This window comes from Henckelia pumila, chromosome 1 (genome assembly GCF_033568475.1).
Source record: "Henckelia pumila isolate YLH828 chromosome 1, ASM3356847v2, whole genome shotgun sequence".
NCBI lineage: Eukaryota > Viridiplantae > Streptophyta > Magnoliopsida > Lamiales > Gesneriaceae > Henckelia > Henckelia pumila.
In genome coordinates this window covers 91,667,996-91,805,883 of record NC_133120.1, presented here as the reverse complement: position 1 = coordinate 91,805,883, position 137,888 = coordinate 91,667,996, and the positions used below count along the sequence as shown (strand labels likewise).

The window sequence follows — 137,888 nt, the reverse complement described above, 5'->3', positions numbered from 1 at the left end:
TTGATTAAATTTAAGCTTCTTATATAAAACGTGTTGATTTGATATTGTTACATCAGATTAAATTCACTTTGGTAATTTTACTATATCTTGAATGAATATCTAAAACGCTTTACTTTTAAAATAAAATATAAATGTGTTGTAAAGAATATGCCCCTTTCGCTGGTCATAATTAAGAACGTGGTTATGAAAAAAAATATTCATGACTGAACCCATTTGTTGTAAAGAATTCCGGATACGTGATTAACAATAGTCCTGTTGTTCCGTCAAAAAAAAAAAAAAAAAAAAAAAGTCCTGTTGCGCTTGAATGCATTATTTGTTGATTAAAATCATTACGTAAATTGAGATTTTATAGTTTTTCTTGACTGATTATTATAATATTATTATAAAATACGTAATAATTACTTCAAGCGTCTTATCATATATATATATATATATATATTGAGTCGGGTGAGATCTGAAAAGCTTCTTATAATTGAATATCAAATCTAAAACCTCATACTTACTTATATGATTTTGGGTCATGTTGTAATAAAAATTTCAACAAAAATGTTATTTTTTCAGTAAAAGGACGAAGATTGTTATAATTGGTTTCGAACCGATATTTTGTCCCAAATTTTGAATATTGGTATCAGATTAATTACACATCACAACGAAATGTTATCAACATAATATTTTCTGAACAATCAAATATTTTGGTCTGAATGTTTCAAAATAACATTTTTTTTAATAAAAAGAACACTATACTGGGCGATTTAACATTCCAGTTATAACCACCCCCGAATAAATCTTATTTGTTTTGTAGGCTTTGACTTGCAATGATATTTAATAATTAATATAATATAACTATATAAGTGTAAATTAACGCTTTCATTCAGTTACTAATTGGAAATAATAGTTATTTTTTTGCGATATTTAGTTGGTGGACGCGTATCGTATCCCTATAATTATATTTAATTTCATAATTCACGCACGCAAGAATAATTAGTGTTATATTTAAAAATAAATTAAAATTTTTTATATTTTAAATTGAAAAAATAAAATTAAAAGATGATAGTTATAAGTGCTAAATAATAAATTTATTGAAAAATATAAAAAGAGTAGCTTTCTTGTCTATCCATGGTTATTTTAAGAGAATTATGTATTATCATATATAGTATAGAAATATAGATAGGATCAAAAAGTATATTACGTTGAGTTATTAAAAAATATATTTGAAACGATCATTTCATATTCTTGTAATTAATTGTCACACAAAAACTCCTATGAGACGAATTTTTTATTTAAGTCATTTATAAAATATATTATTTTTATTATAAATATGAGCAGAGTTGATCCGTCTCACCGATAAAAATCCGCGAGATTGTCTCACAAAAGACCAATTATTGTTGTTTTTAAATATTTTTAAAAAGGTATTCTTCAATTACTTTTTAGCAGTGTTCTAAAAAGCTCGTTTAAGTGAGCTTAATCTCGCTTAAGTGAGCTTAATCTCTCTTAAACTTTATTACGCTTAAGCTCGATTAAGCGACCGCTTTTTAGAACGAAAAATTTCATTTATTTTTTAAAATAAAAACATTTTTATAAATATGTATATTTATAGTTTAGAATTTGAATTATCTATTAAATCTTATATTTATGGTTAATTTTATTTAATATTTGTCTTAAAATAATTAAAGTTATAGTAAAAATTGAAAACGTTTTTTTCCGCTTAAGCTTATTTCAAGCTCGCTTAAGCTTGACCTCTACGCTTCACGCCTTTTAGAACCTTGCTTTTTTGGAAAATAGTTGAGATACATTTTTTTTAGTGTTTTAATTAATTATTGAAAAAAATGATATAGAATAAACATTTTGTCCAAACATAAAGTAAAATTTATGTGTCTACATTTTTTCCTTAATTTTATTCAAGTGTAATTTACAAACAATATATGTTTTTATTAGGAAAACACTTTCAGAGTGTACATATATCTATACTATTATATAAAAGTTGAGCATATTATAGTAACTAACTTTGAAAACATCAAAATTTTTTATTTTATAATTAACCCTTCTTATCCACTATCTCAATAAACCTCCCTCTCAATCTATTTTTTGGTTTTAAAAAAAAATTACATAAAAAATCATTTATTTTACGCATGCAAAGCATGTCCATTTTGCACTAGTATACACAGATCTTGCAAATATTTTATGAAAAAACCTCAATATTAACTGATTTGGTCCATAAATGTGACAACAACATCACATTATATATATATAGCCTATAACAATACTCATGATTTATTTCTATTGTTGAATTAAATTAAATTAAATAAAAAGTAAACATGTCGAAATCAAAATTATATCACATGCACTATATGATAGAATTTATTATTAATTATGTGAGTTATCTCCAGTTTAAAATTATATTAAACGCTTATCAACTTCTTTTCGTTTTACATATTTATTTATTTGTGCCTAATTTTTTTTATTTAAGAAACTTTTATTTATAATGTTACACTTACACATGTATCATATTTGTCGCGAGTCGCGACGGCTGAATATATATTATAATAATATACATAATACGAAAAATATCTTTTTGATATATAATATAAAAATCTACCTAAATACATGCGTACGTAAAATAACAAATATAACCTAAGAGGTGTAAAATGGTGAGTACCAACGTAACAGGTGGCGGGATTTATGCTTCGTAAACTCTCCCTCCCATTTTCACCGGCGATGCTATTGATCTCTCCTTCTCTCTCTGTAGATACGTATATATCTTTATATCCACGACCTTGGACTCCCTCGATCCCAGGTTTCTTCTACTCTTTGTTTTCAAGTTTTCTTTTTTATTTATTGAGTCATCATTCCCCGTGATTCTTTTCCTGCATTTATTAATGTACTATTGCCTGTTGGCATCACATGCAAAGGATGAAGAGTAAAAAAATCTCGAATAAAGTTTGAGTTTTTACGTTATTCTGTTCTGGGTTTTTGGAATCGGTTTCATTTGTAGATGAATTTCGGATTCTTGGATGATTCTGCATTTATTCACACTCTTGGTTGATATCGCATGCAACAGATGAAAAGGAGCAAAATCACGAAGAAAGATTGAATTCAACATGTCTACGCATGCTTGTTTTTGGGGTTTTTCGATTTGGGTTTTTTTGTTGTTGAAGTTTCGAATGTACGATGGTTCTGGGTTTATTCATCCACGCAACTGACGATCGATGAGGAAATTCTCTAAGAAAGCTTGAATTCCTACGTGTCTGTTAGTGTGGGTCTAAAATCAGGTTTATTTCTCGATGAATTTGGGATTCTAGGACGACCCGCTAGGCATAATTATGCATATATGGAGCTTCGAGGTTGTGCTTTGGGGTTGGTTTGTATTTACGTGAGTGTTTTGATTGTAGATTGAGGTTTGAGTTCAATGGAGAAGGAGAAGAAGAAATATCCAGTTGGAGCAGATCATTATACTCTGTTTGAGGAGATTGGGAATGGTGTCAGTGCCTCGGTTCATAGGGCTCTGTGCATTCCACTAAATGAGATAGTTGCCATCAAAATTCTGGACTTTGAACGGGCTAATTGCGATCTGGTAATTCATCTCTTTGCCAAATTACGATTACTATCTATTATTCCTATGGATGAAGACTCGTGAATTTGAATTGTTTGTGATACCAGTTTAAGGTGTTTGCCTTGTGATTTTAAAGAATGTTTTGTTAAAAAATGGAAGTTCTATTTTTATTTATGCTATAGTGCTTTCACCAAGAGCTAATCTTATCAACTTTATCAGTTCTATTAGAAGCAATTTCACTTTGTTACATATAAGACATCACTGAATATGTTCTTATCTGCTTAAACTTATCATTCTAAATGAATGATGATTGTGATCCTTTATACTGAAACTTTAGCAAAATGAATTTTCTTATTCAGTTCTGGCATTTACATCCAGAATAATGTTTCACGGGAAGCACAGACAATGGTCCTAGTTGATCACCCCAATGTTCTTAAATCACACTGCTCTTTTGTAATTGATCACACCCTGTGGGTTGTTATGCCTTACATGGCTGGAGGTTCTTGCCTTCACATATTGAAGGCTGCACATCCAAATGGTTTTGAGGAGGCAGTTATTGCTACAATTTTACGTGAGGTGTTGAAGGGCTTGGAATATCTTCATCAACATGGCCACATTCACCGTGATGTCAAGGTGAGTAGATGTTTTGTTTAATCGTGTCAAACACAATCTACTTTAATTGTCCATTTGTGCAGTTGGAAAGAAGAACTTCAAATGTCTAATCTCTCAAATAGCTTAAACTTTTAACTGTCATTCAATATGAGATCCTTGCCATTTATTTACGATTTTTTTTCTTCAAAAAAGCTTTAATAAAAAGGATACTTCCAGCGCATTATAAGATATCTCAGAGACAGTGGATCATGTCTTGTATCTCTAGGGACTGGACTAACATAGTGCTCAGTGGCTTCCATGTTTGGATAGGTGGTTGTTGCATAGGTTCTAGTGAAATGAGAAAGTGAGCCATTATTTTTCTGTTTCACCAAGGGCAAGGATATGAAAATATTGAGGACTAGCCGACTAGCCATTTTTTAGTCTTATTTTTTCCTTCCAAGTCAAGTTATTTCTTTTTGTTAATGATAATAATACTATCGTATGAGTGCAACATTTAAAGGTTTTTAGGAAAAAACTTGTGTTCTTAATTCAGTCTGTTCCTTAAGTTTTAAAATTTATTGTCTCGGTTTTCTGTCAAGAACGAGTTTCTCCACAAAAAATGTCAAGGCATGTCCCAGCTGGTTTTCAACCCTATGGATCCCATCATTGTCCAAACCAGGTTCCTTTCAAGTTATTCTGAGGATATACAGAGGAAGGATTTTTTTCTTTAATAAGGTGTCACGAAAAACTCCCGATGTGTGTAATAAGAAGTAGCATTTTCTAGTTCAAAATTTCAAAAAGTTAATATAACATGCGAATAAGAGTTCTTTCGAGCTGAGAGCCTTTGTTATCATGAGCATCCATGATAGATACCATCACAATAAATTAGCACCAAGCTATGGATATGGTCGTTAGGAAAGCTCACAATATTCTACATCTATTTATCATGTGAATATTATGCATTACTTTATTTGATTCCATTCTCTCAGGCTGGTAATATTCTGATTGATGTGCGTGGTGGTATCAAACTTGGGGATTTTGGTGTTTCTGCCTGCTTGTTTGATTCTGGTGATAGGCAACGTATGAGAAATACATTTGTGGGCACTCCTTGCTGGTATGAGTAAAATGATTTGGCGTTCTTTACATTTTCCTGTTACTAGGACTCTTGGTAATGTATTTTTAATTTTGGCCTGGCATCTGAATGTCATTTGCATCAGATAAGATTGGCAACACATAAATTGATAGGATAATATTTGACAGTATGCACGTATGGGGAAAACAAAACTTACTCAATTCTAACATTTGACACCATTCCACTATACTCGTGCAATTGTCGGTGGGAATGTCACTGTATTGTCTGCTGCCTGGCCAAACTGATGGATAATCTTGAGTTGATGAAATTTACATTGTTTGAATGCTGTTGCTCATCATAGAGTTCAGTTTGAGCTTGAACTTTCACCATTTGTCATTTGTCATTTTTGTGTCTGTACTCTGTATTATGAAAGTGAATTTTGTACTTGTGTAGGATGGCTCCAGAAGTCATGGAGCAGTTGCATGGTTATGACTTCAAGTCAGTGGATAAGTTTTGCGTGCTTCTACAGTTTCTATAATAACCTAAGATATGGAAATTTTTCTTAAAGGGTAAATTTTTTACAGAGCTGATATTTGGTCTTTTGGCATAACCGCTTTGGAGCTTGCCCATGGTCATGCCCCTTTCTCAAAATACCCTCCAATGAAGGTCTTTATTGATTTAAGAAGGGTTTTCTTACATGGGGATCTCTCTAGTAACCAGGTTATCTTCTGATTCAAGAATGTTCACATATGGTTTGTTTTTATAGGTATTGCTCATGACCTTGCAAAATGCACCCCCAGGTCTTGATTATGAGAGCGACAAAAAATTCTCAAAGGTATATTAGTGAAAACCATGTCTGATTATTTACCAATGAAACATATTTTACATCTTCTATGCGTCTATATTTGCATTTCCAGTCCTTTAAGCAGATGATTGCAAGTTGTTTGGTAAAAGATCCTTCAAAAAGGCCTTCTGCAAAAAAGTTGATGAGGCATTCTTTTTTCAAGCAAGCAAGATCTAATGACTATATTTCTAGAACTCTTATAGAAGGGTTGCCAACTCTTGGTGATCGTCTTCAGGCATTAAAGGTCTGTTATTTTACAACGTCATACCAAAATAATACTTCTTAGTTGTTATCATCATTACATTTTTCAATGTGATCATATTCTAAATGGAAAAAAAAGTGTGATATGTTTAGAGAAAGGAGGAAGACATGCTTGCACAAAAGAAAATTCCAGATGGGCAGAAAGAAGAAATATCACAGGTTTGATTCCACGTCTTCGCCCCTCAGTAACAATGGCATTTTGACGAACCCAGTGTCAACTGATTATAAATTTATATTTATTGCAGCTCATGTACATGTATATAACTGAACTTAACTTCATACTTTGAAGCAACAAGACTCCATACAAATATATACTTAGCTTATAATATTTCCTTCTAGCAATCAGCTTTTTTGAAATGATGTTTACTTTTGCGCCTCAACTATTTCTCCTCTGTCTTTTTGCAAACAACACACATTGCTTTCCAATCAAATAGGTTACAATCAATACCTTACTCCTGATATAAGATTTTTTATAACTTTGATGCGCGAGGTTGATTTTAAATTTCCCCATAGTTTTATTAAATGGATGTAATTCCTTGACAAGTGTATGCAAGGGTTTTCATTTGAAGAAAATCCGGCCCTTGACTTGTTAAAAGTTATATTGTGGGAATTTAACTTTTTTGTACTTGGTGTTTGTTGCAAGTTTTTCTTTAATTTGTTCACAAACATCTGCAGAATGAATATAAACGTGGGATTAGTGGTTGGAACTTCAACCTTGAAGATATGAAGGCACAAGCCTCATTGGTATTCATTATTTTCAAATTTTTTTACTAGTATGATTAAATCGATATAATTAGTTTCCGGATGAATACATATACAATATAATATATCCTGCTTTCAGATTCAGGAGGATGATGTTGTTGCAGACAAAGATGAAGATATGCAAAGCAAACAACTTCAGCATCAGATGTCTCTGCCTAAGCAAGCTTCACAACTTCAACATCAGTCGTCTTTGTCTAAACAAGTTTCACAACTTCAACACCAGTCATCCTTTTCAAGTGGATATTCTGATGCTGCAGATTCAGTATGTTTATGCCATAACGTGGTTTTGAAAAAAGTTGCTCCTGGATATCTTTTTGGCATCAAGGTTCTAAGTTCATAGCTTTTTGCAGGACGATAATGTTCATGCTTCTCTTTCAATAGTTGACTCCACATCTGACGGGTATGTCTTCATTATCATGATATGATAACCCTTTTCCTTTATATCATGTTTATACAGTATAGCATAGCAGCATGAATTATTTTCGTACGGCTTATTTGCCTTATCATTTTCTAATATTCAACTAATTTTTTTGGCTTTGTAATATTCAAATATTGGATAGTGCGTATCTTTCATGTTGTATTGTGCCAAGAATATACATAGTCCTGCATACAATGTCTCTCCCATCCCATTGCATAAAGCTCACAATATTGCAACTGCATCAATTTGTCGATTTACGCTCTTATCTAGCGTTTATCTGTTATTGGGTAATTCTTTGTTGTTCTAGCAATTCTTGTCTTGAAAATGAATATGGTTGCATGTGCTTATGAAAATCATTTTTTCCCCTCAGAGTCAAATGTGAAAAGGCTGATGACGATCTGAACATCCCAAGTTCAATGACCCAGCAGTTAAAATCAAGTGCATCTCATGAAAATGAAAAGCTGTCAGAAAAACTTTTGTCCAATATAAATAGGCCTTTATCAGATGCAGCTCCTACAAGTTCTCATATAGGGTACGTTTTTGTTTGTGATTCACTCATCCTGAACCACCAATACTGTCCTATATACATCATATCATTCTTTTGTTCTCTCTATATGCTTCAAGGATTCAGTGCTTTACTTTTGAAGTAGACAGTTTTTTTTTAAAAGTTAAAATACGACTAGAGGAATTTTTAATTTCCTTGAATGTAAATTCCTACCATCTGGTTCAAAAAGTTACAGTTGTTCCCATTCGATGACCTAATCACACAAATAGTCTCTTATTGCCTGTTTTCAATGTTTCCCTCATAACCTTGACATTTTTGTATAACTATTCTTCTTAGAGATAAAGCCCAAAACCAATCACAAGTTTCATCAACTGGTGGAGCTTCCAGTCAGCAAACAATGGATAATGGGCATTCGGAAATTATATCCAAAGGCTTAAAAACATCAAGTAAGAGGTGCCCTAGTTCAGAGCTTCTCATTATGACAGAAATGAGCTTTGCATGTATTTAAAACTATACGTATTCTTGCTTGACTGAGGATTTTGATTGCAGCTAGTGTTGATGACCTTGACGAGAAGGCGAAATGTGCAGTTGTTCAGCAGAAAGGACGATTTAAGGTCACATCAGAAAATGTTGATATGGAAAAGGTTGTTATTCTGGTCCTGTTGTAATTTGTATATGGAAAATTTGCTTTAGATTAATCAACTTGTTCCATAGGTGGTTCCATCTCCAACACTACAGAAAAGCTACAGTATGCAGGTTGGTTACAAAAAAAATTGTCTTTCAAGCTATTTACTTGATATTTCTTTAGATCTTTTTACAAAGTGTCAAAGCAACTTTTTTGACACTTCAAATTAAATATGCCAATATTACTTATTTGATGTTGAATAAATTCTCTAATCAAGCAGAAATAACTTCTATCTCTGTTAAACCTAACCTAAAACATTGAATGGATTAAAAAATGCTAATGTTTAGATGGATTAGGATCATGTGTTTGCCGTTTCATCAAACGCTATAACTGGTGGTAAACAACAGACAAACGGCACGTTAAAATCGCTATCTTTATTGCACCTCAACAGTCACATCCTAATAATTATGTTCCTTGAAATATGTTGGAATAAAAATGTGATATTGACTCTGATACCAATTGCAGGATCAAATGTTTACCGTTTTACCAAAAATTATAATTGTTGGTGACACTGTAATTCAAATCTTTTAAACCGTATTGTAGCCAAATGATAAGTTTCGATCGCTTTCTTAGTGTGGACAATTATTGCACCTCGGCATATTAAAGTTGAAAAATTTCTGCAGGTGTTAAAATAACATATTGAGTTCTTTGCTTGAAAACCTGATGTGTGTAACTAGAGTTCCACGTGATAATATTTTCTTCTCTAATAGCAAAGATGGCAATTCTTCCTTGCTGCGTGTTGGCCTGCAAGTCTCGGCTGGATATTACTTCAGGTTTAGATTTGTTTGTCAACATTTGTGATGGTGTTGTCTACTCAATGGGTTTAAAAACTAAATCTAGAATCCTCAACTTGAAGTTACTAACTTTTCTTCTGTCGTGTATTTACACGAGAGTTGTCTGTTATTTTCTTTATCTAGTAAGTACAGAATGATTTCTAGTTGTGATGTCGTGTAGTATAACTCACATTTCTACTTGTGTCGATTTTTAGGTGATCACTCAACATCCTCCTGGTCCTTTACTATTTCCTTCCGACGCTACACTGTCAAATCCTCTTGGTCATGCCATTTTTCCGATGTTGCAGTCTGTTCTACAGTCGAATATTTCTCAAAGGGTAATATGCTTCTGAAAAAGAACTATATTGGGGTGTTCTTCTAAAAAATTTTATTCAAGTATTTTTGTGTTTTTCCTTGATAGGATTGCATTCTTAATCTTATGAAGCAAGTAGCTGTTGCTGATTCTACGGGTAATCAGATTCATGAATCTTGAAATAACATATTCTATGTATCTCTATTCTAAGTACATCATTTGACTTGCCTCTGTAGATGCAGGCAGCATGCCAACGAATACAACTGTGACAGATAAATCTTTGCCGGTATGCATAAGTACAGAGTTTATATGAATTCACTATATCCTCTTAAACTTTAAACATGTCTTTTCCTTTGGGGGTGACAAAAAACTTGAGTGTGAAGATAGTTCTATTCGTCTCAAGTAGCTACTTATGCCCAGATGCCATTAATGGGATTCTGTTTTTGCAGTCAGAGGCAGCTCATGACAGGGAAAAAGAATTACTCCGCGAGATATCTGATTTGCAATTGAGGTATTTTTAACCACAGAAAATCTCATGTTTTATGATCCGTGCTTCCTTACAAGTCCATTGAATACAGATATTTGACAAGTTTAAAAGATCATATATGAAATTCTTACAAGAACACGATTCGCTCGTCTGGATATAAATAAAGCAACCAAAAAAGGGGAATGTATGAAACAGAACCTAAAAATTGATTCTTGACTTCACATACTAAGAACTTATTGCTTAACCAACTTGCAATAAAGAAACTCGTTTTCTTTTTGTGTAGGCTCATTTGTGCCCAAGAAGAGCTCCAAAAATACAAAACTGAAAATGCACAGGTCAACTTCATGAGTTAAATTTGTCGATGCATACAATTCCTTTCGTTTTTGATATCAGTACAGCTCCAAAATACAGATAGTTGCTACTTGGCAACCATGTTTAACATATATGCTATCCAGTTATTGAGCACTAATACAACCTTGCTACGAACATGAATTCGAAAACGGGTATTTCTGGGCAGTTTGGTATGCATTATGCACATCTACTGAAAACAAGTATATTTTGATACGGTGCATCTGTTTTGCACGAAATTTGTTTGAACTGTTCACTTCAAGTGTTAATTGTATAACCCAACTTATACAATTGTTAATTTATTGCTTTCATTATTTTTCTTCCCCAATTGGAATTAGTATGTTTTTGTTACGTTGAGGTTATTTATTCAAATATATTTATGTAAAGGTAATCATTCACATTAACTATTCTTGATTTCGATACCAAATACTTGGGAAACATCTATAAAATTGTTTGAAGTATTGGTACGAATTCAAGAAGTACCATCTAATTTATCGTAAATTAAATTCTCTTTTGTATTTTGTTAGGGTAATTTATTGTATATTGTGATCAGTGTTTTAAAAACCGAACCGGACCGGCCGGTTCGACCGGTTCGACCGGGAACCGGTCGCTGGTCCGGTCCGAAATACCCCTAAAAATCGTTTTTACGGTTCAACCGCTCAGAACCGGTCAAAACCGGTCGAACCGGCCAAGAACCGGCTAAGAACCGGTCCCAAGAACCGGCCAAAAAACCGGTTGAATCGGTTTTCGAATTTTTTTTAATTCTTTTTAAAAATTGTTTTTTTTAATTTTAAAATCTTAATTTAATATTTTATTATATATATATACACATGATTATTTGAAATTTGTACTTCGTTAAAAATATTATTTTTCTATTATTATATTTTTTTAATTAATTAATTTATTTATAAAAATATAGTATATATAACTATAATTAATATTTTGAATATATTTATATAGTTATTTATTTTTTAAACTATGATAAATATATTTTTGTTTATTTATATACATCTTTTAGATTTATAAAATTTAAAAGATATTATTAATTATATTATATTATATAATATAAACGGTTTTCCGGTCCGACCGTCCGGTTAAAACGGTTGAACCAGTTGGACCGTTTTTTTAAGGTAGATCGGTTCAATTACCGGTCCGGTTATGAAAACATTGATTGTGATACAGCTTGTGGCACGATCTCCTTCAAGTGCCTCTCACACTATTTTTATTTTAGGCAAAAAAAATCTTTATTGTAATATATTTTTATGTTAAAGTATATACATTCGAAAATAATAATCATCGACATACGTGCAATAATATATTAACAATGGTAGACTCTTGACATCAATGATTTTAAATAGTTAATTCCTCGCAAACTATTTTCTATTTTCTGGAAAATGTTTGGATAGCGAACTTGTTATAACTTATAAGTAGTAAAACTTTAATTTAAATTTCAGTTGACAAATATTAAATTGTTGATTATTTCCGACATCCCAAATATAGTCTAATATCTATTTTAATATTATTTTTCATATTTTGTTATCAATCTATCTCTATTCATTAAATACATTATTCCAACAAGTTCTTATATCATAAAACAATAATTAAACAGGAATAAAATTATGATTTGGTTCTTTTTTTTTTTTTTTTTTTTTTTTTTAATTTGTGTGAAAAACACATAAAAATAAACATACTAAATACATGGGATGGAAAGCACTTGTGATATAAATTATAATCAATTTTAGTTGATACAAATTTCTTTTTCGTATTTATTGATGCATTATAATAGTTACATTTCCAACATACAACTCTTATATGTTAAATTAACTAATTAATCAATTAATTAATATGCCTTACTAATCTTATAGTTATATATGAATTTAAGATCGGGTGACGCGTTGTAATCAACAAAAACTGATCATATATATTCGAAATTTAATTAATTAAGTTATAATTGAGCAGAAACCGTCCACATTTTTTGTTGAAAATTTTGGTGTCTAACTGAAAATAGAGTCCTTGTAATGGGAAAGGTCGTTCAAGTTTCAACCAATTATTATAATTTAAAACCCAAAAAATGTGGAATTTTTTCCCACCTTTTACGTGTTAAGTTTTAACATAATTTGTCGATGAAACAAAGAATTGTAGCTCATTTAACATCAAATTCTTAAATTTGAATCAACTAGCTTATAATAATCCATCCAGCTAAAAAAAACATAATTTAAGTTTCATTTTTTTGAATTATATATATGCATACTATTTAGCATAAGGCCACTAGTTTTTTTTTATTTAAAAAAAAACAGGAAAACTTTTTTTTTTTTCCAATAAGACAAAACAAAAACAAAATTAATTTCATTAAAACTCAAAAACAATTCAATGAAGTTCAATTTTTTTTTTCAAAAAAAAAAAAAAACCACAATTGAAAATAAATAGTAGTTGTTTTATATAAATAAATATCATGAGATCATTCTTCTGAAACCTATATCGTCTCCGTAAATAGAGGAGGGGTACAAAAAGCGTGTCAAAACTTAAATATCTTTTTTTCTTTCCGTGATGTGAGAATCCGTAATCGCTATTTTTTGGTGCGCAATGGGTAAACCCTTGAACTAACGCAATAACTTGCAACGGGCAAACCCTGTGCGACAGACTAGTCCAAAAAAGTGTTGACAGGGGAAATCGAACTTCTGACCTCTGGTCAGGAGTTTACCTACTCCACCAACTTGGACATCCCCTTGTGGGCAACTTAAATATCTGTTAACACTTTAACACACCACATTCTATAAATGTGTTTATTTCAACCTACCTTTACAAGTACTATCCGCATGATAGATCTAAGGGTCCTCGTTTATCAATACTCACAGCCGACTCATAAATTTTTCACCACACAAAATCAATGAAATCTTTTGTAAACAACAAATATATTACCCATATGCATGTCAAATTAATTTCTTATTGACAGAAACAGAATGCCCTATACTTTGACAAAATCAAAGAAAACTTCAGTTACCTTAAATGTTTGGCTTAAAATTAAAATAATATTTTTTCACGAGTCCGGTTGAACAAGAGATTATTTTACAAATTAACCCGTGAGACCATTTTACCAGAATTTTGTGAATAATATTTCATGTTTCTTAAAGTATTATGAAAATACCCTTGCGTGGAAAACATGATATGTAGTGACCCTTACTCGGATCACCTACTAAACAAAACTTAGGCATGCAATTAACTTAATCAAAATAGTAATCAGAATTAAGCTGCGGAAACCATAGACATTATACAATCCCAAGTAAAGGAATCTGTAAATACCCAAATATAATACAACCAAATCGAATAGTTGTATAAATCCAATAACAACAGAATAAAACCTAGGCGAATCTCCAGCTGACCAACCACTGCCTAGCCCCTCTTGGATCCACCCGCCTCGTCCAATCGCAAACCTGTCCCATGAAAATAGGGTGTCCAGAAACACAAAGTACGAGACGTGAGCATAAAACGCTCAGTACGAGAGTATGAGTATACATGCATGCAAAGTGAACTCCCTATAACTCGAGGTCAAGGATCAGATACAAAGACAGACCGGGCCCTGGTATGTAGCACGCTGTGCCGTCGCTTCAGGAGGTGGCTCCCATACCATAATACCAATGGATTTACCGGACCCAAAGCCATGGAAGTCCATCCACTAACAGGATAGGGTACAACCCTACTAATAGACATTTCGATGGAGATAGCTCAGTATGCAAATGAATGCAGCATAAATCAATGACATATAAACCATGCAGTCACATAATACATGCATACTCAGTCAGGATATCTCGAACAGTACTTTCGTACCTCAAATCAGTGCAAGCTCTACCAATTCTAGATCCACGCCTATAGTCTGCTCTACACTGCCAAATGATACTACTATCATTAAAGTGCTCTAAAAGCCTTAACTAAGCTATTGCATACTCCTAAATATTTTTAGGAAGCAAAAGCTATACCTTCGTCTATCGTTAGCCCTTTGATGTCGATGCCTCCAAAACTTGGGCACAACTCCGCTGCGACTACCGAACGCCTTGCCGGCCCCCGGATCAAGCCTAAAAATACTAGAACTAAGCAAATAAGACTAGAATGGAGAGGGAAATCTCTGAATTGGCAAATCAGAATGAAGCCTCGGCCTTTTATTTATAGACCATGATCGGAACCTCCGATCCTCGATCGGAACGTCCGATCCTGCCATCGGAGCTTCCGAACATCGTTATCTACCACATGTCAAAATATCACTGGTTGACTTCGGATAGGGTGATCGGAGCTTCCGATCCTGCCATACGTCATGCCTGACGTAATTCGATCGGAGCTTCCGATCGCTCATCGGAGCTTCCGATATGTTCGATACCCAATTTGTTTAATTAGCGTTGATTAATTCCTTAATCACTGATTTCGGGTACGGGCTACTACATTCTCCCCCACTTAAGATGTTTCGTCCTCGAAACAGATCTTAAGTACTGAATGTAACACAAGGTACATAAACATTCTTTATTCAAATCAAACGTTTACAGAGTTTGCAACTGAATACAACTTAAGAATGAAATCAAAACAACTCAGGATGGTCTTCACGTATCCTGTTCTCAAGCTCCCAAGTAGCTTTTTAAGTGCCTCGGCGCTGCCACTGAACTAAAACCAAATGAATGACTTTGTTTCGCAAGACCTTATCCTTATGATCCAGGATACGAATAGGTTTCTCAACATAGGTCAAATCCTTATCTACTTTAACTTTGGATGGCTGCAGAATATGGGACTCATCCGCCACATACCATCGCAACAGAGATACGTGGAACACGTCGTGAATACTGGACAGATACGGTGGTAAAGCCAGACGATAAGACAAATCGCCAATGCTTTACAAGATCTCAAACGGACCGATAAATCTGAGAGACAACTTGCCCTTAAGGCCAAATCTGAGAATCCTGCAGAAAGGTAACACTCTCAAAAACACCCTCTCCCCGACATCGAATTGCAAAGGCCTACGCTTAGTGTTAGCATAGCTGGCCTGACGATCTTGTGCAATTTTAATCCGTTTCTTGATCTGATCAACAATGTCTGTAGCTTGCTGGATTAACTCTGGCCCCTCAGCCTGTCTCTCCCCCACTTCTTCCCAGAAAAGTGGAGTACGATAACATCGTCCGTACAACGCCTCAAAAGGTGCCATCCCAATGCTAGTATGATAGCTGTTGTTGTACGCGAACTCGATCAATGACAAATGATCCTGCCAGGCTGAGTCAAAATCCATGACGCACGCTCTAAGAATATCCTCCAAAGTACGGATAGTGCGCTCTGACTGACCATCAGTCTCCGGATGATAGGCAGTACTCAAACTGAGAGTAGTACCCATCGCACGCTGAACATTCCCCCAGAATCTAGAAGTAAACCTGGGGTCCCGATCGCTGACAATGCTCACAGGCACTCCATGAAGTCGAACGATCTCCTGAATGTACAACCGAGCCATACGATCCACATTGTACTCCCGGCTATAGGAAATGAAATGCGCTGACTTGGTGAGTCGGTCCACCACAACCCAGATAGCATCACAGTTCCTCGGGGATACCGGCAAATGGGTCACAAAGTCTATTGTGATAAACTCCCATTTCCATTCAGGAATAGGCAGACTGTGAAGTAATCCTCCAGGTCGTCGGTGCTCTGCCTTGACCTGTTGACACACCAAACATCTCAAAACAAACTGATAAACACTGCGTTTCATTCCCTTCCACCAGAAACGAGTACGTAGATCATTGTACATCTTGTTGCTCCCAGGATGAATACTCAACTTAGTGCGATGCACCTGAGACAAAATCTCCTCTCGCAACTCTACATCCTGCGGAATCACAAGCCTACCAGACAAACACAGAAAACCATCTGACTGATAATGAAATCCAGACGAGCTACCCTCGTTAGCTAGACGAGCTAAATGCTGGTTTTTCGAATCAGACATCTGAGCATCTCGAATCCGTGAATACAAAGCTGGCTCAGATAATATCGCAAACATCTGGATACTCTGCATACCTTTCTTATGCTTGAAAGTATATCCTGAAGTACAACAGTCACTGATCGCACTAGACATCGAACAAGACTGAAGTGCGGATAGTCGCACCTTGCGACTCAATGCATCATCGGTGAGATTAGCAGCTCCCGGATGGTACTTAATCTCGCAATCATAGTCCTTAAGCAAGTCCATCCAACGTCTCTGCCTCATGTTCAGCTCTGCCTGAGTGAACAAATAATTGAGACTCTTATGGTCGGTGAAGATCTCAAATTTCTCGCCATACAGATAATGAGGCCAGAACTTCAAAGCGAACACAATGGCTGCCAATTCCAAATCATGGACTGGGTAGTTGTCCTCGTGAAGCTTCAGCTGTCTAGAAGCGTATGCAATCACATGCCCATTCTGAGTCAGGACACAACCTAACCCCTGAAGAGAAGCATCAGTGTACACCACATACCCTCCAGATCCTGACGGTAATGCCAACACCGGCGCATAAGTCAACCGTCGTCGAAGCTCACAGAAGTTCTCCTCACATTCGGAGGACCACTCGAAATCCACACCCTTGCGGGTAAGCTGCGTCAAAGGTCGAGCTAGCTGAGAGAAATTCAAAATGAAGCGACGATAATATCCTGCTAGACCCAGAAAGCTACGGATCTCAGCAACCGTCGTCGGTCGCGACCAATTAAGCACCGCCTCAATCTTGCTTGGATCAACAGAAATCCCCTTCCTGGATATGATATGGCCAAGAAAGACCACTCGATCCATTTAAAACTCACACTTTCTAAGCTTGGCGTACAACTGCTCATCCCGAAAAGTCTGCAGTACCAACCGCAAGTGAGAAACATGCTCTTCCGTATTACGCGAATACACCAAGATGTCGTCAATGAAGACCACGACAAACTTGTCCAAATACTCCCTGAAGACATGGTTCATCAGGTCCATGAATATAGCCGGCGCATTAGTCAAACCAAATGGCATCACTAGAAACTCGTAATGCCCATAGCGAGTACGGAATGCAGTCTGGGCTACGTCTTGATCTCAGACTCTCAACTGATGATACCCAGATCTCAAGTCAATCTTGGAGTAAACTGAAGTTCCCTGCAGCTGATCAAACAAGTCATCAATACGAGGCAAAGGATACTTGTTCTTCACAGTAACTCGGTTCAACTGACGATAGTCAATGCATAGCCGCATAGACCCATCCTTCTTCTTTATAAAAAGAACAGGAGCTCCCCAAGGAGATACACTAGGATGAATGTACCCCTTGTCCAAAAGATCCTGTAGCTGATTTTTCAACTCACGCATCTCTGACGGAGCCAGACGATACGGTGCTCGAGAAATAGGCAAAGTACCCGGCATCAACTCTATGCCAAACTCGACTTCCCTAACAGGAGGAAAACCCGGAATCTCATCAGGAAATTTATCCACGACCGGAATGCTCTCTATCCCAACGCTCTCAGCGGACAAATCAACTGCATAGATAAGGTAACCTTCCCCGCCAGACTCTAGAGCTCGATAGACTCTTAAAGCAGATACCAGTGGCATCGGGGGTCGCTCTCCCTTACCATAGAAAAACCAGCTCTCACTCCCTTCCGGATGAAAGCGTACTAATCTCTGATAGCAGTCCACTGAAGCTCGATAGGTAGTCAGCATGTCTATCCCCAGAATACAATCGAAGTCATCCATCGCAAGAACCATGAGATTCGCTAACAGAGTGTTTCCCTTGAACTCTAAAGGGCAACCCATAACTAGACGCTTAGCCAAAGCAGATTGGCCCGTCGGAGTAAAAACAGTCATCACTACGTCTAGTGCAATGCATGGTAACTTATGCCTCTTAACAAAACGTGCAGAAATGAAGGAATGAGATGCACCAGTGTCAATAAGTACAAGATCAGGTATACCATAAAGCAGAAATGTACCTGCGATGACTTTCTCATTCTCCTCCACTGCCTGATCATGTCTCAGGGCAAACACCTAGCCAGAAGCTTGTGGCCTCAAATGAGAACTCCCAGCAGGCTGTCCCTGCGACCTCTGCTGAACGGTGGCCTGAGAACCAGATCCTGAACCAGAACCAGAAGCGCCTCCCCCAGATAGTGGACAATCCCTTCGGATATGACCCATCTCACCGTAACAAAAACAAGCTCCAGAAGCTTTACGGCACTTGTCGGATGGATGGTTCTTCCCACAGTGATCACACTTGTCCTTCTTTCCAAAACGGACAACACCAGCAGAGCCAGAGGAAGAAGAAGTAGATCCAGACTTCTTGAAAGATTGGGCACGGGAACCCAAAGAACTAGCAGGTCTCGACTGAGAGAAAGACCTGTTCAGTCGAATGCTGTCCTCCGCCTGGTGACAACGGCTCACCAAACCCTTGTAGGACATGTCGTCACCAACCGCCACATGGTCATGGATCTCAGGGTTAAGGCCCTGAAGGAACATATTATACTTCATCTCGGAGCTGTCGGCAATCTCCGGGCAATAGGCTAACAGATCAAAGAACTTCTGCTGGTACTCATCAATAGACAAAGCTCCCTGCCGCAAGCTCAGAAGCTCACCTGCCTTCGTCTGTCGGAGTGCAGGAGGAAAATATAGCTTGTGGAAAGCTGTACGGAATTCGGCCCAGTGGCCACTCCTCTCGCCGCAACAAAAGGTGCAGAAGTAAACCTCCACCACCTACGCGCACGTCCATCCAGAAGATAACCCAGTGTCTCCATCTTCTGGTCCTCGGTGCAGTGAAACGTTCGAAAAGTCGTCTCCATGCGGTCTAACCAGTTCTCCGCCTCTTCCGAAGACTCGCCTCCGCCCAAGGGCTTAGGCCCCATCTGCAAGAATCGACGTACACTGAAACGGTCCTCATCTCGATGACGATGGCGGCGTTCCCGACGAGGCTCCCGGTCGGCATCACCCCAACGCCCACCAATACTGCCATGAGAACTCTGGTCATCACGATCTGCCATCTACAAAATTAACCTAACGGTTATCTTATGGAGAATCTAAATCCCAAGAATACTTTGCATGCTCTGATACCATAAATGTAGTGACCCTTACTCGGATCACCTACTAAACAGAACTTAGGCATGCAATTAACTTAATCAAAACAATAATCAGAATTAAGCTGCGGAAACCATAGACATTATACAATCCCAAGTAAAGGAATCTGTAAATACCCAAATATAATACAACCAAATCGAATAGTTGTATCAATCCAATAACAACAGAATAAAACCTAGGCGAAGCTCCAGCTGACCAACCACTGTGAAACGCCCCTAACTCTCTAATACAAATAAATATGCGGAAATTTTTTTTTTATATACCTACTAAGTAAAAATATGTACATACATGCCCATACATATATGCACAGAATAAATAGACTTAAAAATAATAAACTAAATAAAAATGTAACCTTTAATAAATTGAATATCTGAGTCAATCATTTAATAAAATATTGACATAAGCAAAAACAAATAAAAATTGCATGCACTGAAAATATTTAAGTAAAATATCCCATACTGTCAACCACTGAATATAAATAAATAAATGTATAACATGCTAAAATATTCAACACATGCATAAAGACTCAGACGACTATCACGGTCACGGGGTCACTGCATGTCCGCTCATATGTCCTCGCCGCCGGTGGGTACCACATCCTCCTCTACGTACTCACCTGCACCATACCAGTGTAGTGAGCCTAGAGGCCCAACATGCTAACATAACAAGGATTTAAAATAATTTAAATCACTTTAATACTAATACATTCATATACATGAATGAGCATGCTTAAAAATATCATGACATAACATAACTTAAATTAACTTAAATATCATAATCATACATAATACATAAACATTGTTGAGCAAATTATTTTCTAACATCGCATGGTTGTATCCATAGTGTAACCTTAAATCATACATTAAATACTGATCAGCATGGAAACCAACGTACGTGGCGGTGACGAATCACCTCTTAAATTGGCAGTAAACTGTCCTTCAATAGTTCACATATGGGGACGAATCCCCCTCAAATTGTCACACTACTTCAACTTCCAACATAAAAATTATTTTTCTTTTGCTCAACTTTAAACATTAAATCATGCATAAAAATTATTTCATGAATGCATGTACTTAAATAAAATGTGTGTCCTTCATATATATTTAATTTAATTTTTATACTAACATATAAATACTAAAATAACATTCATGCATAAAATAATTAAATATATATTTAGGACACATGCAATTTCTCATGGTTTGTACTGAACTGCTGGTCCTAACACTCAGGCCCATTTTCTTAAATTCTGGCCCACTATCACTGAGACTGGCCCATTAACATACTTAAGCCCAATAATTAATTATTCCAAGCCCACTTAATTAATTAAAGCCCATTAACAAACTTAAATGTAGCCCATTAATTTAATTAATCTAATTAGCCCAATAAAATACTTAAATTTAATAATTAACTTAAAATTAAAAATACCCGAGCCCAATTAACTTAACCCGGACCCGGACCCAACTAACTTAACCCGTGACCCACGGACTTGACCCGGACCACTAACCCGACCCGGAACCCACCTGAAACCCTAGGACCCGTCGCCCTATTCCCGTCTCGGCTGTGGCCGTGAGCAGCAACCACTCCTTGGCTGCTGCCGGCCTGCTCCGGCCGCCCTGGCTAGAGCGCCGCAGCCCAGACGTAGCCCACGTCTGGGCGGACCTAACCTGTACCAGCCCCCAGCCCCATGCAGCCTGGACCCCCATCACCGAACCTCCTTCTCCAAAACCCTAAACCTGCGCACTCCTGGAACCCGATCGACCTAGCTTGCTTCCTGGGCTCTTTTGGCTCGAACCACTCGAGCCACTCGAGTTCCGACCACCCTCACACCACCTAGGAATCCTTGGCCAGCAGTTAGACGCACCCATGGCTTAAAATCGTGAGCATGATTCCACAAAACATGAATAAAGCGCATACATCAAACCAATTTCGATTATTTTCTGAAAGTCCTTAAATAAACTGATGTATACACACACACACACACACACACACACATGAACCCTGATATAGTACAATAAAACAAAAGGAAACATGCCTTGCACCGATAAAAGAAGAGGTAGGAGCGTGTAGAACGAATCCGGGACGACGGGACGACGAGCAACCTTGAAACTTCGAAGAAAAATCGGCTATGGAGCCTTGGAGATTTATGATCGATGAAGAATATGAAGGAGAGGGGGAGATGTCGGCTGAGGGCTTGGAGGCGTGAGGGTTGGGTAGGTTTAGGGTAAGGTTTTAAATTTTAAAAATAGGTTTTTAGGATAATAAAATATTAATAGGGATTTTTAAATATAAAATATATAACTTAAAAACTCTAAATAAGAAGTAAAATCTGATAACTAAAATTAAAATCCCGAAATATTAATTAAGAGAATTTTAAAAATACTAAAAAGTCATTATTTTGGCTTATTTTGAATAAAAACAGAATCCTAAAATTATATAAAATTAAATACTAAAAATATTGAGGAAATAAAACTCAAAATAATATTTTTGGGCTCTAAAAAGACTCATAAAATAATTTGGATAGAAAGTTGTCATCTCGTCCGTCCACGGTCCCGTCTACGCGATCAAAAACAATTAATTTCCATAAATCGTGAAAATCACTAATTATGGGTTAAATGCTTAAAAATAACTTAGAACATGCACAAAAAATTTCACATAATTATTTAACCCATAAATCTAAAATTTTAAATAAATAAATTTCCTAATTATGCATGCGAATTTACGTATTTAAAAATACCGGGTGTTACAATTCTCCCCCCCTTAAATTGGATTTCGTCCTCGAAATTAAAGTACTTACCCGAACAACTCCGGGTAGCGAGTTCTCATATCTGCTTCGGTCTCCCAAGTAGCTTCCTCCTCCGAGTGATTCAGCCACTGGACTCTGACCATCGGTATAACCCGTGTCCTCAATCTGCGCTCCTCCCTAGCCAAGATCCGTATAGGCCTCTCCTCAAATGCTAACTCCGGTGTCAACTGAAGAGGCTCAAAATCCAACACATGTGACGGGTTCGAGATGTATCTCCGAAGCATGGATACATGGAATACATTGTGCACTGCCGCTAGCCCTGGTTGTAGAGCTAAATGGTAGGCCAACGTGCCAACTCTCTCCAAGATCTCGAATGACCCTATATATCTCGGATTAAGCTTGCCTCTCCGACCAAATCGTACTACTCCCTTCATAGGTGACACCTTCAGGAATACGTGATCACCTACAGCGAACTCCAAATCTCGTCGTCAAGTATCTGCATAACTCTTCTGACGACTCTGAGCAGTCCTCATGCTATCCCGAATCTGTGTCACAATATCAGCTGTCTGCTGCACAATCTCAGGTCCAAGTAAAATCCTCTCACCGACCTCATCCCAATGCACAGGAGATCTGCACCTCATCCCGTACAATGCTGCATAATGAGCCATACCTATAGACGACTGAAAACTGTTGTTATAGGTAAACTCCACTAATGTCAGTCTAGTCTCCCACGAGCCCTGAAAGTCGATGACACAAGCTCTCAGTAGATCCTCGAGAACCTGAATCACTCTCTCAGACTGACCATCTGTCTGGGGATGGAACGCTGTACTGAACAAAAGTCTAGTCCCCAATGCAGTGTGCAAACTCCTCCAAAATGCAGACGTAAATCTCGGATCTCTGTCTGATACTATCGACACTGGTATGCCATGCAGTCTAATAATCTCCTTGATGTAAAGCTCTGCATACTGTGTCAAGGAGTAAGTAGTCCTCACCGGTAAGAAATGAGCTGACTTGGTGAGTCTATCCACGATCACCCAAATAGCTGTGCAACCTCTGGCACTCCTCAGTAAGCCAACTACAAAGTCCATCATAATATTCTCCCATTTCCATTCCGGAATAGGAAGAGGTCTAAGAAGTCCTGCTGGACGCTGATGCTCTGCCTTGACCTGCTGACAAGTCAAGCACTCTGACACAACTCTCCCGATGTCTCCCTTCATCCCGGGCCACCAATACAATAACTGCAAATCTCGATACATCTTCGTACTTCCGGGGTGAATGGAGTACGGAGATGTGTGAGCCTCTGCTAAGATCTCAGCTCTCAACTGATCGACGTTCGGTACCCACATCCTACCACGGTACTGAACAATGCCATCCATAACTGTATACAGAAGATTACCCTTGGCCTCATCTCTCTGTCTCCATCGCTGCAACTCCTCATCAGTAGACTGTCCATCCCTGATCCGATCTCGCAGAACTGGCTGCACCGTCAACACTGACAAGCTCGGTGCATGACCACTCGAGTAAAACTCCAAATCAAACCTCTGAATCTCACTCTGCAGTGGTAGCTGCACTGACAAACACGATACCACTGACGACTTCTGACTCAAAGCATCGGCCACTACATTAGCTTTACCCGGATGGTAGCTAATGTCACAGTCGTAATCCTTCACCAACTCCAACCATCTCCGTTGCCTCATGTTCAACTCCTTCTGAGTGAAGAAGTACTTGAGGCTCTTATGATCAGTGAAAATCTTGCACTTCTCGCCATACAGATAGTGCCTCCAGATTTTCAAAGCAAAAACCACTGCCGCTAACTCCAAGTTATGCGTCGGGTAGTTCTGCTCATGAATCTTCAACTGCCTCGACGCATAAGCAATAACCTTACCACACTGCATAAGTACTGCGCCTAAACCTAGCTTAGACGCGTCGGTGTACACCACTAACTCTTCGTGTGGTACTGTCATCGCTAAAACAGGTGCAGTAGTGAGTGCTTTCTTCAGCTGATCGAAGCTCCTCTGACAGTCTGAACTCCAAATAAACTTCGCGTTCTTCTTGGTTAAGAAAGTCAAGGGTACTGCAATAGAGGAAAAACCCTTGATGAACTTCCTATAGTATCCTGCCAAACCCAAGAAACTGCGAATCTCTGAAGCATTCTTCGGAATACCCCATTTCTGCACTGCCTCAACCTTCGACTGATCCACTGCAATCCCATCTCTCGAAATAATGTGGCCAAGAAATGCCACCTGCTCGAGCCAAAACTCACACTTGCTGAACTTGGCATACAAACGATGCTCCCTCAAAGTCTGCAAGGCTGTCTGTAGATGCTGCCTATGCTTCTCAATGCTCCTAGAGTAGATCAAGATATCATCAATGAAGACTATGATGAACTGATCAAGATACGGCTGAAATACCCGGTTCATGAGATCCATGAAAACCGCTGGAGCATTGGTCATCCCAAATGGCATCACTAAGAACTCGTAATGCCCATAACATGTCCGAAAAGCAGTCTTGGACACATCTGCCTCTCTAACTCGCAGCTGATGGTAACCAGATCGCAGGTCGATCTTGGAGAACACCGAAGCTCCCTGCAACTGATCAAATAAGTCCTCTATCCTCGGCAGTGGGTACTTATTCTTCACTGTGACCCTATTGAGCTCTCGATAATCGATGCACAGTCTCATACTGCCATCCTTCTTCTTCACAAATAACACTGGAGCTCCCCATAGAGAAAAGCTAGGACGAACAAAGCCTTTCTCTAATAATTCCTGTATCTTCTCCTTCAACTCTTTCATCTCGATAGGAGCAAGTCTGTATGGTGCCTTAGAGATAGGCACGGTGTCTGGCACTAAGTCGATGCTGAACTCCATATCTCTCACTGATGGAATTCCTGCAACATCCTCCGGGAAGACGTCCGAAAAGTCACGAACCACCTCTATCTCTGATAATGATCTGCTAGGTGATTCTGTGGCCGTGACAATACTTGCTAAAAAACCTTGGCAACCCCGTTTCAACAACTTCCTCGCCTGAATAAGAGATATCACCTGAGGAATATCACTGCTCTGAGATACATGAAAAGTAAACGGGTCGCCTCCCGACGGTTTCACTGACACTGTCCTCCGACGAAAATCAATCGAAGCTCCATTGACTGTCAACCAGTCCATACCCAATATCAAATCAAATCCACTCAATGGCAAAACCACCACATCTGCGCGAATGGAGTGCCCCTGAAGCTCCAACTCCAGTTCTCGAATGACACTAGAGGTAGAAATAATCTGTCCTGACGGCATAGTGACATCATAACCACTGTCAACAATCTCGGGTGTGATGCCTATCCATCTGATAAACTCCAGGGAGATAAACGAATGCGTAGCCCCTGAATCTAGCAACGCAAACGTGGAGTTGCCTCCAACTAGAATTCTCCCTGCACGCAGAAGAATCCCAACAATTTCATACCACTACTAAACTTTCCCCAAAGAGTCGCTAAAACCCTTAATTCTAATCACAAGTAAAACATTCTTCTTATTCTAACATGAAAATAGATAATCCAAATAACAACAATTCCACAGAAAACGAAATTTTTAACCAAAGGAAGAAATTATAAAATACTAGAGGTAAGATATACCAGTGATCAAGGAGGTGTCTGGATCTGCCTCCTCTGCCTGCATGACGAACACTCTACCAGCGGTGTTCTTCTTCCTCGGTCAGTTAGCTATCTGATGCCCTGGCTCCCTACAGTGGAAACAAACTCCTGCTCCCAACAGACAAGGTCCCGAATGCATCTTCTGACACTTCGGACAAGTAGGAAAACCTATAGCATTAGGGGCCCCGCCCCTCAACTGCTGTGGCCTCTGCTGCGGATTCGGGCCCTTAGATGGCCCAGTAAACTGCTTCTTTGCAGGAGGCTGCGAAGATGGTCGCTGATACCCCGACTGAATCTGTCTCTTCCCCTGCTGCTCTCGCTGTATCTCTCTCCTACCCTCCTCTGACCTCAGTGCTCTACTAACTGCCGCCTCGTATGTAGAGACGTCCATCATACGTACGTCGTGCTTGATATCCGCTCTCAGTCCCTCCACAAACTGCCTCATCTTCTCCGGTGGACTGTCTGAAATCAGAGGCACAAAATGACAGCCTCTCTCGAACTGGCTCACATACTCAACCACTGACCTGTCCCCCTGCCGGAGACTCATAAACTCCCGGATCATGCGACTCCTCACATCCTCCATGAAATACTTGGCGTAGAAGATACGCCCAAACTCTGCCCAAGACAGTGTAGGAAGGTGTACTCCCCTGGCAGCACCCTCCCACCAAAGAGCTGCGTCTCCCCTCAACATATACGTCGCACAGTTCACCCTGTCCGCATCTGTGATCCCCATATATGCAAAGATGGACTCCAAAGAACGAATCCACCCCTCAGCCAACAAAGGATCGATGGTCCAATGAACTCCTTCGGCCCCTTCTTATGGAACCGCTCAGCTACGTCCTCCTCATGGGACATTCTAGGACGTGAAGCCTGCTGCTCTAACAGAGCAGTAACCCCTGCCATCAAAGTAGCATTGGCCTGCTCCAATGCTGCAAGTGGGTTCTGCGGAGGTGGAGGTGGAGGTGGAGGTGTAGGTGTAGATTCCCCACGTCTGTTCATCGGTCTGGGAGGCATTGTGCACCACCACATATTTCTTTACGTAAATCGCCATGCATAACTAAGTGTTTTAACATTAATGCTAACTTAATTTTTTAAAAGTAAATCATGCTATAAACACTTAAAACTTACAGACCGGTAGCGTGGATTTCTGAGCTCGCATAGCAGTAATGACCTCTCCAAGAACCGTGCTCTGATACCAACTGAAACGCCCCTAACTCTCTAATATAAATAAATATGCGGAAATTTTTTTTTTTTATATACCTACTAAGTAAAAATATGTACATACATGACCATACATATATGCACAGAATAAATAGACTTAAAAATAATAAACTAAATAAAAATGCAACCTTTAATAAATTGAATATCTGAGTCAATCATTTAATAAAATATTGACATAAGCAAAAACAAATAAAAATTGCATGCACTGAAAATATTTAAGTAAAATATCCCATACTGTCAACCACTGAATATAAATAAATAAATGTATAACATGCTAAAATATTCAACACATGCATAAAGACTCAGACGACTATCACGGTCACGGGGTCACTGCATGTCCGCTCATATGTCCTCGCCACCGGTGGGTACCACATCCTCCTCTACGTACGCACCTGCACCATACCAGTGTAGTTAGCCTAGAGGCCCAACATGCTAACATAACAAGGGTTTAAAATAATTTAAATCACTTTAATACTAATACATTCATATACATGAATGAGCATACTTAAAAATATCATGACATAACATAACTTTAATTAACTTAAATATCATAATCATACATAATACATAAACATTGTTGAGCAAATTATTTTCTAACATCGCATGGTTGTATCCATAGTGTAACCTTAAATCATACATTAAAAATACTGATCAGCGTGGAAACCAACGTACGTGGCGGTGACGAATCACCTCTTAAATTGGCAGTAAACTGCCCTTCAATAGTTCACATATGGGGACGAATCCCCCTCAAATTGTCACACTACTTCAACTTCCAACATAAAAATTATTTTTCTTTTGCTCAACTTTAAACATTAAATCATGCATAAAAATTATTTCATGAATGCATGTACTTAAATAAAATGTGTGTCCTTCATATATATTTAATTTAATTTTTATACTAACATATAAATACTAAAATAACATTCATGCATAAAATAATTAAATATATATTTAGGACACATGCAATTTCTCATGGTTTGTACTGAACTGCTGGCCCTAACACTCAGGCCCATTTTCTTAAATTCTGGCCCACTATCACTGAGACTGGCCCATTAACATACTTAAGCCCAATAATTAATTATTCCAAGACCACTTAATTAATTAAAGCCCATTAACAAACTTAAATGTAGCCCATTAATTTAATTAATCTAATTAGCCCAATAAAACACTTAAATTTAATAATTAACTTAAAATTAAAAATACCCGAGCCCAATTAACTTAACCCGGACCCGGACCCAACTAACTTAACCCGTGACCCACGGACTTGACCCGGACCACTAACCCGACCCGGAACCCACCTGAAACCCTAGGACCCGTCGCCCTATTCCCGTCTCGGCTGTGGCCGTGAGCAGCAGCCACTCCTTGGCTGCTGCCGGCCTGCTCCGGCCGCCCTGGCCGGAGCGCCGCCGCCCAGACGTAGCCCACGTCTGGGCGGACCTAACCTGCACCAGCCCCCAGCCCCATGCAGCCTGGACCCCCATCACCGAACCTCCTTCTCCAAAACCCTAAACCTGCGCACTCCTGGAACCCGATCGACCTAGCTTGCTTCCTGGGCTCTTTTGGCTCGAACCACTCGAGCCACTCGAGTCCCGACCACCCTCACACCACCTAGGAATCCTTGGCCAGCAGTTAGACGCACCCATGGCTTAAAATCGTGAGCATGATTCCACAAAACATGAATAAAGCGCATACATCAAACCAATTTCGATTATTTTCTGAAAGTCCTTAAATAAACTGATGTATACACACACACACACACACACATGAACCTTGATATAGTACAATAAAACGAAAGGAAACATGCCTTGCACCGATAAAAGAAGAGGTAGGAGCGTGTAGAACGAATCCGGGACGACGGGACGACGAGCAACCTTGAAACTTCGAAGAAAAATCGGCTATGGAGCCTTGGAGATTTATGATCGATGAAGAATATGAAGGAGAGGGGGAGATGTCGGCTGAGGGCTTGGAGGCATGAGGGTTGGGTAGGTTTAGGGTAAGGTTTTAAATTTTAAAAATAGGTTTTTAGGATAATAAAATATTAATAGGGATTTTTAAATATAAAATATATAACTTAAAAACTCTAAATAAGAAGTAAAATCTGATAACTAAAATTAAAATCCCGAAATATTAATTAAGGGAATTTTAAAAATACTAAAAAGTCATTATTTTGGCTTATTTTGAATAAAAACAGACTCCTAAAATTATATAAAATTAAATACTAAAAATATTGAGGAAATAAAACTCAAAATAATATTTTTGGGCTCTAAAAAGACTCATAAAATAATTTGGATAGAAAGTTGTCATCTCGTCCGTCCACGGTCCCGTCTACGCTATCAAAAACAATTAATTTCCATAAATCGTGAAAATCACTAATTATGGGTTAAATGCTTAAAAATAACTTAGAACATGCACAAAAAATTTCACATAATTATTTAACCCATAAATCTAAAATTTTAAATAAATAAATTTCCTAATTATGCATGCGAATTTACGTATTTAAAAATACCGGGTGTTACACACTGCCTAGCCCTTCTTGGATCCACCCGCCTCGTCCAATCGCAAACCTGGCCCATGGAAATAGGGTGTCCAAAAACACAAAGTACGAGACGTGAGCATAAAACGCTCAGTACGAGAGTATGAGTATACATGTATGCAAAGTGAACTCCCTATAACTCGAGGTCAAGGATCAGATACAAAGACAGATCGGGCCCTAGTATGTAGCACGCTGTGCCGTCGCTTCAGGAGGTGGCTCCCATACCATAATACCAGTGGATTTACCGGACCCAAAGTCATGAAAGTCCATCCACTAATAGGATATGGTACAATCCTACTAATAGACATCTCGAAGGAGATAGCTCAGTATGCAAATGAATGCAGCATAAATCAATGACATATAAACCATGCAGTCACATAATACATGCATACTTAGTCAGGATATCTCGAACAGTACTTTCGTAACTCAAATCAGTGCAAGCTCTACCAATTCTAGGTCCACGCCTATAGTCTGCTCTACACTGTCAAATGATACTTCCATCATTAAAGTGCTCTAAAAGCCTTAACTAAGCTATTGCATACTCCTAAATATTTTTAGGAAGCAAAAGCTATACATTCGTCCGTCGTTAGCCCTTTGATGTCGATGCCTCCAGAACTTAGGCACAACTCCGCTGCGACTACCGAACGTGAAACATCTAGGACTCTTTAAACTTAAATGCGGAATTTTTTTTTAAAAATAATAACAATACATATACGCCCATACATATAAGTAATTCAAACTAACATATAAATAATATCAGCATGAAATAAAAATAAGTTTTGCATGCTCCAAAAACACCAAGTGCGGAAATATTAAAGTAAAAGTATAATTTGCTTAAAAATCAATAACATAATAAAAATGTATATGAAATAATCCTAAATCATTCAACGGTCACGGGGCCATTGTTCCGTGAGCTCATACGTCCTCACCACCGGTAGGATCTACAAAAAAGTCATCTGTCTCACTTGCACCATATAAGCGTAGTGAGTCTAGAGGCTCAACATGTCTAAACTTGGATAACAAGGTTTAAAATAATGCATCACATAATCATACTAATACATATACATGATACATGAGCATTCATGGAAATATTTTTCATAACATAAATACTGAAACATAAATCTTAATCATAAACATCATCTTTCTTCATCATACATAACATAATTGAGCATGGTATTTTTGAAACAGTCTATGGTCATATCAGTAAGTGTGACGCTTATCTGTGCCGACTGATCAGTCTCATAAACCAACGTATGTGGCGGTGATAAATCACCTCCTATGGTAGTAAACTACCGCATAAATCATATATCATATGGTGGATAACCACCCTTATGTCACACTACTTCAAATTCCATCAAGAAAATATTTTTGCTCAACTCATACATAATTATAATCATAACATATAAAATTTCATGAATGCATGCACTGAAAATTTGTCCGTAATATATATTTAATTAATTTTTCATAATAAATATACTTATACTTAAAATATAAACTTCATGCATAAAATAATTAAATATATATTTCGGACTTAATTATTTTTCATGGTTTGGTTCAGACTGCTGGTCTCTCTACTAAGCCCCTTAACTGACTTAAAGCCTATTAAATAACTTAAAGCCCATAACTAAATAACTAATTTTAAAAATTATAATTTTTACTAAAATAAAATACTTAATTATTATTGGGCTTAAATAAAAATATTTAGGCACATTAACTAATTAATTCCTAAAAATTCATTGGGCTGACCCATAAAATCACTGACTGGCCCAAAAATTCCTCTGGGCCCACGAGCCCATAAATATCATTGGGATAACTTAAAAATAATTTTGAAAGCCCAAATAAAATTATTTGGAAGCCCAAATAATTTTATTTCTAATTAATTGGCCCAAAAACCAATTAAAACATAATATATTTAAAAATTAAAATACTCGAGCTCGGCCAACCTAACCCAGACCCGTACCGACCTGACCCGACCCACTACACCCCAGACCCAAACCGGACCACCCAGACCCGACCCAGCCCCAACCCCCAGCCCAAACCTGATCCCCCCTCCACCTTGTCCTCAGCTGCGCAAGCAGCAGCCCTTCCAAGGCTGCTGTCGCCTTGCTCCAGCCATGGCCGGCCGAAGCACCGTTGGCAGGACCTTCCTAGGGTCCTACCACTTCGAACCTATCCTTGGCTCGGATGGGTCATGGCCTAGCATGACCAGCCGAGCCACTCTTCCAACAAACCCTAAACTGTCACCTACATCCCCTTCCATCAAGTTTCTGATCGGCCAGCCCCCTTACCAGCCTATAACCTGGCCATGGTTCGATCCTTAGGACCCTAACTCACCTCTGACCCAAGCCCCAAGCCCCTGGACCGAGCCATGCTGAAGAAAACGTGAGCCATGACAAGTACACACTCAACATGCATCAAACATCAATAAGATTGCAATATTTCGAAATATTCATATGAAATCTGGAAAAAAAAACATCATGCATGATTAATAGCTTATATGGTGGCCAAATAAAAGTTTTAGACATGCCTTTAATTTTTTTGTTTGAGGATTGATGTGTGTACGTGGCTCTGGGACGATGAACGGACAAAAATCTTCAAAGACCAAGCTTGGTCGGCTACGATGATTGTGAAATCTGATGAATGGCGTGTAGGAGGGTTGAAGAAAAGTTGATGGAGGCGGCTGATGGCTTTAGTCGTAGGGTAAGGAGAGATTTGGTGTATTTTTGGGTAGATTAGGATAATAACAAATATAATTTATTTAAAAAGATAATATACCATAAAACTAATATTTAAAAACTCTTAATAATAATAATACTAATCTGATGAGAAGTCCTAAATCCCGAAATATTAAAATAGGTAATTTTTAAAATTTACTCAAAGTCAATAAAGGGGCTAATTTTGGCTAAAAATCAACCCTTAAATAAATATATAATTAAATAATAAAATTTTCTTGACAAAATACCTTAAAATATTATTTTAAGGCTCGTAAAACTCATAAAATATTTTTGGCTAAGAATTTTGGTATCTCGTCCGTCCACGGTCCCGTATACGCGATCAAATCAATAAAATTCTCAAAAATCTAAAAATCCTAATATTGCGGGTTAAATGCTACAATAAATTAAATCATGCATATAAATCACATAATAACACATAAATACATTTAACCCTTATTTTAAAATTAATTTCTCCTAATTATGCATGCGGATTTACGTTTTAAAATTTTCGGGTGTTACAATTCTTCCCCCCTTAAATTGAATTTTGTCCTCGAAATTAAAGTACTTACCCGAATAGCTCTGGATAGCGAGTCCTCATGTCTGCCTCGGTCTCCCAAGTGGCTTCCTCCTCGGAATGATTTTGCCACTGGACTTTGACCATCGGTATGACCCGCGTCTTCAATCTTCGCTCCTCCCTAGCCAAGATCTGAACTGGCCTCTCCTCAAATTCTAACTTCGGTGTCAACTGTAGAGGCTCGTAATCCAACACATGCGACAGGTTCGAGATGTATCTCCGAAGCATGGATACATGGAAGACGTTGTGCACTGCCGCAAGCCGTGATGGCAAACTGCTGTAACTACTCATCCACAAGCTGTCCCTCTCTGATACGATCTCGAAGATTCGGCTGTACTACTAACACTGCCAAACTCGGTGCGTGACCGCCCGAATAGTACTCCAAACCAAATCTCTGAATCTCCTCCTGAAGTGGCAACTGTACTGTCAAACAGGATACCACTGAAGTCTTTCGACTCAACGCGTCGGCTACTACATTAGCCTTACCCGGGTGGTAGCTAATGTCACAGTCGTAGTCCTTCACTAATTCCAACCATCGGCGCTGTCTCATGTTCAACTCCTTCTGAGTGAAGAAGTACTTGAGACTCTTGTGGTCTGTGAAAATCTTACACTTCTCACCGTATAGATAGTGCCTCCAGATCGTGCGTCGGATAGTTCTGCTCATGAATCTTCAACTGTCTCGACGCATAAGCAATGACTCTGTCCCTCTGCATAAGCACGGCGCCTAAAACCAGTTTAGATGCATCCGTGAACACCACTAACTCCTCATGGGGCACTGGCATCGCCAACACTAGCGCAGAAGTGAGTGCTTCTTTCAGCCAATCGAAACTCCTCTGGCAGTCTGCACTCCATATAAACTTCGCATTTTTCTTGGTCAAGGAAGTCAAGGGTACTGCAATAGAAGAAAAACACTTGATGAACTTCCGGTAGTAGCCTGCTAAACCCAAGAAACTGCGAATCTCTGAAGCATTCTTCGGAATTCCCCAATCCTGCACTGCCTGCACTATCGTCTGATCCACTGCTATCCCATCTCTCTAAACCACGTGGCCTAGAAATGCCACCTGCTCAAGCCAAAACTCGCACTTACTGAACTTCGCATACAATCGATGCTCCCTCAAATTCTGCAACGCTGTCTGCAAGTGCTGTCTATGCTCCTCAGTGCTCCTTGAGTAGATCAAGATATCATCAATGAAGACTATGATAAACTGATCTAAGTACGGCTGAAAAACGCGGTTCATGAGATCCATGAAGATCGCTGGAGCGTTGGTCAAACCAAACGGCATTACCAAGAACTCGTAATGCCCATAGCGTGTCCAGAAAGCAGTCTTGGACACATCTGCATCTCTGATCCTCAACTGATGATAGCCAGATTGCAGATCGATCTTAGAGAAAACCGAAGCTCCCTGCAACTGATCAAACAAATCCTCAATCCTCGGCAGTGGATACTTGTTCTTCACTGTGACTATATTGAGCTCTCGGTAATCGATACAAAGCCTCATGCTACCATCCTTCTTTTTCACAAACAACACTGGAGCTCCCCAAGGCGAAAAGCTAGGGCGAATAAAGCCCTTCTCCAACAGTTCCTGAATCTGCTCCTTTACTCTTTCATCTCTGTAGGAGCGAGTCGATACGGTGCCTTAGAAATAGGCACAGTGTCCGGCATCAACTCAATGTTGAACTCCACTTCCCTCGCTGGTGGAATTCCTGCAACGTCATCGAAAAAAAAATCTGGAAAGTCACGTACCACCTATATCTCTGCTAGGGAACTGGTAGGTAGCACTGCTGATGTGACTACACTGGCAAGAAACCCCTGGCAACCACGTCTCAATAACTTCCTCGCACGTGTATAAGAAATCACCGGCGAGATCTCATTGCTCGGAGATGCATAAAAAACAAACTGGTCGCCCTCCTCTGGTTTCACTGCCACTGTTCTCTGCCGAAAATCAATCACTGCCCCGTTGACTGACAACCAGTCCATACCCAAAATCAGATCGAATCCAGTCAACGGTAGGACCACTAAATCTGCCCTGATAGTGCGCCCCTGTAAATCCATCTCCAAGACTCTGCAGATACTAGTGGTAGAAAGGACCTGTCCAGACGACATGGTTACATCGTATCCCGTTTCAGTAACCTCAGGCTTAATGCATATCCGTCTGATAAACTCCAGGGAGATAAACGAATGCGTAGCCCCTGAATCTAGCAACGCATACGTGGAGTTTCCTCCTACTAGAATTCTCCCTGCATGCAGAAAATCCCAACAATCGCATTCTAAACTTACTCTCTCCCAATAAAAGTTATAAATATTTCTCTTAATTAAACACAAGTAAAAATACATCTTACACTAATCATGCAAACAGATAACCCATGCAAATTAAAATCATGAAGTAAATTCCCAAAAATTTCTTAAAATCATAAGTTAGGATATACCGGTGATTAAGGAGGTATCTGGGTCTGCCTCCTCAGCCTGCATGACAAACACCCTCCCAGTGGTGTTCTTCCTCTTCGGGCAGTTGTAAGACACATGACCTGGCTTCTTACAAAGATAGCATACATTGGACCCCACTAAACACTTCCCGGTGTGCGGCTTCTGACACTGCGGGCAAATCGGAACTCCTCCAGTCTTAGGGGCCCCGCCCCTCTGCTGCTGCTGACCCTGCGGCCTCTGCTGATTTGGGCCCTTAGATGGCCCTACGTACTGCTTCTTCGCAGGAGGCTGCGAAGTCGCCCTCTGATATCCTGGTTGAAATTGCCTCTTACCCTGCTGCTCTCTCTGAATCTCCTTTCTGCCCTCCTCAGAACGCAAAGCTCTGCTAACTGCAGCCTCATATGTGGTGACGTCCATCATCCGAACGTCATGCTTAACTTCAGCCTGCAATCCCTCAACGAACTGCCTCAGCTTCTCTGGTGCATTGTCTGCAATCAAGGGCACAAAATGACAGCCCCTCTCAAACTGACTCACGTACTCCACCACTGACTTGTCCCCCTGACGGAGACTCATAAACTCTTGGACCATGCGACTGCGCACATCCTCCGTAAAGTACTTGGCGTAGAAGATACGCCTGAACTCTGCCCAAGTCAAGGTAGGAAGGTGTACTCCCCTGACAGCGCCCTCCCACCATAAAGCTGCATCTCCCTTCATCATATAGGTTGCACACTTGACCAGGTCAGCATCAGTAATCCCCATGTAATCGAAGATGGTCTCCAGGGATCGAATCCATCCCTCAGCAACTAGCGGATCGGTAGTGCCCGAAAACTCCTTCGGTCCCTTCTTCTGGAACCGCTCAGCCACGTCCTTCTCATGTGACTGCCTCGGGCGCGCCGCCTGCTGCTCCAACAGAGCAGTAATCCCAGCCATCATGTTTGCATTGGCCTGCTCCAATACTAAAATAGGGTTCTGTGGAGGTGGAGGTGGAGGTCCTCCGCGTCTATTCATCTGTCTGGGAGGCATTCTGCACCACCACGTTTTTCTTTACGTAAATCGCAATGCATAACTTAAGGGTTCTAAAACTTTACTAACATGAAAATCTTAAATCATTACATATGCTCCTTATAATTCATAAGAAAACAATTAAAACTTACAGACCGATAGTGAGATTTATGAGCTTCACGTGGCAGATGGACACCCTCCAAGGACCGTGCTTTGATACCAATTGAAACATCTAGGACTCTTTAAACTTAAATGCGGAATTTTTTTTAAAAAATAATAGCAATACATATACGCCCATACATATATGTAATTCAAACTAACATATAAATAATATCAGCATGAAATAAAAATAAGTTTTGCATGCTCCAAAAACACCAAGTGCGAAAATACTAAAGTAAAAGTATAATTTGCTTAAAAATCAATAACATAATAAAAATGTATATGAAATAATCCTAAATCATCCAACGGTCACGGGGCCACTGTTCCGTGAGCTCATACGTCCTCACCACCGGTAGGAGCTACAAAAAAGTCATCTGTCTCACCTGCACCATATAAGCGTAGTGAGCCTAGGGACTCAACATGTCTAAACTTGAATAACAAGGTTTAAAATAATGCATCACATAATCATACTAATACATATACATGATACATGAGCATGCATGGAAATATTTTTCACAACATAAATACTGAAACATAAATCTTAATCATAAACATCATCTTTCTTCATCATACATAACATAATTGAGCATGGTATTTTTGAAACAGTCTATGGTCATATCCGTAAGTGTGATGCTTATCTGTGCCGACTGATCAGTCTCATAAACCAACGTACGTGGCGGTGATAAATCACCTCCTATGGTAGTAAACTATCGCATAAATCATATATCATATGGTGGATAACCACCCTTATGTCACACTACTTCAAATTCCATCAAGAAAATATTTTTGCTCAACTCATACATAATCATAATCATAACATATAAAATTTCATGAATGCATGCACTGAAAATTTGTCCGTAATATATATTTAATTGATTTTTCATAATAAATATACTTATACTTAAAATATAAACTTCATGCATAAAATAATTAAATATATATTTCGGACTTAATTATTTTTCATGATTTGGTCCAGACTGCTGGTCTCTCTACTAAGCCCCTTAACTGACTTAAAACCCATTAAATAACTTAAAGCCCATAACTAAATAATTAATTTTAAAAATTATAATTTTTACTAAAATAAAATACTTAATTATTATTGGGCTTAAATAAAAATATTTAGGCCCATTAACTAATTAATTCCTAAAAATTCATTGGGCTGACCCATAAAATCACTGACTGGACCAAAAATTCCTCTGGGCCCACGAGCCCATAAAAATCATTGGGCTAACTTAAAAATAATTTTGAAAGCCCAAATAAAATTATTTGGAAGCCCAAATAATTTTATTTCTAATTAATTGGCCCAAAAACCAATTAAAACATAATATATTTAAAAATTAAAATACTCGAGCCCGACCCACCTAACCCGAACCCGGACCAACCCGACCCGACCCGACCCGACCTTATACAACAAGTTTGTTGAGATCATTAGCTTTATGTACTGATACACACCATATGGGTAAATCGAAAACCTCAATATGTAATATATCTATACTTCTATACTATATATATATATATATATACATATATATATATATTATATTTAATTTGAGGGGTTGTTAGGTTGGTATGACCAACTCCTTTTATTTGTTTGTCTTTTAGTATATATTTAATTACCAAAATGTCATTTTATTTTGTCCATTGATAACTAATTATTTACAAAAATGTAACTTTCACTATATTTTTTTTTTTTGTCTTTCTATGGATATTTATTTACAATAATTTTATTATTTTATTTTATTTTATTTTATTTTATTTTATTGTTTATTGTTTATTATTTTTATTTTTATTTTCAGTTAAAAAAAATGAACAACACGCATTCCATTTTATTGACTAATTTTTGTATAGTGTTAAAGATTCCATTTTATTGACTAATTTTTGTATAGTGTTAAAGATTTTTTATAATTCCTGAAACATCGTTCATCTAATCATCCAACTATATATATCATTATTTAGTTTTTTTATGGAACACACACTATGCGTTTGCCACTATCCATAAGTATTTATATATATACATAACCTCCCTTCACGCCGGGGTTTGGGGCGGCTCTGTGTGGGGCTCTTGGGGGTGGGGCTCATCCTTTTTTTTTTTTATATATATATATACATAGAATTGATCTTGGGGTATCTTAAACATGTAAAGACCAATTGTTCTAAAAGTAGAGGAGGGGACAGTACTATTAATTAATTCAACGAGAAGCTCTATGGAATCAATGGATAGCTAGCTACGTACCCCTCCATAATTAGCGGGCCTTGCTGTCTAAATTGAGACTAAGTATTTAGGGAAGCTAGGGATTATTGAGTTTATATTGTCAACATCTCAACCGTAACCTACAATCTGCAATCAACCACCAAAATACCATAAACAACTATATCGTTGTCCAAGCATCCATCCATCTTTGTCATGAATTCACGTACATTCTGCCCATATTCATTTCCTTCCTTTATTGTGTGATGTAACACGCACGGGACGATTTATTCAAGTCAGAAACGGAGCAAATTAAGGAGAGATCATTTCAACTTATTTTTATAGTTACAACCTTATAATAGATTTAAGGGTGATTATTTATCAATACATAAGCAAGGTCCACTAAAAAATAATGAATCCCAAATTTATTGATAAATGTCAAAAGTTAGATGTATGTCAAGAAATTACCTGTATACGTAGGATCTAACTTACCACAAAGGAAATCGATGGGTGCAACCGTCCCTTCAACTCCTCCCTACTGCTGTTCCTTACTTAACGTACATATTTATTTTTAAAATAATTTTAGCACTATCTCCTTTAATTTAGTCAAAACACGTCGCAGTTATACTAATTCTTAAATAAGTGATTCTTTAATTTAATAATTTTTTTTTTAAAATAATTGTTAAATAAAAATTATTTTACTATTAATATTTATTTTAGCAATATTTTGAAACATAACAATGTCTCCGATCAAAAAAATAAATCCGAATATTCGACGCCGTGTCCAGTCGATCAATCTTCGTGCTTGATGTTCTTCACGTTGCCCAGATTTTTCTCTTCCAATTCTCACGTTCAAGCTCTCCAGAATTATTTGATGTGTTTTGTTGCACCGCTTGTGTCTGGCTTCTGTGCCGCTTCTTCCTTAATCCGTTCTTCTCAATCTCCTTTTTATATGTTGCTTGAAAAGCCCAAGTTCAAGCCCAAGGATTGAGTGTTTTCAGATTTCCAAACTCCGACTTTTTTCCTAATTTATGCGGTAGCGCAGATTCTTGATAAATTGCGCAGAAGCGCCTTTGTTCATGTTTCTCATATTGCGTAGATGAGTCAAAATTAGGTGCAGAAGCGCTTTTTTTCATTCTCAAATCTCTGTCTTTTTGCGCAGATGCACACATTTTGATGCAAAAGCGCCTTCTTCTTTGTAATGTTTCTGAATTTTGCCGCATATGCACTTATTTTAACCTTAAGCTCTTATAATCTTCTCATTCACGCCCAGAACCAGTGCAGATGCGCTTGTTTTCCCGCAGCTGCGCCTCTTCTCATCCAATAATGCACTTGTTTCACGCGTATGTGTATTTCTGCAGCGCGCGACAAGTTTAAAAAATTCATATCTCACAATTGAACCGTTGGATTGAGCTGAAACTTTGACAGCAACTTTAAAACATCCTAAATTTCATTATGAACGGTAAAAATTGGATTTGGATGTCTCAAACAGCCCCAGTAATTTTCTGAAGTTGCTGCTCATAATTCGTCCTTCCGCTTCTTGTTGTTACTTTTTCTCAAATCCTTGCAATTCACAAAAACAACAACAAATACACATAATATCCACTCGATACATCACAAAAGTCAAGCCAAATCATATATAAGTTAAGTGCATAAATTGCACTTATCAAATTTCCCCAAACTTAAATTTTTGCTAGTCTCGAGCAAAATAATAATGAACAATATAGTCGACATCCAAATTTATACATTCCAAGATTCAATACACACGTCGGCTAATTTTATCAAGAGTTCTCGTGTGTGTGATTTGCCAATATCATCTACCCACCTAACTTTCGGTAAAATCATGCAATCTGTAAGCTTCATAAAATCATTAACTCCGCCCTCAAGTTTCAAAATACTCTCAACCAAGTTCAACTTTTACTCACACAGATCAACAAAACTTTTTCGGTTAACATTAGTCTCAAATATAATCGGTAGAAGATAAGCATTCATATGTATATCAATGTAAACAAGGACTCAGAATTCAAAGTAAAGAGAATTGAATATTTTCAATTTGTGCAGGATTATGAGTAGCTAAAATTTTTTATTTGCATTGCCAGACATTAGTCTGGGCTTTCTTCTACTCCATACATCTCCATCTTTATGCCTTGTATTTGGACTAGAATTTCAATCCATTTTTTTTCTTTTCAAGGCCTCCCCTCACGTTACTTTCTCCGCCATTACTTTTCTTTGAACTTTTTAGCTACTCAATTTGTTTTGGATTTTTCATGATTTATATGACTAACAAATGAATAATGGCTAAAAAGGCTCAACGAATTCAAAAATGCCTAAATCACTTCCGTGCTCTTAAAAATCTACCTCAGTTTCAAGTAAAAATCACAAGAGTTAAGAATCAAATCCTCTAATCCACATCACAAATCCACATAATTTTTTTCTAATTGCTAGGAGTATCGAAAATCATGGCATTCGTGCATAAATGTGAGAACTCAAGATTAAATATAGCTAACATGAACTTTTTCAGCGAAAAAAAATTATTTTTATCATAGGTTAACACAATTACAACATCATGCCTTCAACTCCAACTAAATCATAAAAAATTTCAGATTTTCACAATTTTTAAACATCCCCCCAAACTTAAATTGTGCATTGTCCTCAATGTACATTATTCATTAAAAACAAGGGACACATACCTTAGGCACCAAGCGTCAGTACTCGGCACCATCTTAATCACTCAAAACTCTTCATCAGGGGTGACTCCTAAACTCTTTCAGCTTCATACTTTTTCACCTACACAACTCAAAATCATTATTGATGTCTAGTTTCCTCATTATAAAAAAATAAAAACAGAAACAACTAAAAGAAAATAAAAAACGCATAAAAACTAGCTTGGGTTGCCTCCCAAGAAGCGCTTAGTTTATAGTCCATAGCCCGAGTGTATTCCAATTCTAGCCCGGTTCCACTTTGTTGGAGGATTTTCTCTTTTCTTTTACCCTCCAAACATACTCAACAATCTTTTTAAACTTTTCTTTCTTCTTCGTTTTCTTCTTCTTCTTTGGCACCTTCGGATCATTCTTCTTTGAATCTACCTCATGAAGAAGTTTGGGATGACCAGCCAGCTTCACAACTCGCTCAATCATGCATGATTCCTCTATGGGTGAATTACTTGATTTCTTGAATATGTTAAAAATAACTCTTTCGCCGTCCACACCCATCGAAAACTCACCATTCTTCACCTCAATCTTGGCATCAGCAGTGGCCAAGAAAGGTCTCCCCAATATCAGTGGCATATTTGCATCCTCCTCCATATCTAGCACAACAAAATCCGCCGGAAAAATAAATTTATCTATTTTTACCAAAACATCTTCAATGATTCCAAGCGGATATGTGATAGATCTATCAGCTAGCTGCAATGCGATCATTGTGGGCTTCACCTCGCCAAGTCATAAGCTCCTGAAAACAGACAAAGACGTCAGATTAATGCTAGCTCCTAGATCGCAAAGTGCATTATTAAAATAAGAAGAACCAATAGTGCAAGGAATAATAAAACTCTCTGGATTCTTCAGCTTTTGTGGCATCTTCTTTTGGAGCATAGCACTACATTCTTCAGTTAAGCTCACCACCTCATTCTCTTGCAGCCTCCTTTTCTTGGACATCACCTTTTTAATAAACTTCGCATAATTCGGCATTTGTGCCAAAGCATCAGCAAAAAGGATGTTGATATGTATCTTCTTGAAAATCTCCAAGAATTTTGAGAACTGCTCGTCCACTGCCTTTTTCTTGAACCTATGGGGGTATGGAAGAGGAGGTTTGTACATCGGTTTCTGCTCAGGTTCAGACTCTTTCTCCTTGACCTTCTTCTCTTCAACTGCAACTTTTTCAGACGTCTTGCTCTCAGATTTGCCCTCTTCATTATCCACCTGCTTCCCACTCCTCAACGTGATAGCATTACACTGCTCCTTGGGATTCACCTCAGTATTACTTGGGAATTGGCCTATGTTATTATATTTCAGTGTGTTCGCCAACTACCCAATGCTAGTCTCCATGGATTGTAATACAACACCCATGTTGGCCACATGCGTCCCTAAGATGTCAAGGTGAGTCTCAGTCCTCGCCATCCTGTTGCTCGATTCCTGCACAAAAGCATTAACAACATCCTCCAAAAGAGGCTTACCCTCACCCTTATTTGTATTGTATCCCGGAGGCGGATTCAACACATTATTATTGTTAGCATAAGAAAAATTTTCATGATTACGCAGACTAGGGTGATAAGTATTGGGAACAGGATTACCTCTGTAGCCCCAATAACCTCTCTGATTTATGTACTGCACTTGTTCAGGATAGTGAGATTCTTCCATAGCACCCGTAACACCTGCTGGTTCTGAAAAACTCAATTTATTCAATGTAGCTACCTGTGTAGTCAGTGCAGATAATTGGGCAGTGATAGATGTGAGACGATCCACTGCATACACTCCAACTAGCTTCTTGACTCTCATACGCTCAGATGGTCATTGAAAACTATTGATCGTCATCTGCTCCAACATATCATAGGCCTGTACAGGGTCCTTAGCAAAAATTGTGCCTCCAGCAGCAGAGTCCACCGACAATCGAGTAGGCGCATTCAGCCCATTATAGAACAGCTCAATTTGCTCCCAATCTGCAAATTTTTGGTTAGGAAAACGTCTTAATAACTATTTATACCTCTCCCATGCCTCGTAAAGCTGTTAAGAGTCCATATGCCTGAATGTGCTGATTTCAATCTTCAGTTGGGTGGATTTGGCAGGTGAAAAATATTTTGCAAGAAATTTTTCTGTCATCTCCTCCCATGTAGTGATACTCCTCAACGGCAGTGATTGTAGCCAACCTCTGGCTTGGTCCCTGAGAGAAAAAGGAAATAACCGTAAGCGTATAATATCCTCAGACACACCATTAATTTTTACCGTATCAGATATTTCCAAGAAAGTGTGCAGGTGTAGATGAGGATCGGCAGTGGAACTCCCATTAAATTGGTTCTGCTGAACCATGTTGATCAATTCAGGATTTAGCTCAAAATTGTTAGCATTGATAGTTCCACGAGCTATTCCAGAAGAGTGAGCCTGGATTAGTGGCTTGAAGAGCTCTCTAATTGGCACCAAGGGAGCTTGATTCTGTCAATTTCTTCTCTTCTAGCTCTTCTCAAAGCACGTGCAGTTCTCTCGATCTCCGAATCAAAAAGAAGAGAATTTGCACTTTGAGATCTTCGCATGAACTGCAATTTAAAAATAAGAAGAAATCAATTAGTACCTTAAAATAAAATAAAAAACTATAAATTAAAACATAGACTAATTGGTAACAAGACTAAACAAAAATCAAAATTTACTCCCCGGCAACGGCGCCAAAAACTTGTTGTGAAAAATGCTCGCAAGCGTACGAGAATCAAGTTTTAATATAGTGATAAATCAAGTATCGTTCCCACAGAGAGTAAAATAAAAATATTCAGTACTTGTAATTAAAATAGTCTTAATTTTATTTAGAAAGTTAATGATCATGAGGTTTGCAAAAAAAAAAAAATAAACAATGGATTTTTATAGCACACACACAATTTTCAGAGAAATATCAATAAGAGAAAAAATGGTCTAGAGGTATAGATTTCACCTGGTTTCAACAACAATCATTCCTAAATAATTTATTTTTATGAATTCCTTTCAATTAAAACTTGACACTCGTACGCTTGCGAGCATTTTTCACAACATTGAGTTTCCCTTCCTTGGACAGTCTTCCAATTTGGAACCCCAGGGGTGCACTGTGTTGCCTGATTCTCCACATAGGAATATCGTAACCATTGTTTTATTGAATGCACAGATTATTTCACTCTCCCGTTTTATTTCAACGCTACCATTGGCTGAATCATAGCTCTAAAGTTACTCATCCTTTCATAGGTATTAAGTAACACCAGCATTCTTCACTAATACTATGTGGCATTATTGTGTTACTTCGTAACTTTACATTTGACACAAAAGAAAAATGTAGAAAATTCCGATGATTTCATATGTATTTCGTTCATGGTGGCGCAGCCGGGCATACAACATTCTTGGAGCAGCTGTTACTATGTATAGTTGTAGGGATTCCGACTTTGGGAACTGCCTTTCTTGGTTATGCGTCGATAACTATGATGTACGGCTATCTTTTGCTGTTCGATTTTCTTCGGTGTTTGGGACATTGCAATGTTGAAATATTTCCTCATCGCCTTTTTGAGACCATCTCTGTTCTAAAGTACCTGATCTACACACCAACGTACATTTTTATCTCCGTTTTGATCGAGAAATAAATTGTCTCCCTATAAAATCAAATATCGATTTTATGGGCTTACAAGTATCTAACATGTGTGTGTATTCTTGAACATGAGAAAATTATTCTCACACAGTTTTTAATTGGCATTGGTTAAACTATTATGTTCATGTGCGTGAATGATTGTTTTTCATGAGTTAGTCTGATAGTTTTTGCTAATTTATGCCTCTGTTTGGTTTGTTTAATAAAGTATCAGCTCATTGACTCTGCAGATACCACATCCTTCATCACAAGGAGATGAGGTCTAACTTTTGCCTCTTTATGCCTCTTTATGATAAGCTATGAAATACGATAGATGCAAAATATTGGGATGCTCATCAGGAGATCTGTTCCAGGACCAGTGAGTTTTTTTCTAAAATCATAGAGTTTACATTACAAATTTTTATAAATTTCTTTTGAATATTGTTAGTTGTTATAAGGTTAACAACTTTTGCATACATTAATGGACGCTGAGGTTTTTAACCGTCGTTTATACTTGTGACGCCATGACGCGGGTAGCAGGGTACCATATTTTGTGTTCCTAGAACACGTCGTAGACGTGATGTCAGCAATGCACGCACCCTTTCTTTTCCGATCATTTAGCTCGATACCTTTTGGTAACAAGCTCTTCTTGTTTCCAGTGTGGCCATATTCATTTTTGGTGATGCTTATCATGTGGGCCAAGTCAAAAATTTTCTTGTTTAACTTTTACAATCTTAGAGGGAAAATGCACCAAACTTGGGCAGTGCCAAGATTCGGTTTTCAGGTATCTTTTTTTGTGGATCAAATATTCTTTGGTACTATATATTTCACTATATCTAGTCCAGTAGTCTGTACATTGGATAATACAGATCAAATGATATAATGCAATATGTAGCCCGAGATAGGAACTGAACCTTGTATTCGGTGTTGAATTTTGCAGTATTTCCTTCCTTTTGCTGCAAATGGCATCAATAACCAGATCGAAGACGCCATCCTCACAACAGTTAAGCTTGGAGTTAAAGTCATCAGCCTTGCTGCATTAAACAAGGTAAGTGACCGCTAAAATCGATGTGATAAAAATCAATTGGCAAGCGTACTAGATCAAGTAATAGTAAAGTGGAAAGAAAGTCCAAGTATCGAACCTACATGGACTGTATAAATATGACTACCAAAATATAATTATTTCTACTTAATCTAGACTAATCAAAAAGAGTGAATTCAGATTTTAAACTAATAATAAAAATTGCAAATAAAATAAATTCACTAAAACACAGCAAAGATTAAAGGTTGAATTCAATTTGGGAAAAACTCGATCAAGGACACACGTAGGTACCAGACAACTTATGTAACAAGCAGTCGATTTAAGACTCAGACTTAATCTTAATTCACGAGAATTTTCCTAATTTGTTCGAAAGACTATTTCTAGAACAATCAAACCTATTCAAATATTGACGGATTAATCTTTCGTAATTCTAATCAAATTTGAATGCATGACGATCTGTGAAAATTCAGTTTACACCCAAACCGCATAATGAAACTATTTCTAGTCAGTTTTACACTATGTTGAATATCAAAGTGATCAAAATCGAAACCTCCTCTGTCGAATTGGAATCAATTAACATGCAAACAAATAACTGACCAGAAAATTCACAAGGCAAATATAAATACGATAATCAATAAAATAAAATCAAGTCTGAAAATCTTAAATAAACAAATCAAGTTTTCTAAATAAATTGTCTGGCCCAATTACGTGGCCTTGATCGAATAAAAAAACTACTCAATAAATAAATTCATGATTTAAATAAAGTTTTTAATCATGAATAATCAAAAGAAAATAAAAAAAGAAGAAGAAATCTTCTCTCCCAAGCAGTAGCAATAGCCGCCCTCTCCCGTTCTCTGCGTCTGAAATTCTGGAACCCTTGAAAAATATTAAAATCTCCTATTTATAGTGCTTGGATCCCATAATAATTAATTTCCTTAGGCGACAAGGAAATTCCGAATTTTCTGACTTCGCGACATGCGCGCGCGTTTGAAAGAGGTCTCGCGCGCGCGCAGTTCTTCAAAATAGTGTACTCTCGCGTCTTCTCGCGAGCGCGTGGTCATTTTTGTGTTTTTGGAATTTTTTTTTGCGCGCGCGCGCGATGTTGGTCTGCCCGCGCACGACTCTGTAGCTCAGTTCTCTCCCAAAAGCTCCATTAATCAACAAAATTCAACCAGGAGAGTAGAATGCATGCATAATAAATAAAATACAAATAAAACACATGAAGTAAAATAAATGCATACAAAAAAACCATAAAAAATGACACAAAATAATGCATACACAATGCACTTATCAACACCCCCATACTTGAACCTTGCTCGCCCTCGAGCAAGATAATCAAAAACAATATGCACACAAAAACATAAGTAAAAATGATTCATGAGAGTGCACAGCCTCCGAGAAGTTCAATCACAAAACAAGATCACACACGCTCTTAACTTTTCATAATACACCTTCGGTTTAACGTGAACGTGCGTATGTGAAATGTCATTCCAGTTTCATACAACTTAAACCGAATTCGTTTCAAAACTGCTTAGCAACCTATGACAAATCAGTGCAAGTTTTACTCTTCAAGTGCCCATTCTTTCCAACGACCTCTAGACTAAACTCACCTCCCTTGAGATAATGACTTACACACCTTCGGTTTTTTCACCCGGTATTGCTTTCGCCCCAATAATTACCCGCTGACTTAGCTATAACTGGCTAGGATACGAAAAATCTTTATCTTTTTTTTTTTCTAATCCACTCGTCTATAGCCCGGATGGAGCACCAACCCCATTTTACCCGCAAACTTAGCTATGGAACAATGATTAGAATTTCAATCATTGTCCAAGCCCGGATGGAGTTGTAAAAAAAAATATTTTTTTTCTAGGTGTGCCCAATATCATAAGTGTAAACTAGAGCCTCATCAAAATTCATAGAACACAATCAAGATCCACAAACCACCTATTGTCGTGCAATGGTCAAACAGACAGAAACTTCATCAAATCTTTCGTTACACTCCACTGATCTAACACAAATGCTTATAAATATTCACGATTCAACCTACAGTTTCTCATGTCAAGTCAAGAGCAAAATTTTTCAAAAAAAAACCATTTTTTTGTTTGCTACCATGACTCATTCTACTTATGCAAGACAAAACAAACAAGAACAAAAACAAATAAGATGCAAACAAACACAACAACCAAAGCAAAAAACTAGTCTACCCCCCATACTTATCCAAAGCATTGCCCTCAATACTTCAGAACAATGAACATAATGCAAACAAACACACAAATGCAAGATGAACAAAAACACAAGAAACAAAAATAACACTCCCATAATTTTCGATTCATCCTCTTCCTTCTTAACAGAATCAATTGGGACGACATCAGTATAGATATATCGGCAGGCATGACAAACTGGCATGAGAAAGAAACAAAAATCAAATAAAAAAACAAAAACAAAAAACCAAAAACAAAAGCAAAAGAAATAACACTGGGTTGCCTCCCAGTCAGTGCTAAATTTATAGTCTATAGCCCGACTATACTCCTCTTTTGAGTGGCGACAGTCAAGGTGGTTTATCCAACGTCGTGAAAAAACTCAGATCAGTCCTGCACTTGCATGCTTCAACTCTATAGCGATTTTTCAATGGACCAATTCCTGCAAACAACTGAACCTGCTGAAACTCATCACCAATATCATGAGACACATCAATAAATTTGACGGCAGAGCAAGATTTTAAATTTGGGCTATCATTAGCTAACTTAAGCATATTAAACACCACTTGCTCATTATTCAGTCTCAATATTAACTCTCCATTCTCAACATCAACTAACGCTCTACTAGCAGCAAGAAAAGGACGCCCTAAAATCATAGGCACCTCACAATCCTCATCCACGTCAAAAATAACAAAATCTACAGGATAAATCAACTTGTCTATCTTGACTAGGACATTCTCTACTATCCCTCTCGGATATTTAATAGATCCATCATCAAATTTGAGAGAAATATATATAGGTTCAATATTTTTTATGCCTAATTTTTTAGCAAGATAATAATACATTAAATTTATGTTCGATCCGAAATCACACAAAACATTAACAAATGATAAACTTCCAATTTGATAGGGTATAGAAAAACTCTCTGGATCCTGAGATTTTGGTGAAAGCTTCTTTTTCAGCACTGCAGAGCACTCCTCATTCAATGTAACCTGCGTAAGATCGTTCAGCTTCTTCTTGTTCCTCAGTAAATCCTTCAGAAATCTTGCATAATTCGGCATCTGAGCTAATGCATCTGCAAAAGGTATGTTAATATGTAGTTTCTTGAAAATTTCAAGAAACTTTTTAAATTGAGAATCAAATAATAATTGCTTAGCTCGCTGGGGAAAAGGTAAGGTAAAAATATCAACATCATTATTAACTTCAAATTTTGAAGTCTTACATTTCTTACCTGCCGTGGAGGAATTTTCAGCATGCATGTCCTCCTTGGAATTTGAATTTTTTGGCCCCTCCATCATCTTCTCTTCGTCCCTCTGCTGCTCCTCAGACTGTGCACGAGTCACGACCATGATAGCATTCACGCCTCTGAGAATTGGTTCAGTGTTACTTGGTAAAGCTCCAACAGGACGGGTTGATAATTGGGCTGCAATCTGAATCATCTGAATTTCTAACTTCTACAGCATTCTTTCCTGATTCTGTAACCGAGTCTCAGTTCTTGCAACGTATTTCATCATGATCTCCTCAAAACTCGGCTTCTTCTCCTCTTGCTTGGGCTGCCAGTTCTGATTATAGTTGTTGTAAGAGTTGTACGGCTGTCGTCCTTGATTTCCTGCAAAAATAGCCGCTTCCACTTCAAACAACTGATTCTCTTCTTGCAGATTCCCTTGTGCATGATTTACTGGCGCTGCTTTCATAAGTGCCACTTGATGTGTCGGAGCGTCGATCTTCGCATTCAGGGCCATCAAAGAATCGACCTCTAGAACTCCAGTCTTCTTCTCCTTCTTCACATCCGACCACCCTATATTACTTTCAGCCATGTTTTCAATGATCTCCCAGGCGTCAGCTGGATTTTTCCTGAACAAGCATCCATTAGCTGCAACATCCAGCATAGATCGAACCGACTAATCGGCTCCATTGTAGAGCATCTGAATCTGCTGGCTTTGCGTGAGATTATGTTGAGGACACATTATCAGCATCTTCTTAAACCTGGTCCATGCCGCATGTAAAGATTCACCCTCCTTTTGCTTGAAAGAAATAATATCTGAAAACAATTTTGCCATCTTCGTAGGAGGAAAATACTTGGTCAGAAAAGTCTGAACAAGTTGATCCCATGTAGTAATTGAACCAGCAGGCAGATCATCTAGCCACTCAACAGCCTCACCTTGTAGAGAGAATGGGAATAACCGCAGTCACGCTGCATCAGATGTTATCCCATTAACCTTGAACGTGTCGCAGATCGACAGGAATCGCTCCAGATGAGCGTAGGGGTCTTCCACAGATGTACCCCCAAATCTTGCTTGAAGTTGGATCAGCTGAATAGTAGAGGGTTTTAGCTCAAAATTGTTCGCCTCAACAGCGGGGCGAACGATGCTAGATCCATATCCTTCAACTGGCGGCCTAATCAGATCCCAAACAGTACGGTTGTCCGCCATCTCTTCTTCTGATTCAGATTCAAGTACTAGATTCTGATTTCTCTTTGCTTTCCGTATTCTGCTCAATGTGCGCTCGATTTCCAAATCAAGTGGCAAGAGTTCCTTGATTCATCGAGTGCTATGCATAAACAAGCAGATAGTACCTGAAAATCACAAAGAAAAGAGAAAATTCAGAATTTTAATAAAATAAATTAAAATTAAGTCTAATCTCAAGCGAAATAAAAATTTTAATATCAAACAGTCCTCGGTAACAGTGCCAAAAAATTGACGGCTAAAATCGGTGTGATAAAAATCAACTGGAAAGCGTACCAGGTCAAGTAATAGTAAAGTGAACAGAGAGTCCAAGTATCGAACCCACGGGGACTGTATAAATATGACTACCAAAATATAATTATTTTTACTTATCTAAACTAATCAAAAAGAGTGAATTCAGATTTTAAACTAATAATAAAAATTACAAATAAAATAAATTCACTAAAACGCAGCAGAGATTAAAGGTTGAATTCAATTTAGGAAAAACTCGATCAAGGACACACATATGTACCAGACAACTTATGTAACAAACAGTCGATTTAAGACTCAGAATTAATCTTAATTCACGGAAATTTTCCTAATTTGTTCGAAGGACTATTTGTAGAACAATCAAACCTATTCAAATATTGACAAATTAATCTTTCGTAATTCTAATCAAATTTGAATGCATGACGATCTGTGAAAATTCAGTTTACACTCAAACCGCATAATGAAACCGAATTCTCACTACAACAAAAGTGCGTTTTCGCAGCGTATAAATTAGCTATCCGCAGCGTGCATTGCATGATGCAAAGTAGTAAGCTGTATAAACTAATGGAGTATCCGCAACGCGTACAGCGTGCTGCAGATTGTTGAATCCGCAGCGTGTATTGAACGCTGCGGATACCTCATCCGCCGCGTGCATTGCTGGCTGCGGATGCAACAATCTTCGCGCTGCGGATTCATGTTTCCGCAGCTTGCAATGCAAGCGGTGTAAAAGTGCATCCGCAGCACACACCGCACGCTGCGGAAAGAATTTGTATGCTACGATTATATCTGTTGCATCCTACAATTTACACCGCAAAATTATTTTTACCACCAACAATGCAAGCCGTAGAATTATTTTTTGCCTCCTACAATTCTATGCAACAAAAATTCAACCAAATAAAAAAAAGGAAAATGAAATGAAAAACTAAACAAAATATTCCAATTTCATTTATGAAAAGAAGAAAATTAAGATCTTTACACCAAACTGCGTGCAAGTTTAGCTCATATAAATATAAAGTAATAAAACATTCCTCTACATTACAATTGTAAACTAACTTGTAAATAAGTAAAGGAAAACACAGTGCATGCAGTTTGCCTTCTCCCTATACTTGGCTATTGATGGTAAGATTCCCACCATCTCCAATGGCATACATCTCCCACCTAGTGAAGTCATTGTTCATCACATGTATGTACCCTCTTCTACACCTCGGCATTCTCTGTACGAGTTTCTCCCCAAAATGGTTAAAAGCGATGGTCACCTGCCATTCTAAAAAATCCAAATCTTATATATCAAATGCAAGATCAAAGCTTAGATAAAAAAAAAAACGAAATGATCTAGACTAGTTGAAGGGGGTTCGTGTGGAACACATGAGATGAATTAATAAACAAGATCATCAAGAGCACGGAGAGTAATAAATTCTTGAAATCTCAAGTGGAACATATTGTGTGTTTGTTGTGAGAATAATATATATATAACCAGAGAATATATATATATATAATATATATATATTTATATAATATATATATATATATACATATATATTAGCTCGGAATATTGAATGGAATTTAGAGGAAAGTGGTGAGAAATAAGGGTTCCCTATCTAAGATTATAATGTCTATTTTATTCAACTGTTTTTGCCCATCACCATCCATCAATCTATCTGTAAAAATATGATAATCAATAATTTAGTATGAATCAAGTTCTATGGTACAGATTCTAAAGGGTTTCCTTGTATAATTTTTTTTTACACACATATAGGGTACGTATAGTGAAGTCTCGTGGCAATTATCAATTATGTATAAACATGCATTCTTATTTGGCTTATAAATTTCGTTTATCTCTAGGCTCTAGCATCGTGCATGCTGCTACCGTAGCTGATATCGTACAAAAAATTCATATTGGCAGGAAACCTAGAAACCATCGCGTGTTATAAAAAGTTCTAAATCTAGATATCACACCCAACGAGACAGATTCATATAACATCATAAACGCAAGTTAGGCTAATCTGTACTCGAGAAAATAAGCAAAATATTCAAAAGAGATAAAAAAAAAACACCACAAACCAACTTACAAAATCAAAATCCTCATTTCCACTTATTATTGGCAATCCGACAATTATTTTCTTGTAGTAATCCAACGGAGGCCTGCGTTTGAAACAGTTCTTTTTGTTAATTTCTCGCACACATTCCCTGCACTCATATAACAATATCCACCATGTTTTGAAGATTCATACATTTCCCTACAGAAACACGAACAAGAATTCATCCTCCTAACATAAACAAAAACAAAACCGAGCGATTTTAGATTAGTTTCAAAGTTATCAAAGAGATCTATATTTTTTTATTTTGACACCACATCCAAATTAGGGACGAGTTAATACCAGATCTATAGGAAAACACAGTGCACGCAGTTCGTAGGACTTCTTGTTGTTGCAGTTCTGTTTCTCAACAAGAAGTTGATATGGTGTTGGAATTGTCTGCCGAACCTTCAGATTTATAGTAAATAAAAAAGCTATAGAATATTATACATTCAAAATCAATCTGAAATTTATTGTAGTATGTGTCGATCACCTGCTGCGGGATTGCACTTGCGATGTAAATATTATCTTTGTTCAGCAAGTCCACCTCTTTTGGAATCTGATAAAACAAAACCAAAAACAACTTGAATTATATCAAGGGATGATTTGTCCATAATTGTGGCTCTATAGTTTGGCGGGTCCGAATCGAACCAAATATGGAAATCATGTGTTCCACGAAAGAAAACTGTATACACACATATTAGGAGTTAAACTAGTGAAAGTGAAAGAAAAAGTAACAAGGAGAAGGAGAAGATAATAATCCACCTGATTTGTTGGCACTGAACTAATAAAATTCTCATATTTTTTGAAGCTGCACGCCTTTCTTTTAGAACCAGAAACTACGAAGATAAGCAAACAACATTACAACTATTCAAAATGTATAGATGTCAATATGATATGAATAAAATCCATTAATGCGCAGAAACAAATCGAAAGGGATCCCCCCATTTCTAAACTGACTAGACATCTAAACAGATTTCCAAATGCAAAGCACATATTATTTTCTAAATGCAAACCAAAAAAATTCCCACAAATTTCAAAAATTCACATTTATATTTTCTAGAGCATCTAAACATCTCAATAATGATTTAAAAAACTCTAAAATTCGAAAATCCCAACTTAATAAATCTGGAAATTCGAAATTATATCCAAATAATTTATGAAAAATAACCAATACCTTCAATCAATTCAATTATGGTACCTAAAACCAATAAGTAAACAAATATCAAACGTATAAATTCGAATGAAACAAAAGCCTCAAATTTCGAAACCCTACAATTCGAATAATACATTCTAGGCTACGAGATAGATCTCCAAAGACCTAGAAACATTTCTCCTAAGCTAGACGGTGGTCGGAGACGCTAAGGAGCGGCGGAACGAGCGGCTGTCGGAAATCGATCCGATAGGCTACACTTAAAACTTATAAAAATGGGTATCACCAGATAGATCTCAACGATTCCAAATCTACTTTCGCTTTAGAAAACCGGCAACAAACAAAGAAGATAGGACCAATTCAAGTCACCAAAAATGGTGAGAAAAAAGGAAGAAGATAATCGGGAAGCGGAAAAGAAATCGTCGGACTGAGAAAATGTTATTTCTTCGTGTATTTGTTTCAATATTAAATTTCAGCAGCGTGATAACTGGGGCACGCAGTAAAACAAATATTAGCAGCGTGCATTAATGCAAGCTGTAGCTAATATAATATTATCAACGACACACGTTTAAATGCACGCCGTAAAAAATAATATTCGCAGCATACTTTTAATACACGCTGTTGTTTTTATAAGGTTTGACAATATTAACAGCTCGCATATTAGTGCACGCCGTAAAAAGTTATATCCGCAGCGTGCTTTTAATTTACGCCGTTGATACCATGTTGCGAAAAGTTGATTTTCTTGTAGTGTCTATTTCTAGTCAGTTTTACACTATGTTGAATATCGAAGTGATCAAAATCGAAATCTCCTCTGTCGAATTGGAATCAATTAACATGCAAGCAAATAACTGGCCAGGAAATTCACAAAACAAATATAAATTCGATAATCAATAAAATAAAATCAAGTCTGAAAATCTCAAATAAACAAATCAAATTTCTACATAAATTGTCTGGCCCAATCACGTGGCCTTGATCGAATAAAGAAAACTACTCAATAAATAAATTCATGATTTAAACAAAGTTTTTAATCATGAATAATCAAAAGAAAATAAGAAAAAAGAAGAAATCTTCTCTCCCAAGCAGTAGCAATAGCCGCCCTCTCCCGTTCTCTGCGTCTGAAATTTTAGAACCCTTGAAAAATATTAAAATCTCCTATTTCTAGTGCTTGGATCCCATAATAATTAATTTCCTTAGGCAACAAGGAAAACCGAATTTTCTGACTTCGCGACACGCGCGCGCGCCTGAAAGAGGTCTCCCGCGCGCGCAGTTCTTCAAAACAGTGTACTCTCGCCTCCTCTCGTGCGCATGTGAGATAGGAGCTCGCCCGCGCGCGTGGTCATTTTTGTGTTTCTGGAATTTCCTTCTGCGCGCGCGCGATGTTGGTCCGCCCGCGCGCGACTCTGTAGCTCAGTTTTCTCCCAAAAGCTCAATTAACCTACAAAATTCAACCAGAAGAGTAAAATGCATGCACAATAAATAAAATACAAATAAAACACATGAAGTAAAATAAATGTATGCGAGAAAACCATAAAAAATAACACAAAATAATGCATACACAGTGCATTTATCAGTAAGATTTGCTCTGCCAACACATACAAGGCAACCGTTAGCACCCAATATTGTGGTTATTTTTCCTAATTCAATTAATGAAAATTCCAAAATGAAGGTATAAATGGAGGTGGAACTCTCTTTACTTCGAAGCATCCCGATCTTAAAGTCAGAGTGGTTCATGGAAACACCTTGACAGCTGCAGTGATCCTGCATGAGATTCCTCAAGACATTGATGAGGTTTTCTTGACAGGGGCCACCTCTAAACTTGGTAGGGCTATCGCCCTTTATCTTGCTCCACGCAAGGTTAAAGTTTTGGTATGGGAGACGTTACAAAATTTTCATGCCCTCTTTTTTAAAACTGTAATGTGATCTAGTATCATGTGAAACTGAAAGAATTTACAAAAACATCCGATTTACACGCAGATGTTAACACCGTCGACAGAGAGATTCATTAAGATTCAGAAAGAAGCACCAGCGGACTGCCAAAAATACTTAGTACAGGTTACCAAGTATCAAGCAGCTAAAAACTGTAAGGTATCATTCATGCATCCACTCTGCTTCAACACTATGGTACATAACAAAAAACCATCTGAAATGTATCACGAAATCCATCAAGCTACACGTACACAAACAAGACATGATATGCAAATCTTGAATCTTGCATTAATGCAGACATGGATCATCGGCAAATGGGCGACGCCACGTGAACAGTATTGTGCTCCATCAGGAACACATTTTCACCAGTTTGTAGTTCCACCTATTATTCCATTCAGGAGAGACTGCGCTTATGGGAAGCTTGCGGCAATGAAACTCCCTGACGAAGTCGAGGGACTGGGATCTTGTGAGGTATTTAACTAAACTTTGCGCAGTTAGTTGACAAAAAATGTTAAATGTTCGTGGCGAGTACCATAAATTTAGTTGCGAAAATCGAGCCTTGTTTTTAACTCAATTTATTATTTTGTAGTATACATTGGAACGAGGCATAGTTCATGCTTGCCATGCTGGTGGGGTGGTTCATTTTCTTGAAGGGTGGAAACATCATGAAGTTGGGGCAATCAATGTTGATCACATTGATATTGTGTGGGAGGCTGCACTCAAGCATGGACTCAAGCCTTCATAGTCTCCATATATATACACATACTGCAAAAGCATTAGTAATTTTACTAGCTAGATGATCTATATATTGAGAAAATTTGGCCAAACCTTCAAAATCCGCCATTGTTCAGATCAAAGTTCAAAGTCTCACAGGGACATATATGAGAACTAAATCTGGCATGTGCCGCGGCCATTGATGGAATTAAACCTTCCCCAGATATAATATAGATTGGGAAATAATAAGAACTGGTCTGCACATGAGCTAGCTTATAACGAAAAGGCCAAAACTCATGTGCTGTGTCCATCATTCCATTTGACCTCTGATAAATATTGTTAATATTATATATTTGTTATCATATACGTAAATAAATTAATGATTTTAAGTGTGTGTGTGTGTGTGTGTTATCAGCTATCACGCTCGCTTTTTTGGGCTTATAAGTATTATATGTTAATTAATGATGTACTAGATTTATTTTATCTTTTGGTCTTTAGAAGCTATCATCTTGGTTATTTTCCCTTTAAATTAATGCGGTCCAATTGTGTTTCATATTCAATATCGCAGATGATCTATAGAGAAAAAGTTATCAATTAATTAAACAAAATACTGATACGTACATGAGTCCAGAATTTAAGTTCCTCACACATACAAATTTACAAGTAATATTTGATTAATGTCCCAAATGGGAACTTTAATTTTCAAACAAAAAAATATGCATCACATTTATGCAAAGATGGAGTAATTAATCAAAACGATTATTGTGAAAATGTTTATTTTATTTATGCTTGCTTTAAACACCAGCTGCTAATCTTGCTCTGAGATCCTTTCTCAATATTTTGCCTGATGGAGATTTGGGCACCGCACCGATGAAAAATACGCGATTTATTCTCTTGTAGAATATCACCTATATTAATACCACAAACAAACAAACAATATACATGAGCTAGCTATATATATATTAACATACAAGTAACATATATATACTAATCAACTAAAATATTATAATTGAATTCATTTAATGAGAAATATTTATAAGCAAAAAACGAAAAAGTGAATTGAAGGCCAATTACCTGTTTAGAAACAAACTGCTTAATCTCGTCCTCGGAAATGGCCGATCCATTTGATCTAACAACAAAGGCGACTGGAACTTCTCCCGCGGCCGCCTCATATATCTTTCATGCTACAAATCAAAATAAACCACAAATTAATTAATTAGCTCATCAACTCTACTTGTTCATGCATAAAATGTCGATCGACTTACGGGACGACGACCGCGTCGGAAATGCAAGGGTGGTTGAGGAGTATGGCTTCGAGTTCAGCTGGTGCCACCTGAAATGGAACCAGTTTGGTACCGCTCTGTTTTAAAAATAAATTAATCTATTAAATAATGCATGTAGGGTTCCCTTCGTTTGTTATAATAACAATAATGATAATGATAATGATAATGATAGGACATTATTTAATAGGATAAGACTAATGAACCGCATCACAACCTGGAGGAGGGGCACACTCTTTAGAAAAAGTAACGTGAGACCTGAAAATATGTCGATCTTCGGATTGGAGGGCTGATAAGGGTCTTAAGGGCGGACCCAACTGTATTGTTACCCGGGCTAAATCCGAATTTTTTTAAAAATTTTATGTATATTAGTTTTGAAAATTTTTGGATTAATTTGAGTGGTTCGATTCAAAATGTTAAATAATTCTAAAGTTTAAAATTTTAGTCCTGAATAATTTAAAAATTTTGGATCCACCATTTTAAGGGTCCGATATGAGCATCCATCCATGTACACCACCAACCCAACATCTAGCGCCTAAGATAGATATAATATTCTCCATTCCAAAAATATTTGATTAGTTTATCTTTGAATTGATCGGACCATAATGAGTTTACGTCGAAACATCTTATTTAAATTTTCTATTTATTGTAAAACGTTGCGATAATGCCTATACGACAAGTTCATCTTTAAAATGTACACTTTTGCGATGTGTTTGGGCACATATTTGTATGATATATGTAGCTCAAGTAATTGTTGGTACGTGGGAGCTTAATTGACTCGCAAACATCTATTTTATTTTACTACCTACTAAAAGAAAATCGAGTCAAGATAATGAACCAAATTTTTTCTTTCATACATTATGCATGCAAACTAGAGCTAATTATTGTAACAGTGCAATAAATATTTATGATGACTCATTTCTTTTAATATATGATTAGTTAGATCATATAGAAAACACGCGTTAATGGGTACAAGTTGTTGTCATGGCTAGTAGTGGTTATTTGTCACTTAATTTTAGGGGTGGGTCGGTACTGTGGTCGGTACGGTATACCGTATCGAAAATCGGATATCGTATATCGTACCAAAAAAATCGATATGGAATTTTTTCATACCGATACCGTACCGTATATCGAATATATCGAATTTTCGGTATACCGAACTTTCGGTATGGCGAAAATCTATATCGTGTACCGATATCGAATTCAAAAAAAATTCGATAAACCGAAAAAAATTCGGTATACCGGCAAAAAAGTCGGTATACCAAAAATTTTCATATATATATTTTTTTTTAAAAAATTATTTTTCGGTATATCGGTATACGGAAAAAAAAAATTTACCATACCGATACCGATACCGAAAATTTCGGTATACCGATTTTTTCGGTAATTTCTGTAATTTTTTCGGTACGATTTTCTGATATTTCGGTATTTCGATATTTTTTTCCACCCCTAACTTAATTATTGATTAGGCGGTCGAATCAATTACTATGCTTGAATTTAGTTAATTTTGCTTGAACGGAAAATTAAATTTGATGCCCTGTTTGCGATATATAATTGCATTTAAATATGTGCATTTAACCTCATATATGCGTTCCACTCGAGGGGGAAAAAAAAGGATCTCGCAAGTCGTATGTAACATGTATTGATAAATCTCTTTCATTTGTTGATGTATATTCTTGAGATAATGCCTTAAAGAAAACATATATACCATTAACAACAATTTCTTAAAAACGTCGTCTCATTAACAGCTAGATAGTCGGTCCTATCCCACGTATGATAAATTAATAAGTAATAAATATTTATGTTGCACCACTTCTCTTCTCATGATCCTTCGATATTTTGAGATAAAATTATACACCATATATCATCATAAATTTACATTCACGATAACACGTGGATTAGAATAGAGTATTTATGTAGTGACCCTTAGCGAGATCAACTACTAAACAAAACTTAGACATGCAATTAACTTAATCAAAACAGTAATCAGAATTAAACTGCGGAAACTATAAACATTATATAATCCCAAGGAAAGGAATCTGTAAATACCCAAATATTATACAACCAGATCGAACAGTGTATAAACCCAATACAACAGAATAAAAACCTAGACGAAACTCCAGCTGGCCAATCACTGCTTAGCCCCTCTTGGATCCACCTGCCTCGTTCAATCGCAAACCTGCCCCATGGAATAGGGTGTCCAGAAATACAGAGTACGAGATATGAGCATAAAACGCTCAGCACGAGAGTATGTGTATACATGCATGCAACTGAACTCCCTACGGACTCGAGGTCAAAGATCAGATAACAAAGACAGACCGGACCCTGGTATGTAGCACGCTGTGCCGTCGCATCAGGAGGTGGCTCACATACCGAAAATACCAGTGGATACGCGGGACCCAAATCGATGGAAGTCCATCCACTAACAGGATAGGGTAAACCCTACTAACAGACATCTCAATAGAGATAGCTCAAGATGTAAATGTATGCAGCATAAAATCATGGCATATAAATCATGCAGTCACATAATACATGCATACTCAGTCAGGATATATCGAACAGTACTTTCGTACCTCAAATACTAGGCGCGTTCTACCAGCTCTAGGTTTACGCCTATAATCCGCACTACACTGCCAAATGATACTAATATCATTAAAGAGCTCTAAAAGCCTTAATTAGGCTATTGCATACTCTAAATATTTTTAGAAAGCAAAAGCTATACTTTCGTCCGTCGTTAGCCCTTTGCTGTCGATTGCCTCAAAACTAGGTCACAGCTCCGCTACGACGCCTGGATCGCTATGCCACTTCCGGATTCCCAATGGAACGCCTAGAATTCCCTAGATCTGAGTTAGAAGGCTAAGGAATTGAGAGAGAAGAGGTGAAAGGTGTGCTCAAATGTAAGCCTCGGCACCCCTATTTATAGACAACGAAGGTTGCGTCCGATCCTCCATCGTTGCGTCCGTTCTGCCTGACGAACGTTGCGTCCGTTCACCATCGTTGTTTCCGATGGTGCCAATGTCACATCAAGTACGTAAGCAGTGACGCATTTCTGATGGCACGAACGTTGCATCCGTTCTGCCTGACCCTCCGGACCATTTCTGATCATTCTGGGTCTAAACCCGGTCTCCGTTAATCTATTAGAAGTCTTCTTAATCATGTTTATCGGTTTAATTAGCAATTACTTACTAAAACTGGGTACGAACTACTACAATTTAAGACTTTTTTGCGTTATTATTTATTACAACAACTAGTTGGATTTTAAAAAAAAAGAAAAAGAAAAAAAATGTACGTAGGACGTAGTGAATGAAGCTATGCTACTTATTAAGCCAAAGACTATTCAAATAATGTTTAGATGTATTAAATACTGGATTTGCAAAACTAATGCTCGAACGAAAAGTTGTTAATTACCATTTTACAACAATTAATTAGTAGACCATATAGCATGGTGCTATCATGCTATGCATGTATATATATACATTTAATCATTCCAATATGAATTTTAATTAATTAATTAATATGCCTTACTAATCTAATTAATTAGTAGACGCGTTGTAATCAACAAAAACTGATCATATATATTCGAAAATTTAATTAATTAAGTTATAATTGAGCAGAAACCGTCCACCTCTTTTGTTGAAAATTTTGGTGTCCAACTGAAAATAGAGTAAATTGATGACTACTAAAAAAAATAAATATTGTTTTAGGACAATGTGTGGGACGGGGATCGAATCATCTCCATTAATTTGGGAGTCCATTCCAAGAGTCCTTGTAATGGGAAAGGGGTCGTTCAACCAATTATTAGAATTTAAAACCCAAAAAATGTGGAATTTTTTCCCCAATTTACATGTTAAGTTTTAACATAATTTGTCGATGAGACAAAGAATTGCAGCTCATTTAACATCAAATTCTTAAATTTGAATCAACTAGCTTATAATAATCCATCCAGCTCGAAAAAAAACATAATTTAATTAAGTTTCATTTTTTTGAATTATATATATGCATACTATTTATTAAGCATAAGGCCACTAGTTTTTTTTTATTTAAAAAAAACAGGAAAACTTGTTTTTTTTTTTTTCCAATAATACAAAAAAAAAATTAATTTCATTAAAACTCAAAAACAATTCATTAATGAAGTTTAAATTTTTTTTTTTCAAAAAAAAACCACAATTGAAAATAAATAGTAGTTGTTTTATATAAATAAATATCATGAGATCATTCTTCTGAAACCTATATCGTCTCCGTAAATAGAGGAGGGGTACAAAACTCGTGTCAAAACTTAAATATCTGTTAACACTTTAACACACCACATTCTATAAATGAGCCAACCAAAACCAACCGAGTGCCAAAAAATTTATGAAGTGTTAGGTATATATCTCAAATTAGTTCAAGATGATCATGCCAATACTCACAGCCGACTCATAAATTTTTCACCACAAAAAATCAATGAGATCACAAATATATTACCCATATCAATATGCATGTCAAATTAATTTCTTCTTAACAAAAACAGAATGCCCTATACTTTGACAAAATCAAAGAAAACTTCAATTACCTTAAATGTTTGGCTTACAATTAAAATAATATTTTTTCGCTAGTCCGGTTGAACATATATAAGATTATTTCGGAAATTAACACGTGAGACAATTATATCAGAGTTTTTTGAACAATATTTGATGTTTCTTAAAGTATTATGAAATACTCTTGCTTCGAAAACATGATATGTGTTTTTCACAAAACTTTTGTGATAAAGAGAGTTTTTGTGTCTACTAGTCTTCTTTGTCCGCATGGGTTTTATAGCAAAAAACGAGAATTGAGATCATTAGCTTTATGTATTGATACACTCCATATGGGTAAATCGAAAACCTCAATATATATATACACACACATGCACACTCATTTTACTGACTAATTTTTGTATAGTGTTGAAGATTTTTTTATAATTCTTGAAACATCGTTCATCTAACCATCCAACTATATATATAATTATTTAGTATGCTTTTTAATGAAACTGTGTGTCAAGATCAGCTAGTAAAGAGGTGGGGACATGCAGTGCTATGTATATAAATTGTTATACTATATGAACGAGAAGCTCCGTGGAATTAATCAATGGATAGCTAGGTAAGGTACCCTTCCATAATTAGCGGGCCTTGCTGTCTAAATTGAGACTAAGTATTTAGGGAAGCTAGGGATTATTGAGTTTATATTGTCAACATCTCAACCGTAACCTACAATCTGCAATCAACCACCAAAATACCATAAACAACTATATTATAAATTTTATCAATTGTGTATTTACTTTGGTATCCTTGATATATTAGAGTTTCCGATATTGCCCTTCCATGTGAATTAAATGAACGTTATAAGTAGTTTTCAGTCGCAGAAAAGAAGCATTGTGGTGGCTGCCTCCATTGTTTTGAATCATCTGCATATATATATGCTTGGGTTTTGGATTTGGAAAATGGTCTATATTCAATAGGTATTCTTCAATTGTTAATTATCAATCTTCCAAAATATAGTAAATTCTGTACTTTAAATTAATATTATATTTCATATTATATTTGTCTAAGTTTATCTTGCGTTAAGCATATATGCTCCAAATTATCTCTTCTTCTTTTTCTTAAGAATTTCCTGCTAATTTTTCAATTTGTGTTTCATGGGACATTGGTTGAACAGAATTATAATTAACTTTAAATGATTTTCGATGCTGTTCGTTTAAGTAAGTCTTTGATCCTTATAACCATGTGTTTTCTATTACTTTATTGCTATTGTAAGCGATCATCTATATCTTTAATTTTCGGAAAGAAAATTTTTTTGTTTAAATATTTTTTTTTTACTTTTTCTTCATTTATTGCAGCAATTCGACTTTGTGAAAAGAGGAAAATGAGACTTCATTTGAATTCGATCGTCTGATAATTGTAATTCATCTGTCTAAATTGGAACGAGACGATGATGTTTTGCTAAAATTTCATTGTGCAATTTGTTTGTTTTTCTGTTCAGGCAATTACCTTTTCTTAAATTTTTGCCTATATCACACACAGTATAATGCGGGAGGTGAATGCCATTTGGGACTATAATGTACATCTGTATGCATGCATAAGCTCTATATTTAGAAAGTGTGAATTCTATCAAATCTAAAATTCATTTAGGCAAAGCCCCCACTCTAAAATAACACCTACGTACCCGAAACATGGTTATAATTTATCGCTAACTTTTGCCCATCACATTCAAATTCTTGAATGTGGTTGTTGGATCCAATAAACCCAGGAAATATCACCAGAGTAATTTTTTTTCGTTTCCTTTAAATATATAAATATAGCTTTGTTTCTTTCTTGCTAACAGTTGGATCGTGTCTTGTCACTCAGAGATCACAAACAACTTTTTGTTTTTATCCGTGTATATGTATATATAGACAACAAGAAATGGTTGAGAAAGAAAAGGTGGGAAAGATGTCATCAGAAAACGAGAGAGTTTGCAGTCCAAATAAAAGGGATGCTCCATTTTTTTCTTGGCCATGGGAGAATTTGGGTAATTTCAAGGCAAGTACTTCAAAGCCCAATTTTTGTTGCCTATTAAATTTGGTGTGTGATATTTTCAAAAGTAGACGGTCTCATTGATTGTTTGTCACTTTTAATCTTGGAACAGTATTTGCTGTATGGACCTTTAATAGCCAAAGTCCTTTATTCATTCTACAATGATGAAATCAAGAAAGGTGCTTGGTGCTTGCATATTCTCATCTTGTTTGAACATAGAGCACTTGTTCATCAGCTGTGGAGCACTTTCAGTAACATGCTTTTCCTTAATCGTACTCGAAAAATCGACCAACGAGGCGTGGATTTTAAACAAATCGACGCGGAGTGGCATTGGTTCGACTCCTTGTTCTTGAAATTTTCTATTTATTTTTTTTATAGAAAATTTTTGTGCTTGTTGAAGTTTCTTGATAACTTGTGTGACAGGGACAATTTCCTGATTCTTCAAGCTATTTTGGCTTCATTGTTGTACTTGAGTTTTCCTTCCTTGGCCAGTCTTCCAATTTGGAACCCCAGGGGTGTACTGTGTTGCCTGATTCTCCACATAGGAATATCGGAACCATTGTTTTATTGGATGCACAGATTATTGCACTCTCCTGTTTTATTTCAACGCTACCATTGGCTACATCATAGCTCTAAAGTTACTCATCCTTTCACAGGTATCAAGTAACACCAGTATTTTTCACTAATACTATGTGGCATTATTGTGTTACATTTTAACTTTACATTTGACACAAAATAAAAATATAGAAAATTCTGATGATTTCATATGTATTTTGTTCATGGTGGCGCAGCCGGGCATACAACATTCTTGGAGCAGCTGTTACTATGTATAGTTGTAGGGATTCCGACTTTGGGAACTGTCTTTCTTGGTTATGCGTCGATAACTATGATGTATGGTTATCTTTTGTTGTTCGATTTTTTTCGGTGTTTGGGACATTGCAATGTTGAAATCTTTCCTCAACGCCTTTTCGAGACCATCCCTGTTATGAAGTACCTGATCTACACACCAACGTAAGTTTTTTACTTCGTTTTGATCGAGAAATAAATTGTCTCCCTATAAAATCAAATATCAATTTTATGGGCTTATAAATATCTAACATGTGTGTGTATTCTTGAACATGAGAAAATTATTTTCACACAGTTTTTAATTTGCAGTGGTTAAACTATCATGTTCATGTGTGTGAATGATGATTTTTCATGAGTTAGACTGAAAGTTTTTGCTAATTTATGCCTCTGGTTTGGTTTGCTTAATAAAGTATCAGCTCATTGACTCTGCAGATACCACAGCCTTCATCACAAGGAGATGAGGTCTAATTTTTGCCTCTTTATGCCTCTTTATGATAAGCTATGGAATACGATAGATGCAAAATATTGGGATGCTCATCAGGAAATCTGTTCCAGGAAAAGTGAGTTTCTTATAAAATCATAGAGTTTACATTGCAAATTTTTATAAATTTCCTCTGAATATAGTTAGTAGTTATAAATTTAATAACTTTTGCATACACTAATCGATGCTGATGTTTTTAACCATCATTTATACTTGTGATGCCATGGCGCAGGTAGCAGGGTACCGGATTTTGTGTTCCTAGCACACGTTGTGGACGTGATGTCAGCAATGCACGCACCATTTCTTTTCCGATCATTTAGCTCGATACCATTTGGTAACAAGATTTTCTTGTTTCCAATGTGGCCTTATGCATTTTTGGTGATGCTTTTCATGTGGGCCAAGTCAAAGACTTTCTTGTTTAGCTTTTACAATCTCAGAGGAAAACTGCACCAAACTTGGGCAGTGCCAAGATTCGGTTTTCAGGTATCTTTTTTTTGTGGATCAAATCTTCTTTGGTACTATACATTCAACTACATCTAGCCCAGTAGTCTGTAAATTGGATAATACAGAGCAAATGATATAATGCAATATGTAGCCCAAGATTTGAAATGAACCTTGTATTCGGTGTTATATTTTGCAGTATTTCCTTCCTTTTGCTGCAAATGGCATCAATAACCAGATCGAAGACGCCATCCTCACAGCAGATAAGCTTGGAGTTAAAGTCATCAGCCTTGCTGCATTAAACAAGGTAAGATTTGCTCTGCCAACACATACAAGGCAACCGTTAGCACCCAATATTGTGGTTATTTTTCCTAATTCAATTAATTGAAATTCCAGAATGAAGGTCTAAATGGAGGTGGAACACTCTTTACTTCGAAGCATCCCGATCTTAAAGTCAGAGTGGTTCATGGAAACACCTTGACAGCTGCAGTGATCCTGCATGAGATTCCTCAAGACATTGATGAGGTTTTCTTGACAGGGGCCACCTCTAAACTTGGTAGGGCTATCGCCCTTTATCTTGCTCCACGCAAGGTTAAAGTTCTGGTATGGGAGACGTTACAAAATTTTCATGCCATCTTTTTTAAAACTGTAATGTGATCTAGTATCATGTGAAACTGAAAGAATTTACAAAAACATCCGATTTACACGCAGATGTTAACACCGTCGACAGAGAGATTCATTAAGATTCAGAAAGAAGCACCAGCGGACTGCCAAAAATACTTAGTACAGGTTACCAAGTATCAAGCAGCTAAAAACTGTAAGGTAAACATTTTGGCATCATTCATGCATCCACTCTGCTTCAACACTATGGTACATAACAAAAAACCATCTGAAATGTATCACGAAATCCATCAAGCTACACGTACACAAACAAGACATGATATGCAAATCTTGAATCTTGCATTAATGCAGACATGGATCATCGGCAAATGGGCGACGCCACGTGAACAGTATTGTGCTCCATCAGGAACACATTTTCACCAGTTTGTAGTTCCACCTATTATTCCATTCAGGAGAGACTGCGCTTATGGGAAGCTTGCGGCAATGAAACTCCCTGACGAAGTCGAGGGACTGGGATCTTGTGAGGTATTTAACTAAACTTTGCGCAGTTAGTTGACAAAAAATGTTAAATGTTCGTGGCGAGTACCATAAATTTAGTTGCGAAAATCGAGCCTTGTTTTTAACTCAATTTATTATTTTGTAGTATACATTGGAACGAGGCATAGTTCATGCTTGCCATGCTGGTGGGGTGGTTCATTTTCTTGAAGGGTGGAAACATCATGAAGTTGGGGCAATCAATGTTGATCAGATTGATATTGTGTGGGAGGCTGCACTCAAGCATGGACTCAAGCCATCATAGTCTCTATATATATATACACACACTGCACAAACATTAGTAATTTTACTAGATGATCTATATATTGAGAATGCCAAATTTTTAATTGATTAATTTTAATAAATTCCTCACTTTCTTTTCATTATTTCGCAATGACTTTTGTATTTTTCTAAAACGATTATGTGAGGAGACCATATTATTTATGCAATTGTGAAAAGAAGATGGTTCAGATTTAAGCAAATTTGACAACCATATGGAAAAATAAGGGGCCATAGTGGTTTTGTATTCTGCTATTCAGGTAACATGTGTTACAGAAGGTTATATATATTTATTTAATTTTAGTAGATTCTTTAATTGGTTACCGGTCCTCAATTCAACATAAATACACCAAATGATTTTCAACTAATGAGTGGCTCAACATTTACTATCCAATGCATTTGATATAGAATTGCAAACACAACACACAACAAACATCCATGAAACTTACCCCAGAACAAGAACTAGATATGCAAATTCAACCATTAAACCGAAACAGAAGCCAAAAAATTTGAGATCACACAGTTACTAGCTAAGCTGGAGGTACTTCTTTGCCATCGGATGCTTAGCCTCGGAGAGACGATTGGGCTCCAGAATCTCGACTATCTCGCCATCTACAAGAAGCGCAACCACGTCGGCAATCCTTTGTATCTGTTTGATGCTGTGAGACACCATGATAATCGTCATTCCTCGATCTTCCTTGAGCTTCACCAGAACATCTTCTATGTTTTGAGTTGATATTGGATCCAACGCACTCGTCGGCTCATCCAGCAGCAAAACCTTCACACAACATGCACGGATATGAAAGTTAAATTAAACGACACCATGACTTCAACAAATGATCATAAGAAATTTGTTTTCGGTATATGCAAACCTCTGGTTCGTTGGCCAAGGTTCGGGCTAGAGACACCCTTTGAGCTTGACCCACGGATAACTCTGCACCACTCTTGTGGAAGAAAGATGAATCCAGGTCTGCAAGAGCCAGTAATTTGTACACCTCCTCCTCACTTAACTTCTTCCCTTTTAAACTCGGCCCGTAGCGTATGTTATCCGCAACTGTACCTGCAAACCAACATACCAGCCTTGCTTGTACAAAAATCCCCGACCCTCAAGAAAATAACCAAGGAGAATCCGAAAGATATATTTCTCAGAAATCAAGTATTTTAATTACCTTCAAACAAAGCTGGAAGCTGGAACAACATACCGACTTTTCGACGAAGGTCCACGACATCAAGCTCACAAATATCTGCACCATCAAGAAAGACAGAGCCAGAAGGGGGCTCCCATAACCGATTCAGGGCCCGCAGGAAGGTTGACTTTCCGCTGCCACTCGGCCCGATCAAACCGAATATCACTCTTTTGGGAATATCCACGTTGACTTTGCTTAGTATGCGTTGATCCTTGTTCGTCACTTTCGTGAGATCTCTAACCTCAATTTTTGAATCGATTGCATGAACATTTTCAGGTTTCACCGATAGCAGGTACTCTTGTGCTCCTTGGAGGATCATAAATGACAACAAAACAGTATTCAAGATCAGTTCAAATTTCATATTTCTATATCAACACATCGATTTAATTTAGGTGATGCATACAAATTTTAAAGTCATCACAAAACGGAAGATGGATATACCATTCGTTTACACGTACAAGAAAAGAAAATGTTTCACTTTGAAACATGTAAAAAGCATAACAGGACTACTGCAAAATTCATGCTCTGGAAATTACTTTATGATAAATCTTGAAACTATAGGCCAAGAAAAATATATATATATTGAAAGCGCAAACCGAAAAGCTTCTAGGAGTGATCATTTGGCCTAACCTTCAAAATCCGCCATTGTTCAGATCAAAGTTCAAAGTCAAACAGGGACATATATGAGAACTAAATCTGGCATGTGCCGCGGCCATTGATGGAATTAAACCTTCCCCAGATAAAATATAGATTGGGAAATAATAAGAACTGGTCTGCACATGAGCTAGCTTATAACGAAAAGGCCAAAACTCATGTGCTGTGCCCATCATTCCATTTGACCTCTGATAAATATTGTTAATATTATATATATGTTATTATATACGTAAATAAATTAATGATTATTATAAGTAATCAAGATTAAACAGTTAGTTCAATATATATATATATATATACGTGAATTATCAGTTATCACGGCTCTCGCATTTTTTGGGCTTCTATGTGAAAACCCGGAACTTGGCCTCCAAGTTTTTTTCAATTTAGGAATGATCTCCCAAACTTGGAAGAAGTAATATTTTTTTTTCTTTGAGATTGAGCTTTTTGGATGCAAACCAACTTATTTCAGCAATTAAATCAAGTTAGTGTATTGTCAGATTTCCTTCCTCAATTTTCGAAATCAAGGCTGATTTTATTCTCTTAATCAGTGCAACAAATCGCCCCATATCAGCCCAAAATCTTATCCAACCTCGCCTATATAAATGCACAAGACCTCTCAAAATCCTATTACAATTCCTCTTTTAGTTTGAACCCCAAGACTGCCAATTCTCCTCCATAATTTCGAGAATTTGACTGCCACTTGGAGTCCAAAAATCTGTCCAATTCTCTTCTTGTGCACGTGGACTTTGGCCAAAAAGTTTGGAAAGAATAGTCTCAAGAGTTGTCCACTAGTCTGCCTTAAATTCGAGATTGAGGTACACTTGGAATTTTGTCCACTTTCTTTGGTCTATTTCCAGCAAATAGGCTAATTCTTCTACCAACATTTCTCTTATAAATTCGAAGGTTAGGACCAAGAACTAAGGAAGAAAATGCTTAGGGAATTTAATCAAGAAGGCTGCCAGAATTTCGAAAATTCAGTAGGCTGAATTTTCGAGTTGTGCTTCCAAAGTTTTTGGTTCAAGCTTCGCCTATTCAAGTATTTGATACTCGCAAGAATTCAGTAAGTGGGCTTATGTTTTAAAATATTATGTATGATTTAAAATTTCGATCGTTCATGATATTCTTTCGAATTTTGCTATGTAATTGTTATTTTTGATGAATTTGTTATAAGTATGTTTTGGCATTGTTATCACTCAAATTAAGAGTGGAAAGGGAATTTCCGAACCATGTTATGTTATGACCCTGATGCGGTGGGTAATAATAACCGTTCCATGACCTCACCCCTTAGAAGAATTACATATAGGGGACTGATCAGTTGGCCACGATTAATGAGAGGAATTTCAGTGTCTGGCCAAAGTTATGTTATGTTATGTTATGTTATGTCAATTATGTTATGATGATGTTCATGCTATGCTATGTTAAGACATGATATGAAATGTTTACGCTTTGAATTATGCTAGGAGTTTTTGAAATAATATATATATATATATATATATATATATATATATATATATTTTGATATGATCGATCGACCCCCACTTGCTGAGTGTTTCCCAAAACACTCACCCCCTTACCTTTTCCCACCCAGATGATACAGAAGAAGAATTAGAGGATCGAGAACAAGACCAGTTTTGGGGTTGGTGAAAGAAAGAACTTTAGGATTTAATTTTGTTATTTCTTTTGGGATTGTTGCATTTAATATTTTGATATTTAAGTCTTTTAGTCGCTTCCACAATTATGTATTAGTTTTTGGGTTAGCGAGTTGTAAAGACAATTTTTTTGAAGCTTTTATTTATGAGAAAAGACTGGTTTGCATATACTGTATTAAGAGTCTGGTTATTTTCGAATTTTATTTGAAAGCAATGGCGATGTCACCCGACCCCGGGATCGGGGCGTGACATTCTAAGTATTATTTTTTAATGATGGCATTTTTGTGATTCATTCTATGCTATAATCGTGGTGATAATTATTATTTTTGGATAAATATATGTATGTACGTTATTTTTTTAATATTTTAAATATATGCTAGATAATAGCAAAATTATTCATCTTTTATACGCTTGTATATTTTGTATTTTTGTCACGTAAATATTCAATTCCGAGATTTTATCATGAAAGTTATTAGATTTATTTTGTCTTTTGGTCTTTAGAAGGGAATATCATCTTGGTTATTTTCCCTTTAAATGCGGTCCAATCAAATTTTTTTTATCCTTTATTTTGTGTTTCATATTCAATATCGCAGATCTATAGAGAAAAAGTTATCAAATTAAACAAAATACTGATATATACGTACATATGTTGCGCGAGTCCAGAATTTAAGTTCCTCACACATACAAATTTACAAGCAATATTTGATTAATTTCCCAAATGGGTACTTAATTTAATTTCCAAACAAAAATATATGCATCACATTTATGCAAATTAAAGATGGAGTAATTAATCAAAGCGATTCTTGTGAAAATGTTTATTTTAATTATGGTTTAAACACCAGCTGCTAATCTTGCTCTGAGATCCTTTCTCAATATTTTTCCTGATGGAGATTTGGGCACCGAATCGATGAAAAATACACGGTTTATTCTCTTGTAGAATATCACCTAGTATACCACAAACAAACAAACAATATACATGAGCTATTAATATATATGATAATTGAATTTTATGAGAAATATTTATAAACAAAAAAAAAAAAAAAAAAGGGTGAATTGAAGGCCAATTATATACCTGTTTAGAAACAAACTGCTTAATCTCGTCCTCTGAAATGGCCGATCCATTTGATCTCACAACAAAGGCGACCGGAACTTCTCCCGCGGCCTCATCTTTCATGCTACAAATTAAAACAAGCCACAAATTAATAATTACCTCATCAACTCTACTTGTTCATGCATAAAATGCATGTCGATCGACTTACGGGACGACGGCCGCGTCGGAAATGCAAGGGTGGTTGAGGAGTATGGCTTCGAGCTCAGCTGGTGCCACCTGAAATCCTTTGTATTTAATTATCTCCTTCAACCGATCCACTATGAATAACTCGTCGTCGGCATCGATGAACCCGATATCGCCCGTGTGTAGCCACCCTTCTTTATCTATCGTCTTCCCGGTGGATTCCGGATCATTCAAATACCCTTGAATTCATGACATAACATAAAACTATAAGATTTTAAAACACGAATTAGCTAGTGGGGTTAGCCGGATAAGACTTGCTAGCAAGCTAGATACTATCATTGGAAAATAATTTCGACCCTATTTTTTTTTTTTTTTTTTTTGGCCCAATTATCATGATGTACACTTCTAAAGTAAAAACAAAATGTCACCAAACTTTTTAAATTAAAGTTTGTGGGGGCAGCTGAAGTGTATATGTCGTTGATATTGGTGATGGTGGAGGTTTGTTCAAAAGGCAAATGAGACCTTTTTCCTGATCTTGTTATATATACATGCATGATTTTGAATTATCACTTTTACGAATTTTATATTACAATACAACATATTATATAAGTAATTAAGTATATATTAATACTAGCTCCATAAAAAAAAACATTTGATGTGAAGTACCTATCATGATTTGATCGCCTCTGATGCAGATTTCACCGGCTTGGTTGCGCCCTAGAGAAACTCCGGAATGGGTGTCCACGATTTTCATCTCAGCATTTCGGACCACGGTCCCGCACGCGCCCGACTTTATCTCAAATGGTTCTTTTGCGAATGCTAAGCACATCGCCAGTACTGGCCCTGCTTCGGTCATTCCATAACCCTGCAGTTTTTTGTTTATTATTTCATATCAAATATGAGTAAATTTCGTTTTTTTTAAAGCATATGTATAGTCATAGAAAAATATGTAGCATATTGTATTAGCATTAAAGATGAAAATGAACTCATATAATTTCGTAACTTAAACAATAAAATTGAATAAATTCTAAAATAAATGATATCTTAAAAGCAAAAATTGACTGATTTATTCCAATGTATATATACTTATGCGAAATAAATACACCTCGTATTTTTCATGATAATAAACATTATCAAATTCGTCGAAAATATTCGCACCAATTAATGGGATGGAGACTGGGGGCCACCGGGGCTGTACTTGAATAATAATAACAAATTTGACTACCTTCTCGCGTCCAAGTTGATATATATTTAGAACAAAAGAATATTATGTTCCATGATTGAACTAGCAACTAGGCCCAAAAATAAAATTTATGGTGAGTTAAAAATATTATAGTTACTTGGGCTCTTGAGCAAGTTGGAAATGTTAAAACTGTAATGTTATGAGTACAATTATATATGGGCTTGGGTCAATTAAAGGATGTAGATATGGGCACTCTTGCCCATATACTATCCCCCAGCCTCTGTAACAAGTAATCACAAATATCTATTGAATTTTTAAATAGATTGAATTTACCCATAATTTAGATATTGGGGTTTTTTTTTTTATTTCTGTTTTATTTTTTTTAGAGTACAAGTACAATTTATAGATCCAACTTACAAGTATAGAACGAAACTGCCCCATAACCGACGGTACTTGAGCAAAGATTCGGGTTGAAAACTACTTATTTCTGATTAAAATTATTTTCTTTTATATTTTAAAGTTTTGTAGATTATATTTAAAATCTTAGCCAATAATTTTTTTATAAAAAAAACAAACTTTATTCATTTATGGCGTTGGGAATCATAACTAAACTCAATTTATATGAAAAGTTTTTTTGAAACCGAATTTTATGAAAAGTTAGAAAATGGAATTTGCTTAATAATTAATTGTTATTGGTGACCAAGTATACGTTACCTGCCCAAGTTTGGCGGTCGGAAACTTGATCCTCACAGCATCCTCCAACTCCCTCCCAAGCGGCGCGGCGCCGGACATCACCGTCCGCAGCGACGAAAGATCGTATTTATCCACCACGGGGCTCTTCGCGATGGCCAAAACAATCGGCGGCACGAAGGGCCCAATCGTCACTTTATACTTCTGCATCAGCTCCAAGAAAGGGACGATGTCAAACTTCTTCATGATCAAAATGGCGGCCCCGACCCGCAACCCGCATAGCAAAACGGAGTTGAGAGAGTAAATGTGAAACAAAGGCATCACGCACAGCATCACATCCTCGCTGTGTATGTACAAATTCGGGTTCTCCCCGTCAACTTGCTGCGCCACGCTGGTCACCAGACCTTTATGCGTCAGCATCACACCCTTGGGGAGCCCCGTCGTCCCGGAGGAGTACGGCAGCGCCACCACGTCGTCGGGGTGTATCTTCACCGCCGGCAAGTCCCTCTCATCGGCCGAAGTGAGCTCCGAGAAGTGGTGACACCCCTCCGCTGCAGGCTGCAGCGAGTCGATGCACATCACCTTGATGCCATTATCCAGCGCGTAGTCTCGTACTTTATCCACATAACACGCTTGTGTGATAATAAGCTTGGCATTGGAGGCCTTGACTTGCTTCAAAACCTCGGCAGGCGTGAAAAAGGGATTCGCCATAGTGGACACGGCCCCTATGTAGGAAGCACCTAAAAACGCGAACACGAATTGAGGTGAATTCGGGAGCAAGAGCATGATGGTGTCCCCTTGATTGATCCCAAGTTTGCTGAGGCCACTCCCGACTCTTCGGGACGTAAGCTCGACATCCTCGTACGTGTAAACCTCGTCCGTCGACCCGTCGATGAGACACGGTCGCGAACCGAACTTGGAGATGTTTTCGAAGCAGTAAGAGTGCAACGGGAGGTGTTTTGGGATGTAGATATCGGGGAGCTTCGATCGAAATATGATTTCTTCTTGCTTTGTGATCATGGTCTCCATGTGTACGTACGTACGTGTAATTTCTTGAAATGAATTAAAAGGAATTGTGGGTGTCAACTATTTTCTTGTTAGAGTTGAACCTAAGGATGAAACGTGGTGAGTTAGGGGTATAAATATTAATTTGGCGTTGGCCAAAGGGTTGGTAAAATTGGGGGGTTGGTTGGAATTTTGGGTTGTTCGAGGGCAGATTAGGGAATTTGGTTTTTGTTGGGATTTGAGTATAGAATCTGGGAAAGGGTGGTTGGTGAGAAGAAGTGGAGGTCCGGGTGTGGGGTCCGGTTGAGGTAGGTAATATACTAATATAGGTTATGTGATATCGAAATATAATCATGTCTTATTAATTTTAATTATGACTATTGTGTAATACGAGTTTACAACATACAACATCCATCCATGTATAAAATATGAATATCGACTTAATTGGAGGCTTCTGTCGTGAAAATCACGATAAGAGAATTAATTCAATTCATGGTCAATCAATCAGATATGAAATATAATCTATACATAAATATAGACAAACATTATTTTATAGATTTTCATTACGTGTTGAATTTAATTTATTTTTTTCAATGATTTCATGGGAATCCACCGGTCACACTCTTAATATGATATTAGATAAACTTTTAGACTGACACAATAATTTATAAACCACGTTGATTTGATCATAAATTACACGGATCAAGTAAAACAAATTCGCTCACAAAAATATCGTAAAAAGAAACCGAGTTCTCGACTATTAATCGAGTCATGATATTAGGACGAGTGAGCTATGTGTTGAATAATTGTTTGAATTTTGGATGTCATCGTGTGGACTTTTCCGACGTGTGATGTATATACCTACCAAGAAGCGGTTGTAGACGGCGACCGCTTCACCTACTGCAACGACGTCGTATAGCAATTAGCAGAGACTGATCTAATGGTGGCAAATAGTTTATGGAAAAAAGACCATTTTGGTGGTACTCGTGTTTGCAGCACATATGATTTATCCTATGTTATCAAATTATATATTGTATATGCCTTAAACCCATTGGGATTTTTCCTTTTTCTTACTAATTTGTCGCAAGTTATGTCTTTAAATAAAAATTTATAGTTTTAAAACTATATTTGGATGTTGATTTAAATAATTATAATATAGTGTCGGAAAACGTTCTAGAAAGCACTTTTGAGTTTTTCCTTCGAAAAGTTCAAAAATTCTTCTTAAAAATATTTACAAATACTATGTAAAGCATGTAATATAGCGATGCATGATTTGCAAATGTTATGTAACGCAATGCGAATCATGTATATATTTTTCAAATCTAACTCCACATGTGTTAATTCACAGCGGTGTCATATTGTATCGTATCGAAAAATATATATTGTACCGCATCGTATCGAAAATTTCGGTACATATATCAATTATACCAAAATTTTAAGGTATACCTAGATTTCGATACGGTATCGGTATATACCGTTTTATACCCAAAAAAAACCGTGTATTGTTTATAATTTATAAATTTATCGTTTAAAAATATTATAATATATTTTTAAATTTTTATATAATATTTCGATATACCAATATATACCAAAATTTTCAAATTTCATACCATTATCGTACCGTCCCGAAAAAAACGTATACCGAAAATCCAGTAAATTAGATATTTTTTTCGGTACGATAACTTCGATATACCGAAAATTCGATATTTTTTTTCAGCCCTATTAATTCATGCAAAGCTGAAGAAATTTATTATGGGCTTCAATTATGTTCAAATTAGAGTTCGACTTCCATATTTCTTTAATCAAGCTCAATTATTTTAAAAAAAAAACATAAAATAAAATTACAGCTTAAGATGATCTTGGATTTAGATTTGAATAGTACGTGACCGTGGGGAATAATTTGAATCAAATATTTTCGAATGTGTTCAAATTCGTCTCAACCTTCGATGATCTCTAGAACAAATAAAAGATTATTTATGTGAAATGTCCATATGTAAAATAAAATGTTTAAAATGCTTATTAATTAAATCTTTTATTCAGTAGCCTTTTCTTTTCTTTTCTTTTTTTCCTTTTTTTGTTTTAGATAGAGGAACCGCGTAGAGACCGATAAAGAAAATAATGAAAATAATGATAATATTCTTGTGGTTTATCCCTCGTTGGACAGAATACACGTTTTTCATCAATTGTTATACAAAGAAAAACGAAACGTTTTCATCGACCCATGAGTTCCCACCAGTCACAAAAGAAAATTCTCAACACCTACAAAAAATTGTAAGGGGAAAAAAGAACAAATTTAGCTAAAGAATGAATCACTTCATTGCTAGTCAAAAAATAATACACTTTCAAAATCAGAGCTTAAGAAAATTATCTCTAAAGTACACGAACCAATATAAGTGATTTAACTTATGTTGGTACATCGCATATATATGTTACACTTAGTTGGGTTTTTTTTTTCTTTAATGAACTGCGAATTCAAATTAATTTTCGTATTAGTTTACTATATATCATAGACATTTCCAATAATTAAATTGGTGGAAAAGGTAGTTGACATAGTCTCCCATAAAAGTTCACGGAACAGTAGTTGAAATGGTCTATGTCAATTGTTGTTGTCCAAAAGAGCGAGACCAGCCAAATCGTCCTTGTTTTAGACATTTGAAGTTAATTAAAAATATACCACCGAATATAATAAAATAAATCACAAAGATAAATTTTTTTTTATGACGCCCTGAAAAATCACAAACATTCTTGATCAAGATAGATTATTTACTCGTTTATAAAAACTACATATTCACCGATATCATATTGTTGAAATTGTTGTCACGCCCATTTTTCGTTCGATTCTCCATCGCTTCACAGCATCATCTGGTCACTCCATTTTCAGTGGGGACGATGGAAGTACATGACTCTTCCGGAGTAGTAAGAATCTCAGAGATGATCTTTATCAAAGAGCAGACTCCACCCAAGAAGTTGTGATCAATAACCCCCTCTCCATCGAAAACATGCGCAAAATCAATGATCTTGATTTCTGATCGTGGATTCTTCCCGTTTCTCGCAAGCTCGTGTTCGAACATCATAAGAATCGAGCAAGAACAGAAATGATACATGGTTTGATCCTCAAACCATGCCTTCAACTCCAGCAGCTGCGATAGAATGCCAGAGGAACCACCATAAACGATCCAAGCGAAAGAGCAATCCGGTTTCGAATCCCAAGAGCTTGAAGAAACAAACTTTCTTAGAAGCAACTTAACTTCACCTGCCGCAAGAGACTGGACAGACTTCCTATCCGGTTTCCACACACCAGATTCTCCACTGTTGTAAATTTGCAAACCCGATAACCGGAATCCAAGCGAAATGCTTGAAGTTTCTCTGTCTTTCTCCATACACTTTTGGATATATTCCTCTGGTGCCTGTGTAGACCATGTTCTGGAACCAATCTTGATGTCCATTACGGATGGTTTTATCCGACCGAAGTTAAGGTCTTGTAAAACAAGATGAGGTTTCATTCCAGATCCATCGGATGCCTCAACTAGCTGAGTGCCATGGAAGTTGGGGAAGAACTTGCTGATATAGTCCGGAATCTTGGTGTTCGAAGAGAACGAAGCATAGAAAGTAACTTCATTCGATCCACGTCCATCAGCTTGGAGAGGCTTGTAGAAAAAGCCTGAATCATCAATGAGAGGCCCAAGTTTCCCATCACCAGCACGGTGTCCTGCAACTTGATCGTTCGGGATTCTGAGCATTGCGGCGATTTTCGAAAATCTATCACGAAATATACATGCCCTTTAGTGATTCAATCGCATACATATCCCAACAAAGTATAATTCTTACCAACAGGCAAGCATCCTAGCACACAATTTTCTTGAACCTCTTCAAATGGTCAATTATATTTCTTTATACTATTTCTAATCAAATAATAGCTTTCCATATTCATCAAGGAAAATTTCAAAAACAATTTCTTAGAAACTCAATACACTGCATACCATGGGGCATGGGGCACCACTAATCTTATTTCATGCTCCGCACAAACACCAAGATGGTCGGCAGATCAAATGTAGAGAATGACAACTACAACTCCCATTTCTTAAAATATTCTACTGGTAACGAACAAAGAAAATGTCGCTAATATTTATTCAGGTTCAAACAAAATCAAGATCCCCCCATTAATCGATCGGTAATGAATATAAACAATCAAATTTCAGAACCATTTAAAGCATATATCGTGCATGCGAAATAAGACCCAAAAGAGAATTAGAGAATCAACTCGATAATAAAATACAAGTCATGAAACATACAAACAGGAGGATTCATTTATCGTTTCAAAAAACTTGCGATAAGTGTTTTTATAAATATTAAAATCGTACCCTTCTGCAAAATCTGAGAAAACTCAACAAAAGATCCTTCCTTTCGGGGTTGATTGCTTGATTTCGATGCAATTTGGTCTCAGTGAAGCAAGAAGAAGCAAGGGGGGGAAATGTTGTAGACTTGGCAAAAATATTCTATTCTAACGAATTTCGTAGGGGTGACGCATTTCAAAGTTGGAAATTGGGCCCATAATACGGCCCCCGAATATTTTTGGCCGGTTAACACTTTAACACGATTTTAAAATTTTTTAAACTTGATTTAAAAAAAATATACATTAACTCGGATAAAAAATGTGATGTGCTTGTCCCTAATTTCAACCTTTACTTGTTTACATCATTCACATTTTACCTTTTTTCTGTTAAATATAAGTGAAATAATTAAGGTGGAAGATGGGAAAAAAATGTTAATAGGAAAAAAGTTCAAAACATCGAGGTTGCTTTTTAGGAGTGTGCAATCATTTAAAAATTAAAACCGAACCGACCGAATCGAAATTTTCAAAAATCAAACCGTCGATTTATTTTTTAACAAATCGAACCGACCAAATTTGTATATTAAAATCGACTAAACCGAACCGATAAAAAATTGGTTATTTTGGTCGAATTTTATTTGTTTTTTTTATTTATACTTTTTTTTTTAAAAAATTAAATGTATATTTGTGTGCACAAATTTCTCCATTGAATTTACAAGTGTTTTTAGGTGCACATGCCTTTACCAAAAATTTTTTTTAAAAATAAAATCTTATATGCGCACAAGCTTTCAATTGAATTTGAGATGAAATTTCAATGTGAAGATAAAGATAAATTGTTGTGTTAGGATTTAAGGCAAAATTTTTAAAAATATGAGATGTTTTTTTGTTGGGTTAGTGACTTTGAATTATAACAAAATTGGATATATGTAGTTATAGCTCAACAACAAATAAACAATTATAGTTAAAAGTCAAAACCCAATATAAATTTTAAATTATATAAAAAAGATTCGGTTTAATCAATTTAAGCGACATTTAAAAAAAAAGTAACCGAATCGAACAGATTAAACCGAATTAACCGATATTTTAAAAAATTTACCTATCAAACCGAATAAACCGAACCAAATTTCCGATTTTTTTGGTTCGGTCGATATTCTCGGTTTGCCATTTTTTGCTCACCCCTATTGCTTTTGTGTTTATATTATAATATAGTTGGATCAATTTTGTGTTTATATTATAATATAGTTGGATCAAAAAAATTATAATATAGTTCCACATTAATCTTTTTAGGAAAAAAAAGCTTAAACATCTCAAATTTTACACATATATATCAGTGCTCTTTTGCAAATATTTCGTGCTTAATTTATCACTTTTCTGTGGATATAATATAATACGAATTGGTAACAGCAATTCTTTAAAAAAAAAAGAAGGAATGGGTAAAAAGCAAAATCGTGAACGGCAGGATTCGAACCTGCGCGGGCAGAGCCCACATGATTTCTAGTCATGCCCGATAACCACTCCGGCACGTCCACCACTTTGCAAATAAAACTAACTTTTACTTATATATTTTATATTTAATCAGTAAGCTTTAAATTAGAATTTTCAAGTTTAATAAATTTTGAAAGTATAGGTTGACGGGATTGTAAACAGGTTTAACGTATCATGATCCTGGTTCTTGGTTATTAATTGTAATATATATTGTACTTCTTTTGAATTTATATACCGTACATGGCCTTTTTGAAACAGAAACATACATAGAATTCCGGCCTTTTGGGTACATTCTTGCGTAAAAAATACTGAAATACAAAGTGCAGATAAATCTGCTAAATAATCCATAAGCATATCTTATTCTTTATTAATACTAGTAATCGGAGCACATGCTTTGCGTGTGTGCTGAAAAATTAATTATCATAAAGTAAAATTTGATTTTTGCAATCAAGAAGTAAATTTGAAGAACTAATTTATCAAATTGAGACGTGAAATAGTGGAGATGTCAGAGTGGGAGTTGTTCTTTTGGTTAGTGGTTGGAGATGAAAAGGGTAATATAAGAAACTTTTAAACATTTAGATTTAAAAAAGAGAAATCAATGTAAAGCGTGAAGGGTAATTGTGGAAGAAAATTTTGGTATGTTCTTGACATATCAAAACAGTTTCTATGATATCCTCAACTATTATAAATTCTTTATTAATATGATACAAATGATACATAGTGCAGATTAATGACAATATTACATTCTCACTAAATTATTAAACAACTGTAAAGTGGATCGGAAACACAAAGATTAATGATTTAAATCAATTGATGTGCTAGCTGACACGAAACAAACAAGTTTATTGGTGTAACCAAATTAAAGTAATTAAATATGATCTCATATCCTTCTTCCAACTGCATGCATGTGTGCCTGCAAAATATATATATAGAAACTGTGGTGATCAGATTAAGTTATCAATCTTGAAAAGATATAAACATATATATATATATACCTTAATGCAAGTAATCATGATTTAAATAAAGGGCAAATTATTTTAAACTTCCCACTACCAAACTTCTCTTTAACTTAACTCTCTACCCACCCTTTTCTTTATTTTTACTTCCTAGTGGTCCCCATTTTTGAATTAAAAATTAATTAAAACTTATCATTTGTACGTGGCTTTGTTATACCTATCGAACCAGTCCCGGTCATGCAAGACTATCAGTTACGCAAGGTTTCCAGCCGATATACTCCGAATTAAGGGTCCAACATGCTTCCGTAAGATAAATTAAATTTAAATACATCTTTGACCATAATGTCGTCGGGTCATACCTGCCGAGTTTTACGAAGTGCTCCTCACACCCCAACCACGCAGTCGCAACAGATGGTTTCTGCACAAGCTCTTTCAACGACACCCAGCACAGCCTTAATTCGTTTTCTACCTTAAGGCGTATGGTATATAAATTTAATTATAAAATATGAGCATGAAAGAACGAGAGATTTAGGAAATTTATTCAGACATAATATTATTACATAAATCAACTCCTTTGAAGAGGAGAAGACAACTTGTTTAACTACTCATAGTAGCCTTGTTTTTGAAATACATAAAAGAAAACTTAATACAATAGAAAGAGAAATATTACAAAAATTTATTTGTAAGAAAACTGAAGGGAATGATCGATATCTTCAGCTTCCTCAAATGCCTGTATTTATAGCTGTAGTGTAATGCCCCAATTTTATTATAATTGAGTTTAATCGAAATAATCAGAGTTTTCAGTATTTAAGAATCGTATTGATATTCGCAGGGGATCATTTTGCAAACTTGAAGAAATAAAGGACTGAAATGCAAAAAGTGGGATTTTATATATTATCTTTGGCAAGTTGACTTTCAAGTCACTTCAACCTATCACCCTCATTCCCTCCTTCCCTCTCCCTTCATGTACCGAACAGGAAGCCATGGGAGACGCCATTTTGAGCTTCTTCTTCTTTCGATTCGCTCGATCCGACCGTTAGATTTTCATTCAGAGTTGAGATTCACGATCACCGGAACGAGGGCTTCATTTAGACGTAAGTTTTGCTACGATCTCTTGAACTTCGATTTTGTTGAGTGGTCAGAATTTGATAATATTGGAGTATGTTATTCTTAAGCTAGCATAGATCGTGTATTCGAAGTCGGTTTGAAAAAAGAACGAAGTTTGGATTTTATATGATTTTAGAGGTGAAATTCAAAATTGGTGATTTTGATTGAGGTTGGATTTGAGTTGTTTTGATGGATTGTGATGATGATTGAGTTATTGTGATTGTTGTTTGATGGTTTGTATTTCCGGATAGTCAGTTTATAGCCGTTATGCCGTCGAAATCGAGTTTGAATTATCGGTTTTGGTTCGGTTTGAGTTGTATATCGAATTTGATTGAGTTTGAATTTCGAGTTGATATTGAGTCCGTATTCGATGTTTTGACAGTTGATTGAGGATTCGGGAGTTGATCGAACTTGGAGACTTGTTTATCGGTTGAAGAATTGAAGACGGTATATTATTGATTGTTGTATCGACTTTGAGTTTTTTATCCGAATAGACTATGATATCGAGTTATCTCTTGTTGACAGGAATCACTTGAAGTTTCGAGAAAAGGTAAAAGTCGACAATAAAACGAATGGGAGCGAATACTCGAGATTGACTCATTCTCGAGTTCCCAAAAATCACATACTACATGTTTATTTGCTTGAGTGAATTTGATTGTTATTCTATTTTCACTTGCATTCCATATTGAGCCGATTTCTCGATTCGTTTTGAAATTAGACGATTTAGGGAGCTATATTGAAGTGGCTTTGGATTTCGAGTTTTTTCAAGTGCCAGAATACTTCTTATAGTTGCTCTAAAGTCTAGGGGTTGAGTTGAACGACATCCACCCCGAATGGGTGTGTATGTGAGTTGTTGTGAAGACTTGGCCCCGGGATCCCAACCGAATAATGATTGATATTTCGATTATCTGATTTGATAGTCCCGAGTTTTGAAGCCATGCATTCATTCATTCTCATTTTGATTTGTTACTGATTATTACATTTCAATCTGAGGTGTTTACTTGATATTGCATGCCTGTCTCTTTTACTTAAAAATTGTATTTCTAACCGGTTTATCCGGTTGTTGTCTTTGTTTGTATGTGTACTTGGCAACAGGAGGATCAGGAGCTGGACCAAGTCGTTTGGGTTAGCTCGGGATGTGATGATAGAAGTGAGACACCGTGTATCTTAGGGTCGTACCTTTTGGATTTGTACTGTTTTGTTTAGTCGAACGGATCCCTACCATCAAACTTGTACTGTTAAACATCGTTTTGTTGGTGTTTCAACTCCTTAGATCTCATGTATTTTTGATGTTTGAACCTGGATTGCTTGGATTTGGATTCGAGTTCGTAAATATGTATTTTTATGCTTTGGATTTTCTGCAGCCGAGTTGACGGCGCGGGCGCGGGCGCGCCTTTGTTTTGCGAGGTCACGGCGCGGGCGCCCTGACTATTGGCGCGGGCGCGCTGTTTCTTGCGAGGTCAAGGCGCGGGCGCTCTGATTATTGGCGCGGGCGCGCTGTCCTTTGCGAGACTCCGACGCGGGCATGCTGCTTTAGGCGCGGGCGCGCTGTTGTAAAAAAAAAAAAAAAATTTTGATTCGTTTTTACGCGGCTCTTCGTGTTTGATTTTGTTTAATTATTCGAGAATAGGAGATTAGAAACGGGGTCTCACATGTAGTTCCACTCGTTTCACCGAGAAACTTCAGGGAATCTCACAGCTGTATTGTATTTCTTTATGTCATTATTGATAACATCTTTTACTAGTGGAGGAGGTAGCTGTCTTGAATTTTTTATGCCATTATTGATGGCATCTTTAACTAGGGGAGGAATCACATGTCTGTCACTTTCTTTTGGCTTTATTCTCCTCACATGCCTGCTTTATTGTTGTCGGGGCATCTTTTGCTTTTGAAGTAGGCCCCTGTGAAAACGCATCTTTGGTGGTCCTTGTCCACCTTTGATTTTCTAGGAAAAATCCTTTCGATCCGTTCAGGGTCTAAAGGTTTTTCCAAATTCTGGCTCCTTCTGATTTGGGCATTCTGGGCAGATATTATCTGACCATCGTCCAATATGAGCCATGTTACAAAATTTTCGGCGAGTTTCTTTACTCCCCGGCAGCTTGCTGTTCCACAAAAGGTTTCTCTTCTTTTCGAAGAGTTCTTCCGCAAATGCTGTAGTTTTTCCTGTCATTGTGTTCAACAGAAACGATCCATTCACAGAATTTTGATAAAATTTGAATGGAAACTTGACTTTTTCCATCTCAGTAAGACAGACCCAAATATCCCATGCCCTTCTGGTTGAGATCTCATTTTACCCGAAAGTGGACACCAATGGTATTTCTTCAGTTTTAGGATCCTTGATAAATTTATGACTGTTTATATCAGGTCTCCTCAGCTTGATGAAATGAAAGGGTTCGTGTGATCCTTTCATTGTTGGTTCTGGAGCTGCACTGAAAAAGTATAACTCAAGCACATCTCCTCTGGACAAATGATCATTATTTGCCCATGTTTCTTGAACTGCTTCCTGGATCCATTTTGGTAACTGTGATATCTTCGGGAAGCTTGGTGACGTTGTATAAACTGAGGCCAAAGCCCCAAATTCATACCAGAGTTTTACATCTTTAGGATTGACATTGTTTTTTAGCCAAACCCTTGGATATATTCCTGCAACATCAACCCTGCGAGTGTTCGGGTTGATTTCACTCCTTGTATTCAATTTCTCCCACCTTTGTTGATAAATCTGGAATGGAGAAATAATATATGGATTAGTATCAATCTTAGATTTTCCCTTGTCAGTGTTGGACCTAAGATTGATCTCTTCCTCTTTTACCCCAGAGGCGGAGGGTTGACTTGATGAGTTATCCTCATCAATTGTTGCTTCAACCAGATCATCAAAGGCTGATGATAGATTAGCACTTGTTTCTTGAGTTTTAGATTCCTCAACATCTTGTTTCACAACCGGTGATTGTATTTCTTGTTCTTGTAAAACCAATGGTTTTAGCATATCTTGTTTATGAGAAACCAATGGTTTCTCTATAGCCTTCACAATTGGCCCTTGAATAGCAGCCCATAGTTGTGTTTGAGCTTGCATACATCCTGTAATTCGATTAGATACTTTGATCCGATCAGCTTGTTGTAACCTGCCGGCCATTTCAGCATTAATTGCTAACTGGTTGAACTCGTTTTGAAGCAACCCAAGGTGTTCCCTGAGATGCCTCTGCATTTTCATGATGGAATCCACGTCACTGCCTTCCATCTCTTGTTAAGAAATCTGCAAGAATATTTTCATGAGATTTAATAATAACAATATCAAAAATATAATTTTGACATAATGCTTGCCATCTTAATAACCTAGCTTTCTCAGGTTTAGATTCAATCTTATTTTTTAGGAAAGCTTTTACCTGGGTGTTATTAACCTTCAAAGTGAATTTTTTAGCAAGTAAAAATAATGGTCATTTTTCAAAAGCCCTTTTTACTGCATAAAATTCCTTCTAGTTGATATGCAATCTAATGGCCTCAGGTTCTGAAAAAAGACCGCTACAGTATCTGCATGGTATTTCCCCATCTGGAGTGATCTTGGTAAGGACTGCTGCCCACCAATCGTCAATGACATCCGTAAATAATACCAGATCATCTTCATCTACGGGTATAGCCATTTTTGGGAGATTCTTACATATCTCTTTTAATTGGTTTACCCCTTTAGTATGGTCATCGGTCCATATAAACCTAGCATCCTTTTTTAACAAAGGACTGAACACCTTTCTGTACATTGCTAGATTGTTAATGAACATCCCTGAAAAATTAACTACTCCAAGAAAACTCTGGAGTTGTTTTACATCTTTGAGTTTATCTGGAAAATTCTTTATCTTTTCCACAATATGGGGTTGTAGAATTATTCCAGTTTCATCAATCTCAATACCGAGGAATTCAATTTTCCTCGTTGCAATGACTGCTTTCTTTTTAGGTAAAATCAGTCCTTCTTGTTTACAAATTTTTGAGAAAATCTCTAACTGTTTAACGTGTTCGTCTATATTTTTTGATGCTATAAGAATATCATCAATATAAACAAACATAAAGTTGAAATAATCTTTAAAAAGGTTATCCATCTTTCTTTGAAATATCTGGGGTGCATTAGCTAATCCCATAGGCATAACTTCCCAAATATAGTGTCCTTGTGGAGTAGAGAAGGCTGTGAATTTCTTACTTCCTTCTTCCATTCGAATTTGGTAAAATCCAGACTTACAATCAAATTTTGAGAACACTCTAGCATTTCGTACACAACTAATTAGGTGTTCTCTACTCGGTATGAAGTATCCATCAAAATCCAGGATTTTATTAATACCTTGGTAGTTAATAACTAGCCTGAGTTTCCCTCTTTTTATTTCATCATGATTTCTAACCAGAAAACCTGGGCTGCTATATGGTAAAACTCCTTCTTTGATTAAACTAAGGTCCAAATGTTCCTTGATAATCATTCTCATATCCCTTTGATCTGTTATGTTCATCGGGATAGGCTTATATCTGACGAATTCATATTCATTGCCTTCCTTTAGAGTAAGACTGGCTTTGAGTTGATTTCTATTCCACCATGCCAAAGGATGCTCATTGTAACTTTCTTTGAGCCTCTTTTTGACATCTTCAAGGGATACTTTATTCTCTAACTCTATATCTCTGTGATTTAGAGTTACCTTGAGAAGCTCCATATCCTCTGTTTGGAGTTCTTGTTCTGTTGTTATTTTCAACATGGTTTCTCCAAACCTTCTTGGATCTTTCATTTTTGGGTGAAAAATTTGTCCTTTATCACCACGCTGGCTGCGAAATATTATCGGAAATTTTCGAGAAAAAGCAACCTTGAGTCTTTGAACGATAATTTTATGATCACAAATTGTAGTGAACATAAGTCTTCTTGACTCATTGTCTTGTGTGTACTTCTTAAATATTTGTAAGAAGTTATTTCCTAACAGGATATCAGCTCCTGTATCATGGAAATAGATTCGTGGTGTTTTTACCTTGTACCAAGGTGTTTAACCTGCACCTCCCATAAGGATCTTTGCTTGTTTTATTCCTTTGCAAAGAATTAAAATTCTTCGAGAGAAATCTCGTCCAGCAATTTTTGGCAATTCATCTTCACATTCTTCAGGAAAGACTCCTCTTTTTGCTGTACAAATTCCTACTCCCGAGTCAATATAATCTGCAAAATACTCAGCCTTATATTGTTCATATAACATCCCTATCGGAATGTATATGGAGAAAGGACTTGTTGTCATTTTTTAAAGGGATTACTAAATGACCCCGCCATTTTTAACAGACTGTGTTGTAACTCAGTAATCCGATTAAGACTATTTACCTTTAGTTTCCCTAAGGCCTCAGAAGGTAGAGTATGGTTACTCCTTTCTACTTCTTCAATGCGTTCTAGTAAATCATGTTCATGACTTACTAATTTCAACTGTTGCTTCTTCCTCTATTTGTGAACAGAGTTCTCAAATCTGATTAAGGGATTGCCCCTTATCCAATTCTCTTGGTTTTCCATTTCGTAGAATTCTTATTGAATCCTCCAAGTTTTCTTTTTTTTGCCATGAACTCTATTCCTTTTTCAAGTTGTTTCCATGGTTTATGATCCTCTAGGAATTCTAGACCAAGAATGAGTTGATCCATTTCTTTTCCTGAAATTCCCCAGATTTGAACTTCCAATTCTCCAATATTTATCACTCCTTGGTAAGTTCCTTTTTCCTGTTGTTCCAAATAGTAAATCGAGTTACAAGGGAACAAGTTTCGATGACTTGTAATTTCGAATACTATTTTCACTTCTTTCCATCCTTCTGGAGATCTAAGTTTTCCTATTATAGAAAACTCTTTTTCTTCTGGTGGAATTTCTTGAATAGGAGATTTGTCCCATCTCCTGCTTGTCATTCTGTCTCCTTGTAAAGATAACCTTCGGGGTTCTATTTTAAGGTCTATGTATAGAACCGGACTGTCTTGAATTTGAATGTCTGTTTCCTGCATTAAAGGAAACTCGATTCTTTCCGGGTATATTGCTTGAGCAACTTTCCCAAAGATCTCTGGAATTTCAATGAACTCATTTTTAATAAATAATTCAGAATGGTGAGTATTAGAAAGAGCATATGAAATTTGATACGTAATAGAATATGGCCTATTACCTTCCTTCATTAGTCTTTTTTCCTTGAAGTTTTGATGCAAAGTCAAGGCTCGACTAAAATCTCTATCAGCTAAATTGTAGGCTATTCTTGGATAAATAACTTCCACAATTTTTCCTGCACATAAATTTCCCGAGATAGTTCCTAGAACCGCATCTTGTATATTCTTCATTCTTTTATCGCATACTACGATATCTATGGGTGAATCTATTCCCTCTTTAAAAGTAGTCTTGATCATAATCTGGATTGCTCCAATATGAATCCAAGACATTGTTTTTGCTACTTCTGCTTTTAATTTCTGTAATTCTTCTCGAATTTATTCAAAGGGAATTAACTGCATTTCAATTTGATTACTGGTTAATTCCATAAGGATCGCCATTTCCCTTTTGGACCATATTATGAGATATCGTAGTTTGACTAAAGAACCCAGCCAAACTTTCATGTGTTTCATGGCGAAACACTTCCTCTTTACTCTGATTCTGATTCTGATTCTGATTCATCTTCAGAAACTTCTCGACTAAACAATATCTCTTCTTCGTATATGCTTTCATCTGAGGGAATATTCTCAAATTGATATACTTGGACTAGATCTTGAAAGAAGACTGCATCATCCATATCTGGTGTTGCTTCAAAGATTTTAACTTCTTTTTTCTCGTTTTCTGGACAATTTGTAGATATATGTCCTCTTGCTCCACATGTCCAGCAGTTGCAATCCTTGAAACTTTAACTTGCTCTTGTATGAGTTCTTCTGAAAGTTCTTCTTGATGGTGTTATTCCCCTGCTTTGTGATGAGCCTGTTGCTGGGGATGTTCTTGTAGGTCCACTTCTTCTACCTGATCTATAGGATCTGGCCTTTTGTTTGGACCAAAATGTTCTTGGTTTCCAAGAACTTTTCATTCTTTTATTATAGAGATTATTTCTGAATTTCTTCCTTTTAAATCCCTGTGATCTGTTTCCAATGATCGTTGAAAGATCATTTTCTCTACAACACAAAGGTGTACTCTTATCTATACCCCTTATTTTCTTGTAGTTCTTCTGTAATGCTGCCATATGGCACCATTCTGCTAATTTTCCTTTCAAAAAGGAGGCACGTCTTGCCAATGTATCAAGATTGCATGGAACATACTTTAATCAGCATTTCTCTCCAGGGACTTGGCATTTTTGCAAAAAATAGCTGAATAACTATATTTTCCTCGACTCTCGAATTCTATCTGTATTTAATGAATAACATAATGTATTCATCAACTAAGCAGATATCATGTAACTCGAGGCTATAAAGAGCTTGAGTATATCTTCTCTTTTTCTCTGTATCTTGATTATTGAAATAGTCTACCCCTATGAATTGTGCTTTAAATAATGTAAGGCCTGGGATTAATTAAATTAATCCGAACTAAATTTGATTTTAATCCGAGTATATTTAATTTGAGAATATTTAGAGTTTTGATTTAAATTCTAATATTCTTAAATTATTTAGGATTGAAATTGAAATAAAATAAGGGCCGAAGACCAAATTGCAATTATTGAAGAATTGAGAGACTAAATTGCAATTTCTATTGAAGTTATCTGATTTTAATTCTATTATCAGCATGATACGTGTACATGCCTTAACAAATTCAGAATTCAAGAACAGAGAGCCGAGTTCCTTCTTGTTTCTTTGAATCTTTGATTTTCGATTTGCCGTAACTTTGGAACCGGTTATCCGATTTCAATTCCGTAAATTGTTCTGGAATCCTTACAACAAGGGCTTCGATCTCGTGTAAGTTTTATGATGTTTTATATGGATTTCGAAATCAGTTTGTGGCAGAGATCAGATTTTAAGCTTTTGATTATGTTTATCGACGTTTATGCGATTCTATCTCAAAACCGGATTGAGGAGTTTGTATTAAACGTGTCCAAGCATGATTCCAGCTTATGATTGTTGTTTATAGTTGATATTATGAAGAGTTTGGTGATATGGTAGTTGATATATGTTGTACAAATGATTGAAGTGAAGTTAGAAATGGTTTCGGGATTACGTCGGTTACCGATTTTCAATCGCTACGCCGTCAAATTGAGTTTTTAGACTATTTTGATGGTTTATATCTGAGCTGAAGTTGTTATCTAGATGTTGTGAATGTTATATCATTTTTATTCTTCAGTTTCAGTTGAGTTTGGAAGGCCAATGAATCAAGACGTCGACTTTGTACCGAAGAAGGTTGATTAAGGTTTGAAATGAGATTGATTGATGGTCTTATGATGTTGTCGCCTCGATTTTGATACGATATATTGGAATGAAGTTTGATATATATATTTTGATTTTATATTTCAGATTTGAAGAGTTCAGAATCGAGATAAATGAAGGTATAATGACGACATCGCGAAGTAGGGACTTTGAAACTCAAGAACGACTATTCTTGAGTTGGCCCACAAAAACCACATATTTGTTTATGTTTTCGATTTGATTGTGATGTTGTCGATCCATCTCAGGTAGTGGATCTTTAAATTTGAGTTGATATGATGCTATATTGAATTGATTCTATGCCAAGGTTGCTGTTAACCTTATTTGCGAGTCGGTTACGAACTCGTTAGATGGATATCCATGTCAAGATCATTTATGAATCTTGATGGCCTAGAAGTTATATGAATCAGTTCTTATGCGAAGCGTTAATTACTCTATTTGTTGAGTCGAGTTTTAAATAGAGTCGATATGATTTATTTAATGCTTTCTATATATGTTGGTTATACTGAGAATCGTTTCTCACCGGAGGTTATCCGGCTGTTGTCTTGTTTTGTATGTGTGCATGACAACAGAGAGGGCAGGAGCTGATCATCGACGTCATTGACAGCTGGGAGAGAGTCTAGCACGTGAGGACTCGGGTTGTAGACAAAGTCTTGTGAACTTTAGAAGCATAGAACCTTAGTACTTGTTGGTTTGAAGTATTGTATGGAATTTGAGATAGTTATGATTTCTATTAACTTTTGAATGAATCGTTCGATGTATATATATGCATGACTTGTTGTTCGAGATCTTGTTTATTTGTTGATGCAAGTTCCAGAACTTTTAAACCATGCCTTGTATTGATTTTGGTGACAAGAATTGATAGTGTATGGTTTTGACAGCAAAAATATTTATGCAGAGTTTTCTGGAGTTGGAGGCCGCTCGATCGACAAGATTTCACCGATCGAGCGAGGCCTGTATTTTGCAAACAGATTATTTGGATTTTCTTGTCCGCTCGATCGGGAGAAGTTGACCGATCAAGCGAGGCCAAATTATACTCAGACCCGAGAATTGTGATTTCTTAGCCGCTCGATCGGTAAGATTTCACCGATCGAGCGAGGCACTGTTTATTTTTTTAAAAAAAAAATTCCTTTGCTTTTGGTTTATTTAATTGATGATTAATGAATGTTTAATTGTTCATTAATTGCCTTAAGATGAGATTAGCAACCCGAGGTCCCCACAACAGGTGATATCAGAGAATAAGTTTCTTGGACTGAGAATAGATGAGCGGGGTAGATTGAGTTTTCTAATCTGATTTATTTACTGCATTCATATTTGTATGGTATCTGATTCATTGGTTACAGATGTTAAATTGTCACATGATGTTGTGATAATATGCGAAGAATATTTTATACAATGTTTTGAATTACATGCTATATGATTATTTGATTGAAGTAATAGCATGTAGTGAATGAGTATGAATCAGAACTCGATCTTTTGAGAAGGCATTGTAGACTGCAACAGACTTGTTCTATTTGAGATTGAACTGTACACTAATCTGTTTGATTATCAGATATGCCTCCCCGACCAGCACCAAGAGTTAGACAGACATTGGCCATGAATCAGCCTGAACAGACGAATGCTGCACAGGTCCCAGTGACAGTGTTTGAACATGGACAGGGTAGTACTTCTACTGATGAGTTCAGTGATGCTAATCCGATGGAGAAACTTCTGAAACGATTCCAATCATTCAAACCACCGAAATTGCAAGGAACTGAGAATGCTGTGGATTGCGAGAATTGGCTGGAAGATATTGAGCAGTTATTCGAGTCCCTTGATTATACAGATGATCGTCGTGTGAGACTGGTGATTCATCAACTACATGGCCTTGCCAAGAGTTGGTGGATAGCGACGAAGAGAGCGTTGGAAAATCAAGGTACTATTATTACCTGGTCTGTATTTTGAACTGCTTTCTATCAACGATTCTTTCCTGTTTCTTATCGGAAGGACAAAGGAGCAGAGTTTGCAAGTTTGCAATAGGGACAGTTAAATATCGAGGAATATGTTGCAAAGTTTACTAGCTTGTTGAAGTTTGCTCCACATATTGCTGTTAGTGATGAAGCACAAGCCGATCAATTCATCAATGGCTTGAATCCTGATGTGTTCACTCTTGTCAATTCGGGAAGACTGAATACCTTTGCTGATGCTCTGAATCGTGCAAAGGGTGCCGAAGCAGGAATACTAAAACAAAGAGGAGCTCAGTTTGTTCCCCAACCTATGAAGCAACAACAAGAACAACCACAGATTCCACCGCCACCTCGATTTGAAGCTGGAGGTAGCAGTAGTGGAAATAAAAGTTTCTTCAAGGGTAGGAGAAAACAGTTTAAGAGATCAGGTGGTAGTAGCTCTTCTAGTTCAGGTAGTTCCCGACATTCTAGAGCTGGACAGAGGTCCGATGTTTATTGTACCAAATGTGGAGGTTGACATACCAGTGAACAATGCCGAGGAGTTTTTGGTACTTGTCACATTTGCAATCAGACAGTTCATTTTGCACGAGTCTGCCCACAGCGTGGTTCTGGAGGTGCACAGAGTGCTGGATCATCGAGACCAGTGGTTCAATCAGGATCTTCTGTGCATTCATTTCAGCCACAACCAGCAGCACAGAGTAGAACAGGAGGAGGAGGAGGTCAGTCAGTGAATCAACCTCCAAGGCAGCAGGCTAGGGTATTTGCATTGACAGAGGAGCAAGCACAAGCAGCACCAGATGATGTGATCGCAGGTAACTATTTTCTTTCTGGTTATCCTGTCTATGTCTTATTCGATACTGGTGCGTCGCATACCTTTATATCTGAACAATTTGTTACGTTGTATTCATTGCCTGTTGAGTCATTAACTACTGTAGTGTCTATATCTTCACCATTGGGGAAAGGTATAGTATCCGTGATGTCTATTAGAAATTGTGTACTATAGTACGAAGGTAATGAAGTTGAGCTTGACTGTATCGTTCTTGGTTTATCTGATTTTGACTGTATAATCGGTATTTATATGTTAACCAAGTACAAAGCAACAATTGACTGTTTTCAGAAGATAGTGAGGTTCAGACCAGTGATGGCTGACGAATGGAAATTTTATGGTAAGGGTGCTAGATCTAAAATTTTCTTGATCTTTGTTATTGCTATGACTGATTTGTTACAGAAGGGAGCAGAGGGATTTCTGATCTATGCAGTTGATGTACTGAAGACTAGTCCAAAATTGACTGATCTACCAGTGGTGAATGAGTTTGCGGATGTATTCCCTGACGAGATTCCGGGATTGCCACCGTACAGAGAGGTAGACTTCGGTATTAAATTGATGCCAGGTACTCAACCGATATCTAAAGCACCTTACCGAATGACACCGATTGAACTGAAAGAACTGAAAGAACAACTCGAAGATTTGTTGGCCAAAGGATATATCAGACCGAGTGTATCCCCATGGGGTGCTCCGGTATTATTTTTTAGGAAGAAAGACGGATCGATGAGATTATGTATTGACTACCGGCAATTGAACAAAGCAACGGTAAAGAATCGCTATCCTTTACCTCGTATCGATGATTTATTTGATCAATTGCAGGGATCGTCAGTATATTCGAAGATTGATCTACGATCCGGATATCATCAACTGAGGGTTAGAGACGAATACATTCCTAAGACTGCATTTAGAGCCAGGTATGACCATTATGAATTCATAGTCATGCCTTTTGGTTTAACGAATGCACCAGCAGTTTTTATGGGATTGATGAATAGAGTATTTCAAAGATATTTAGACGACTTTGTGATTATTTTTATCGATGATATTTTGATATACTCTAAGAATCTGTGTGAACATGCTGATCATCTCCGAATTGTACTGAGAACATTAAGAGAAGAGAAATTGTATGCCAAGTTATCCAAATGTGAATTTTGGTTGCAGAGTGTAAGGTTCAAAAAGTCCACTAGCTTAATCACGATTAATTGATTTAATTATATGATTTAATACATGTTATTTATAATATTAATTGTTATGTGAATTATGTGTTATATTATTTTTTTTAAAAGTTTTAGGTTGGGTTTAATTTTGGGTCGTAGGGACGAGCCTAGCCTTGAAACGAGTCAAGAAAAATATTTTAAGTAAAGTTAGTAGATGCAGAAGTATTTTATTGAGAGAGTAAAAATTTTAAAAAATTTTAAGTGTAACTAATGGGCTGTGTTGGAGCCCATTAATCACAGAAGAAAAGCGTTCAGAAATTTTCTGAACTCTCATTTGAACGCTTACTCTTCTTTCTCAAAATCTCTCTCAAACACTGCGATCTCCAAGCTAGGGTTCTTCGGCTTCTCAAGGCTAGATCGTTCCGCAGTCCAGGTTAATCCCAATCAGAAGATCCAGGCAAGTTTTTACTGTTTTTAAACCCATTCAAGAATATAGTTATTTTCAAGATAAAACCCTAGGTGTTTGATTGATGATCTATGAATGTTTTCTTGAAAATTTATATGAGTATGTTGCTTGATTGTGATATGTGAAGCATTCCTGAGGTGTTCGGTACATGTTTATTGAGTTTTGAAAGTTTTGAATGCACTAGATCAGATTTTTTGGGTAAAAGTAGTTTTGAAGGTTTTTAATTCAATATCTTTGAAATGATTGATGTATTGGTACAAGTTATTTTGAGATTATGATGTTGTTGAATGGTATTTTTGATGGAAAAACGTCCCAAAGCATTGTGGGTTTTGAAGAAAGTGCAGAAAAGATCAGTTTTCGGAATCAGACGCCGCGACGGCGCGCCTGCGCTGCCGAGCAGCGCGCCCGTGCCTGAGCTGCGAAATCTCTGCGCACAGATAGCGTGCCCGCACTACTACCGCCCGCTCGCACTTCATGCGACAAAGCGGCGTGGGCAGTAGCACGCCCGCACCGCTTTGTCGCATGAAGTGCGAGCAGGCGGCGCGGCCGCGCTGCTTCTGGCGCGCCAATAGCGCGGCCGCGCCTCAGGCTCGATTTTCCCATCCCATTTTATGAGTTTTTGAGTCCTAAAGATCATTATTTTGATACTTTAATGTATTTTAATTATTTTTAAGAATGTTCATGAAGAATTTTAAAGTTTTCAAGGTCCGAAACGGATGGAATGCCTCACGTGGATCAGTCAAATTATGTATTGCATGATTATGTGATTTTCTCATGAAAGTTAATTTCTCATGAAATGTTTTGACGGATTTTAAGCATGTAGAATAACGAGAAACTTTATGAGCATGTACGAGATTTATGAAATGACATGATAAGATGAATGATATGATGCATGGAAAATATTTTGATGATTTATGCGTCTTGTGGTGATTATATGGGGTATGCACTTCGGGATGAGCTCCGGAGCGGCTATCCAAACATAGCTCACGGGATGGTTATACGGGGTATGCATTTCGGGTTGAGCTCCGAAGCGGCTATCCAAAGAATGAAAGTTTACGGGCTTAATGTCATATGCTTGTTGATCAACAGGAAACTATGAATGACTCGTTATGACGGTTATCACACTACTCATACTTCATCTCCCCAAATATTTTTATGATATGGCTATATTAAAGTTATGTTTATTGCATGGGAGTTTAAGTTAATGTTTTCCTTTTAAAGTTAGAAAATCCTTTTCTGCATGCTTTTGCTGAGTCTTTCGACTCACTATACTTGAATGGTGCAGGTAATGATGATGTGGATGCTTTTATTGATGATTATGGGGGCGGACATGAAGAAGAGGCAGGGGTCGGTCCAACGGGCAATGCATGAGTGTGAATGCTTTAGAATGGAAGATGTTTTAAACCTTTTTATTTGATGAGAGGCAAACAAGTTTTAATTTTTTAAGTTGATGACCATGTTTTGGCAAATATTTTTAGATGCTATTTTATTTGTGCACATTTTATACGCTATTTTAATAAATAAGATGATGCTTCCGCAAAGTTTTTTATTTTTACCAAATTTTTAAGTAAGTATGTTTGAGTAACGTTTCGATTGAGAAATTGGGACGTTACAGCTTGGTATCAGAGCAGTTCGCTCTGGGTTTGTTTGCACGCATGCATTCTCGCCACGACCCTGTGCTTCATCTTCATGGCAGTAAGTTCTTTGTTATGGATTGTTTAAGATGCATGATAGCTTTTGCGATTAATATTTATGCATGTTAATTAGGATGTTATGTTTAAATAACGTAATTAAGCATGTGGACTGTATGGACATCAGGATCATGGCTAATCGTAGGAATTCGAACGATGAGGACAATCAGAATAACTAGTTTTTGGCTGGGTTGGCGACTCTGTTGCAAGAGCAGAGTAGAGCCCAAGGGGAGCAGATTCAACAGTTAATCCAAGCACAAGCGGGAGGACGGAACAACAATCAGCCACTACTAACTAATCCGATCTTTAAACAGTTTAAGGATCTAGGACCGCAGGAGTTCAGAGGAGGGGCTGATCCCCTTGTAGCTGAGGAATGGGTGCAGTCAGTGGAGACCATTTTTGACTACATGCAGCTCACTGATGCAGACCGTGTGAGGTGTGCCATCTTTATGTTTCATGATGATGCAAGGGTTTGGTGGCAGGGAGCCCGTTCTGCTATGGATATGACTACGTTGACTTGGAATGGATTCAAAGATGTGTTCTATGGGAAATATTTCACTATCAGCACCAGGACTAGACTTGCTAGAGAATTCCTGGAGCTCCGCCAAGGGAGCATGTCCATTGCTGAGTATGTGAAGAAGTTTGAAAGGGGGAGGTATTTTGTGCCCATGATTTTGGGTAATGCTGGAGAGGAGTTGAAGCATTTCACGGAGGGACTGAATGCCACTATTCGTCGTGATGTCAGATTGAGTGGGGCACAAACGTACCGAGCAGCAGTCGATGAGGCTATGTTGTCAGAAAAATATGGGAATGATATTATCAAAGAATCGCAAGCGAAAAGAGCCAGTTACCAAGGGAGAGAACAACAAGGGTCTAGTCAGAAGAGGTCGTACCAAGCCCCAGCTCAGAGGAGACCGCAGCAGCAGCAGCGCCAAAACCCCAATCAGGCGCGACCTCAGGGACATAATCAGCCGAACGCCAATGCTCCAAGGCCGGCGAATGCACCTATCTGTCAAAAGTGTGGGAAGTCACACTCAGGTCAATGCATGCTTGGGACCAATACTTGCTTTCTTTGCAAGAATCCAGGGCATTTCGCCAAGGATTGCCCGCAGTCAAAGGATCCTATCAGGGGAAGAGTGTTTGCTATGACTTAACGATCAGGTTGACCCAGATTCAGCAATTGTCACAGGTATGATCCGTATCGCTGGTTTACCTGCTTTCGTGTTGATTGATTCAGGAGCTACGCACTCTTTTATATCTGTTAATTTTATGATGAAATTGGGGGTCTTGCCGGATGAATCTATTTCAAAATTTTGTGTGTCGTTACCCTCAGGAGAAGAACTGGAAAGTAGTAGTGTTGTAATAAATTGCAAGGTTCAGATGCAGAGTCTAGTTTTGTGTGCAGATTTTATTGTTTTGAAAATGGTGGATTTTGATGCAATTTTTGGGATGGACTGGTTTTCTCGGCATGAGGCTATTATTGACCGCAAACGGAAAACTGTCTCATTGAAAGATCAGAACGGGAAACCGTTTGCGTTCCGCACTACCTCTAAAAAGAGCGCACCAGGTATGATTTCTGTAGGAATAGCCTGGAAATTATTGAGTAATGGGTGTACAGGCTTTCTTGCGAGTCTAATTGGTGATCTGGAGGTACAGCGGCCGAAACTTGTGGAAGTGGAGGTAGTGAAGGACTTTCCAGAAGTTTTTCCCGATGATGTTGCGGGATTGCCTCCAGTCAGGGAAGTCGAATTTGGGATAGAATTGTTGCCTGGAACTAAGCCAGCTTCTAAGGCACCGTACAGATTGGCACCGACCGAGATGAAAGAATTGAAGGATCAGTTGCAGGAATTACTGGATAAGGGGTTCATCAGACCGAGTGTATCGCCTTGGGGTGCACCGGTGTTGTTCGTCAAGAAGAAAGATGGGTCAATGAGATTGTGCATTGACTACAGAGAACTGAACCGAGTTACAGTGAAGAATATATATCCTTTGCCCAGAATAGACGACTTGTTCGACCAATTGCTAGGGGCAGAGGTGTTCTCAAAAATTGATCTATGATCAGGTTACCATCAGCTGAAGGTAAAGGATGCAGATGCGCAGAAGACAGCATTCAGGACTCGCTATGGCCACTATGAGTTCTTGGTAATGCCGTTTGGGTTGACCAATGCACCAGCTGTGTTCATGGATTTGATGAACAGGGTGTTTCAACCTTTCTTAGATCAGTTTGTCATAGTCTTCATAGATGACATATTGATATATTCTCGCAGTAGGGAGGAGCATCGTCAGCACTTGGCTACGGTGTTGCAAATTTTGAAAGAAAAGAAACTGTATGCTAAGTACAGTAAGTGTGAATTCTGGCTGGAGCAGATTTCATTTTTGGGTCATATAGTTTCAGCTAAGGGGATTGAGGTGGATCCGTCGAAGGTGGAAGCGGTTCGTAATTGGTCTGCCCCGAAGAATGCTACAGAAATACGAAGTTTCTTGGGTTTAGCAGACTACTACAGGAGATTTATTCAAGACTTCTCCAAGATAGCCCTACCACTGACTTCCTTAACTCGAAAAGGTGTGAAGTTTGTGTGGTCAGAACAATGTGAGAAGAGCTTTACAGAATTGAAGGAAAGACTGATTTCAGCGCCAGTGCTAGCAATTCCCGAAGGTACGGGTCTCTTTGTGGTTTATACCGATGCTTCTAAGAGTGGATTAGGAGTTGTGCTGATGCAGGATGATAAAGTAATAGCATATGCATCTCGACAGCTGAAGGTCCATGAGAGGAATTACCCGACTCATGATCTTGAGTTGGCGTCAGTTGTTTTTGCTTTGAAGCTATGGAGGCACTACTTGTACGGCGAAAGGTGTCAGATTTTCACTGATTACAAAAGCCTAAAATATTTCTTCACTCAGAAGGAGTTGAATATGAGGCAGAGGCGATGGCTGGAATTAGTGAAGGACTACGACTGTGACATTAGCTACCATCCTGGTAAGGCTAATGTTGTAGCAGATGCCTTGAGTCGCAAGTTTGCAACATTGAACCAATTGACAGTGCAGCAGGAGTTGATTGCTGAATTTGAACGTATGAGTTTGGAGGTATTTGAACCAATGGAGGTATGCACTCTAGCAGCCTTAACAGTAGTACCTAGTTTGCTTGAGAGAATCAGAGTATGCCAAGCTTCTGATGAACAATTGACGTTGTGGAGGAACAGAGATGAAGCCAAGGGTGGTACATTGTACACTGTCAAAGATGGAATTGTTCATCACCGAGGTAGAATGTGGGTGCCAGCAGTAGACTCATTGAGAGTGGAAGTGATGACTGAAGCCCATACTGTTCCATATTCCATTCATCCAGGAAGTACGAAAATGTATAAGGATCTGCAATCCTTATATTGGTGGCCAGGTATGAAGAAGGATATCGTAGAATTTGTGAGTGAATGTTTGACTTGTCAACAGGTAAAAATTGAGCATCAAAGGCCAGCGGGACTCCTAAAACCCTTGCCAATACCCACATGAAAGTGGGAAGATGTCACTATGGATTTCGTAGTAGGATTGCCAGTCTCACCGCGAAGGATGAACTCGATTTGGGTGATAGTTGACAGGTTAACTAAGTCAGCTCATTTTATTCCAGTCAAGAATAACTTCTCGATGAATCAGTATGCAGAGCTATACATTCGAGAAATTGTCAGATTGCATGGAGTTCCAGCGAGGATAGTATCTGGCAGGGATCCTAAGTTCACTTCAAATTTTTGGGGAAGTTTACATAGAGGATTGGGAACAAAGCTAGCTTTCAGTACAGCTTTCCACCCTCAGACAGATGGTCAGTCAGAACGAGTGATCCAAATACTCGAAGACATTTTGAGAGCTTGTATGATCGACTTTGGAGGGAATTGGGAATCGAAATTACCTTTAGTGGAGTTTACTTACAACAATAGTTATCAAGCAACTATTGGCATGACTCCTTATGAGGCATTGTATGGGAGAAGGTGTAGAACTCCCTTGCACTGGGATGAAGTTGGAGAGAGAGCTATTTTGGGACCAGATATAGTGACTCAAACGGTGGATGTAATAGCTAAGATCAGAGACAGAATGTTGACAGCTCAAAGTCGACAGAAAAGTTACGCCGACCAGCGACGTAGAGATTTGGAGTTTGAAGTAGGTGACCATGTATTTTTAAAGGTTTTACCATGGAAAGGTGTTATGAGATCTGGAAAAAAAGGTAAATTGAGTCCAAGATATATAGGACCTTTTGAGACCCTAGAAAAAGTTGGGGCTCGAGCTTACCGAGTAGCACTACCACCCAACTTGGGGGGTGTCCACAATGTCTTCCATATCTCTATGCTAAGGAAGTATGTGGCAAATCTTTCTCATGTTATCCGCCATGAGCCAGTGAAATGGACGCCAGACTTGTCCTACGAGGAGATGCATGTTCAAATCTTGGACAGACAAGTTCGTAGGTTGAGAAACAGAGAGATTCCAATGGTGAAAGTCTTATGGAGCAACCAGTTGGTTGAAGAAGCTACTTGGGAAACAGAACAAGATATGCGAGCACGCTATCCTGAACTGTTTGGTAAGTCAAATTTCGAGGACGAAATTTTTTTAAGGAGGGTAGAGTTGTAAGGTCCAAAAAGTCCACTAGCTTAATCACGATTAATTGATTTAATTATATGATTTAATGCATGTTATTTATAATATTAATTGTTATGTGAATTATGTGTTATATTATTTTTTTTTAAAAGTTTTAGGTTGGGTTTAATTTTGGGTCGTAGGGACGAGCCTATCTTTGAAACGAGTTAAGAAAAATATTTTAAGTAAAGTTAGTAGATGCAGAAGTATTTTATTGAGAGAGTAAAAATTTTAAAGAATTTTAAGTGTAACTAATGGGCCGTGTTGGAGCCCATTAGTCACAGAAAAAAAGCGTTCAGTAGTTTTTTGAACTCTCATTTGAATGTTTACTCTTCTTTCTCAAAATCTCTCTCAAACACTGCGATCTCCAAGCTAGGGTTCTTCGGCTTCTCAAGGCTAGATCGTTCCGCAGTCCAGGTTAATCCCAATAAGACGATCCAGGCAAGTTTTTACTGTTTTTAAACTCATTCAAGAATATAGTTATTTTCAAGATAAAACCCTAGGTGTTTGATTGATGATCTATGAATGTTTTCTTGAAAATTTCTATGAGTATGTTGCTTGATTGTGATACGTGAAGCATTCCTGAGGTGTTCGGTTCATGTTTATTGAGTTTTGAAAGTTTTGAATGCACTAGATCAGATTTTTGGGTAAAAGTAGTTTTGAAGGTTTTTAATTCAACATCTTTGAAATGATTGATGTATTGGTACAAATTATTTTGAGATTATGATGTTGTTGAATGATATTTTTGATGAAAAAACGTCCCAAAGCATTGTGGGTTTTGAAGAAAGTGCAGAAAAGATCAGTTTTCGGAATCAGACGCCGCGCGCCCGCGCCTGAGCTGTGAAATCTCTGCGCACAGACAGCGCGCCCGCGCTGTTGAGACAGCGCGACCGCGCCTCAGGCTCAATTTTCCCATCCCATTTTATGAGTTTTTGAGTCCTAAAAATCATGATTTTGAAACTTTAATGTATTTTAATTATTTTAAAGAATGTTCATGAAGAATTTTAAAGTTTTCAAGGTCCGAAACGGATGGAATGCCTCACGTGGATCAGTCAAGTTATGTATTGCATGATTATGTGATTTTCTCATGAAATGTTTTGACGGATTTTAAGCATGTAGCATCACGAGAAACTTTATGAGCATGTACGAGATTTATGAAATGACATGATAAGATGAATGATATGATGCATGGAAAATATTTTGATGATTTATGCGTCTTGTGGTGATTATATGGGGTATGCACTTCGGGATGAGCTCCGGAGCGGCTATCCAAACATGGCTCACGGGATGATTATACGGGATATGCACTTCGGGTTGAGCTCCGAAGCGGCTATCCAAAGAATGAAAGTTTACGGGCTTAATGTCATATGCTTGTTGATCAACAGAAAACTATGAATGGCTTGTTATGACGGTTACCACACTACTCATACTTCATCTCCCCAAATATTTTTATGATATGGCTATATTAAAGTTATGTTTATTGCATGGGAGTTTAAGTTAATGTTTTCCTTTTAAAGTTAGAAAATCCTTTTCTGCATGCTCTTGCTGAGTCTTTTGACTCACTATACTTGAATGGTGCAGGTAATGATGATGTGGATGCTTTTATTGATGATTATGGGGGCGGACATGAAAAAGAGGCAGGGGTCGCTCCAACGGGCAATGCATGAGTGTGAATGCTTTAAAATGGAAGATGTTTTAAACCTTTTTATTTGATGAGAGGCAAACAAGTTTTAATTTTTTAAGTTGATGGCCATGTTTTGGCAAATATTTTTAGATGCTATTTTATTTTGTGCACATTTTATACGCTATTTTAATAAATAAGATGATGCTTCCGCAAAGTTTTTTTATTTTTACCAAATTTTTAAGTAAGTATGTTTGAGTAACGTTTCGATTGAGAAATTGGGACGTTACATAGAGAGTTGTTTTTCTTGGTCATATAATTTCAGGAGATGGCATATCAGTTGATCCGAGTAAGGTTGAAGTTGTGATCAATTGGCAGAGACCGACATTTGTGCCAGAAATTCGAAGTTTTATGGGCTTAGCTGGTTATTACCGTCGATTCATTCGAGATTTTTCATCGATAGCGAAGCCTATTACACAGCTTACACATAAGAATGCACCATTTATTTGGTCTGAGGCATTGACTACAGCGCCGATTTTAATAATCCCTACAGGTATTAGTGATTTTATTGTTTATTGTGATGCTTCTCACTAGGGTTTGGGATGTATTTTAATGCAGAAAGGACATGTTGTCGCTTATGCTTCTCGACAACTAAAACAACATGAAGTCGGGTATCCGATTTATGATCTTGAATTGGCTGCAATTGTTTTTGCATTAAAGATCTGAAGACATTACTTATATGGCGAGAAGTTTGAAATCTTTTCTGATCACAAAAGTCTGAAGTATCTGTTCTCACAATTCAAATTAAATATGAGACAACGATGATGGCTTGATTTATTGAAGGATTTTGATTGTGAAATCAAATACTATCCAGGTAAATCTAATGCAACAGCAGATGCCCTAAGTAGAAAAGTGTGTGCTTTATCTTTGTCTACGGTAGGTGTATCTAATTTGATTGAAGATTGTTGTATTTCTGGGTATGTATTTGAGACAGATAGAAGGCCGATGCGAGTTTATGCAATCAGTGCTGAGCCAGAATTACTGATTCGTATCAAAGAAGCGCAGAAAGTCGATCAAAATGTGCAGAAATCGATTGAAATGATCAGATTAGGACATCAGTCTGAGTACAAGGTTAGTGACGATGATATCTTGTATGTGAATAACCGAATAGTTGTTCCCAATATTGCAGAATTGAGACAGAATATTTTAAAAGAAGCTCATTGCAGTCGCCTTAGTGTTCACCCTGGAGGCAGAAAGATGTACAACGATTTGAAGAATCAGTACTGGTGGAAACAAATGAAGTCTGATGTGACTGAATTTGTATCTAAATGTTTGAATTGCCAACAGGTGAAGGCTGAAAGAAAGAAACCAGGTGGCTTATTACAGAGTTTATCGATTCCTGAATGGAAATGGGACCACATTTCCATGGACTTTGTAACGAAGTTGCCACGATCATCTCGAGGATGCGATGCTATTTGGGTGATCATCGACAGATTGATGAAATCTGCGTGCTTTATTCCTTACCGAATGACTTATCGTCATGATCAAATGGCGGATCTCTATATTCGAGAAGTGGTAAGACTACATGGTGTGCCAAATTCGATTGTATCTGACCGAGATCCGAGGTTTACTTCGCACTTTTTGCATAGCCTACAGGAAGCTTTATGTACGCGCTTACATTTGAGTACTGCTTATCATCCTCAAACTGACGGTCAATCTGAACGAACTATTCAGACATTTGAGGATATGCTTAGAGCTGTAGTACTTGATTTTGGTACTACATGGCAAGATTCTATACCACTCGTAGAATTTTCTTAGAACAACAGTTATCAGACGAGTATAAAGATGGCTCCATTCGAAGCACTTTATGGAAAGAAGTGCCGATCGCCACTGTATTGGGATGATGTTTCTGAGGTACCTGAGTTAGGTCCAGATTTGATTAGACAGATGACTGAAAAGGTGAAGTTGATAAAGCAGAGAATGAGAACAACGCAGCACAGACAGACGAAATATGCGAATGTATGACAACGGCCGTTATATTTTGATCAGGGAGATAGAGTGTTTTTGAAGATTTCACCGTTCAGGGGCACAGTCCGATTTGGCAAACGAGGAAAGTTATCTCCACGATATATTGGGCCGTATGAGATTCTCGAGAAGATAGGCAATCTAGCTTATCGAATCGCTCTTCCTATGTCTTTATCTGGAATACATGATGTCTTTCATGTATCGTTGTTAAGGAAGTATATATCTGATGGGTCTCATGTGATTCGATCTGATGAAGCTGAGTTGGATGACACTCTTAGTTATTTCGAACAACCTATTCAGATTCTCGATAGAAAGACAAAGCAACTCCAAACGAAGACCATTCCATTGGTGAAGATTCAATGGAGTCGGCATGGAGTTGAAGAAGCGACGTGGGAAGTCGAAGAAAATATGAAGCAACGATTTCCTTACCTATTTCACTGATGTGAGTTCTTATTCCTTGATTAATAAAAACCGGCTCTCGAATTCAGAAATCACTTAATATCTCAAATAACATCAATTAAGATAAAAACGGGGCGTTACACTTACGATCGAGCAAGGTATAAATTGTTAAATATTATTATTATTATGCAGTAGGTTATTTGACTAAGTCTTATTATGTTTGACTAAGTCTTATTAATTAGATGTAGTGGATTGTGAACGTGTGGTAGTGGAGGTTATGTTCTATGTAGTTTAAGTCTACTTATTTTATTATTTTTCATTGTGTTGAATATATGAGTATTGCTCTTCCTCCGTTGGTTTTTTACTTTACAGATCTTTACTCTTCTTCTTCCTTTGCTATGTATTGAATTGTTTTACAGTGGTATCAGAGAGCGGGTAAGACATATAATTAAAAAGCAGCAGCTTTGTTAATTTTTTCTTCCTGTAGAAGAGAAAGATGATGGCCTCTGAAAATTTTGTTCAACCTGCAATTCCACGCTTTGATGGTCACTATGATCATTGGAGCATGTTGATGGAGAATTTTTTGCGGTCCAAAGAATATTGGCAGGTAGTCTCTGAAGGGATACCCGACCCAGTTGCTGGTGCCATATTATTAGATGCACAAAAAACAGCAATTGAAGGACAACGTCTTAAAGATCTCAAGGTGAAAAACTTTCTATTTCAATCCATCGATCGATCAATCTTGGAAACAATTCTTAGCAAAGAAACTTCCAAGAAAATATGGGATTCGATGAAAAAAAAGTTTCAAGGGTCAACAAGGATAAAGAGGCAGCAGCTTCAGGCACTTCGATCTGAATTCGAGACACTTCGAATGAAGTCGGGAGAATCAGTTTCTGATTTTTTCTCAAGAACTATGGCAATCATTAACAAAATGCGCATTCATGGTGAGAAGATGGATGATGTGATTGTTATTGAGAAAATCCTTCGATCAATGACACCAAAGTTTAATTATGTTGTTTGCGCTATTGAGGAATCTAAAGATCTTGATGCATTATCAATTGATGAATTGCAAGGGTCTTTGTTGGTTCATGAATAGAAAATGTCACAGGAAGATAAAGAGGAGCAAGCCTTAAAAGCTTCGACAAATAACAATGCTTGGATAGCCAATAGATCAGCAGATCGAGGTAGAGGCAGAGGAAGAGGAATTCGAGGTGGTAGAGATGGAGGTAGAGGAAGACGAGGACGAGGGAATTTCAGAAATGATAACGAGCAACCAGTCTATCAAAATAGAGGCAGAAACAGATATCAACAATTTGACAAATCCAAGGTCGAGTGCTTTCGGTGCCATAAACCTGGTCATTATCGTTCTGAATGTTATACTAAATTGCCTAATGATAAAGAAAAAGAAGAGAAATCAAATTTTGCAAAAAAAAAAAGAAGTTGAAAGTTTGTTGATGGCTGCTCAAATCGATGAACAACCTCAAGCAGAGGTATGGTATGTGGATACGGGTTGCAGCAACCACATGTGTGGTAGTAAGTCTTCTTTTTCTTTCTTGAATGAAGATTTTCGATCTACAGTAAGTTTTGGTGACAACTCAACTGTGAACGTTATGGGAAAAAGAGACATTAATATTCGAACCAAGAATGGTTTCATATAAACAATTTCAAATGTCTTTTATGTTCCAAACTTGAAAAGTAATCTGTTAAGTGCTGGTCAATTTCAAGAGAAGGGTTATATAATAACAATTAAACAGGGGGCTTGTGAGATATATGATCCTTCAAGAGGTGCTATTGTTGTTATTCAAATGGGTTCGAACAGGTTGTTTCCATTAGAAATTGAAAGTGTCCAATCTTGCTTGATTACTGAAGTAGATGAAATTTCATGGCTTTGGCATTTTCGTTATGGTCATTTGAACTTTAATGGCTTGAAGACACTATATCAGAAAAATATGGTAACTGGTCTTCCTCAAATTGTTCCTCCAAACAATGTGTGTGAAGAATGTATTATTGGGAAACAACACCGGGAGCAATTTCCGCAAGCAAAATCATGGAGAGCAAAGCGAGTTTTGGAGTTGGTACATTCTGACATTTGTGGACCAATTAATCCGTCTTCTAATGGAGGTAAAAGGTATTTCATTACTTTCATTGACGACCGTTCTCGCAAGAATTGGGTTTATTTTTTGCAGGAGAAATCAGAAGCTTTTGATATTTTTAAAAGCTTCAAGGCAAGTGTTGAAAATGAAGCAGAAAGAAAAATTAAATCCTTCGCACCGATCGTGGTGGAGAGTACTGTTCAAAAGAATTTGAAAAGTTCTGTTGTGATCAAGGAATAAGAAGAGAACTCACATCTGCATATACACCAGAACAAAATGGTGTATCGGAAAGAAAAAACCGAACCATCCTCAATATGGTGAGAAGTTTGTTGGCTAGAGGAAAGATTCCAAAGAATTTTTGGCCGGAGGCAGTAAATTGGAGTATTCATGTGTTGAATAGAAGTCCTACTTTTTCAGTTCAAAACATGACACCGGAAGAGGCTTGGAGTGGACGAAAACCAGTTGTGGATCATTTCAAAAATTTTGGTTGCATTGCATATGCCCATGTCTCGGACGAGAAGAGGAAGAAACTTGATGATAAGGGTGAAAAATGTGTTTTTCTTGGTGTAAGTGAAGTATCCAAAGCTTATAAATTATTTAATCCACTCACAAAGAAGATTGTGACCAGCAGAGATGTTATTTTTGATGAGAAAAACACCTGGAATTGGGAAGAGCAGCAGCCTTCTCCCATGGTTCTAGACAGTCTCATTGAAGATGATGAAGAAATACAAAAAAATGATGGTGCATCTATTGAAACTTCACCAACAGAAACAGGAAGTGCAAATGTTATAGCTGATTCACAACATCGTCGAATTCGAAAGAGACCCACTTGGATGCACGATTATGAGGTCACTGGTGTTCAATTTGATAACTTTGACTCAATTGCTCATTATGCTTTGTTATCAGATTGTGATCCCATTACATTCCAAGAAGCTATTAGAGACTTAAAGTGGCAAAAGGCCTTGAATGAGGAGATTGGGTCTATCGAAAAGAATAATAGTTGGGAGCTGGCCGAAACTTCCAAAAGGGCATAAAATTATTGGTGTTAAATGGGTTTATAAAACCAAGTTGAACAAGCATGGAGAAGTTGATAAGTACAAAGCACGTCTTGTTGCAAAGGGATACAAGCAAGAATTTGGTGTGGATTACAAAGAGGTGTTTGCTCCAGTAGCAAAACTTGATACCATTCGTTTGGTATTATCCTTGGCAGCCCAAAACTCATGGTCTATCCATCAACTAGATGTGAAGTCGGCATTCTTGCATGGAGAGTTGGAAGAAAAAGTCTATATTGAGCAACCACCTGGATATGTGAAGCGAGGTAGTGAAACAAAAGTATACAGGTTAAAGAAAGCATTATATGGGATGAAACAAGCACCAAGGACTTGGTACAGTCGTATAAATGCTTATTTTATTAAAGGGGGGGTTTTATTAAATGTCCATATGAGCATACTCTTTACACTAAAATGATGATGATATGAAGATATTGATTGTGTGTTTGTATGTTGATGATCTGATTTATATGAGCAATGATAAATCCATGCTTGCTGATTTTAAGAATTCTATGATGACAGAATTTGATATGACTGATTTGGGATTAATGCACTATTTTCTTGGAATTGAGGTAGTGCAATCATACGCCGGTGTATTCATTTCCCAAAAGAAATATGCTCTAGAAATTTTGGATAGGTTTGTGATGAATGATTGCAATACTGTAGTCACTCCAACTGAAGTTGGTCTTAAACTCTCAAAGAACGCAGCAGGAGAGAAGGTGGATGCTACTTTATACAAGCAAATTGTGGAGAGTCTCATGTATTTGACTTCTACACGGCCAGACCTTATGTATGCTGTTAATTTAATTAGCAGATACATGGAGAATCCAGCTGAAGTTCATCTCTTGGCTGCAAAAAAAATTCTACGATATGTGAAAGGTACTGTTGATTTTGGAATTCTTTATAGAAAAGGTGGAAATTCGAGTTTGGTTGGTTATTCAGATAGTGATTATGCCGGTGATATTGATGATTGAAAGAGCACTTCTGGTACTGTATTCATGTTGAATTCTGGAGCTATAACATGGTCATCAAAGAAGCAACAGATAGTGACTCTATCAACTACAGAGGCTGAGTTTGTTGCTGCTGCTTCGAGTTCATGTTAAGTAATTTGGCTGAGAAGGCTACTGGAAATTCTATACAACAAGCAACAAGGTTCAACTGTGATGTATTGTGATAATCTCTCAACAATAAAACTCTCAAAGAATTCAGTCTTACATGGGAGAAGCAAACATATTGATGTGAGGTATCACTTCTTACGTGATTTATGCAAGGATGACATTGTTGATTTAGTGTATTGCAAAAGTGAAGATCGGTTGGCTGACTTATTGACCAAGCCCCTCAAATCTCCTGTTTTTGTGAAGCTTCGAAGTATGATTGGAGTTTGCTCATCAAAGGAAGCTGAATTTATTCTAAAAAACACGTTGTCAGATTGATTCCTAAACTAATATCTGTAGATATCAGTTTAAGGGAGGATGTTAAATATTATTATTATGCAGTAGGTTATTTGACTAAGTCTTATTAATTAGATGTAGTGGATTGTGAACGTGTGGTAGTGGAGGTTATGTTCTATGTAGTTTAAGTCTACTTATTTTATTATTTTTCATTGTGTTGAATATATGAGTATTGCTCTTCCTCCGTTGGTTTTTTACTTTACAGATCTTTACTCTTCTTCTTCCTTTGCTATGTATTGAATTGTTTTACATAAATATATAAGTAGTCATGAATCAGCAAGCAACATGTTGAAGAGTCCCATGACTCCTGCATGTCTTCTTCCACTGCTGTATTCGGATACCAGAGTCAGAGTTTCCCCATCATTAATTTTCATAGAGCCTCGTTTGGGGTAACAAGTCGACATTCCCACAACGTAGCCAGCTTTGTTTCTAGGTTGTTGTCCGGTCCCGTATCTCGGAATCGACTTACATATATTTCTTCCTCCCTGTATCCAATTAATATATGCATGGTTAATTTGCTACACTTTATTATTATATATATGTTCATCAGGGGAAAAAAAAAAAAGAAGAAAAAAAGGTCATATAACCCTAGCTAGTAATTAACGCACTTGTCCATAGAGGGAAATACCCACGCCTCCTACGTGCTGGTGCCCAAATCCATATACCAGATTTCCCCCTCTTGGTAGAGTAAAACTCACGGATTTTGTGTCAATGCAAAACTTCTTAGTCAAATCAATAGTGCTGGAGCAAGATTTCACTTGATACTCAACCTGCAGCATGAGTACAATATATATATATATATATATAGTGAAACGCCTACTACTAATAAATGCGGAAAAACTTTTTTTTTTTTTAAATAATACTATACATATACGCCCATACATATATGTATAAACATAAAAGAAATAATATTACTACATAAAAATAACTTAATTAATTGCTGAAAATATCCTTATGCAAGAAATAAAAATACTAAGTTTGATAATTCAAAATTCCCATAATTAAAATAATAAAAAGAAGAACTTGTTTAAAAACTCAGCATAATAAAATAAATGTTTCTTAAACATCAACTAAAATCTGCGACGGTCACGTGGTCCACTGCTCCGTGAGCTCATAAGTCCTCACCACCGGTAGGAGCTACATAAACGTCATCATGCTCACCTGCACCATATAAGCGTAGTGAGCCTAGGGGATCAACATGTCTAATCCTTTATAACAATGTTAAAAATAATGCATCACATAATTACTAATACATATACATGTACATGAGCATGCATGGAAATATTTTCATCACATAATAAAACTGTTGAATCATAAACTGAATCATAACCATAATCATAAACATATTATTTCTTCATCATATATAACATAATTGAGCAATGCTTTTGAAACCTGAAGATGGTCCTATCCATAAGTGTGACGCTCATGTGTCGACTGATCAGTCTCCTGAACTAACGTACGATGGCGGTGATAAATCACCTCCTATGGTAGTAAACTACCGAATCATATGGTGGATAACCACCCCTATGGTAGTAAAACTACCAAATCATATGGTGAAAAATCACCCCTATGTCACACATACTTCAATTTCCATCAAAATATTTTATTGATCATCATTTACATAATTATATACATAAGAAATTTCATGAATGCATGCACTGAAAATATGTTCGTAATATATATTTAATTAATTTTTCATAATATACTTAAAATAGACTTCATGCATAAAAATAATTAAATATATATTCTGGACTTATTTATTTTTCATGGGTTGGTCCAGACTGCTGGTCACATGCTTCAGACCAAACAAATGGTGCATTCTTCTGTGTAAGCTGTGTAATAGGCTTCGCTATCGATGAAAAATCTCGAATGAATCGACGATAGTAACCAGCTAAGCCCATAAAACTTCGAATTTCTGGCACAGACGTCGGTCTTTGCCAATTAATCACAGCTTCTACTTTGCTTGGATCAACTGATATACCATCTCCTGAAATAATATGACCAAGAAACACGACTCGCTGCAACCAAAACTCACATTTGGATAACTTGGCATATAACTTTTCTGCTCTCAAGGTTTTCAATACAGTTCGGAGATGACCAGCATGTTCATTCATAGTCTTAGAATAAATCAAGATATCATCAATAAATATTATCACAAAATCATCTAGATATCTTTGAAATACCCTATTCATCAATCCCATAAATACTGCTGGTGCATTCGTTAAACCAAAAGGCATGACAATAAATTCGTAATGTCCATACCTGGTTCGAAATGCAGTTTTCTGTATATCTTCATCTCGTACCCTCAGTTGATGATAACCGGATCGAAGATCAATCTTCGAATATACTGACGATCCCTGCAATTGATCAAATAAATCATCGATACGTGGTAAAGGATAACGATTCTTTATCGTTGCTTTATTCAATTGCCGGTAGTCAATACACAATCTCATCGATCCGTCCTTCTTTCTGACAAATAAAACCGGAGCACCCCAAGGAGATACGCTCGGTCTGATATAACCCTTGGCCAACAAATCTTCAAGTTGGTCTTTCAATTCTTTCAGTTCAATCGGTGCCATACGGTAAGGTGCTTTCGATATCGGCTGTGTACCTGGCATCAATTCGATACTGAAGTCTACCTCTCTGTATGGTGGCAATCCCGGAATCTCGTCAGGGAATACATCTGTAAATTCGCTCACCACCGGTATATCAGATAACTTCGGACTACTCTTCGGTACATCAACAGCATAGATCAGAAATCCTTCTGCTCCTTTCTGTAACAAGTCAGTCATAACAATAGCATAAATCAAAGGAATTCTAGATCTTGAACCCTTACCAAAGAATTTCCATTCATCGGTCATCAGTGGTCTGAATCTTACTATCTTCTGAAAACAGTCGACTGTAGCTCTGTACTTGGTAAGTATATCGATGCCAATAATACAATCAAAATCAGATAATCCAAGAACAATACAGTCAAGTTCAACTTCATTCCCTTCGTACTGTAGTATACAACTTCGCACAGATTTCACTGATACTATACCGTTTCCCAACGGTGAAGATATAGAAACTACATTATCTAATACTTCCACAGGTAATGAATGTAATGCAACAAAGTGTTCAGAAATGAAAGTGTGTGACGCACCAGTATCAAATAAAACGTATGCAGGATAACCAGAAAGATAACAGTTACCTGCTATAACATCATCAGGTGCCGCCTGTGCTTGCTCTTCTGTTAGTGCAAACACTCTTGCTTGTTGTCTCGGAGGTTGGTTCACTATCTGACTTCCTCCTCTTCCTTGTGATGCAGGTTGTGACTGAAAAGAATGCACAGTAGTTCCTTGCCTTTCAGTCTGAGCTATTGATCTCACTGATCCAGTACCCTGAGCACCTTCAACTCCTCTCTGTGGACATACTCTTGCATAATGTCCAGTTTTGTTGCAAATATGACAGCTCCCAAAAATACCTCGGCACTGTTCAGTGGGATGGCGACCTCCACACTTAGTACAACTATCATACCTCTGTCCAGATCGAGACTGTCGAGAACCACTGGAACTTGAGGAACTACCACTACCTGCTCTCTTGAACTGTTTGCTTTTACTTCTAAAGAAGCTTTTCTTCCCACCACTACTACCTCCAGCTTCGAATCGAGGTGGCTGTGGAGTCGGTGACTGTTCTGGTTGCTTCATAGGTTGAGGAACAGATTGAGGAACAAACTGGGCTCTTCGGTGCTTCAATATCCCAGCTTCAGCACCTTTTGCACGATTAAGAGCATCGGCAAAAGTATTCGGTCTTCCGGCATTCACTAACATAAACACGTCAGGATTCAAGCCATTGATAAACTGATCGGCTTGTGCTTCGTCACTGGCAGCAACATGAGGAGCAAACTTCATCAAGCTTGTGAATTTTGCAACATAATCTTCGATATTCATTTGGCCCTGTTGCAAACTCGCAAACTCCGCTCCTTTGTCCTTTCGATAAGATACAGGAAAGAAACGTTGAAAGAAAGCAGTTCGAAATAAATTCCAAGTAATAGCGGTACCTTGGCTTTCATATGCTTTCTTCGTTGCTATCCACCAGTTCTTTGCTATGCCATGAAGTTGGTAAATGACTAATCTTACTCGTCTTTCATCAACATAATCAAGTGACTCAAACATCTGTTCTATGTCTTCCAGCCAGCTTTCACATTCTATAGCATTCTCAGTCCCTTGCAGTGTCGGTGGTTTTAAACGACTGGAATCGCTTCAGAAGTTTTTCCATCGGAGTAGCTTCACCATATAAATCAACAGAAGTACTACTCTGTCCATGTTCTGGCACTGTCACTGGCTGTATTACCGGTTGTGCAGCATTTGTCTGTTTTGGCAACTGAGTAGTGACCGGCAAAGGAGTAGTCACTGACGGTCTCAGTGGTGGTCGTCCTGGTCTTCGTGACATATCTGATAATCAAATAGATCAGTGAACAGTTCATCATATCGTAATACATTTCTGTTTCAGTCCCTCCTCTGATTAGCACTGAATGCCTTCTCAAGAGATCGAGTTCTGATTCATACTCATTCAATTCATGCTATTACTTCAAATAATAAACACGCATCAAGAATAAATAAATCAGAATAGAAGACTCGATCTACCCCTCTCATCTAGTTCAGTCCAGAACCTACGCTCTGATACCACCTGTTGTGGGGACCTCGGGTTGTTAATCTCATTCTAAGGGCAATAATGATTAAGTATCATTAGTCAAACAAGGAAGGATGAAGTAACAAGCCAAACCAAGAACCAAAAAAAATTTTTTTTTTTTTTTTTTTTTTTTAAAATGGGGTGCGCTCGAGCGGCCATAAAGCGCCGCTCGGGCGCACCATGTTGCTAACAAAGTGAAAGTTCTGCCTGGGCTGCGCTCGGGCTGCTGTTTTTGGCAGCTCGGGCACAGTCCTGGACAGAGTTTTTCCCTCGAAAAACATGGCTCCCAAGCTTGCTTCTTAACTTCTCCAAACCTGGTTTTTAGATCTGAACATATTCAAATACATCTAAACAAAGTCTCATACAATGGTACATGTATTTTCTTACATCATCCAAGTCGCTAAAAGATCACAAAACGACAACAACTTAAACTAGATCAAGTTTGATACATGTTTTCCCATCGTAATACATATGTTCAAAACCAAGGAAGCCAAACATCTAAAAGATCAAAGTATCATCTACAACCCGAGTCCTCACATGCTCGACTCTTTATCCCAGCTGTCAATGACGTCGATGACCAGCTTCTGCCCCCTCTGTTGTCATGCACACATACAAAACAAGACAACAGCCGGATACACTCCGGTGAGATACAATCTCAGTATAATCGACATATCGAAAGCGTTAAATAAATCATATCGACTCTATTTAAAACTCGACTCAATCAAATAGAGTAATACGCTCTTCGTATAGGAATTGATTCATTAAACTTCGAAGCCATCAAGATTCGTATGCGATCTTGACATGGATATCCATCTATCGAGATATAATCGACTCGAAAATCAGGTTAATCGTAACCTGGGCATATAATCAATTCAATCTATCAATATATCCACTCGAATATAAAGATCCACTACCTGTGATGGATCGACAACATCGAAATCAAATCAAATCAAAACAAGTATGTGATTTTATCGGGCCAACTCAAGAAACGTCGATCTTGAGTTTCAAAGTCCCTTTCAAAACGATGTCGTCATTATACCTTCGTTTATCGGATTCTGAGCTCTTCAAATCTGTAAAAGATAATCAAGATATACATATCAAACTTCATTTCACATTATCGCTTCAGAAACAAGTCAAAACCATAAGGAATTCATCGCCCAATCGCATTTCAAACCTCAAGAACACTTCTTCGGTACAAGGTCGAAGTCTTGTGTCGTTTGTGCTGTTTCTTCAACTGAAATTGAACAAGAAAATTGCTATAACAACCATAAAATCTCCATAACATATTCAGTTTCAAACTTGGCTATCAACACAGTCCAACAACTCGACTAAACGGCGTAGTGATTCAAAATCGGTAACCGATACGGTATCGCAAACCATTTCTATCAAATTCTTCAATCATACGTACATCACAACTCATAAACCAGCTGATATATAACCTTTAAAACAACATATAAATGTCCATAGCAGTTGGTTCACTTGCTGGAATCAAAATCGAATACAACTATCGCAAGTTCATCAAGCCGGTTTCAATAGATAATCATAACAAGTTCAAGAACAAGCATACAAGTTCAGAATCTGATCTCTGCCCCATAATGATTTCGAAATCAACATAACAGAGCATAAAACTTACACGAGATCGAAGCCCTCGTCGTAAGGATTCCAGAACATCCAACGGAATCGAAATCAGACAACCGTAGCAAAAGTTATCGCGAAAAGAAAATCAAACTTGTAAAGGAAATGGAAGGAATCGGGTGTGCTCGGTTCTGAATTTCTGAATTCTGATTTCTTTTTTTTCCTTCTTACACGTTTTTTCCTCTCCTAAATATAGCAAATCAGATAAGTTAAGAGGAAATTGCACTTTAGTCCCTCCATTCTTCGGAAATTGCAATTCAGTCCTCAGCCCTTAGTTTTATTCAATTTCAATCCTAAATAATTTAAGAATATTAGAATTTAAATCAAAACTCTAATTATTCCCAAATTAAATATACTCGGATTAAAATTAAATAAATTCGGATTAATATCAATTAATCCCGGGCCTTACATTTCTCCCCCACTAAGACATGAGTTCGTCCTCGAATTCATAAACAGTATAGATATGCAGTCGTCATGCTCATAATCAAAATAATACCTGAATACATAATAAGCACTCACATCAGTGGAAAAGATAGGGAAATCGCTGCTTCATATCTTCTTCAACTTCCCAAGTCGCCTCTTCAACCCCGTGTCGATTCCATTGAATCTTCACCAATGGAATGGTCTTCGTTCGGAGTTGCTTCGTCTTTCTGTCAAGTATCTGAATAGGCTGTTCGAAATAACTGAGAGTATCATCCAACTCAGCTTCGTCAAATTGAATGACATGAGATGCATCAGCTATATACTTCCGCAACATCGATACATGAAAGACATCATGTATACCAGACAAAGACATAGGAAGAGCGAGACGATAAGCTAGATTGCCTACCTTCTCGAGAATCTCATACGGCCCAATATACCTTGGAGATAATTTTCCTCGTTTGCCAAATCGAACTGTGCCCCTGAATGGTGAAATCTTCAGAAACACTCTATCTCCCTGATCAAAATATAACGGCCGTCTTCGTACATTCGCATATCTGCTCTGTCTGTGCTGTGCTGTTTTCATTCGCTGCTGTATCAGTTTCACTTTCTCAGTCATCTGTCTAATCATATCCGGCCCTAACTCAGGTACTTCAGACACATCATCCCAATATAAAGGCGATCGACACTTCTTCCCATACAATGCTTCGAATGGTGCCATCTCTATACTCGTCTGATAACTGTTGTTATAAGAGAATTCAACAAGTGGTATAGAATTCTGCCATGAAACACCAAAATCAAGAACAACAGCTCTAAGCATATCCTCAAGTGTCTGAATAGTTCGTTCAGATTGACCGTCTGTTTGAGGATGATAAGCGGTACTCAAATGTAAACGCGTACCTAGAGCTTCCTGTAGGCTATGCCAAAAATGTGATGTAAACCTTGGATCACGATCTGATACGATCGACTTTGGCACACCATGTAGTCTTACTACTTCTTGAATATAGAGATCTGCCATCTGATCATGACGATAAGTCATTCGATATGGAATAAAGCATGCAGATTTCGTCAATCTGTCGACGATTACCCAAACAGCATCGCATCCTCGAGATGATCTTGGCAACTTCGTTACAAAGTCCATGGAAATGTGATCCCATTTCCATTCAGGAATGGACAAACTCTGTAATAAGCCACCCGGTTTCTTTCTTTCAGCCTTCACCTGTTGGCAATTTAAACATTTGGATACAAATTCAGTCACATCAGACTTCATTTGTTTCCACCAGTACTGACTCTTCAAGTCGTTGTACATCTTTCTGCCTCCAGGATGAATACTGAATCGACTACAGTGGGCTTCTTTCAAAATCTTCTGTCTCAAGTCTGAAATATCTGGAACAACTATTCGGTTATTCACATACAAAATATCATCATTACTAACCTTGTATTCAGACTGATGTCCTGATCTGATCATTTCAATCGATTTCTGAACATTCAAATCAGATTTCTGTGCTTCTTTTATCTGAATCAACAACTCTGGTTCAGCACTGATTGCATAAACTCGCATAGGCCTTCTATCTGTCTCAAATACATATCCAGAAACACAACAATTCTCAATCAAATTAGATACACCTATAGTAGATAAAGATAGAGCACATACTTTTCTACTCAGGGCATCTGCTGCTGCGTTAGATTTTCCCGGATAATATTTGATTTCACAATCAAAATCCTTCAATAAATCAAGCCATCGTCGTTGTCTCATGTTCAATTCAGATTGAGAAAACAGATACTTCAGGCTTTTGTGATCAGAAAAGATTTCAAACCTCTCGCCATATAAGTAATGTCGCCAAATTTTCAATGCAAAGACGATTGCAGCCAACTCCAGATCATGAATTGGATACCTAACTTCGTGTGGTTTCAGTTGTCGAGAAGCATAAGCGACAACATGTCCTCTCTGCATCAAAATACATCCCAATCCCTGGTGAGAAGCATCACAATAAACAACAAAATCACCAGTACCTGTAGGGATTGTCAAAATTGGCGCTGTAGTCAATCGTTTCTTCAACTCTACAAAACTTCTTTCACATGCTTCAGACCAAACAAATGGTGCATTCTTCTGTGTAAGCTGTGTAATAGGCTTCGCTATCGATGAAAAATCTCGAATGAATCGACGATAGTAACCAGCTAAGCCCATAAAACTTCGAATTTCTGGCACAGACGTCGGTCTTTGCCAATTAATCACAGCTTCTACTTTGCTTGGATCAACTGATATACCATCTCCTGAAATAATATGACCAAGAAACACGACTCGCTGCAACCAAAACTCACATTTGGATAACTTGGCATATAACTTTTCTGCTCTCAAGGTTTTCAATACAGTTCGGAGATGACCAGCATGTTCATTCATAGTCTTAGAATAAATCAAGATATCATCAATAAATATTATCACAAAATCATCTAGATATCTTTGAAATACCCTATTCATCAATCCCATAAATACTGCTGGTGCATTCGTTAAACCAAAAGGCATGACAATAAATTCGTAATGTCCATACCTGGTTCGAAATGCAGTTTTCTGTATATCTTCATCTCGTACCCTCAGTTGATGATAACCGGATCGAAGATCAATCTTCGAATATACTGACGATCCCTGCAATTGATCAAATAAATCATCGATACGTGGTAAAGGATAACGATTCTTTATCGTTGCTTTATTCAATTGCCGGTAGTCAATACACAATCTCATCGATCCGTCCTTCTTTCTGACAAATAAAACCGGAGCACCCCAAGGAGATACGCTCGGTCTGATATAACCCTTGGCCAACAAATCTTCAAGTTGGTCTTTCAATTCTTTCAGTTCAATCGGTGCCATACGGTAAGGTGCTTTCGATATCGGCTGTGTACCTGGCATCAATTCGATACTGAAGTCTACCTCTCTGTATGGTGGCAATCCCGGAATCTCGTCAGGGAATACATCTGTAAATTCGCTCACCACCGGTATATCAGATAACTTCGGACTACTCTTCGGTACATCAACAGCATAGATCAGAAATCCTTCTGCTCCTTTCTGTAACAAGTCAGTCATAACAATAGCATAAATCAAAGGAATTCTAGATCTTGAACCCTTACCAAAGAATTTCCATTCATCGGTCATCAGTGGTCTGAATCTTACTATCTTCTGAAAACAGTCGACTGTAGCTCTGTACTTGGTAAGTATATCGATGCCAATAATACAATCAAAATCAGATAATCCAAGAACAATACAGTCAAGTTCAACTTCATTCCCTTCGTACTGTAGTATACAACTTCGCACAGATTTCACTGATACTATACCGTTTCCCAACGGTGAAGATATAGAAACTACATTATCTAATACTTCCACAGGTAATGAATGTAATGCAACAAAGTGTTCAGAAATGAAAGTGTGTGACGCACCAGTATCAAATAAAACGTATGCAGGATAACCAGAAAGATAACAGTTACCTGCTATAACATCATCAGGTGCCGCCTGTGCTTGCTCTTCTGTTAGTGCAAACACTCTTGCTTGTTGTCTCGGAGGTTGGTTCACTATCTGACTTCCTCCTCTTCCTTGTGATGCAGGTTGTGACTGAAAAGAATGCACAGTAGTTCCTTGCCTTTCAGTCTGAGCTATTGATCTCACTGATCCAGTACCCTGAGCACCTTCAACTCCTCTCTGTGGACATACTCTTGCATAATGTCCAGTTTTGTTGCAAATATGACAGCTCCCAAAAATACCTCGGCACTGTTCAGTGGGATGGCGACCTCCACACTTAGTACAACTATCATACCTCTGTCCAGATCGAGACTGTCGAGAACCACTGGAACTTGAGGAACTACCACTACCTGCTCTCTTGAACTGTTTGCTTTTACTTCTAAAGAAGCTTTTCTTCCCACCACTACTACCTCCAGCTTCGAATCGAGGTGGCTGTGGAGTCGGTGACTGTTCTGGTTGCTTCATAGGTTGAGGAACAGATTGAGGAACAAACTGGGCTCTTCGGTGCTTCAATATCCCAGCTTCAGCACCTTTTGCACGATTAAGAGCATCGGCAAAAGTATTCGGTCTTCCGGCATTCACTAACATAAACACGTCAGGATTCAAGCCATTGATAAACTGATCGGCTTGTGCTTCGTCACTGGCAGCAACATGAGGAGCAAACTTCATCAAGCTTGTGAATTTTGCAACATAATCTTCGATATTCATTTGGCCCTGTTGCAAACTCGCAAACTCCGCTCCTTTGTCCTTTCGATAAGATACAGGAAAGAAACGTTGAAAGAAAGCAGTTCGAAATAAATTCCAAGTAATAGCGGTACCTTGGCTTTCATATGCTTTCTTCGTTGCTATCCACCAGTTCTTTGCTATGCCATGAAGTTGGTAAATGACTAATCTTACTCGTCTTTCATCAACATAATCAAGTGACTCAAACATCTGTTCTATGTCTTCCAGCCAGCTTTCACATTCTATAGCATTCTCAGTCCCTTGCAGTGTCGGTGGTTTAAACGACTGGAATCGCTTCAGAAGTTTTTCCATCGGAGTAGCTTCACCATATAAATCAACAGAAGTACTACTCTGTCCATGTTCTGGCACTGTCACTGGCTGTATTACCGGTTGTGCAGCATTTGTCTGTTTTGGCAACTGAGTAGTGACCGGCAAAGGAGTAGTCACTGACGGTCTCAGTGGTGGTCGTCCTGGTCTTCGTGACATATCTGATAATCAAATAGATCAGTGAACAGTTCATCATATCGTAATACATTTCTGTTTCAGTCCCTCCTCTGATTAGCACTGAATGCCTTCTCAAGAGATCGAGTTCTGATTCATACTCATTCAATTCATGCTATTACTTCAAATAATAAACACGCATCAAGAATAAATAAATCAGAATAGAAGACTCGATCTACCCCTCTCATCTAGTTCAGTCCAGAACCTACGCTCTGATACCACCTGTTGTGGGGACCTCGGGTTGTTAATCTCATTCTAAGGGCAATAATGATTAAGTATCATTAGTCAAACAAGGAAGGATGAAGTAACAAGCCAAACCAAGAACCAAAAAAAAATTTTTTTTTTTTTTTTTTTTTTTAAAATGGGGTGCGCTCGAGCGGCCATAAAGCGCCGCTCGGGCGCACCATGTTGCTAACAAAGTGAAAGTTCTGCCTGGGCTGCGCTCGGGCTGCTGTTTTTGGCAGCTCGGGCACAGTCCTGGACAGAGTTTTTCCCTCGAAAAACATGGCTCCCAAGCTTGCTTCTTAACTTCTCCAAACCTGGTTTTTAGATCTGAACATATTCAAATACATCTAAACAAAGTCTCATACAATGGTACATGTATTTTCTTACATCATCCAAGTCGCTAAAAGATCACAAAACGACAACAACTTAAACTAGATCAAGTTTGATACATGTTTTCCCATCGTAATACATATGTTCAAAACCAAGGAAACCAAACATCTAAAAGATCAAAGTATCATCTACAACCCGAGTCCTCACATGCTCGACTCTTTATCCCAGCTGTCAATGACGTCGATGACCAGCTTCTGCCCCCTCTGTTGTCATGCACACATACAAAACAAGACAACAGCCGGATACACTCCGGTGAGATACAATCTCAGTATAATCGACATATCGAAAGCGTTAAATAAATCATATCGACTCTATTTAAAACTCGACTCAATCAAATAGAGTAATACGCTCTTCGTATAGGAATTGATTCATTAAACTTCGAAGCCATCAAGATTCGTATGCGATCTTGACATGGATATCCATCTATCGAGATATAATCGACTCGAAAATCAGGTTAATCGTAACCTGGGCATATAATCAATTCAATCTATCAATATATCCACTCGAATATAAAGATCCACTACCTGTGATGGATCGACAACATCGAAATCAAATCAAATCAAAACAAGTATGTGATTTTATCGGGCCAACTCAAGAAACGTCGATCTTGAGTTTCAAAGTCCCTTTCAAAACGATGTCGTCATTATACCTTCGTTTATCGGATTCTGAGCTCTTCAAATCTGTAAAAGATAATCAAGATATACATATCAAACTTCATTTCACATTATCGCTTCAGAAACAAGTCAAAACCATAAGGAATTCATCGCCCAATCGCATTTCAAACCTCAAGAACACTTCTTCGGTACAAGGTCGAAGTCTTGTGTCGTTTGTGCTGTTTCTTCAACTGAAATTGAACAAGAAAATTTCTATAACAACCATAAAATCTCCATAACATATTCAGTTTCAAACTTGGCTATCAACACAGTCCAACAACTCGACTAAACGGCGTAGTGATTCAAAATCGGTAACCGATACGGTATCGCAAACCATTTCTATCAAATTCTTCAATCATACGTACATCACAACTCATAAACCAGCTGATATATAACCTTTAAAACAACATATAAATGTCCATAACAGTTGGTTCACTTGCTGGAATCAAAATCGAATACAACTATCGCAAGTTCATCAAGCCGGTTTCAATAGATAATCATAACAAGTTCAAGAACAAGCATACAAGTTCAGAATCTGATCTCTGCCCCATAATGATTTCGAAATCAACATAACAGAGCATAAAACTTACACGAGATCGAAGCCCTCGTCGTAAGGATTCCAGAACATCCAACGGAATCGAAATCAGACAACCGTAGCAAAAGTTATCGCGAAAAGAAAATCAAACTTGTAAAGGAAATGGAAGGAATCGGGTGTGCTCGGTTCTGAATTTCTGAATTCTGATTTCTTTTTTTTCCTTCTTACACGTTTTTTCCTCTCCTAAATATAGCAAATCAGATAAGTTAAGAGGAAATTGCACTTTAGTCCCTCCATTCTTCGGAAATTGCAATTCAGTCCTCAGCCCTTAGTTTTATTCAATTTCAATCCTAAATAATTTAAGAATATTAGAATTTAAATCAAAACTCTAATTATTCCCAAATTAAATATACTCGGATTAAAATTAAATAAATTCGGATTAATATCAATTAATCCCGGGCCTTACATAAATTCACCAAAAAAGAAAATGATACAACCCTCGATTACTTGATCTTGCGAGGAATCCTACTCTTGCCTCAAGCAATAATTCTATTGCTATCACATTAACTTAATACCTCTTATCGGATTTACCTTTATTGTTCTGTCTTCCGCTCTTCATAAAAATTTCCTAGATAGGGTCCGCTACCTCTTACCATCACAAACCCAATAATTTACCAATGAAATCATTCTAACTTAAAATCAATAAGTTACTACAAAAGTTCAAATGACAACTCATATATCATAAATATCAAAATTAGTTTCAACAAAATAAAATCGAATTCCCAAATTCAAAATTCCTTGTGGTCAATCAGTCGTATAACATGTCTTAGGGCATACTGCATCACCACATATTCTTCACGTAAATCGCAATGCATAACTAAGTATTTTAAAACTTTGCTAACATAAAGTCTTAAGTCATAACATATGCTCGTGATAAATCATAATAAAACATTTAAAACTTACAGACCGGTAGTAGGATTTCTGAGCTTCATGTGGCAGTAGGACACCCTCCAAGGACCGCGCTTTGATACCAATTGAAACGCCTACTACTAATAAATGCGGAAAAACTTTTTTTTTAAAAATAATTTATAAATAATACTATACATATACGCCCATACATATATGTATAAACATAAAAGAAATAATATTACTACATAAAAATAACTTAATTAATTGCTGAAAATATCCTTATGCAAGAAATAAAAATACTAAGTTTGATAATTCAAAATTCTCATAATTAAAATAATAAAAAGAAGAACTTGTTTAAAAACTCAGCATAATAAAATAAATGTTTCTTAAACATCAACTAAAATCTGCGACGGTCACGGGGTCCACTGCTCCGTGAGCTCATAAGTCCTCACCACCGGTAGGAGCTACATAAACGTCATCATGCTCACCTGCACCATATAAGCGTAGTGAGCCTAGGGGCTCAACATGTCTATTCCTTTATAACAAGGTTAAAAATAATGCATCACATAATTACTAATACATATACATGTACATGAGCATGCATGGAAATATTTTCATCACATAATAAAACTGCTGAATCATAAACTGAATCATAACCATAATCATAAACATATTATTTCTTCATCATATATAACATAATTGAGCAATGCTTTTGAAACCTGAAGATGGTCCTATCCATAAGTGTGACGCTCATGTGTCGACTGATCAGTCTCCTGAACCAACGTACGATGGCGGTGATAAATCACCTCCTATGGTAGTAAACTACCGAATCATATGGTGGATAAGCAACCCTATGGTAGTAAAACTAACGAATCATATGGTGGAAAACCACCCCTATGTCACACATACTTCAATTTCCACCAAAATATTTTATTGCTCATCATTTACATAATTATATACATAAGAAATTTCATGAATACATGCACTGAAAATATGTCCGTAATATATATTTAATTAATTTTTCATAATATACTTAAAATAGACTTCATGCATAAAAATAATTAAATATATATTCCGGACTTATTTATTTTTCATGGGTTGGTCCAGACTGCTAGTCACTCATCTAGGCCCATTAAACTTAAATAAAACCCAATAATCATATTTTTAGCCCAAATAACTTAATTAAACTTAACTGGGCTCAAATAATATATTTAAGCCCATTAACTTAATTAAACACAATAAAATTCTAGACTGGCCCAAAAATCCACTGACTGGCCCAAAAATTCTCATGGGCTCCCAAACCCATAAAAATCATTAGGCTAACTTAAATAAATTATTTATTGCCTAAATAAAATTATTTGGAGGCCCAAATAATTTTTTAACTATTTATTAAAGCCCAAAATACAATTAAACTATTAAATACTTAAAAATTAAAATACCCGAGCCCGGCCCACCTAACCCAGACCCGGACCCTACTGACCCGATCCATGACACCCCAGACCCGACCCGGACCACCCAGCCCAAGCCCAGCCCGAAATAAAACCCAAAAGTTCAAAACTTAACCAAAACATATTTTTGCTCACAACCAACTCTGTGCAGCTGTACTAATTCCTTTTGTTCTCTCTGATCAAATAATATTTGACCATGAAACCACTTCTAGAACTTAGCCAACATCAAGACGTTTCCATCAAGCTAAAACTCAGCCCAAACAGTGGTTCGAGGAAGGAGAACAAAGCCTTGCAACATGCTGTTCTCCAAGCTCGCGTCCAGCCCTGAGCGGCTGCCGTAAATCCGATCGTTCTCCCTACTCCGGCCATATTTTTCTGTGAAACCACTTCTCAATCCTAGCCAACATCTAGGGGGTTCAAACCCTTCAGACTTCACCCCAAACCATGGCCTGAGGAGGTAGACCAAAGCCTTCTCCCTCAGAACCCAAATATGCGCGATCTTGTGCAACAGAGAAAAAGTGCTTCGTTTCAGACCCTTCCAGCCCCAAACCGACCACACCACTTGACCATAAGGACCCTCACACATGCACCCAGATGTTGGACATCAGCTTGGACCATCCCATGCATAAAAAACATGAGCATGAATCATGAAAGCAACCAATTTGTGGACTGTTCATGCCATGAACGAAAATTCTGTACATAATCCATATATAACATAAAAAAATGATGATTACAAACATAAAAACGAAATAAATAGCTTATATGGTGTTGAAAGGAGAGAATTCAACATGCCTTGCTAATTATTATCGAATAATATCGCGTATACGGCTCCGGGACGACGAGAAGGGCACAGCTAAGGGGCTGAAGAAGATGATGATAAATCTGATGAATGATGTGGGGGAGGCGGCTAGGGGATTAACATGAGTTTGGAGTTTTAGGTTTAGTGAAAAAAATAGATTTTTAGATTGATAATATGTTAATTAGGAGATAATTGCATAATATATATAAATAATACTTAATAAAACTCAATATAAAATTACCATGTTGATAAAATACTTAAATCTCGAAATTAATAAATATGCTAATTTTAAAAATTAATAAAAGTCAATAAAGGAACTAATTTTGGCTAAAAATCAACCCTTAAACAAATATATAATTAAATACTAAAATTTTCTTGACCAAAATATCATAAAATATTATTTTTAAGGCTCATAAAATCTCATAAAATATTTTTGGCTCAAAAGTTGATATCTCGTCCGTCATCGGTCCCGTCTACGCGATCAAATAACTTATTTAATCAAAAATCTAAAAATACAATAATTGCGGGTTAAATGCTAAAATAAATTTAAATCATGCATATAATTCACATAATAACACATAAACGTCATTTAACCCAAATATAAATTTTAAATAATTATTTTCCCTAATTATGCATGCGAATTTACGTATAAAAATTTCCGGGTGTTACATATAGAGTTTTTTTCAAGTGCCCACCTACCATGTCCACCAATGATGTGGCACTATTCTATTGGATGTGATAAAGATGTGATAAATTGTAGGTCCAATAAAATAATGTCATATCATTGGTGGGCATGGTAGGTGGACACTTGAAAGAAACTCTATATATATATATATATATATATATATATATATATATATATATATATAATATAACCTATTGATATGCATTCATTATGTAAAATTATGTATGTTGCCACCTGACAATCATGCTGATAAACGATCCCTTGTGAATTGTTGGTCTTTGTCATGATATCGGTTGCATAAAAAATAAACACTCTAACAGGCACGATTTAAGTATCCCATTCCAAATACTTCACCGTATATTTCAAGTAATAGGTTATATTCTCACCCTTGTTATACTTATAATACCCTTCCTTCATCCTACACCTAGTCCCATCACAGCAATAGCTCAAGCCGCCGTAGTAATCCGGTGGCAAGGGCTGACCGTTTTTGTCTCTCGTCATGTTGTACAACTCGCACGTACACTCGAGACATCCTAGTTTATCCACCACGTCTCGAATGTCGATAACGTGCAGATTGAGCAACCATTTCTCCTCGTACCCCGCAGGAGCATCCGACGGGTTACCGACGACGATCCCATAAGGATCCGGCACGTGGCTCAGGGTCCTTCTTGTCTCAGACCCGGATCCAAAGTACTGTGAAAGAGCAGTACCGCTGCAGTACACTCCACTAATGTTTCCGAAAATCGGTGGGAGGCTGGAGTTAAGGGTAGGTTGGAAGTATTTGATGACGATCCAATGGTGGAGATAAAGTTGGTTAAGAGGGACCGATTCGCCATCTTGGTTGACTACCTCGGCGTCGAAGCTCTTGATGGAGACGTGGCCTTGGGAGAAGTCGATGCTCAGGTAGTTTTTTTTGGACACCATGACTGGTTCCAACTCGATTTTTTGTGAAAGGACACTTTAGTTTTGACTTCATTATTATTGTTGGAGTCATGGGCTTGTGAGTACTTATTATGCGCTGAAGCTAGGAGGAGAATAAGGAATGGGCAAGTATGTAGACCTGGCCAAGGGCCGGGTTGGGCCCGGACCCAGCCCGAAACCGGCCCGTGGTCAACGGGCCCAACCCGGAACCGGGACCGGACCGGCCACTAGGCGGTCCGGTCCCGGTTTTCCCTTTGGAAAACCGTCAACCTGGCGGGTTGGACCTGCCGGGTTGAACGGGTTTGACCCGCCGGGTTGGAACCGTCCAACCCGGCGGGTTGGACACGTGGCGCCCATGGGGGCGACCAGATGATCCAATGGCCACTAGCAAGTGGCCGTTGGATCTCTCAACGGCCACGATTTCGTGGCCGTTGAAACCTGGCCGACCCGGCGGGTCTACCGGAATTTTTTTTTTAAAATAACCTACTTTTTATGATTTTATCTATAAATACCCCCAATCTTCTTTCATTTTGTTTACACAATTCTCTCTTCATTCTCTCTATTCTCAATTCCTTTTAATTTCTTGAATTATAAAAAATATCAAGTTTCGATTATTGGTTTATTGTCAATTGTTGATTTATTTTCATATTTATACAATTACAAATGTTCGGAGCGGGATCAAGTCGTAGGGGTGACAAAGGAAAAGGAAAGGAAAAGAGCATCATACCACCCTAGGTCGAGTATCCTTAATTCAATGTCGATGACTTTGATCTTAAATATTCCGATGATGAAATTCAAGAAATTCGACAAGAGGCGCAACAAAGACAACAAGTTGAACAACCACCACCACCACGTCATCATGCAAGTCAAGAAAGTATGAACGATCCGGCGGCCTCTCAAAGACAAACTCGAGCGGTGCCTCGCCCGACATCCGATATCTTCACCAAACATTTCGACAAGGTGACTTGCCTCCGGTGAATTGCAAGTCAAATGCAAATATTGTTCAAAATGTTACAAATTTAAACAAGGAGGTGGTTATGGAACTTTAACGCGGCATATCGAGAAAAATCATCCGGTGGAAATTGGTATTGATCGTGGTCAAACTCAAATTTCGGCATTCTCTTCTCAATCGGGTAATGAATCTCAACTATTTAAATATAACGAAGCTAGATTTAGAGAAGAAACAGCTAAATTTTGTGCGGTTGAACAACTTTCTTTTAGTTTTAGCGATAAATTATCTTTTGAAAATTGGCTTTCTACAAGTGCAAATCCTTCTATTAGACGTATTCCAAGAAATAGTCTCAAACGCACAATGAAAAAGTTAGTCGTTGATCAAAAGAAATAATTAATTAAGGAATTTTATAGTTTGAATAATAAAGTTTCTTTGTGTTCCGATATTTGGAGTGATCATTGGCAAAGTTGTTCATATATAGGTATTACATGTCATTGGATTGATAATAATTGGAAAATTCAAAAAAGGTTGCTTGCATATAGATGTTTCAACGAATCACACACAACATAAAATATTTCGCAACTTATATTTGTTATTTTAGAAGAATATGGTCTAACTACCAAAGTTTTTTCAATGTCTTTTTGATAATGCTAGTGCAAATACTTCTAGTATTAGTGAGCTTATTGAAATATGTAAACCATCACTAGGTGGCAAATTTTTTCATATTAGATGCACATGTCATATTTTAAATTTGTGTGTTCAAGATGGGCTAAAAAGTTTAGGCATACATATTCAACCAATTAGGAACGCTATTCATTATTTATGGACGCATCCTCAAGTTATGAAGCAATGGGGAAAATTTTGTAGAGTAAATGGTATGAAGCCTAAGCGGTTTGCACGAGATGTTCCAACTCGTTGGAATTCAACATATAAATTGTTATTATCCTCTTTTGAATATAAAGATTTATTATGTACATTTTTTCATCAATTTGTTCAAGCTTGTGATATTTATTTGTTTTCAAATCAATGGAACATATGCACTAGTATTTGTGAAATTTTAAATGTTTTTAATGATGCTAGTGACCAATTATCCGGTGTTTATTATCCTACTTCACATTTAGTTTTAACACATTGTTGCAACATTGCTTGTATTTTTCATGAACATGTTAAATCTAATGATAGTGTTTTATCTCAATGTATTCTCGTCATGAAAGCAAAATGGTAAAAATATTTTTTGCTCATTACTGAAATTTTTTTATGTGCTTTTGTTTTAGATCCTAGACTTAAATTAGATGGCTTAAGCGACATGTTAACATTATATTATGAATCTTTGGAGCCTATTGCGGAAACGATTTCTTCTATCTAATTAATTTTGTTTAATATTAAAACTCATTTACTTGATATTTATAATGAATATAACATCAAATATGGTGGACAAATTGTTTCACATGAAACACAATTCACTGCAACTAGTAATGTTACTTCTAAACTTACTAAAACACAACTTTTATTAAGGGAACGGACGAAACGTCCACGAGGATCCTCAAGTTCCAGTCAGGAACTTGAGAATTATTTTACCACTACTTTTGATTTTAATGATACAGATGAGGAAAACTTCCACATTTTGAGATGGTGGTTGCAAAAAACACAAACATATCCAATTTTGGCTATAATGACAAAAGAAATTTTAGCTTGTCCGGTTTCAACAGTTGCAGTGGAGCAAGCATTTAGTATTGTAGGAAATACATTGGACGAGAGACGTTCTAGCTTAAGGCCGGGAAATTTGGAAGCCCAATGTTTGCTCAATGATTGGTCAAAAGCCGGTACTCGAACACAACATATTCAAAGTGATGAACAAGACCAAGATGATACCGAAGGAACATCCGAAACTACGACGGGAGGAAATGCAAGTGAAGTAGAATAAAATGTAATAGATTTGTAATATAAGTCATAAGATGTTGAAATTCTAATATATTGTTTATTTAATAAATGCAATAGATTTTTATTATGGAGATATGAAATATTTGATTGAGATTATGGCAGTCGGGATTTTGAAAAGTAGTCGACCATTATATATATATATATATATATATATATATATATATATATATATATATATATTTCAGAGGTTGAATTTCGATGATGATCAAATCTGCAGATCGAAACGCAATTGATTGTTAAAACTGTTTAGGACAAGATCACTTGCACTTGCACTTGCAAGAGACTCCCTGTTATGTAAATGTGCACATGATCATGAAAAAACTAAATAGCAACTTTTTTTTTTTGGTTTTGTTTCTTACTCTGTTTTTGAATAATTTTTCAATCAAAACAAAACATTTTTAAAGAGTTGAAGCAGAGACTTACCAAGTGTAACAGGAGCTAGCGTCCAATGAAAAGATATGGTTAACCGTTAATCCATACACCAAGTACTGAATGTGGTTAATTTACTGGTTTCAACTTTGGGTGCTATATAGATAAATTTTTCGTATTATATATAAATATTTTAATTATTGCTCAATTTTATAATAAAGTTAAGTTGACCAATTTATTATCCTTTTTTTTTGAATTAATAATATTCTTCCTTCCAGTAGGAAGCTAAGCTAGTGTTTTTCCCCATTAAATTTCCTGTACCGATGAGGTAGTTCAAGAGGTGCAAACGAACCGAATCGAGCCGAATAATGGTAAAATTTTAAGGCTCAAATTCGGCTCGATAAGAGTATATTCGAGTTCGAGCTCGATTCGAAGTTCGACAATTTCAAATATTCTGGCTCGAGTTCGGCTCGAAATGAAGTTCGAGTTCGGTTCGAAATATTCGAACTTATTCGTGAACTATTCGGATATTATGGTTCGAAAAGCTCGAAAAGTTCGAAAAAGTTCGAAAAATATTTATATTTATTATATAATTATATTATATTAATTAAATATTAAGGTCCGCGAACTATCGAATAGAGTAATTTCGGCTCGAGCTCGGCTCGAAAATAAGTTCGAACATATTCGAATTCGGCTCGAGTTCGATAAGCTCGAATACGAATCAAATATTTATCGAGCGGGCTCGTAAAGCTCACGAACATGTTCGTTTCGTTTGCACCCCTAGGTAGTTGCTTGTTGGTTACACTTTATTAACACATATGACACGTGTAAGGTTTAGAAGAAATCTCCACCACACCCAACCTCGAGTACACGGGTGGTTCGATACGGTATATCGCGCTATTCAACGAATATCGCATATCTTACCGAAATTTTTGGTATCAAAATTTTCGATATATCGATACTATACCAAAAATTTCGGTATACCGACATTTTCTCTTAAAAAATAGTTTACAAAAATATTTAAAAAATCGGTATACCGATACCGTGTATACATATATCGTGTACACCGAATTTTTTAATATTTTTTCAGTATACCGAAATATCAAAATTTTGAAAATCATATATCGATACAGATACCGAAAATTTTGATATACCGAAATTTTCGGTGTATACGATTTTTTATCGGTACAATTATGCGGTATGACGACATTTCGATATTTTTTTCTCAGCCCTACTCGAGTATTTGTACGGGGATGTTCCCTCGTAGCTTTCACATATTGTATTTCTTGAATCTTCTGAGCAATGTTTCTCCAAAAAAAAAAAAAAAGAAAAGAAAGAAAAGAAAAGAATGAAATAGTTAAAATTTTCATGTTTGATCTATTTTATATATATATATATATATATATATATATATATATATATATATATATATATAATAATAATAATAATAATAATAATAATAATAATAATAATAAGTTTCTGTTTGTGGTGCATGGGGATATAGGAATATGAGGACATTATTTCCTAAATGACTCGTACACATTCAAACCTTGTGAATTTTCTACCACTTCGACAACAAAATCAAATCAAATGCAAAAATTTATTAGTCAAACTCCTTCGAGCTAAGAAACAAACTTTTGGAGATCGAGTCAATAAAACGGGGACAGTTTACCAATTAAAACTCGTTTTGGCTATATATATATATGTATATATATATATATATATACATATATATATATATATAAATTTTGATATTCTGTCCACCTCTGTGTTCATCATTGAGGTGACACTCAATTGGATATACAATTCATCACACAGAGATGATTACGGTGGCCGGGCGAACAACACATCAAAATTGATATATATATATATATATATATATAGTTCTTTTATAGTGCCCAACACTATATGACCACTTCATGCCCACCATGTACAAGTCAACTCATCTATTGTAACAGTCAACTCATCTATTGTACATGGTGGGTATGAAGTGGGTATATAGTGTTGGGCACCATAAAAGAACTCTATATATATATATATATAATTCAGTGGTTGTTTTTAAGAATATAATTCAGTAGTTTTCATTGGTCAATTTGAGTTGATATATGATATAGACTTATTATTATTAATAAAATAACTGGACACAAATTAAAAACTCTTGTGAGTCAGTGTCTCGATGGTCTCATAGATTAATTTTATGAGACAGATTGACAGATATCTTTTTTAGTCAATGAAAAATTATTATTTTTTGTCACAAAAATATTAATTTTTCATTGACTAAAAAAGATATCTGTCAATCTGTCTCATAAAATTGATCTATGAGACCATCGAGTCAGTCAAAAATATTAATTTTAATTATAATATGGACCTAATTGACCCGTCTCACGAATAAAAATTCGTGATATGTCCATAAGAGATCTACTCATAATTAGAAAATACATTTATTAGTGATCGTAGTTTCTAAATTTTGTTCATTGCAAAGAGCCATTATATTTGGAGAAAATAGTTTTTTTGGTCCATTAACTTATTTATTTTTTAATTTTAGTCCATTAATTTTTTAAAGTTTGTTTTGGTACATTATTTTTAATTTTCGCTACTTTGTTCCAATTGATGACGTGACAATGAAAAATGCTGACGTGACATCGAAAAATTCTGATGTTGCAATGGAAAACACTAACATGTCAAACTATATATCATATTAATAATTTGACCAAAATAACTGAAAATTAAAAGTCAGTGTACGAAAACTAAACTTTGAAAATTTAATGGATCAAAAAAAAATGGACAACTTAATAAACCAAAAAAATCTTTTTTTCCATTATATTTGACAAGAAAAAGAGTAACTTGGCTGGATGCATTTATTCACAATATATTGTTTTATTGCTAGCTTCTGCTTTAGCATCACTTACTATCATTATCATAATGTACGTGAACTCCACCAAATTCCAAAGACAACCTCCACGGGATCCGTTTTAAAATTTTCAATATGCGCAGATCGGGTTGGAGCTAAAATTTGATATGAAGAAAATGACCGGGTTCGGGTCAACTAGAGTTGAACTGAGTTTGAGATGGCATGAATTTTTTTAATTTTTTTAATTTGTTTAGAATTAAGAAATGTTCGTTGCATTTTTATATACTATATGTTTGAAAAAAATGTATTGTATATTGATATAATAAATTTACATAAATAAAATTTATTTTGTAAAATTTTGATTTTTTAAACAATTTTTTTTAATTTTTTGGAGTAAATATACTTTAAATTTTCTACAATTAGACTTTAAAATTTAAATTTTACTATAAATAACCACATGATAATTTTTATGTATGGCTTTGTTGATATATATATATATATATATAAAGTTTTGAGGGTGCGTTATTTGTGTGAGCGACCATAACGACAATGAGCAGATTATTTGAAACAATTGATCAACGAAAAAAGAATTACAAATAATCAATCCATATATAAGCCGATATTATTATTTATGATACTCCCTTAACAACAAAGTGCAGATTAATGACATTACATTTCCACTAAATATAATTATTAAACAACTGTAATTAATGGATCGGAAACAAAAAGATTAATTAATGATGAAAATGAATTCATGTGCTGACTCGAAACAAAGATCGATGTTTATTAGCAAGTGTAACAGGAGCTAGCGTCCATTAAGAACAAATATATATATATCTATATATATATTTGTGTGTGTGTTTATGCATATATATATATCCATGTAGACTGGCCATGCTTTTAGTTTGTGACATCTAATAATTCTTGGTAGGGACGAAGAATTTTACTTGGCTACATTGCTTATACTTTTGTTTTAAAATTATTTTTAAGATATTTAAAAAATAAAATATATAATTATGTATATTAAATTATTAGATTATATAAATTTTATCGTAGATTTATTAATCAATAATCAGTAATTATATAAAATCATGAATAACGTATCGTTATATTTTAATTATGAATTTGTCTTTTTTTGCATATTTTAGAAAATTGGCCGTGATGTTTTTTTAAATAATATTTGTAAAATATTATAAACAAAAATTACTATTAATTTCAATCTATTCTAAGATTAAAACTTTTTCATTAAATATTATATTCATCACTAATAAGGTTATCATTTGTGATATACTATCTTTTGATTGACCTTCGTTACAATTGATGTACTAGACGTTTTAAGCTTTGACTTATTGTTTTTGGATATTAGTTATATAATTATTTTTAGGAAAAACTGCAAATTTGGTCTTGTATATTTGTCACTTTGCGATTTTGGTCTTCTATGTTTTCATATTTCAGTTGTACTCCTACATATTCCAATTTTTTGCAATTTTGGTCCTTTTATTCGAAAATGTTTACGTAACACTGTACACGTCAGCTCCACATCAGCACTAAATTGGTGTCACGTCAAAAAAAGTTAATGAGTTTATCGAAGAGCATAATCACCCACTCCATCTTCAAGAAACAGTTCATATATTGGCTTTCCAACGTAAAGTTACAGAAGTGCAGTCATATGAGATTGATTTGGCAAAAGATGTTAGGCTTAAACAGAAATCGACTTTTCAGTTGATGAGTAGACATGCAGGTAGGGGTGCAAACGAGCCGAACTACTCGTGAGCAGCTCGTGAGTAGTTCGGTCAAAGCTCGACTCGAGCTCGATTTGACCGAGCTCGAGCTCGAGTAGCTCGAGCATACAATCGAGCTCGAACTCGAACTTTAAATCAATGTGCTCGAGTAGCTCGCGAGCTACTCGATAAGACACATATATAGAAAATATAATATAAATATAATATAAATATATATATATAATATTATATTATATTTATTTATTTATTTATATATAATTTTCAAGCTCGAGCTCGAGTACTCGAACATTACTCAAGCTCTTGTACACAATTTACTACTCGATCGAGCTTGAGGCTCGATTAGTAAAATATGAGTCGAGCACGAGCTCGAGTAGTATGGCTCGATTACACCCCTACATGCAGGAAAATAGATGGCCTTGGTCATACCATGTTGGATGCAAAAACTATATTCGTTCCAAAAGACAAAAAAGTATGGTATATTGTGAAGTTTGTTGTCTGATGCGATATTTTCAACAACAATTATCTAAAAATTCATCATTTTATCATGCTAATCAGATGGACGTGGAAGAACAAATAACTAATGTTTTTTTGGGCCGATGCAAGAATGCTAATCGACTATGAGTATTTTTGTGATGTTGTGTCACTAAATGCCACATATTATACGAACCGTGCATATCGACCACTTGCTATCTTTTCAGGTTTCAATCATCATAGAGGACCGGTGATTTTTGGTGTAGCACTTTTGTATGATGAGACTGCATCATCCTTTGAATGGTTGTTCGAAACCTTTTTAGAGGCACACACGAAAAAAAACCTCTCACTATCTTCACCGACCAAGATCAAGCTATGGCAAAG

General features: G+C 36.9%; 6 protein-coding genes, 1 non-coding gene and 1 pseudogene across 26 annotated transcripts; 3 read left to right on the top strand and 5 right to left on the bottom strand.

Annotated features, from left to right (window-relative positions):
* The first annotated feature begins 2,653 nt into the window (after window positions 1–2,653).
* Window positions 2,654–10,937, top strand: LOC140887671 (serine/threonine-protein kinase BLUS1-like). 4 transcript variants are annotated; one of them, XM_073295105.1, is made up of 22 exons: window positions 2,654–2,794; window positions 3,390–3,571; window positions 3,929–4,183; window positions 5,131–5,255; window positions 5,667–5,711; window positions 5,798–5,879; window positions 5,980–6,048; window positions 6,131–6,301; window positions 6,412–6,477; window positions 6,994–7,062; window positions 7,160–7,342; window positions 7,431–7,480; window positions 7,869–8,030; window positions 8,340–8,449; window positions 8,553–8,647; window positions 8,718–8,759; window positions 9,399–9,461; window positions 9,677–9,799; window positions 9,883–9,931; window positions 10,017–10,060; window positions 10,224–10,285; window positions 10,545–10,937. In XM_073295105.1, the coding sequence occupies exons 2-22, from the start codon at window positions 3,407–3,409 to the stop codon at window positions 10,612–10,614; spliced, it is 2,100 nt and encodes a 699-aa protein (XP_073151206.1). In that variant the 5' UTR covers window positions 2,654–2,794; window positions 3,390–3,406; the 3' UTR covers window positions 10,615–10,937. The 4 variants fall into 4 exon arrangements, with proteins under 4 accessions (XP_073151206.1, XP_073151190.1, XP_073151213.1 ...); XM_073295089.1 differs by having other exon boundaries at window positions 10,011–10,060; XM_073295097.1 differs by lacking the exon at window positions 2,654–2,794 and adding an exon at window positions 2,819–3,269 and having other exon boundaries at window positions 10,011–10,060.
* Window positions 10,938–44,660: 33,723 nt separating this feature from the next.
* On the top strand, window positions 44,661–57,014 carry LOC140884380 (very-long-chain aldehyde decarbonylase CER3-like; annotated as a pseudogene).
* Window positions 52,079–54,780, bottom strand: LOC140884389 (uncharacterized). Of its 9 annotated transcripts, XM_073291156.1 has the most exons (7): window positions 54,364–54,780; window positions 53,952–54,025; window positions 53,680–53,745; window positions 53,490–53,594; window positions 53,343–53,378; window positions 53,181–53,253; window positions 52,079–52,375 (listed from the first exon to the last, which is right to left on the bottom strand). In XM_073291156.1, exons 1-5 carry the CDS (start codon window positions 54,476–54,478, stop codon window positions 53,349–53,351), a joined length of 390 nt encoding a protein of 129 aa, XP_073147257.1. In that variant the 5' UTR covers window positions 54,479–54,780; the 3' UTR covers window positions 52,079–52,375; window positions 53,181–53,253; window positions 53,343–53,348. The 9 variants fall into 9 exon arrangements, 8 of the variants coding, with proteins under 8 accessions (XP_073147257.1, XP_073147248.1, XP_073147274.1 ...); XM_073291147.1 differs by having other exon boundaries at window positions 53,181–53,378; XM_073291173.1 differs by having other exon boundaries at window positions 53,181–53,348.
* Window positions 57,015–57,553: 539 nt separating the features above from the next.
* LOC140890622 (4-coumarate:CoA ligase 1-like) lies at window positions 57,554–75,709 on the bottom strand. 2 transcript variants are annotated; one of them, XR_012152225.1, is made up of 5 exons: window positions 74,613–75,709; window positions 73,382–73,580; window positions 72,741–72,954; window positions 58,054–58,163; window positions 57,554–57,887 (listed from the first exon to the last, which is right to left on the bottom strand). XR_012152225.1 is itself a non-coding variant. In XM_073298541.1 (5 exons), exons 1-5 carry the CDS (start codon window positions 75,615–75,617, stop codon window positions 72,313–72,315), a joined length of 1,635 nt encoding a protein of 544 aa, XP_073154642.1. In that variant the 5' UTR covers window positions 75,618–75,709; the 3' UTR covers window positions 72,090–72,312. The 2 variants fall into 2 exon arrangements, 1 of the variants encoding a protein (XP_073154642.1); XM_073298541.1 differs by lacking the exons at window positions 57,554–57,887; window positions 58,054–58,163 and adding exons at window positions 72,090–72,426; window positions 72,554–72,656.
* LOC140890583 (very-long-chain aldehyde decarbonylase CER3-like) lies at window positions 63,322–68,095 on the top strand. Of its 7 annotated transcripts, XM_073298531.1 has the most exons (12): window positions 63,747–63,975; window positions 64,599–64,795; window positions 64,902–65,122; window positions 65,213–65,445; window positions 65,581–65,800; window positions 66,068–66,195; window positions 66,349–66,599; window positions 66,757–66,864; window positions 66,954–67,160; window positions 67,269–67,379; window positions 67,530–67,703; window positions 67,822–68,095. In XM_073298531.1, the coding sequence occupies exons 1-12, from the start codon at window positions 63,951–63,953 to the stop codon at window positions 67,975–67,977; spliced, it is 2,031 nt and encodes a 676-aa protein (XP_073154632.1). In that variant the 5' UTR covers window positions 63,747–63,950; the 3' UTR covers window positions 67,978–68,095. The 7 variants fall into 7 exon arrangements, with proteins under 7 accessions (XP_073154591.1, XP_073154600.1, XP_073154625.1 ...); XM_073298490.1 differs by lacking the exon at window positions 63,747–63,975 and adding an exon at window positions 63,322–63,377 and having other exon boundaries at window positions 64,669–64,795; window positions 67,269–67,703; XM_073298499.1 differs by lacking the exon at window positions 63,747–63,975 and adding an exon at window positions 63,637–63,735 and having other exon boundaries at window positions 67,269–67,703.
* LOC140875742 (ABC transporter I family member 17-like) lies at window positions 68,337–70,009 on the bottom strand. Its single transcript, XM_073279523.1, has 4 exons — window positions 69,809–70,009; window positions 69,161–69,484; window positions 68,864–69,051; window positions 68,337–68,769 (listed from the first exon to the last, which is right to left on the bottom strand). The coding sequence occupies exons 1-4, from the start codon at window positions 69,822–69,824 to the stop codon at window positions 68,518–68,520; spliced, it is 780 nt and encodes a 259-aa protein (XP_073135624.1). The 5' UTR covers window positions 69,825–70,009; the 3' UTR covers window positions 68,337–68,517.
* A 2,590-nt stretch (window positions 75,710–78,299) lies between the features above and the next one.
* On the bottom strand, window positions 78,300–80,089 carry LOC140890632 (inositol polyphosphate multikinase alpha-like). Of its 2 annotated transcripts, none has more exons than XM_073298558.1 (2): window positions 79,955–80,089; window positions 78,300–79,352 (listed from the first exon to the last, which is right to left on the bottom strand). In XM_073298558.1, the coding sequence occupies exon 2, from the start codon at window positions 79,331–79,333 to the stop codon at window positions 78,452–78,454; it is 882 nt and encodes a 293-aa protein (XP_073154659.1). In that variant the 5' UTR covers window positions 79,334–79,352; window positions 79,955–80,089; the 3' UTR covers window positions 78,300–78,451. The 2 variants fall into 2 exon arrangements, with proteins under 2 accessions (XP_073154659.1, XP_073154665.1); XM_073298564.1 differs by lacking the exon at window positions 79,955–80,089 and adding an exon at window positions 79,422–79,864.
* A 1,281-nt stretch (window positions 80,090–81,370) lies between these two features.
* On the bottom strand, window positions 81,371–81,452 carry TRNAS-AGA (transfer RNA serine (anticodon AGA)). Its single transcript has one exon. It is a non-coding gene; the product is annotated as a tRNA-Ser (tRNA).
* Between the last annotated feature and the right edge of the window lie 56,436 nt (window positions 81,453–137,888).

Bases quoted from the DNA above. Each gene is read 5' to 3' on its own strand.
- LOC140887671 (XM_073295089.1), top strand. From the start codon at position 3,407: ATGGAGAAGGAGAAGAAGAAATATCCAGTTGGAGCAGATCATTATACT. The intron at 5,256-5,666 runs GTATGAGTAAAA...GTACTTGTGTAG, and splicing joins TTTGTGGGCACTCCTTGCTG to GATGGCTCCAGAAGTCATGG. The intron at 6,302-6,411 runs GTCTGTTATTTT...TGATATGTTTAG, and splicing joins ATCGTCTTCAGGCATTAAAG to AGAAAGGAGGAAGACATGCT.
- LOC140884389 (XM_073291131.1), bottom strand. From the start codon at position 54,478: ATGTATTATTCGAATTGTAGGGTTTCGAAATTTGAGGCTTTTGTTTCA. The intron at 53,746-53,951 runs GTGGATTATTAT...TTGTTTTATCAG, and splicing joins GTTCAGTGCCAACAAATCAG to ATTCCAAAAGAGGTGGACTT. The intron at 53,254-53,489 runs GTATTAACTCGT...TTTCAAACGCAG, and splicing joins TGTGTTTTCCTATAGATCTG to GCCTCCGTTGGATTACTACA.
- LOC140890583 (XM_073298482.1), top strand. From the start codon at position 63,951: ATGATTTTCGATGCTGTTCGTTTAA. The intron at 65,801-66,067 runs GTAAGTTTTTTA...TTGACTCTGCAG, and splicing joins TACCTGATCTACACACCAAC to ATACCACAGCCTTCATCACA. The intron at 67,161-67,268 runs GTATGGGAGACG...ATTTACACGCAG, and splicing joins CACGCAAGGTTAAAGTTCTG to ATGTTAACACCGTCGACAGA.
- LOC140875742 (XM_073279523.1), bottom strand. The intron at 69,052-69,160 runs GTAATTAAAATA...GTTGGTTTGCAG, and splicing joins GCTTCCAGCTTTGTTTGAAG to GTACAGTTGCGGATAACATA. The intron at 68,770-68,863 runs GTTTGCATATAC...TGTTGTGTGAAG, and splicing joins CCTTGGCCAACGAACCAGAG to GTTTTGCTGCTGGATGAGCC.
- LOC140890622 (XM_073298541.1), bottom strand. From the start codon at position 75,617: ATGGAGACCATGATCACAAAGCAAGAAGAAATCATATTTCGATCGAAG. The intron at 72,955-73,381 runs GTACTTCACATC...CATGAATTCAAG, and splicing joins AGGCGATCAAATCATGATAG to GGTATTTGAATGATCCGGAA. The intron at 72,657-72,740 runs GTAAGTCGATCG...TTTAATTTGTAG, and splicing joins TCCGACGCGGCCGTCGTCCC to CATGAAAGATGAGGCCGCGG.
- LOC140890632 (XM_073298558.1), bottom strand. From the start codon at position 79,333: ATGCTCAGAATCCCGAACGATCAAGTTGCAGGACACCGTGCTGGTGAT.